A 144,179-nucleotide genomic window follows, 5' to 3' on the forward strand; every position below is an offset into this window, starting at 1 on the left:
AACTGTCGTGTGATGCTGCTAATAAACCTCCCACAAAGCAGGATATGACATTTAGTACTTGCAATTCCTTGAGAAATATTATTTTACAAGAGCTAAATTAATGGCAAATTCAGGTATTTCCATACAGTAGATGTTTCCTTGATTCTTTATTAGGGGTGTAAGAAAATATCGGAAATATCAAATATTGGGATATTTTGTTTTGTCGTACTGTATCGATTCTCATAAACACTGTATCGATTTTTAATTAATAGTTTTACATGCAAGATTAACTCAGTACTTTATTTCATTTGCAAAGATATGTGCCCTCTCAAAGTAGTGCTATGACGCTGGAGATGCTGCAGATCTCAACTGTTCTGATTGTATGAAAAAAAAACATTTTTGACTCAGATTTTATGCATATGGTGGTGTTCTTTATTCTATGACAGTAAACAAAATCTCAATATATCGCCTTGCTTACAGTATCGCAATATAACACAATATATTGAATCGTAACCTCTGTATTGTGATATCGTATCGTCAGATTCTTGCAGCCCTATTCTCCATAGCCTATTGTGTATATTAAACACCACTTTATGTTGTGAACCATAAACATGAATGGAATGCTATTTTTCTAAATGCTTAATTATATAAATTGAGATGATTTTTGATGAACTCCAGGATCAAATCATTTTCATTAGGATCTAAATGTTATCTCCAGTCTGACTAAAACCTGCAGTCCGCTGACCTTGCTGCAGAATTCCCATAAATTCAACACAACAACAAATTAAGAAAAAGAAGAAGGCACTTTATTTATTTTTTTACACAGTTCACACAGACCCAAAATGATCTATTATTTATTTATCATTATTATTATTTTAATTTATTTTATTATTATTATATTATTATTATTCATTATTTATTATTTATTTTTTATTTTTTATTTTTTATTTTTTATTTTTTATTTTTTATTTTTTATTTTTTATTTGTTTCTATTTCTTATAATTATTATTATTATCTTGTGCGTCTCACTAAACTGTTGTAATTCACTCAGTAGTGCCTGTGCTGTTTATCTACATGAAATCACAATCAACCATCTTCATCATTCGTTGTCATTGTCAGTCTCATGAGCCCAATCCTCCCCAAAAGAGGCGATATTTTTCAGAGTTGCGCTTTTGAAATAACAACACCCAAGTATTGTTAGTACAAAAGGGAACTGTATATCAGCAGCATTAAATGGTATCACTGTTGTTGATAGAAAATCTCATTCCTCATGACCTTTGAAGGAATACACCCCTTTTTTGGAGAGATCAGCTTGTTGGTCAACTAAACACTCATCAGGCAGCTTGTGTTATCTCAACAGGGCTAAAATTAGAACATGTCGAAGCTTTTAAATGTACAAAATCTACATGTCACAGAGGTTATCTGCATTGCTAGCGGAGGAGGCTATGATTTCTTCACAGGAAGTGGACATAGTGCGCAGTAGAAGATTGTGCAATATGATATATTTATGATGAAAATAGCAATATGTGCAAACATTTATTTATCGGAAATCATGAGTCATGTGAGTATCCCCAAAAAAACGACTTTGCCAGTAAGTTTTTCTTTTTTCCAGAGTCATAACGGGAAGAAAGCTTCCACACGCTCTCAAATTACTGAGAAAATGCTCAGGAAAAAAAATGTGACAAAAATCTTTGTCACAAAATGCTTGATGTAGCTCACCATGCATCCTTAAGGTTCATCACAGATTGTAAAGCTCTGACTCACCACTGTGAGTTGTACTCTCGGGTGGGATGGCCTGCACTGGCAACCCGTAGGCTCTCCCATTGGTACATCCTTATATATAAGCTGATTCTGGTTCTGCTCCCACAGTACTTTAGTGTTTTTATTACGCAAAAAAATTGTGGACAGTATTCACTGCGTTCACAGGACCTCTTTGTGCTCTCTGTCACGACATTGGAAGAAATGTGCAGCTGTTCTCTCTGTAAGTTGACTTACAACCTACATAACTGTGTCATCATCATCCACACTTGATGTCATTTCCTCTGTAGTTTCTCTGTTGCTTTTTTCTGTGCTTTGTGGCACTGTCAGTCCTCTGCTCATGGCTTCTCCTGAACATGTTGGTAGAAATCTCGCAAACAGTATGGGGATCCATCAAAACAGTGCCACTAGTGTTTGAAAATACTCCACCTTTAATGTTGGTGTTCGCGCATAATCGCTCATAAACATTGTGAGCATTTTACAAGTCGATCAACGGTTCCTCCGACTTTTTTGATCATGGCTGAGTTCTCTCAACACAAGCATACCAATTAAATGTGTTAAAGCGTTACCAAAATGAATTAACAATTTGTTGCATGTAGTTGTAGAGTGCATAGTCTTCTTAAACCGAATCATGTCAGGCTGGTCTCATACAGCGTTTGTAGCTATACCGACGATGCATTTCTATGCCTAATGCATTGTAATTCATATATATCCCACAAAATCAATTTGTGTGTAATTCACGTTATCGTGAAACAGGAAATACAAAGAGTGGAAGGAGGTCGGGGTGGATGTTGGGTCAAAAAACACCAGACTTTCACCCAGGAGACCGGCGATAATGCCCTGTGTGAAACCAAAAGTCACCATTGATTTATTTGTCACTTAACTTACATACTTAAGTTACGCCACTTCCAGAGTTATTTTAAGCCAAACCACAATCTTTTCCTAAACCTAAATAAGTCGTTTTCTTGCCTTAACCTAAGGAAGTTGTTTCCTGTGAAGATGGAAGTTTATTTTGAAAAGAATGTATGAATGTAGCGAACAGAAATTGACACATGTTGCTGGACACAAACGAACGAAAATGGAGGAATAACTTTTTGTAAGATGTCATACGACTCGTTGCATGAGAATACGTTAAACATGTAGTTAACATCACAGTGGGAAACATTTTCAGCATGTGTCCTTTCATTGTTTCGGTCCCAGAATAATAATGCGAGTGTGTGTGTGTGTGTGTGTGTGTGTGTGTGTGTGTGTGTGTGTAGCAGCCTCAGGGTTGTACTTTTTGTGGTTGAGACCCCGCCTGTCAGAATATTCCATCCTGTATTATTTGATTAAATGTCTCTGAGAACAACTCAGACCGTTTTCTGTTCTCACGACTCGCCTCCCATTAGAAAAAAACACACAATCTGCAGCACTTTCGTCTGTTTTACGTGTTTTATGTCAACCCCGAAAGCTTCACCAATGCAATATAAATTACAAAAAGCCCTTTTGTAATGACAATTTATCATTTTAAAGTGGCAAGACTGACATTTATTCATTTGTTTGGATCAATACTTTCGAAAGGGATCTTTGGTTTCTGTCCGCTCCCCTCCACTGGGCTGATTTATGCCAAATACATTGTTTCTCTGTTGATCCCAGCAGAAGGAAACTTACAGTATGACTGCATGCATTAATCTCCTCTAATATATGTCCTACTCCATCTCCCTGTTGTCTAAGTGAAGAAAAATGGCAGCCAGAGCAGAGTGCTCTCTTTCATTGTAAATCAATAAATTACAGCCCACGTCTTGACTGATTTTCATTAAATACACTTCACTGCTTAAGACCTCTTCTTCTGTTTGGCACAAAATACAGATTGTTCATTCATTTACTGCTAAATTGCAACCACAACACAACATTATCACCATCTACAGTACCGTACTGTGGAAATGGAAAGTAGCTGTGACATGGCTCCAGTCTCTAGCCCCCAAAGGCTGCTGAGGGAAAACCAGCTCAGTCACCAGGAAAGAAATGTCGGCTTTGTACGTTTCTGCAAACCAGAGCAAGTGACGCAGTATATCGAGCAACCTTTATTGAAAGTTACGTGATGTAATAACAAGTATAACAAGCGAGAAAGTGGATTGGGCAAACACAGGATTTTCACCCAGGAGACCAAAAAGTAAAACCAAAAGTAAACATTGACTTTACGCTCGTTGCGAAACGTTGTTACGCTTGTTACGCTACGTAAGAAAATCCACTAACGGTGGTTGTTTTTTATTTACGGTAGTTGCATTGTTACGTTATTAGTTTAACACAAACCATGATGTTTTTTCTAACCTCAATCAAGTAGTTTTGTTGCCTAAACTTAACCAATCGTTTCACAACGTTAACCACGTGTCACTGTTTGTTTCTGCAGGCGTGATACGAGGCTGATATGAAACGTATTTATTAAACTTTTTTTTGGTTCAGAAACGTCGACATTCAACGTATCCCGTGGTTTGCAGAAACGTACAATGCAAATATATTTTCTTGCGAATGGGTTGGGGGAAATGCTGGAACAATTTCCCAATGAATTCATGGAGTTGGCATTAAATTGACAGAAAATCAATCCACTTTTTTGAAAATCACTGAATCGTTTAAGGCATTTATCAAGTAAAGATGTTAAACATTCACTCTCTCATCTGGAAAGAGTTTTGTTTTTGTTTTCCATACAGATGTATTTAAAGGTCTTGCCAGTGAAATGTAATCTGGTATACTTTATGATCAAAACCTTAATTTTACGGTATTACTTATTACTTGGTGACGGACAAGCAGAGCCCACGGTCTTTGGTTTCAAACTGTCAACAGAGGCCAATAATTCAGTTTTTTCTGAGTCGTCTTCTGGGAAAAAGAAATTGTCCAGACCATGAATTCCGATTTAGCTCTTGTCTGTATATTTTTGGAAGGAAAAATACCCTCAAACAATATATACTCTCAGAGAGCATCATCAGACAGTTGTCGATGGTGTGTTTGTGTCCTCTAGTTTAGCTGTTTAGTATCTGAAGGGAATGTGGATAAACATTTGTTTGTAATAAATCTCCCAAATGATCATTTGTATGAAAGCTGAAGAGACTGTGGAATGTGCTGCTGGTGCAGAGTTAACTGGTTGTGCTCTGAAAAAAACAAAGGTTGTTGTTGAGTTGAGGTGGAACTAAACCCTTATTGGGACGCACACCAAACCAAAGTGACCTTAAGCAAGATATGGAAGCTCAACCTGCTTCTGCACTGATAACCTAACCTGCCCTCAGGAAATGCTTTGAAGCACAGAAGGACCTGGAGTCAGCAACAGTGCCGTTCTGATTCCATTCGAATTGCTACTAGCTGTTGGTGGCTGGGTCTATGCTTTGATAGTTTGCTGTCTCTGATTTGAACACTAAGGTTTCCACCCTCACGTTCAGACTTTCTTGTGACCCCATTTGTGTTAAGACCTGCATGTCTACCTGTGTGAGTCACGAAGTAACTCCTTACTCAACCTCCTTTTTTCTCTTTCTATTTGTCTGAGCCTTTCTTTGTGAAAAATATTCCTTTAAATCATTGCAAAAATGCAAAAGATTCATATTCGGCAGTCCTCACTCACATGTACCCCCTTCTTTGTTGGTTTGTAGAACCGCCAGTTCGCTGTCAATAAAGCTGACTTCACCCCTGCTTTACTAGCCAGTCATATGCTAACACACCAGCCTTTCCTGAAACTTGGACGTGTCCAGAACCGTTACCCCGACCGAGCTTTCTGCCAATATTTGTCTCAAAAAGTGTCAAATTTATGTCCATCAGTTCTCATCTTGCTGGATCTGATGGCAGCTTTTGACACCAAAGATAAATGCAGAGTTTCCACCGCGCTCAGAAAAAATATAATTTTGATTAATGATAACAGAAGAGGGTCTCACTCAATGACAAGAAGTCAATTTATTTACAGAGGATGTATGTGGTAAATAAAGTGCGACCCTTCTCCTATCATAAGACTTTGCCGCTGAACCATGGAACTCTTCCGTCCATCCTATCTGAACTTGGTATCTCGGGTAAGGCGATGCTGTGGTTTGATTCCTACCTCAGGGTGATCGTTCAAAGTGGCATGGCAAGGAGAAGCATCAACTCCTTTGCACTGGTGTACCTCAAGGATTGATGGTAGCCCTTCTCTTTGTAATATACACCACTTCCTTTGGTCTGTTTATCCACTCACATGGTTTCTTTATCCATTGCTATGCCGATGATACCCAGCTCTATCTGTCTTTGCTGCCAGTAGACCATACTGTCAGGTTGCAAATCTCAGCCTGCCCAATCAGTACTCCTATTAGCACATCAGTGTACTCTCCGCTCTCTCCAATTGTCTACAATAAATCTGGGTGTTTTTATTTTTAATCTAGAAACTAGTAATGACACAGTTAATGCTTTTCAAGTTGTAGTGTGGAAAAGAGTGGTATCCAGAGTCAGCTCTTGACCCCATAATTCCAGTTACTCCTTGCACTGTGCATGACCCTGTCCTTCAGGGGGGATATAAGACAAAAATACAATGACCTACTCAATGCAGTCAGTAATGCAATCAGTAAAATAGTTATCTTCCATTTTTTGAAAAGGCTTAGTGTCCTCCTAGGAAGCCCTAGCGTCGCCTCCTTTTCCTCCTTGTCCTCTGTGTCACCCTCTTCTTAAAGGTCGATGTTTATTGTTTTAAAGTTTAGGGTATCGTATGTCTCACGCTCTTCCTTTGCTCTGTACGGGAAGTCCTTTTGGCCACAATGTTCATGTTGTCAGTACGTCCTGTAAAGCTCACGGAAGCTACCGAGACAAATTATTGTTTGTTTCTAGTTAAACAGTAGCTAAAATAAGTTATTCTGGCTGAAAATAAGGAAAGAAATAGAAAATCTGCACCCATGTGAGTCTATAATGGACAATATCAAATAGATAGGATGACATGAAATAAATAATCATATACAAATTACACAAAACGTACGTTTATTGGAGTAAATTTTATTTTATTACAATAACCTATCCCTATTTCACTTTTCAAGACTCTGCACATTTTCTTCTGCTCAAGTTGAAACAGTTTATTTGCAGTTTGTCAAGATAAAAAAAAAATAATAATAAGAGAAGATCACACAGATTCACTTCAAATAAACTGTGGGGAAACAAATAGCAAAACAAATATTATTTAAAAAATAATTATTTATTGAAGGAACTGGTGTGCACAAATTACCAAAAGTGCTTGAGCCCTAAGCTCTATACACACCGCCTGTTTCCATGATATAATAAAGCCACTCTCTCACTGCTGCAGGTCACTGAGTGAACTGAAAGTTCTTGTTTATTATGCACCCATCCAGATTACCCTGAGTGACATCACACACATGTTGACTGTCAATAGATCGTAGTACCGTCACCACAACATCCTCCTCCTCAGTTCATCATGACTTAAAGGAAGACAACAAGCCTCCACTCTGTAGTACTCGGGTAAAAACTTTATTACCAAAACAGAAGAAGGCAAAGCACAGCTCAAGCTCACTTCCACAGCAAAGCAGCCTACATTACCCCCCCTGTCAATCGCTAAAAGTGCCACAAGAATAATACTAATAACATCCATCATTAGTTACAGTTAGATATTAAAATAACACAGCCACTCGGATATACTGCATAATATATAAATTTACTCTATAGACCTTTTGCAACATTAACAGCATCTACAGGAGGAGGACAGCCTCGGTCATGCTCATTCTCTTGCATTGTAGCGCCATCTAGTGACAGTTACAGTAGTAGTACAATCAGAAACACAGAAGCCCCGGGGTAATGGGGTGGTGGGGGGGCCAAATGAAATGCTCGGGACAAAAAACAGCCACTTTGTACCTTTTACAATCTCCAACAGCAATCTGTAATACTCGCAAACAATCTGCACCTTAAGAGTTTGGAAATGAGCCTGAAGGATGGAAAAGAGTAAGATAACAAGGCAATGGGGTTATAGCATTTTAAAGGGGAATACCACCTATTTTATGAATTCTAATACAATCCTCCTTTGCCCCAGGAGAGGTCAGTAATTTCTTCTAAACATGCATCACTCTTTCTCAAAGTTAGAGGTAAATTAACAGTAACACTGACATCAGAATATTACTTTCTGTTTTACGAACTCCCTGCACAAGTTTTTGTTACAGGTTTCAAAGTTTATCTCTGTGATTTTTGGCTTCAGGAACGAGCGGTGCATGTTCGTAGGAATCTATTGCGCTCACCTGGGGTGCAGAAATTACATGAATTCTTAAAGGATGATGCGATTTCACATGTTTTAACTGTCATTTCAAATCACTTACACTTTACATCACAGCTCACCATTTTGCAAACCAAGCTGCCATTTTAGATATTTAAGTGCATTTTTTGTTCTTAATTCTTCCTAATCCATTTGTTTCCATGCAGAAACTATTTTAGCCGAGTAATCAATTAAAGTGAAAACAGATTCTGCATTATTTTCTGTCAATCTCACATGATGCTGATCTAGTGCAGACTGACTGACTGAGCATGTCTGCTAACTGATTTTCATATTTTATAGCAACCAATAGCTGCTTGAAAGAGTAGAAGAAAACACCCTAATATTAAACCCTAAAATATCAATATAACCCTTAACTGTGTAGCATGCATTCAAACTGTTCAACAAAACTGTAAAGTGTACATGAGTTGTAATTAAGGCGCTAAAACTTGCAAACATTCTTGTCCTTTAAAGTAGGTGGGTTTCCTATTAAAAGGGGATTTAAGATAAATACAGTTCAGGCACAGTTAGTACTAATGCTAAATTACAGGTTCACTGTGTGGCCACCAGCAGCAGCTTCCAGCTGGGTCGGTGTTGCAGTAGTAGATTTTTTTTTGGGGAACAGGTAGGATTCACTTCCTGCATGGTAACAAGTTTCTACATTCTATAACAAACAGCAGGACACTAAATAATATTCCATTTATTACAATAATCCTCATCATCTCATCCGGTGTGACATCTGTGGGTCAAGTTGTGTGTGTGTGTTTTTTTTTTTATTAATGTCCAGCAGGCACAGTGGAGATACTGCCCCCTGGTGGCAGGAGGATAGAACAGTGACGAGGTTGCAGGGGTCAGAGAGGATGCTGGGCCCCGCCTGTGGGGGGATTAGAGATGTGGGGTGGATAGCATCGCCTAGACCGCCCACTGCAGGATGCTGGTGTCTTTCCCACCAGTGGAGATCAGGTGACTGTTGTCGTGCAGGAAGGCAACGTTGGTCACGTGACTGCTGTGGCCACCGTACTCGTGGCTCGGAGCCTGTAGATGTGAGCGGGGCAGAGGGAGGCTGTTGTTAATATCTAGTCTGTCATCAAATAGTTTCAAATGATTAAAAACAACTTGTAACTGTGTCTACAACAATATCCCAATATTTAAAAATGAGATGGTAGCATGAGTGACATTTCTTTCTCAGATTAATTTGAATACGCTCGGCTCTGGAATATAAATATCTATTTCTATCTTTCCTATCCCATGAAAGATGGCGACGCCATAACCCTTCAGATATATCTCATGAGAGGCCTTATGGGTCCCGACTGAACGCTGTGCAACACCGACAGTGATAATAAAAGATTTGACAGCGACAGAATTTTAAGAAAACCAAGTCGACTGTAACTCACTTTAGTTTTAGTCACAAAATGTGTTTAAAACGACTTTCATTCCAAGAGAGTTTTAAACAACACCAACTTGTAGTGTCGTAACTATTTACAGCGTGTTGAGTTTCTGGGCTAATGGCAGCCAGCTTGTCTGAAACAGACAATTAAGTTTACAGCTCCAGTTTAAATGGCTTCGGCTGAAACCTTCAACTTGTTTGTGAGCACAAAATAAACACCTGGTAGAAATTGTGCACATTATAGGTCTGGTGGTGAACCCACACTGAAAGCCTTGTGGCTCAGTATGTTGTCGTTTCTGCTGAGCTTTCATTGTGTTCCACAGTGTTCATTAACACTTAACGTAGTCGGAGAAGAACAGTGTGCAAATCTGAGCAAAAACATTCGAGGGATGAACTGTTGGATAACTTCAGGTCATAAACACATCAATGAAAAAGCAATGTGAGCATTCAAACACACAGAATCTGATGTGCTAACAGTGTAACTGTGAGTGAACGTGACTGACCCTTGGTTGAGAGCAGGGGAAGGAGAACAAGTGCACTTTGCCAAAGTCATCGGCAGAGGCCAGCAGGGATCCGTCATGTGACCTGCACACGGCGTTGATGTCTGTGCCGTCTGCGCCATCTGGCCAAACTCCTGAGAGAGAGAGAGACAGTGTTAGTGAAAGGGTGACAAAGACAAAGTCAAACATTAAGATTCCCTTCATGTTCTGTTTCACGCTACAGGAAAATTCTGCGCAGAAGTTTGATCAAAGGTCAATCTGGACAGTTCTCCACCAACAGAACTGGTAAGTCAAAATTTAAGAGAAGACAAACAGCTGTGGGTGGATGCTCCATGCAGGGAAAGCTGGACTATACAACCTTATTTTATACAATATATTTATTGGTTTTCAGTTTGCAAATTGCATCAAATTGTGCGAATGTGAAAAACTGCAAACATTTTCCACCCCGTTCTTCCTCCCATCACCCTGTCCCTATCAACAGAGTACAGACATGAAAAGAATAAATAATAAAAATGATTAAAAAAAAAAGAATACTAATAATAACAATATATTTAAACATGATAATAAAAAAAATAAATAAATTAAAGTAAAGGATGTTTCGCAGATCAATGTGCAAGATCATAATGCTGCCAGTGTGCACATTAGCATCTTTCTGCTTTTTCTGCTTTCAGCTGCCGATTGCTCTGAGCATCAGCCAACTAACCTTAAAATGTTACAGTATATAGAACTGAAAAGTGAATTTGATAATTCCCCTGTTGACATTACAGCTTGTTGACATTACAGTTTGTTCGATCAAATCGCACACAGACGGATGAAATAATGTCAGGTGAGTTTTAACTACTTACCAAAGGTGTTGAAGCTCAGAGTGCAGGTGGAGGTGGCCCACTCCTGGTTACGCATTGTGTCCATGCTGGTCACATGTTTACCACTGGATGCCTCCCCTGAAAATAAAAAATGAAATCATCATGCTCTGTGATGTTCAACAAGTCAAAATGTCACTTTAACATTTGGTCTATCTTTAGAGATGACATGACTAAACTTTATTTTATAGAGAATTCTTATATTGGCAGTAAAATGAAAGAGGTGTATGTGAACAGAGACTAGATGGAGGACCTACAGAAGAGGATCTCGTAGTCTCCTGAGTTGGTGACGAGGTACTGGCTGTCTGCCGACCAGTCCAGATGGGTGACGAAGCTGGAGTGGCCCTGGGGAGAAGTTTAGAGATCACACAGAGCGTGAGCGTTTCATTCCAAACACTGATATGTCTCAGTCAGTGTGTTTTAGTTTTAGTTAAAACTGTGAATGGAAGAATATCTTCTATTGTCGTGCTATTCATCTAATTCTGGAGTACTTCAAGTAAAGTTTAACAAAAATAACAAAACCTTTATTCATCTTTTAGTACTGAGTTGTACATAAAGAGCCCCAAAGTTGCTAAACACTGCTGCTGCTGCTTTAAATAAATATAATTTTCTTTCATTTTAACTATTTTTTTAAAGCTTTCAGACAACTGAGATATGAACTGTGAGGGTGGTTATTTTAGGGATGTATACTTACAGTGCATTTCCCCACACGGCTGTACTTCCGGCCGTTCTCCGTCACAGCGTAGATGTAAACAAAGTTGTCGTGGGAAGCAACAGCCAGGAAGTTACCGTCTGGAGACACACCAGAGAGCCCAGAGTTAACAGTGCTATTAGCAGAGTTTGATCTGTGTTATACCAGCTGCTGCGTCACTGTGTCTAGTGTCTAATGTCTTTTATGGATCTGGGTCGGTGAGGTTTTACCTGGAGAGTACTTGACGTTGGAAATGATCTCATTGCCGTCTGTGTGCATAGAAACAAGATCGTGGGTGTCGGTGTCCAGCACCAACCATCTGCAACACACACACACACACACACACACACACACACACACACACACACACACACACACACACACACACACACACACACACACACACACACACACACACACACACACACACACACACACACACACACACACACACACACACACACACACACACACACACACACACACACACACACACACACACACACACACACACACACACACACACACACACACACACACACACACACACACACACACACACACACACACACACACACACACACACACACACACACACACACACGCGATGATGTCCTATAGTTGCTTGTTTTTTCCAACCAACAGACATTTATACTGTATAAAACAGAAAATCTTCACATTTGAGAATGTTCTTCATTTTTGCTTATTAAACGATGTAAACGATTACTCCGTTATTGTTAATTATTAATATATTGACAATTGTTTCAGCACTAATCTAATGTCAGAGGTGGAAGAAGTACGCAGATATTTTACTTAAGTAAATTTGCTTTCCTTAATTAAGTAAAAGTATTTAAGTATAAGCAGCAAAAGATACTTAAAGTATGAAATTCAGTAATCCCAATAGTAGCTGCTTTAAGAAATTAATTTGTTGTCGTCGCCTGCAGTGAATGTTGTGTTTATGTTTAGTTTTCTAAGGTGTAACGGTGAAGCCGACCTTCCAGTCATGGTCCCCACAGCCAGAACCGCCCCGCTGGGATGGAAACCTGCAGACCTCCCTGGATCCTGGAGCAGAGAGGAGGATGAGTTAGTTTATTTAATTTATGGCTCTACTAAATCCACTAAATCTACATCCTACTACCAGTCACCTCGATGGTCTTGCTCCAGAGGGGCTGATGGGAGTTGGTGTCCCAGAGGTGAACCTGTTTGTCCTGGGAGCAGGTGACGAACTGCTCCATGGAAGGATGGACGTCCAGACCCCACAGCTCATCTGTGTGACCCTGTGACACATTACACGTCTTATATAATACACCGCAGACCGCCGCAGGAAACATGCACATTGTGTGTGTGTGTGTGTGTGTGTTTGTGTACCTGTACAATCGGAGTTAAGGTATCAGGGAAGGCGGCTCTGATGATGGCATTCTTGGTGGTTCCTACGAAGAGCTCTCCAGGTTTACCTTCAGCCAGCGCCCGTATAGGACCGAGCGACTCGCCCACCTGGAAACACACACAGCACAGACTGAAAGGAAGCGTCTCACACTCTGTATAGATCGAGATAGAGCTCAGAGACAATAGGGCCAGTCCCACAAAGTCATTTAGACTAAACTCAATGATAATGTTAAGAAAAAATATGACAAAATGTGCCACAATGCCTCCATTTAAAGAACCAACAAATGTCAAAGGGAAGCAGATTTTCTCCTCCGAATTATTCAGTCTCTGTCCCTTTGATGGACACTTCGGCTCCCTCACCTCCATCTCGGACTGCTTTCTATAGTCGTGGTCCCACAGCACCACCTTGCGGTCCTTCCCTCCTCCAGACACCATGGTGCCGTCCTTCAGGACACAAACAGAGAAAACCCCGCCCTCGTGGGCCCCCGACACCACCTGGCTGATGCGGCTACCACCTGCCAATCAGAACAAAATAGGAGATCAAAACACAAACAGAGGACACGGATCCTTTTATATTTTCAGGCTTGACAATGAGACCAGAGAACATTTTTTCACCTGAGTTTGAAAATTGCGATGGAATGAAAGACCTCCTCTAAAATAAAACTGTGTTTAGGTGGGCAGCAAAATATTTTTAGGGCTACGTTTGAGTCGTGATCCATAACTGGCGAGTGGGTTTTATTTTGCTGTATCTTTACAGATTGCTTTTCAACCATCCAATCATGTTTCTGACACGAGCAGCACTGCTGCATTAACATTTTCATACTTCAGTGAGCAGCCAGCCTTTCACTGTTTGGGGACTTGATCTCTTAATATCTTGAACAAAAGGTTGGGATCACAGTGATCCTTTTAGACGCTACCTTTGGCCCAGACGTAGATGTTTCCACTGGAGTCTCCTGTGATGGCGTCTCCATTCTCAGCAAACGCCACACACAACACATACTTTGGCTTCTCATTTTTCTAGAGAGAGAGAGAGAGAGAGAGAGAGAGAGAGAGAGAGAGAGAGAGAGAGAGAGAGAGAGAGAGAGAGAGAGAGAGAGAGAGAGAGAGAGAGAGATGAGGTAGAATTTATTGCATATACTGCTGCATTTGTTTAGCTAGCTGTATTGTACTAATGAAATATGGTTAATGAGGTTAACATGGAGCAGTTGTTATCATGGCCGTACATCAAACAGGCCCTGTCTCTTGGTGAGAGTGTTGCCATCCACGGTCCAGAAGTTGATGTGGGATTTTCCACAGGTGACAATCAGGTTGGCATCCATGGGATGAAACACAGCGCCCAGTACCGAGTCATTGGAGCACTGCAGAGACAGGAGGAGGCGTGAAGATGCAAACATGTTTCTCTACTAATATTGCAACCCTTATGTCCATGCTGGTAATCCATACTGTTAGAACCAGGAGATCAATAATCAATAGTCAAAGGTCAAGGGTCAGGGTACCTTGACGTCAGCCAGTTGCTTCTCCTTCTGCCAGTCCCAGACCGACAGCATGTGATCGTTGGCATCGTCCACAGCGCAGAGGAAGGTGCCGCCGTTCTGAGAGAAAACAGAGAGAGTTAGATCTTCATAAAGCAGAAAGTTACAGTCATTTATTAAAATACTTAATAACTATTTACTGATTGAACTTTGCATCAAAGCCTCGGTAAACTCTACAGGAAGTGAAGCCTCTTACCGACTTGGAGAAAGCCACGCAGGTGACCGCTCTGTCGAACACTCCCATCCCGATCACATGGAGCGTGTTGAGGCTCACAGAGTCCCAGACACGAACATGAGGAGCCAGCAGCTGAAATCAGACGGAGAAACAGTCTGTCAGACAAACTAATCTGATAACTAGAAAAAAAAATGTGGGATTAGATAAAAAAATATATACAACATTGCAAGAAAAAAATTTAAAGATAGTTTTCTTACTATTTATAACCATTAGAATTTAAATTTATTTTTCTTTTCTCTGTTATCAATATCTGCTTTAACTCTCATCCTACCACCTGGGTCCCCACAGACTCCAGAGGTCTACTTTTTGCCATATCTCAAAGGTGCTTTATTCTATTAATCCCATTTTTCACCACTTTGTCAATCAATTTGTCACACACTATCATGGGGATAGGGCCACCCTGTCAGTCATTTTGAAGGAGACAGACACAGATTTCCACATATTTTCTGTCTATTTTTGTTTACACAGTATGCAAATTAACTATAACTTTCCTAAAATAATAAGAATCTGTTTGATTTATTCTTCAGATAACATTAATTACATAACTAATACTGTTTTGAAAAGAAATAAGTTAACATTTTGCTATGATGGTTGTTATTGGTAGTTTATTCCCAGTCGTAGTCCTTGTATGTTAAATAGATTTTGTAGGATGAGAGTTAAAGTCAACGGTGTCCAAATTTAGCAGTGAGTAAAACGGTGAAACTCTGTAGGAGGATGTAAGTGATGGTTTTCACACTACCTTTCCATCTTTAGAGTTTCCAGCCACTTGCCCCGTTGCTATGGTAACCATGTCAGGATGCACACTCAGGCTAAGAAGAGAAAATATAAATTATTACTACATTTTCATTTTTTAACACTGTTTCTGGCTTTTATGAAAAAAAAAAAAGAAAGAAAGTAAAATCCCAGCGGAGTTTTCCACTGTAGATTCAAACACAATGAATTGAAAATGTAAACACTAAATGCCGTCACAACTGGAGACATTTTTCAGGATTTACTGTCACTTGCTATTGTTTCCATGACAGACACTGTTTTCTTTTTAGCCTCTGACTTCTATAAATAAGGAAATATTTTGTTGCAATACAACAATTTTGTGTTTCTAAAATTTAAAAAAAACATAAAAACTGCAGTATTTAACACTGGATCCTGTTCAAAGCAGGAAAAAGAGAAAAACATCTGTAGATATGAGAGTAGCTTTCACACAACACTTGATAGTCAGCTCTCATCAGCCTGCTGTTTTTCTCACCATTTGACATCATCGTTGTGGCCCAGGTAGTGTCTCTGCTGCTGCTCCTCGGTGTTGTACAGCACCACCACAGAGGCGTTGAAGTAGACGATCTCTCCGGTGGGCAGCAGGTAGAGGTTGGAGCGGCAGTCACGTCCGCGGTAGCCATACCTGGTCCGCGCTTAAGTTAGGGAACAAGATGGGTGAAGCTGGACAGGAGAACATTTAATATTCTGACTTTAGACATTTAGTTGATGCTCTTTATCAAGGTGACTCACAGGGACTGAAGCTTATGCAGCTTTTGCAATTTTAACAATAAGAAACCAAACGTACGACTCACTTCAGGAGAAAGTAAAGCTTGTATAACCCAAAGTTTATATTTTCCATTTACTGCCAGATAACTATGTTTTTGTAAGTAATGAGTCTGGCAGTTATTTAGGTTTCTATCCATCTGTTCATTTATTCCAGGGGTTTTCAAAGTCTGACACAGTGAAACAAACACAACTCTGAGTTTGACAGCCGCTGATCAAGACATAATAATTCATTAATTTCTCACTCCTGATCCATCTAAGAAAGCGTTTCTCTGTCTATTTCTCCGTTTCCCTCTCCCCGTCTGAAGGATACACCCACTGCAGTTTGAGCTTGCGGTCAGGTAGCGCCACCTTTTGGTCGAGGCTGTAGCTCTCCCTCTTCTCATCAGGGAGGTGCATGGTGACAGGACGACCTCGGAGGAACATCCGCACATATCCATCCTCTGGAGAGAGAGAGATAGAGAGAGATAGAGAGATAGAGAGAGATAGAGATAGAGAGAGAGAGAGAGAGAGAGAGAGAGAGAGAGAGAGAGAGAGAGAGAGAGAAGAAAAGGAGCGATGGAAGGTTAAAGAGAGGAAGCAACTGAGAAACAAAAGTCAAACTGCAGATACAAGTAGAAGAGACAGAACGAGGAGGTGACGGTACACGTCTCTTTTCAGAACATGGCAGCACTGCATTCACTAAAGGTTGTGAGTTCATGATTCTCCATTTAAACACACACTTCCATCTTCTTTTATCTAATCCTGTTGCTTTGTGTTGAATTCTGAAGTTTTCTGACGTGACTCTACAAAATCCGAACAGCAGAATTCTTGCCTATTGAAATCTCAAATCCACCCAACAGTAAAACACTTCATATACCCCCCCAAAAAACAAACAGAAAGGGCCCCTTTTTGAAGTTGACAACAGCAGGCTAAGAGACAGGGACTACACCAAAAAATAAAATAATTAAAACTAGAGAAGATGTTAGAATCCTGCCAGTTTTGTTCTTTACGGTCTACCAACACGTTCTCATCCCAACTCGTCACATACGTACTGACACTTTATCAGACCCCTCGGCGTCACTTTCTGGTCGCAGTAAACACAAGCTTAACATTGTGAATTAAACAAAACCACTTAGTTAGGTTTAGGGAAAAAAACATGGTTTGGCTTAAAACTACTACGTTTGTGCAGTGAAAACTTAACACACGGGACACGAACAGCGTTCTCCTGGATGAAAGCCTTGTTTTTGTTGGAACACTCTTTTACTAGCAGCTTCAGAAGTCAGTACTTCTCGGGCTCTTTAGTAATTCTAATGGATGTTTCTAATGAGAAACATTAAATTCTTCAAGAGCACTTCAAGGACTCCTGAAGGCCAATTGAGTTCCACACATCAGAGGCTGCTCATCCTCTTTATAGCTAATTAAAGTGTGACAGTAATGGGAGATAATAAGAGAAGAACTAATGCAGTCAGACACTGATAGCAAGCATCAATGGGGTACAAATGAAACTCCTCTTACCTGAGTTGAGGGTGCATTCTTTGGATTTGCTGAAACAGAAAAAAGAAAAATGAATGAGATGTTTCCTGTAAAGTTAAGCAGCATAAGATGCTTCAGGGTCTGGCTGTCTTCCATAATGGAAGTACCATCAAAACAGTACATTAAACAATATATACAGAATATATAATAAGTATTTTCCAAAGCTCCTGAGACTTTGTTCCATAACATCAGGCGCTCCTGTAAGATTCTGAATTATTGATCTCTTTGCTTGACAGGCTGCAGCCCTCAGCGCTCAGTTTCACATTAACTGGACAATAGAAAGGTCTGTGGAAGAGCTGCAGAGCACCAAGTCAGCAAAAACACACAGGCCATGATCATATAATCGAAACTAGGAAGACAGCGCTTATCCTCCTGCAATTCTCTTCTGAGATGATGAAGGCAGGATTAAGGTCCTTGTTGCTTGGAAATATTGTTTTCATGTACATATTACATATTAACTAGAATATTCAGCATGCATCAAACTTGTGGAATTGAACAGTAACAGTCAGTTCATTTTGCAACAATGCCGTGTGAAACATTTTACTGTGAAACGTCTGTGTTTTGTGCAGCACATTTGCACGATACAAGTCTTTATTTTACTCAAATTTACTGACATTATCTCCTGGATATGATGTCAAGGCTGATCATCCGCTTATGTTTAAAATATTATACTATATAATAATATTATATTATTATGTATGCATATTTATCTTTATATAATATTCACAAAGACCTCTTGCTCCAGTGCCTGTGCAGCCAAAATGCTGTCAAAACTTTCATTTATAATCGTCAACGCAACCTCCAGAATTCTCTTCCAGGAAAGAGGCAGGAAAAAAGGAGCATCAAACGAAAAACCTTGCCAAAAACAGCGACCCCAAATCACAAAATGCCGGGTTGCATGGGACAAATATTATCACATGACCTCTGTGTTATTTGGTAGGTAATTTGCGGTGGGATTTTTACGGACATGGAAGATTTGCACGGGATTAAGATCACAGACGACCTCCACAATTATATAAAATGACTAGAGGTCCCCAGGTAAAACTAGTCCCATGCGAATAGGGTTTTTACAATGTTGATGTCTAATAATTGAAAATAATTTTCACATTTGTTCAGGCTTCAGAAAAATTAAGATCTGTTTTTAAGAGCATAATTGATGCATATCAATGTCTCAAAAGTATGTGTGGAGTCATTTTGTTTAATTTTTCCAACAGGGGCCCACAGGTCATTTCTGCCCATGCAGGGCTCCTATAGAAAGTTAATGCTGCACTGCGTACGTCTTTGTTATGGGACACAAAGCTAAAGACACAACTCTGTTTTTCTTTGATGAACGGAGGAAATGTACCAACTCTTTAATGTGACTGTGTACACACAGGTTGGTAAAGATCGTGTTTGATCGAGTCAACAGACACAAAGTAAACAGACAAGTCCTGTTATCTGTGTAACCACACATGAATGATGACACCTCAGAGAGGATCACAGCGAAGATGACAGAGAGGAGTGAGATGGAGAAAAAAAGCTGAATATGAAAACGTTGGATAACTCATTTAAATTTAAAATGACAACCAGTGAAGTCAGCCACTTTGCCAAAATCCATAATTAGACCTGTCAATCAAAACCTGTAGCTGCCTCATCATCAGTTTGTAGCAGCTGAGACGGCCGCAGCTGTTCCTGAATCAGCCGTCTGTCAACCAATCAGAACTGCCCCGCTGAGCATTTCAGTGCACGCTGACCACTCAGCCTAACCTGTCAGGATGCTGTCAACCAATCAGATTATCAGGATGTTGAAGCGCTGGATATCATATATGACAGGTGGATATCACCATGGCAACAGCAGTAAAAGTAAAAGGCTTGATAAGATAAGGGGAAGTGAGGGCTGCTCAGCAACAGGAGAGACGGGAACGATGCGTTTGTCTTCCCTGAGTGTTGGTTGGAAGCACAGAGACAGTCGGTGGCAGTAACACACAAAGAAATTAAGAAAGATGACGATTTAAAACATTCAAATAAATCAGCTTTGCAAAGGATTTATGAGGAGGAAGGAATTCATCGTGCTTTTTGACGAGTAATACTGAATGTAAACATAACTTTTACTGCTTATTTACAAGGAAACTCAACAGGACACCTTCGAGCACCAGGATGAACCACGAGTGCTCCTGACATTTGTTTAACAGGGAGTTACGTGCCTCACAGCACTGAGACGTCTTAGTCTCCCTGAGCTTGTCAGGTCACGCCAAGTGAACGTTTGTTTTTCATAAAGTAGGTTTGCCACAGGTAAAGAGAATAAGTATTAATCCTAAAAGATCAGAGCTTGTTTGTGTGTGTTTGAACATAACACAAAGCGTCAGAAGAACAAAATGAAAAGACAGACTGCAGAGTGAGCAGGCGGCTCATCTGAGGACGTGACTGGTGTCTGTTGTGTCTCTGGGCAGCTGGAGGCAACCAGCCAGGGTGTCGGCTCTTTAAAGTTCCCACATAAAGAGCCCGTTTGTCTCTTCTGTTTATGTGTGTGTGTATGTGGGGTCTGCCAGGAAGAGGAGGCGTGGTCCAGTTCTAGCCAATGAGATTGATTCAGAGCCAGTAATTAGTGCAAGGCATGCTGGGTAACTGGCAGCCGGACAGGGCAAATAACTGTGGATGTAAAATCCCATGCGGCTGCAGTCCCAGTCACAAGATGTCCAGGGAGACGGGGAATGCACAAACAGAGCACTCATTAACATGCAGCACTGAGAGCATTGTTGGCTTTTTCTGCCTGCCTGCACTCTGAAAAGCCCAATTGGTTTGTGTAAGAACCAGAGGGGACTAATGAGCAGCGAAGACCCTTCAGGGTTCCCCTGAGAAATCCTTCAAACAACACACAGAAACAGTATAATTAATGTGCTCGGCTTCTCTGAAGACAAGAACCCTTCCCTGCAGCTCAGCTGTGCTTGCTTCAGGTATAGGTATAGAAAAAGGCCAGACAATTACTAAATGTTGATTAATTTATGTTTAACATGTTCACAATTTCAGGTGTTGAATTGGCGGACAATTTAAAATGAAATTCCATCGCTGCTCGCTGTCCGAAACCACTCACTGACCGGTCAGGCTTCCAGATGCTTGGCTGGATTTGATGGCCTCTGGAGAGCTAAAAAGTTTCTCAAAGATATTTTTCAGGATATGACTTTTTCACTGTCAGTGCAGAAGGATTAACTTTAAAAAGTTATGAAAATGTTATGTAATCTTTTGTGTTAGCTTGTTTGTTTGTCATATTTTTAATGTATTTAACTTGTTGAATCATTTCAGTGCCTCAAGTTTGTTCTTGCGTCATATTTTGACAACTGAAAACATACTTTTAAAAATTAATTCTAGCTGGTTTTCAATGTTTTACCTGTTAAATATGAATTTTCCCCCCCAAAAAACTAATGTATAGACTGATATAAAAACAATCCCTCTCAATTATGACCCATAGAAATGTGTGGTGGTGTCTATATCTGCAGAGAGCCGCTCTTTTCTTCTTATTTTACTGTGTTCGGGACTTTTATGAGCTTCAGCGATAACGTTTTATTCGTTCTCACCAACGCCGCTCCCTCTCTTCATTCACTTTCTCAACCATCGCCGCTCCCTCTCTTCATTCAATCAATCAACCAACCATCGCTGCTCTCTCTCTCTTCCTCACTCGCTCGTTGAGTCGTGGAGGAAGTGTGTTTACAAACAGCAACTGACAAACGTTACATATTGTACCTTTAAATACAATCTGTGAAATATTGTTTAAATCTAGTGTGCGTAATTTTATTTATTAAGCCTTCAGCTGGCAATTATGTCCGAAACTTCCACTATAGGTGCAATAATACATTTGTCTTAAATTACATGATATGGTTACAAGAGATTCCTCGTCATTTTTATCTTATAAGTGAAGTGCTTCATCAGGCTGGGAGATGGATGCAGTGATGGATTTTGAAGTAAATCAGCTACAGAGGTCTGACTGATTTACTGGTCCATTATGACTTAAGTACTGCAGTAGTGGTTTAGTTAATGGACACAAACATATCTCATCATCATCATCACTTATCAACAAAAAAAAAACACTAACGGACTGAACTTTGTTCCAGTTTGCATTAGACTCATCCACTCTGAGGTTATTGTGGCATCAGTACCAAAGAGAGAGAGAAAGAGAGATAACGAGAGAAAGAGAGCGATTGAGGGGGAGAAAGATTTGATTTGACAAAAGGAAATGATCTCAATCTTTTCAACATGATGCAAATCTTTTCATCTTTTCCTTCATCAGAATTTGCATGGTTTCATTCAGACAGAGAGCAAGTTATTCTATTTGTTAAACCTAGTTTACTTTACAAAGGATATGTTGGGGCCAAAATTTAAATATTTCCTTCTGGATCAAAGCTTTCTGAATAAAACAGAGACAAAAGGAAATAGACATCCAGGGTGAACATGATCTTTACCTTACTCGTTGTATTTGCATATATCCAGACCTGTATGGCAAAACTCTACTTTGCACAATGCCCTTAGATTTAAAGGGTTAATACCCTTAACTTAACTTTAAATCTAAACTCAAAGGCAGTCATAGTGATGCTAAACTGGTTTACTGTGGCAAAGCCTGGTTTTAGTGGTGCAAAATGCTTCTCTGCAGAGGTGTGGTCAATATGTTTGTCGCATGTTAAACGGGAGGTCCAATCAATGTCATCAGCGTTTTTTTTGCAAGCTGAGCGGAATCGGTAATCGTAACATCAGTCCAACAGCTGCATCAGCTTCCTGTCTGTGGTCACAATGCTGCAGGGCATTAAGCTGCTCCACAGGTTTATGTTAATCAAAGTACAACTGTGACTACCCAAGGCAGCACACGAACAAACAGAACTACAGTAGGTGATGTGAAGCGGTTTGTTCCACATGAACGTATGTAATATCCTCATTTTCTTGTCAACTTCAATCTGTAATACAAAAGCAGGAGCTCCGTCCTGTCGGCTGCCAGAATCAATCAGATTTAACAGAACAATCACTGAACTGACAGAACTGCTGAGTACAGTGTGACCAGTCTTCTGTCACTTCACATTTACTCATCCCATTCACGTGTGTATGTATGTATGTGTGTGTGTGTGTGTGTGTGTGTGTGCGCGTGTGTGTTTCATAACCGGACAGAAATGTGACACGTTTGTTTGTTTCCACCATCATTAGAAACCCAAATACAAAAGAGCCACTGATCTATCTCTGACATAATGAGGGACCTATTAGGTAAGAGATCCACTTCAGAAAAACACACATTCAAATGGCAAATTACTTTTCTATAAAAGTCAAGTTTCACTTTTTTTGAGCAGATGAAGAATGTGAATTCATCGTGTGAGAGCTTTCTTAATGAAAAGCAAGTTCCACATAACAAAGTACAACTCACATAATCTTTCCTTGTTGAGCTGGATAATTGAACTATGACCAGTTCTTCTCAAAATGACATAATTTAATATTTTCATTATGTTTCATTGTGTTGCCGTGTGATCCATGATCCACTAACACATCTGGCTCTGGTCTCTGCTCTGTTGTGTGCATGTTAGTACGCTGCAGCCCCTCCCCACAGCCCTGCAGGCTGGAAACCTACCGCATCAAACGGTTCTCGTGACAACAGAGATTCACAAAACAACACAACTTCCTCAGTCTGTCTGTGAAGTCAGAGCGACTGACTACAGAGACTTTTTGTTTTTTCAGACTGAAAGTAACCAAAACCTTACGATGGGGAAGCCTGAAAGCATTTCACAAACCACACCAGTCTGTGTTTCATTGTGCAATCTGTAATCTATTTAAATACTAGTCAGAGAACAGATGAGGGATGGGCTGGATGTCACACACAAAACAATACTTTTCTAGATTTTACTGAAATTCATCCAGATGACTTTAAAAAGCAGCATTTTCTCAAAGACTAAAGCAAAACACACATTTACTGACTGTTTGTGCTATGAATCACTAAGAGCAAAGACTTTCTCCTATTCAAAAAGCTTTACCAGTGACTCCTCTCTGCTCACAGTCTCCAGCTGTCTCTGTCAATCATTGATTATAAAGGTTGTAAAGCAGCTATTTACCTGGAGGATTTCTTCATGGCTGCGAGGTTTCCGTTACAGTAACAGTCAACAGAGGAGAGCAGTGTCCTGTACAACAGCTACAGTAGAACACCGACTTCCTCCTTCTCTGAGCAAACTTTTAACTCAGCCTGAGGTCCCATCATCCAATCAGAACGCATTTCCTGACTGAGCAGACCCACCCACCTGACCCGTAACCACACCCCCCCTTTTACCAACAACTGCTGGAAATCTGATCCATCAGCAGAAAGACAGGAGAGAGGGAGAGTAGAGGAGAGGAGAAGAGAGGACCAGGAAGTGTGGATAGAGCTGCAACGATTAGTCGACTAATCGATTAGTCGATTGACAGAAAATAAACTATTTTGATAATTGATTAATTGGTAAAGAAATTTTCATGTAAAAATGGCAGAAAATGCTGTTTTCAGCCTCTGAAATATGGAGATTTGCCTGTTTTTCTCTGATTTATATCATATTAAACTGAATATCTTTGGGTTTTGGACAAAACAAGACATTTAAAGACATCACCTTGGACCTTGAGAAACTGGGACAGACATTTTTCACTATTTTCTGACATTTTATAGACCAAACAATTAATCGATTAATAGAGAAAATAATGTGCAGATTAATCAATAATGCAAATAATCGTTAGTTGGAGCCCTAATGTTGATGAGAGAAAGAACAGCAGAGATAAGGAAAGTGGAGACATTGTTTTTTGGAAACTTTCATGCCAATAAAGCCACTGACACTGAATTGAATTGAATAGCACAGGGGATGAAAAATGAATAAAAGACACAATAAAAGACAGACAGATGAAAAGAAAAACAAGAAAAAGTGTGTGAGACTGTACAACCAAAGATAAACTTCCTCCGGGTTTGTTTATCGATGACAGGTGATCCACGTGTTGTGTTCACTTGGCTGTGACACGTGGATACTTCACTGTCCATCAGACTCACAGCTGTGGCATCACAAAGACTAACAGCCAGTTGTCTGTACAACATAATTCATGGCGACGTGTGAGACTTTACTGCAGGCGAACAGGAAGAGCTGACTGAGGAAATGTAACAGACAGATGATGATGAGGAGACACATCAACTAATGATGATGCTGTGCAGAATCCATCTCTCTCTCTTCTCTGAATAAGTGAAGCCTGAGTGTGCTTTAAACTTCAGAAACTCTAAAGCAGCAGTTCTCAGAGCCTTTGGTCTAGTTTACAGATAACATTTAGATGAATAGACTTTATGGACTGGTTCCATATCAAATAGTCTGACCACAGAGAGAATTTCCATTTTCTTAGTGGCAGTATCTTTAATTATTCATCCATCCGTTTTCTATACCTGTTTATCAGGGTCATGGGGGACGGAGCACATAGATAAATTCACAGTTGTTATATAAATGAATTAAACATTCTTAATGTGTCCTAGTATATTTCCGGTTGCAGAGATTTTTTTAGTATGTCCCAAACCTTAGTTTGAAACCAATAGTATGTGAATTGCATACTATTATCAGTGAAATATTACAGTATGCAACGCCAAACAACTAAAGCGGCATAAATATCCCACAATGCAATGCGGTCGTGACGATGACGTTCATAACAGACGTTGGCGGACGGCTCTGTAACATCAATAATGCTTCAATTGCAGTGCAAGTATAACATTTAACTTCGCTAAGCGTAATATATATTTTAAATTAGTTCAGACTTTATGATTCTCACAAATTGGTCACATGCGGTTGGCACGGGTTACCATGGTTACACGCCTCCAACCGGCAAGGAGGCTCAGAGGAAGTTGCGATGTAAATTACTGCTCAGTGCGTCCGAAAAGACACATACTACTGTTTATTCACACAAAAGTATGTTGAAGGATAGTACATGTATTGGGTATGTAGTACATAGTATGTGATTTCGGACGAAGCCTATATGAATGACACTAGCTGACAGGAAGTAAACATGGACACAAGCTGTTGCCTGTCTAGAAGGTAACCCGCAAATTGTGAAATCTGATCTGAGATCTGCCAAAACTTGCAAAAACTCTCGCAAGACTCGCTGCCCGACGACCTAGCCTAACCTTAACCATTCGAGGTCAATGCCCAACCTCAACAATCTCGCGAGAGTTTGCTGGTTCCCTTCTAGACACGACCCTGTTGCCTAGCAATGCAATTCCGTTGAAACGGTTTATCCCAGCATCCTTTGGGAGAGAGACCGGTTGGACAGGTTGTCAGTGTATTAAAAAAGTATTAAAAGTATTAGATGTGTTCAGTACTCTGATACCTGAAATCTGCATATCTAAATGTCTACATATCTAATAACAGAAATAACTTAAATCAGTCTTGCTGTAATCAAACGCTCTTTTTCTTGTCGCCTCTGACTGGCACACAGTGTGTCCAGACTGACTGACTGACTGAGGGAGGACAGTGTGATGCCAGAGAGGAAAGACAGCTCATTGCACCAATCTAACGTGACCCATTGAACTCCTCCACAGCCCTGCTGACCCACGATACACAAACATGTTCTCTGAGCTTGTTAGCGGCAAAATGAGAAGTTATTTCATGGCAACATCGGGTACATAAGTTTTTTCTGTTACACCTGCCTTTGCGTAAAATGTGACTTCTAGTATCACAGAGTAGTTAAAAATGTCCCAGGTAGTAAGAAGGTGTTCATGAATTTAGAAACATAGCATGTATTTTATACAAGACACACCGTCACGCCGGACGAGGCGGTTACCTTTTGCCTCCGGAGGAGCTGCTGGAGGAGGTGGTTCGACTGCGACTCTCCGCTCCCATCTCTCTCCTCACCAGGGTGAGACGCTCTGTGGACATACTCTTCCTGACGGAGAGGAGAGGAGACAAAAGAGTTGTTAAAGAGAAGTCTGACATTTGAAACTCATCTTCACCTCTATTCCCCGGGCCACTGCTAAAACACTCCCAGTTAATTTCCCTGGTTAGACGGGGGTCTTATAAATGAAACTAGAAGTGACAGATAAGACATAAAGTGTGAAAGAATATGGAAGGTTGAATAATGTCGGGATGACACAGCAAAAGTCTCACTGGTGATTTACGTGATTGTGGTATTTGTGGCAGTGTTTCTTTTTCTTTAGTGCTTTGTATACCTCTTAATGGACTGTAGCACCTCCTTCTTAGGGGAGGAAGGGGAGGAGAGGTGGCGTTTCTGCTGAATGTAGCCATTACTCAGAGGTCTGGAGGGAAGAGCCTGCAGGAGCTGACGCACTGAAAGGTAACAAATGATTATTAGCTTCGGCAAAAGAGGAATGGACAACAATTTCTGAATCTGAGACTGTCACTTTGTACTGTATGTAAGGGAATGAAGTAAATCAATGTGTATGTAATCCACGTAATCGTGAACAAGGAAGTATAAAGAGCAACACATGTTGCGTATGGAGAACGTCAGGATGGATGGGAGGGTCAAAAACACCAGACTTTAGCCCAGGAAACCGCTGTTCGTATCCCGTGTGAAACCAGAAGTCAACGTTGATTTGTTTACGGAAACACTGATGATACATGATGATTGATGCTAAAACGAATTAGGAAAGGCAGCATGACGTCGGCTCTCTCTTTTTGTCAGTTACCTTTCTTACCCTTGGTAGCTGGTGCTGAAGCTGTGGTGGCCAGAGGTCTCCTCCCAGCAGCATGGACGCCTCCAGGTTGCGTCCCCAGGCTCTTCTCCTCACAGTAGCCCAGTCGGCGCAGGGCGTCAGCCAGAGCCGACTTCAACAGCTGGATCTCGTCCTCCTGCAGCTGCAGCTTCTGCTCCAGGTGGGAAACCCGGTCCTCCATGTCCATGTTACTGCCGGCCGACACCGTGTCATCTGGACAGGAGGACGGAGGGTTTTAGATTAGATTCAAGTTACTGAGACTTAAAGCTCACAACGCAGTTTAAAGGTGATGAGCACAAGGAGTGATAACAATTACCTCTGTTCATTATTAATAAAAACACAATGTGGTGACTACTACAACTGTAGCAACAATCCAGTACACCTCAGAAGTAAAGTACAACACTGATAAAAGTAAGTAGCGCTGCAATTAATGATTAACCTGTCGATTTTTTCTCGATTAATCGATTAGTTGTTTGGTCTATAAAATGTAAAAAAAAATGGTGAAAAATGTTGATCAGTGTTTCCCAAAGCCCAAAATGACGTCCTCAAATGTCTTGTTTTGTCCACAACTCAAAGCTATTCAGTTTACTGTCATAGAGGAGGAAAGAAACCAGAAAATATTCACATTTAAGAAGCTGGAATCAGAGTTTTTACTTTTTTTTCTTATAAAATTACCCGAACCGATCGATTATCAACTACTAATCGATTAATCCTTACAGCTCCAAGCTAGTAAGCTAGTACAAAGTATATGTGAGAGAGAAGAGATCATTTAAGTATAAGAATTATGAGTAACAGCTGCCTGGATATTTGAACATTTGAGCTCATTTATTTGGACATAAACACAGGCAGCAGCTTCAGGTGAGTGTTATGGATACCTGCTACTGCTTTGTGAATCAAAGGTTTAGAGTTTCTCAGGGGCAAAAGAGCATACAGGATACTGGTTTTAATAATTCAGACTCCGTGTGTGAGTCGGAGAGTAAGAGAAGGAAAACACCAGTGGTTGTTTTGTATGGACGGCATGTGAGAGAAGAAAAGAAAGAAAGAGGGACGGTGACAGAGAAACAAAGCTGTGTCCTCCCCATTACGATTTAAAGGTGCCCTGTGGAGTTTTCAACCACCTGTTGTGCAATAGAGGAATGTTTTGATTGGCACGTTCCCATTTTTTTATATATATATATATATAATAATATAATATACTTATTAATATTATATTCCATTTCTGCCAATAGATCTCCCTAAATGTTACACACTGGTCCTTTAAGTAAGAGATTGAACCTGGTAAATATTAAACCGGCTAAACATCAGCATGTTCTCACATCCTGCCACCCACCATGATGACATCACCAACTAGATTATCGAAGGCAAACTGCCCAGTGCAGATTATTAATCTGTGGCCCACATTAACAGATTACATCCTTATAAAAACAAGTTTCTGTTTGGACTGAACGTCTCGACTTTCCCCGCAACCTAAATCCTAAACCCTGTCCCCTCTCCGTCATGAAGTCAGCTCTGCTGCCACAGCTTCACTCAAAAAAGAGACACACCTTTTGAATATTACACCAACTGAGAAACCTTGAACCTGCAAATCAGTACTGACAGTGTGAAAGTATCTGTTTAAACATCGAGGCTTGAATATTGCATTTATTTGTTAATTAATTCTTTATTCAAAAGCCTGATGTGTCTCAGAGGTATCCATTGCAAAGGTGTGGGACATGAAAAACTCTGATAAAAATCAGCTGTTTCAGAGGTTTTTCTCTCCACATAGGAAGTACACACTGAATACTTGCTATTATTTATGAAAAAAGTACTGAATCTCGTCATAAAACAGCTACAGCACCAGTAAGTACTGAACATGTCAGTATCGGCCTTCAAATACCTGTTTAAATTAAGATTTTAGTGTCCAATTAGTTACAGTATATACAGAAAATCAAAGCCAAAATAGCTAAAAATTATTCAAATATCACTATGATATAACATCTACAGTAAACACAGCTTATGTCTCAGGCTGGTTGAAAGATAAAACACATAAGTTATATCACTGAAAGACACAAAAGGCTAAAACAAACCTACCTAACACACTCAAATACACTCAGCAGACTCTTCATTAGTCACACTCATCACGTGTAAACCAGTCACAGATTTAAGCTGAAGCAGTTTAAAGTATTAACTTGCAATAAAAGAGCCCTGCACTTCAACAAAGGGAGTGTACAGGTCTACTGCTCCAGCACGGGCCAATACAACGCTCCCAGCATGCATCAGTTCAGCGCTGTAAACTGAGCCGACACAGAGAGTACTGTTACTGTTACTGTATCACATCTTGCAGTCAAATGACACAACAGGGAAACCAAGCTCCAGGTTTACATACAGACATCAAGCTAAGGGGAGATTTGCATTGCAGAAGTGCCGATAGATCAGAACCATAATGTCAGATTATCTCAAGCCTTCGTCATCGTTTCTCTTCTGATATTCCTCCATGTATTGGAATTAGACTGTTTTTTTAAGTTTAGTTTATTGCATTTATTTGTCAGGGACTGTGTACAAAAAACAATCTCATTCAAGGAGAAGAGATGCATTGTACCAGATTTAGCTACTAGCTAATGTCCATCTGCAGTCCCTGGCAGGTATAGACACAAACACTAATACAACTAATCAACACATTCTCACTCCCAACTCGTCAAATACCACCGCTTGGTCAGTGACCCTCGGCATCGGAAACCGACACACAGGGTACCCCTCTCGTGTTACTTTTGGACGGACCAAGGACGGCGTGTCAATATACGCTCGTTACATGCATAGTGTCCTTTCAAAATAAACTTCTGTTTTCACAGGAAGCAACACAACCACTTAGGCTACGTTCCAAATCACATACTTTTTCTTTTTACTTTTAGTACGTACTGCAGCTGCCCTTAAGAAGTACATACTGTTGCATGCAGTGTGCATACAATTGGGACATACTACTTCGTCACCTCATGCTCATATATCCACTGCGCAGAGGATTATGGGACAGATTTGCCAGAAAAGCATGCTGGCTTGCACACTGCAAAATATGACCGGATGTAGTAGGACATCCTGGTATTTTTTGTATACTGCATTTGACGTGCTATGTTTTCTGGCATACTAGAAGGCACTGTTAGTTAGGTTTAGGAAACAGTCATGGTTGACCCTAACTTCAACGACTCACAGGACTAACAATAACGACTGACATGACAAAATAAGTTGTTACTTTTAGTTTCACACAGGACACGAACAGCGGTTTCCTGGTTGAAAGTCTTGTGGTTGTTTGACTCAACCAAAATAGCAGACTCTTACACTATTAATGCTACGTCACTTGCTCCAAACATCGAATAAGGCTGCGGGTGGGGTTACATTTGAGTTAGTTGAAAGCCTGGTTCGTCACATACTGACACTAAAGGGTGCCTCCGTGTGTCGGTTTCTGATGCCGAAAGGCGCTGTTCAATTAGCGGTATTTGACGAGTTGGGAGGGAGAACGGGTTGAACTAATGCAATTAATACAAATACTAGTTCAAACTACAGTAAATACTCAATTCAATCATGGATCCAAACACATTCTTATCATTACACACAACACTATGCAATTAATAATTCCCACTTATATATTAATAATTCATTAAATCCTGGTATTATATCTCAGAGTTTCCATTTCAATTGAGACTGATGGGTTGGGTCCCTCCACATTTTAAATAGCTGCCAGCTTCTAAAAGCCTTTAATCACTCTTCATCATGGTCTAACTGCTGTTTCAGAGTCAATGACCCATCTGAAAATTAAAGCTCAGGCATCGTAGATGAATTATGGAAAGCTAATTCCCATGAAAGCATTATTCCTATGGATGTTTCATATGGTAAAACAATACAAATAAAGTAATGTCTCACCTCCTGAAGGGTGATTTTACACAAATAGAAACACTTACTGTCCCGCTTAGCTACTCTATCATTACTCCATCTACTGATCACACAGATGATGCAGAGTCATAGCAATTCAAGAGTGATCCAACTTCTACCTGGAGGCCAAGTGAAGTACTTGTTGTTTTTTTACATGACTTATTGTAGAAAGGAAACAAAGTCTCTTTCTTATGATAGAATTGCAGTGAGGTGAAAACACAGAAAGTGGGTACAATGAACACAAAGTGAGTGAGCAAAAGAGAGAGAAACAGGAAGTAGAAGACAGATTGTTGGTGGGAGGAGATTGCGGTTGAAAGGAACAGAAATGACTCACACGGAGAGAAAGAGAGATGAATGATTAATCTTTAACTAAATGTGGCAATAATCTTGTTTATCTAAGCTGCCATTAGGTACACTGAACTGAGGACACATAGAGATAGCTACAGAGATCAAATCTAAGAACCCGGAAGAGACAGTTCTACTATCAGCGTCTAAAAACATTCACTATTCTACTGCACACTGAAGCATGTTTATACACTTATTAAAGAGTGTACATACTGTATATAGTGAAGCACACACTACTTGACTTTTTAAGTTACATTATGAGATCATTCGAGTGTGTATAAAGCTTCCCAGACATTCAGAAGCTACACTACAAAACGGCGCCGTTAGTGGACTATTTGCTACTAAGATCTTTACCACTAGTGCGGCACAAAAAGGTAAAGACTGGTGGTGGTGACACCAGAGAATTAAGCCTCAGGAGTGCTTTGAGTTAAATCTTAATCTTATTCTAATGTGCTACTCTCATGATGTTAACATGCCAACAATTAACAAGTTAGCATGCACGTTAAAGGGATAGTTTGGGTGTTTTGAAGTGGGGTTGTGTGAGGTACTTATCCATAGTCAGTGTATTACCTGCAGTAGTTGACGGTCGGCACGCCTCCAGTTTGGAGAAGCAGAAAGGAGTACCAGCACAGGAGCAAAGCAAGGTACTGTATTTTCTGACGGGGAACTGAACTGAAAGTGAAACTTATCTATGTTGTTTTTGTCACCGGAGTCCGGCTGCTTTGAAGAGATTATAGATAAATTTCACTTTCAGTTCAGTTCCCCTTCGGAAAATATTCTAAATATAGCGTACACTTGTACTGATATTGATTCTTTTAGTTGTGCCTTTCTTTCAAGTGGCTAAGATACGTTTTGCTGCCCCCGTCCACAGCAGTACATTGCTTTGCTCCCGTGCTGGGAAATCCTGTCTGTTTCTCCAAACTGGGGGCGTGCCGACCGTCATCTACTGTAGGTAAAACACTGACTATGGAGAAGTAGCTCGTACAACCCCACTTCAAAACACTTAAACTATCCCTTTAACAACTCTTGGAGCCTGACATTCTGAATTTTAACATGTTTGCATGTAAATGCATTTAGCGTGAAATGTTTAACATACACTCGGTTGTATGTTTGATATGTTTATTTGCTGTTTGATATGTTATATGAGGGGAAATTGTCTTGGTGAAAACATAAGAGAGATAAAACATCATACAAATACATAAAACACATCGGAACCTGTAAAATTTGTTATGTATTTATCACGTTTAGTTTGAGTTGTAACACTGCTGACATGTTAGAGTATCCTCCTTTACATTTAACTAAACATGTTAAATGTTTTATTATACTAAAGAGAAAGAGCAAGAGAAGAAGAAGGATGAAAGAAATATGGAGCGATCAGCAGGGTTCACCTTCATCTCCTCTCCTGTCAGGACACCTGTTTAAAAACGCTGCAGAGCCGGCTACTTTTCAATTTGCCCTTGAATTATCACACACACACACACACACATGCACACACACACACACACACCATAACAACGGTTACACCTCAGCGGTATTCCATTACTCTCCTTATAAACCAGAGGCCACATCTATTTGACATTCAGCAGGCGACACACACACATTTTATATTCCAAGCTAACTTCCCTCTCTATCCCAGCACAGACAGACACTACTGTAAAGCGTAACTTAAAACCCAGCTGACATGAGGCTGATACAGACACACACATGGCTGCTATCAGGAAACAGAGAAATGACCACAGAGAGGAGGAAGAGGGAAGGATGATGGAGAGGAGGAAGAAGCAAATCAGGAGTTGGAGGGAAGGGAGTGAAAGGAAAAACAGATGGAAAGATATGGATGATGAAAATGCAGAGGGGGTGGGCTGAGTGTGTGTGTGTGTGTGTGTCAGTGAGATGGACAATAGGAGGTCGGTGCAGGGCAATAAGAAGAGAACTGAAGGCTGCTGAAATATAGATGGTGCAGTGAAGTAGTGAAGTGATGATGAAGGTGGAGCTCGTCTCGCCTACCTGTCATTGTGCCACACTAAGTGCCTGGTCACTCCTCCTGTCAATCAACCAGTGTGTCAGTCCTCCGCAAACACTCAGACAGCCAGTCGGGTTTTCCACTTGCTTCCACTCTTCTTTCCCTAGAGGCTTTCTGGACTTAGACACCCTCCCCTCCCCGTCTGTGATCAGTGCTCGGTCACTCTCTCTCTCTTTCACACACATTCACAAACTCTCATCTCCCATCCTCTCCTGCTGAACCACTCCCTCCTCGGCCTCCACTTCCTCCTCTCTCCCTTGACTCCTGGACCACTCCCTCTTCCTTCTATCATCCCCTCCCCCCTTATTATACCCTCCTCCTCTCCTCCTTCCACTTCTTCTTCTCCTTCAATTCAATTCCATCCCTCCTCCTCCTATCTCATTGGCTATAGGCAGAGAGGACACAGGCGTAAGGGGTGGAGCCTGGCTCAGGGCCACACAGACACACTCACACACTCACTGCACCAGCATCAGCATCTGTACAGCCAGGCACCACCAGGAAGAGATGCTGCAGAGTCAGACTTCAGGATCAATAACACACACACACAGACACACACACACACACACACACACGTACGTATGCTCGCAGGTGACGCAGCACACGCGACCCACATGCCCTTAATTTACATTTATATGCAAGTAAAATTCAAATGACCCGACTGTCATGGCACAAACTATACTTGTACAGTCTCTCTACAGACTCTCATGTGAAAATGTGAAAACCTAGTAACACCATTAATGGAGATTTTTGTGTTTCAAACATAGACTGTATATAAGAAGTGGATGAAGTCACACATTGGTTTGTGGTCCTCGAGTTTTGGCCGTCACCATCTTGTTTTTTTGCAACCAGAAGTGACACGAGAGTGTGGAGTCAAGTACAACCAAACGCTGAATAAGACATTTTTAGGCGAACAAAAAGGTTCTACTTAACTTTCATGAACTGAAAACACACTATGAAAGGGTTAAAGTTGTAAGACGAAAACATGGAGAACTCCCAGACCGGACAACGCTGTGGTAGCAACCTGTCAATCACAAGGTCTAAAGCATCCCCTGCTTTATGGTCTATTTGACTCTAAATGGGACCATAATTGACTAAATGAACATCATGCTGTATTGAAGAAGACTTGAAACTAGAGATTGAGACCATCAACTCATGTTTACAATGTTTACTGAGGTAATAAATCAAGTGAGAAGTAGGCTCATTTTCTCATAGACTTCTATACAATCAGACTTCTTTTTGCAACCAGAGGAGTCGCCCCCTGCTGGCTGTTAGAAAGAATGACAGTTTAAGGCACTTCAGCATTGGCTTCACTTCTCAGACCCTGGAGTTGTCCGATGGTTTTAAAGGATAAGTCTGGTGATATTCTATATTTTTTATTTTTGTCAACTAATCCCATGAAAAGACCAAAACCAGTAAGTAGTGCCTGCAGATGTGTGTTCTTCCTCTGTTCCAAAGAGCTCCATTGTTGTCCAGAAACTATTAAAACACATCACAATGAGCCACACTGTTGCACTGGGTGTCATGTTCCTTCATTACCATGAAAACACACTGTAGTTTATTGTGACTCAATCCCACATATGGCGTACAGCTGCCACAAATTCTCACTAGAGAAACTACAGATTTTTTAAGGAATTAATTAACTTTTTTTTTTCAACAATGAAACTAATGACTCATTTTTGAAGATTTACATCTTCTGTAGGAAACAATGGATTCAGGGCTGAGATCCAGACAGAGGACAGAGACTGAACACACTCTGGCTTTGGTTGACAATAAGAAAACATATAAATTCACACCAGCCTTATATTAACTTGAACTGAAGGAGCAAAAGGAATACCCTATTAAACCAAAGGGGAAATGACATGTTTTTAAATAGATGGAGTTCTCTAAAGCTCTAAAAATTATATAATTCTACGCTCCATCATCCTTCAGCATCCTCTTTAAAAAAAAACTGTTGGATAAACCGGAAACACGTCGTTCCTCTTCTGCTTCTGACAGTTTAACATGATGGAGATTTTCACCAAACTAAGGCAGAATACTGCAGCACAATCAGCTAAGTGATGCTTATTTGGCAAATCACGGGTCTGTGCAAAGCCGTGCAACGTGCTGTGATTGACAGCTCTTATTGGTGTTAACACTGCTTCAGTCGTTTCATCTCAATCTACAGCTGGAAGAACATACTGTACTCTGCACTGCACCAGAATGCATCTATGGTATCCTTTACACTGTGAATGTGGTCCTGATGTCACTGCATGTGCACCGCGTTAATGTGGGTTTTTTTTTCAGAGTACACAGAGATTACAGCAGCACTATGTTTAAATAAACCACTCCTACCAAGCTGAATTACTGTATAAAATAGGGTTTTAAAAAGAAAAGATTCCCTCTTTGCCTGAATCCAATACTGGATGTGAGCACTGTAATGAGAAGTATTGTCCTCCACGCCCTGAATCTGAGAGTGAAACATAAGACTGCACAGAGAAAGCTGGAACAACAGCTCAAACGTTCTGCAGACAGTGAAGACAACAGTGCTTTAATGATGTGTGGGTGCTGACAGTTACCACTTCCTGCCATGTGGGGCTGCTGGTGTGTAACTCTGCATAGTGCCGATTTAAGTGAAGGTGAAAGTATTATGTTAGTGTTAGTTTCATACTGTAGAGAGCCTCTGTTTAATTGTTTCACATCTGGTCTCTGTGCTGATGTTGGGACAGTAAAAACATGAAATGGGCGATGGTACACAACGGCGATGCAGTCTACTTGTTGAGGAAGGAGCAAAATAAATAAACAAATAGAATCAAAAGTGAACAAATCCTTCAGGTTTGTTTTATGCTGCTAGTGGAGGTAACCACAGCAGGGTCATTTAGATAAAGCCATGAGCACTAGAGAAGCTAAATGGACTCATTATATTGCCCTATGACATAGAACATCTACCTGCACCCGAGTACAATAAAACTATAAAAACTAAAAAAGGGAGAAACTGTATTTGCTCAAGTGATGACCAGGTGGTCGAGGAGAGCAGATCTGATGAACACGCCGTGGAGGATCTCTGGTTACAGCGAGAGGACAGATGGTAGAGGAGGAAAGAAAGAAAAGGACAGACACAACAATAAAAGAAAGAAGTTGGTTGATTGACGCTCACATGGCAGATGCTGCACTGCTGAGATCAACAGCACCTCCAGACGATACCTTCCGATCACAAACACGGTCCTCACTGTTATTATTATACTCTCCAGTCTGTCTACCTGCTTCTCACCTGCTGCAGCACAGCAGAGAGAAACACCTCCTCACTTCGTGGTGTTCTCAGGTTTGGTTCACACTTCACAAACGGCTATTTTCAGCAGCAATTTCAGCTCCTATCATGGTGAACGTGTTTTGCATCATAATTCAGTATTTAATACTGTACTTTAGTCGTGTTTATTAACTGCTTTAAGGCCGTCATCTTCGTGGATTCATAATTTCCATTTTCTTCCAGATCTTTAAGCACCAAGAGCCACTTTTCAGGATTGTTTTTCCTATAAGCTACAGCCCAAAGTGGCTAAAAATACCTTAATTGTGTCTCTGCGTAAAAACGGTTGCAGCCTGCTGTAAGTGTGAAAAGTGGTGTAAAAACGGTCGGTAAACGCAGCTTTATTCCGGCTTCCCTTTTTGAATGACAAATACGGACCACCGTGACCTGCTGGTGTGGAGAGTTATTTCCTCTCACGCAGAAGCAGAACATACGTGGTAGTTGGCCATCTGCTGTAGTCTTTGCGGTGTGTTCGAGTGCAACTTTTTGGGCAAGACGCAGGCGACGTGAGTCGATGCGGCGGTCGGCCTTCATCTAGTAGTTCTTTGATGTGGGTTGGTGTGTCTGGGCCTTTACATGGCATGCAATCAAGCCTCAAAACACTGGTTGGATTGGAGATCTGCAGATTCTTGAGCCTTGACAGCACATAGTACAAGGACGGTAGGGTGCGGAGTCTCTCACATCTCCAGAGAGATTGACCTCTGAGTGGAGGAACGCAAGCAACAAGACATTTTGTTTCTTTTCCTTTTGTGGATCAAAACAATATCTGCAATTGTCAGCAAACATATACAGGCCTCTTTTCCTACACTTGTGAGGACCTTCCCTGAGACATTCATTCTCTGACCACTTACCTTAAATTAATCTTAGTCCTACATTAACTCTAAACCAAAACTTTGAACATAAATCAACCCTTAAAGAAGTAAGAGTAGATAAAACATTTCCCTCATCGTTCTGTCCCTATGAGAACATCTAATGCTCAGAAATATGGCAACACACGTCTCATTAATCTCCCTGTGTCCCACGTGTACAGGAATCAGTCCCTCTCTGCTACTCCTGTAGTTTAACGTAATTTTATTTAAATTTAATGCAGAAATGTCCTTCAAAGAACTTGTCACTTCTGCCATGTAGAAAGAAAGAAAGAAAATATATGAATAAATTAAATAAATAAAAATGTACTTTGCTGATTGCCTGGGTTATTTAGAATTTACTAAATTGCCACATTGATTGATTTAGAAATACTGGAGCAGATCAGACCAAACGGCATCCTACCCAGACTGGGTTGGACCCACCCGGGTTAAGCAGCTGATCCCTCACTGCAGGACCAGCTGTCACTGGACAAGCTCTCCTGGAAACCTGCAGCTGACATTATTAACTTCATATTTTCATTTTGCCTCATTCTGTCCCCTGCGCTAAGCTCCTGTGAAGGTCAGTGCACAGGACTTGTGCGTTTGTCTGATACAGTTTAACTTAAATCTTGACCCGCGGAGCTGCACCACAACACTCACCAAATGGTTTGAATGGCACACGTTACATCTTGGATAACAAACAGCACCAGAGCGCTGCTCAGACTGCCGTGACCCCTCGCTGTCTCTGCACCTGTCGCTCAATATGGCCGTCTGTGAAGTCTAGCAGACTACAGAGACAGTGTGTCGGAACCACACATCACAGCCAGTCCGTTTACTTGCATTTAGCTGCCCTCCTCACGGGGATATTTACATCTCTAAGAAGTGATAACACTAACAAGGAAAGTGGCATCTACTTTGTTTGAACCAGGTGGAGCAACCATCACTATCTTGTTCATAATAATCAGCCATTGTGACCACAGATATGATCCGTCCTGCCAGCAGTATTTGCATGATATTGTAAAGCAGGATGTGACAGATCTAGAGATTGCAGCTGGGAGGAGAGAGACACATGCAGCTGCTAAATAACCATCAGAGATCAGCATGTATTCAAATCCACAAAATGGTTCAAATGTTCCCATTCATGATGACAAACATGATCCTTCCTGCTTGTTAGTGGTACAGGCGACGAGCCAACCGTGTTTTCAAGACAGTGTTTAGTAGCTGAGGAGGGAGAGGAACTTCGATCATATCAGAGGCAAATGACACCTGATAGATTCAGAAAAGGTGAGCATGCATAAGCTGCAGGTTTGTCTACAATGACTGGATGCGGATATTACTTAGAAAACACAGGTGGTGTAGTGCTATAGCCAGTTGTTCTGTAATACAGGAGGCAACACTTTCCAGGCTCTATTGAGAAATCTAATGTATGAATTAATATGTCGGCTAAATGATTCTCATTATCATGCTACTGTCAAATCCTTGTTTTAGTGTTATACGATACCAGTCCCCCCTGTGGAAACAATGGTCTTTTATTAAAAAAAAGTGTCAGTTTCTATTTTAATGCATGTATTGTTGTTTGTGTTGTATGTTTTTCTAAAGGACCTCAAGTCTGTCAATAAAGATTAACTAACAAACTATATCAGCCTGGTATATTTCACTCTCTTTAACCCTCAACTATAACCAAAAACACTACTGATGGGGGAAAAAAACTCAAAATATCTATACAGAAATAATAAATAAAACAAGTTAGCATTGCAAGAATATTTAAGGTGATAAATTAAACTGTGGATTTAATGACATCCATATATAATGCATCCAATCAGGCTAATTTGCGCAGTCACTGAAAGGCAGCTGGACAATATTGTTGCTACACAGAATAAATGTCAATACATTTCTGAGTAGATTTGTGCACATTAAGAAACACATTTCAGGGCGTCTGAATATGATTATTCTCTCTCTGTGTGTGTGGCTAAATGATTCTCAAAATGCCTTTATGATGCTACTGTTAAATCCTTGTTTTAGTGTTATATGATACCAGTCACCCCCTTTGGAGACAATGGTCTTTTATAATAAACTACTATATCAGCCTGATATATTTCACTCTTTAACCCTCAATTATAACCAAAAAAAACTACTGATAGTGGGAAAAAATATCTATAAAAAGGTACAAAAATAAAAATAAAAAAAAGTGAGCATTGCAAGAATATTTAAGATGATAAATGAAACTGTGGATTTAATGACATCCATATATAATGCATTTAATCAGGCTAATTTGCACAGTCACTGAAAAATACTGTTGCTACACCAAATAAATGTCAATACATTTTGTGCACATTAAGAAACACATGTCAGGGCGTCTGAATATGATCTTATATCATTGTGTGTGTTTGATGAGGTGCCATGAGATGAGCATCTCACCGTTGTTGTTGCAGTACTGTAGCAGCAGGTTGCTGCTGTCATACAGACTCCCACACGAAGAGATCATCTCCGACATCCCCTCTTCTCTTAATCCTTCTCTCTTCCCAGCTCTCCTTCCTCTCAGTCGGCTCCTTTGTCCTCCTTTCACCCCTCTCCGTCTCTTCTTCAGGCTGTCCTCCCCTTCCTGTCTCCCCCACATTCATGAACAGACTAAACACATCCACCTTTACCTGCTCCAGCTACCCCCCACCCTCTCTCTCTCTCTCTCCAGCTCCTGCCTCACTGCCTGCATCAAGCTGCACACTATACATACTACACATCCACTTACTACTTTCACAATAAGAGTCACAGCACATAGCAGACACCTGCCTGACTATAGAGATTATATTGTATATATTGTATAGTGAATCAGCCTAATGTGGGACATTTTTTTGCATTTCAGATTTCTGGAATATATTGTGATATGAAGCCAATACATTAAATCCACACCCAGTATCACAACGAAATCCCCATGATAATAATAATAATAATAATAATAATAAATTGGACTTATATAGCGCCTTTCAGAAACCCAAGGATGCTTTACAAAGGGGGCACACAAAATAATACTAATAAATAACTTGAGGTGTTTTTTGAAAGTATCCAGGGATGAAGCATTTCTTATTTCAGGAGGGAGAGAGTTCCAGAGGGATGTGCTAATAATTTAAGTAAATATAATTAATTAATTAATGTAGGCTATCTATGTAAGGTATTTATTACTAATGTGACAATCATGTGCTTTTATTCTGAAGAAAAAACTATCAGTTTCCGGTACTAATCTATTTGACTTGATGAAACATCACCGCCTGTATCTGCCCTGCTGTTACTATAGCAACAGCCTCTCCACCAGCTCCGGCTGCTGATCATTGGAGGCGGGAGAGAGAGACAGAGATGAACAACTGAAGGCTACAAACTGCAGTTTTAATGTGAATAATACTGGAACTGTTGGACGAGTCTTACGTCCAACTGAAGCTCAAGTTTCTGCAAAGAGAAAAGTGATCCCTGGTGTCGGAGATCCTGAATGATTAATTGATGGAGAAACTGTGTGCAACACACGTGTTCTTAATTAATGCCAAAGAGTATTTAGGCAGAGCGAGAGGTTTATCCTCTGCAACAAACAGGCCATAGCTTCTTTTCACATGAATATTCTGCTGATTTTATTGTCAGACAATATATATATATATATATATATAATAAATAATAATAATAATAATACTTATTATTATTAATATTATTAATATTATTATTATTGTGCTTTTTAATTGCAGGAAATCTAAAGAATGAAACATGAATATTCTGCTGATTTTATTGTCAGACAAATTAACTTCTAACATAAATTATTTCTATTTCAGCTGAATGAGTGTCAGTCTTTGTACTCCCTCCGATATCGTGGTGTACAAATATGGAACACCAAAATACAAGCTCGTTATCCTTAGAGCATTTTAAAAGGAAATTATCATCACATTTGTTTCATGATGTCTAATTTATCTTTTGATATGTTTAGATATATTTTCTTTTTTTCTGTACTGTTTTTTGTATGTATTTCATTGTTTTTATTGGATTGTTTTCCACTGTTTGGTTAGGTTTTTATGCACATGTTGTGTACTTCTTGTTGTTGTTTAACTTTTGTTAGTTTAGATCTTTCTTTCTTTTTTTGTTGTTATTGTTTTTTTTCTCCTGGGGTTGGTATGTATAGACCTGTGGCTTCTTGACCTATCCTGACACATTTCTTGTTTTGTTTTTTTCATTGACTGGATTTTGTGCAGTTTTATATATGTGCAAATAAATAAATAAATAATAATAATCTTTAAATACCTATAAAAAAAGGTCACATTTAGGCTACTCCATAAATAATACCGAATGTCTATAATCCAAATATTATAATCCAGTTGTCTTTCTGTGATCCTTTCTTTTTAATTTATTTACTGACTGCTACTGTCATTTAGATTTATTGTGAAAGTATTGATAGGAAGTGTCTAGTATGTTGTCATTGTCTAACTTGACGTTTTGTCTTAATGTAGTTCCTCACTGTGGCCACTGGAGGGCAGAAAACACACACGACTCTACGTGGAATCATGTCACTAACCAACTTCACAGCATCAAAGCACTCTTGTCAACAGCAAAAAAAAAAAATCCCCCAAACTTTGTTTATTGGATTTTCAACATAATCAGCATTTACACAGTAATTGCACTTGTGACTTATTAAAGGACCCATATTGTAAAAAGTGAGATTTTCATGTCTTTAGATAGTAACTTTATTGATCCTGAGGGAAATTCAAGTTTCCAGCATCACAGTTCCATAGTGCAAAACATGTTAGTAAGAAGGCAGTAAAAAAGTTAGTAGTGCAAAGTACAAAGTACAAAAAAAAAATACACCAGATATATAAATACAAGGAGAGGAAGAAAACTGTTAAAACTGAATATAGTGCAGGCTAACAGCTGTGATACAGGACTATTAAAAAAGTGAATATAGTGCAGAAGAGACTGTTAAAAAGTGAATATAGTGCAGAAGAGACTGTTAAAAAGTGAATATAGTGCAGAAGAAACTATATTATTATTATGTATATATACATATATATATATATGTATATATATATATACATATATATACATATACAATAATACTAATAATAATTATTATTATTATTATTATTATTATTGTTATTGTGCTTGTTTATTGCAGGAAATGTATAGCAGAGAGCCTGAGAGAGACAGGACAATGATGGGAGCATTGCAGAGATTAGAGCAAACAGGAGCAGGAATACAAAAAAAAACACATACTGGTGGAAGGTGGAAGGTGGAGGTGGAAGTGGAGGTGGAAGGTGGAGGTGGAAGTGGAGGTGGAAGGTGGAGGTGGAGGTGGAGGTGGGCAGAAGATCTTTGGCTGGAGAACAGGACAGGAAAGATCCGCAATGCGCATGCGTCAGCTCTGTTATTGTCACGTGACAGCTCCACTAAACTAGACGCCACAAACTTTTTGCAGAGTTAGTTAACAAGTTACCATGATGAAATAGAGAGAAACACTCTCTGCTGACGTGTGACTAAGATGTCTAGATGTAAACTGAAACCCGTCTGTGAGTGTTAAATCATTTTGAAGCGGAGTCAGTGAACTAACGGAGTTAAAACACACATTTAGCTTTAGCATTAGCAAAAGCATTAGCATTAGCATCCCAGCAGGAGGAAGAGGAGCAGCAGGAGGAAGAGGAGCAGCAGGAGGAAGAGGTGTAGCAGGAGGAGGAAGAGGAGCAGCAGGAGGAAGAGGTGTAGCAGGAGGAGGAAGAGGAGCAGCAGGAGGAAGAGGTGTAGCAGGAGGAGGAAGAGGAGCAGCAGGAGGAAGAGGAGCAGCAGGAGGAAGAGGTGTAGCAGGAGGAAGAGGAGCAGCAGGAGGAAGAGGTGTAGCAGGAGGAGGAAGAGGAGCTGCAGGAGGAAGAGGTGTGCACGCTTCCAGACAACCGACTGAACTCAAGAGTAAGTTTATGTTAGGTCACCAATGACCAATGATTTCTCAACAGACGTTACAAATGAAGTAAGAAAAGAGAGGGGAATAAAAGAATCTGGGAAGACAGGAAGAAAACAAGAGGGTTTTAAGATGCCTTTTACAGATGTGCCCTGAACTCCATCTCTTGTTCCACCATGTCCCATAGCTCCTTCCACTGTCACTTTCTCCTGTAAAGCAGGAATGACTGAATAATAATCTCACAGTTGTCTCTTCCCAGGCTGTTTTCAGTATGCGGAACCGACAGAGGGGATCCCACCTGGGCTTGATGCTCCTGGCCTCCCAGCTGTTTCAGGTGGGTCTGGACAACATCCCCCCCGTCACCCTGGCTGTCCTGGGACTCAACGTGTACCTTTACCTGTTCCCTGCTGCTCCACTGATGCAGGTAATGCACTAATAGTAGAGACAGTTTATCATTCACACAATTTGCTGCGTCCAACATATCTAAAGGTCCCATATCATGCTCTCTTTCAGGTTCATACTTGTATTCTGTGTTTCTACTAGAACATGTTTACATGCTGTAATGTTAAAAAAAAACTGTTTCCTCGTACTGTCTGCCTGAATATACCTGTATTTACCCCTCTGTCGGAAACGCTCCGTTTTAGTGCATTGCAACAGCATTGGAACGGAATTGCGTTGCTAGGCAACAGCTTGGTTCCATATTTACTTCCTGTCAGCTGATGTTATTCACATACACTGCAACAGGAAATAAACTGGGACACATTTAGAATGTTTGTGTTTAAAACCATGTAATGATCTAAATATTTTATATTTATGACCTCACAAATGGACAGAAACCCTAACGGCTTGTTTCAAACGCACAATTTCTGAATATGGGCTGTGTGTATTTCTCTGTATATATTGTGCGTTTTGATAGTTTAACAGGATTTATATAACACTTAAACCTGTTTTATAACATAAAAAAACAGAAAATCTCACTTTTTACAATATGGGACCTTTAATGTGACAATTTGCTGCTTTTTTGGGGGGGGGGTTTAGATCATAGAAAATAGTATCTGATTATAGCAGATCAAAATAAAAGGATAAATGCTTTGCTTACTGTCCCAGTCGGCGCTTGGACGATCTTGCAGGAATGACCTGCACCAGTGCCAGGGCCCTTAACTAACTTTTTTCACCATCCGTAACTGTGCCGAATTACAACCTAAGCCGTTATTTATTTTGGTCCCGGGATGATGGGACGTCCTTGAGCTCGAGCCTCGCCTTGCACTGTATTAAGTTGATATTTTTAGTACTAATGTGAATACTATCTCTCTATCCAATCCTTAGGCCTGTGTGAGTGTCCAGCAGGCATACTGGTTTAAAGACTGGCGCCGCCTTCTGCTGTCCCCGCTGCACCATGCGGATGATTGGCATCTCTACTTCAACATGGCGTCCTTCCTCTGGAAAGGTACCAAGCTGGAGCAACGGCTGGGCGGCCCGTGGTTCGTCTACCTGCTGTCAGTCTTCTCTCTGCTCACCGGAGTGGTCTATCTGCTGTTGGAGGCGGTGTTAACAGAGCTGACCCAGGACCAGTCCTACAGCATGGCCTGTGCTGTCGGCTTCTCAGGTACAGACTCATCTACAAAACGGCAAAAACAGAATATCGATATCGATATCGATATTTTTCACCATTTTCTGACATTTTATAGACCAAACAACAAATCGATAGTTTAAGCGACAATGAAAATAATTAGTTGTTAGTTGCAGCCCTACCTTGAAGATTCTCTACTGCCCAATAAAGGCAAAAAATGCACAACAGATGTGTAGGTTATCCATATCCAAATATTTTTTTATTAAGATTTTTCTTTCATGGTGTTTTTTTCTTTTTGTTCTGTTTTCTCTAAGCTGCCTTTTTGCATTCTGTCATCTTCGATGCATCAGTGTGTTTATTCATATTTGTTGTATTTGAATTGCTTTTTCATCTATGAAGGTGTAGCAAAGCGATATCACATTGCAGTTTATCAAACCATATACAGTATTGTATCTCCTCACCTCACATGGCCGACTGCTGTAGTCCTATGCTGGTAATATTTCCTGACCTCCTGTTGATTGTCTTTGTTAATATGTGGGATGTTTCCAGGTGCCCTGTTTGCTCTGAAGGTGCTCAATAACCATTACTACCCTGGAGGTGTGACCTATGTGATGGGTGTCGCTGTGTCTAATCGCTATGCTAGCTGGGTGGAGCTAGTGCTGATCCACATTACAAACCCTGGGTGAGTTACCAATCCGACATCTGTATAAAAGATTCACCAGGATTCACTAGCCGAGCCGGATACACTGTAGAGATAGATACCAATGAGAACACTCTTGATGCACTGCCAGCGTTCTGTTTTCAATGGGATAGCCCATGGTTAAAGGGCCAGTTCACAAAGTTGATCTCTATATTTGCTATAGTATGACGAGCCTGTTGTTTACATCACTACAGTTGTCAGTACTCTCCACAACTTGTAGAAAAACTGTGCATGTTCCCAAACACTTCATCAGAGGATTCAGGCATAGGCCAAGGAAGCTGATTACAACTTCAAAAATCTGTCAGGAGTAAAAAAAATATCTGTCAGGAGTAAACTAACTAACTTATTAAACTAACTACTAAACTTTACATTCATGTCTGTTCAAAATGTCATCATTTCATCATTTCATCCTGTTAGACATTTGTGTGCAATTGTCATAATTAGCATATGAATTCTTGAGTTCTGGCCAGAAATGAGGTCACACTGACCTTGATCTTTGACCAACAAAATCTAATCAGCTTGTCCGTGAGTCCAAGTGGAAGTTTGTGCCAAATATTGAAGAAAATCCCTCCAGGCTTTCCTGAGATATCACGTTTACGAGAATGGACCGGACGGATGGACGTCCGGAACACAACAAGCGTTTAGTCCAAAGTTTTTGAGGAGTTAAAAAAAAAAAGTCTAAAATATTTCGGGAGTGAAAAAAAAAATAAAATATGTAGCCAACGGTTAGACACAGTTGTCTATTAGTGAAGTTGTCCTGTTACTACATGCTGACAGATGCTATGAATCACAGTGTCCACCAGGTGGCAGTGTTTCATTAGTTAGACGTTAACCTGTGCTCTCCCTCTTCAGGACCTCTTTGATTGGTCACCTAGCAGGTATCCTGGTGGGTCTGCTCTACACTGCTGGACCACTGAAGGCCGTCATGAAGAAATGTGCAGGTGTGAATTTAAGGGCTTGTGTGTGTGTGTGTGTATTTTGTGTTTTTGATGAGTTGTTTATGCTTGTGTATGTGCTGACTGTGTTTCTGTAACCTGATAAAACCCCACTATATGATTTAAAAAGACTAAAGATGCACGTTTCCCTGAAAAAAATATTATTTCCCCACAAGCTTTACAAAGTAATATTTAGATGTGTTTTAGGTCACTGGAGCCCAACCTGGGTGTCCCGACCCCCACTAATAGTCGTCAAAGCTTCACGGGGGGGGGTCGTGAGGCCTTCCTGATTTTCCTTGAAAAATAGTCCTGGTAATAAAATTACCAGGTTGTTCTTGGTGGAAACTCGGCTTAAGACAACTTTTTTTTTTTAAATGTGGTCTATATCTCAGCATTTCATTCATTTCTGTGAAGAAAGATAAATTAAATTGTTATTTTTAAAGCTTGGATTAATATATAAACGTACGCAGTTAAAGAGCTAATAGAACAAAGGCCAAGCGTCAGGGAGAGGAAAACACTGAATTTGTCAAAAAAATGACCTATTAATTATGTATGATTGTTTAAAAATATTAAAATAAAAAATCTGTTCATAATACAAACAGAGGATTGTATTAAAAGTTCGTAAAAATAACAGGAAAACTCATCTCTGGTGCAATATTCATGAGAAATAATCTGCACAAAATTCATCCAAATGGCTTGTTTTATACACAAACGTCCTGCAGTTATTGTGTTAACACTATTTGGGCCAATTGTAGAGTTTACCAGTTGTTCTGTACTGTTATTGTTATGCATTGAATATAATATGAAATATCCCAAAAATGTGTGACTTAGTCGGGGGTCGTCATTTTACTCAGTGATGGTCGGGAGCCACTGGTTTAGGTCATATACTGGCCTCATGGCAGCTCTCACTTTCAGTAACTATCAATACAAGTTTGCTGAGTGACATAACGTGTGTAAATGATAGAACTGGAATTCTAACACTGGAGATAACTTTGAGTCCATGTGCAGATCTGTGTGTCTCAGTATTAAGCCAATTACAAATCTAAATGCACAACAAAACTCTGTACTGAAATTGTGTGTCTGTCTATATTTTCACCAGGGTTTGTGACATCACATGGATTCAACTCCCGGCCCAATGCATACTACAGCAATTCAGGCTCCACAGGTACCAAAGCAACGTACATGAAACCTGCCTTGGCTGAGGTCTGCGCTCTCCGAGTGCACTTCTAGTTGTATATATATGCATCGGCTTTTCCAGAATCTGTAGTTGTTAAATTGCAATACAGAACTTTGATTGTATCGTACCTGTTTGTCTGATCACTCAGCTACTAAAATGACAATGGCAGAGGAAGGTATTGTCTGTGACCGGAAGAGAGAGATTTCTAGAAAAAAGCTTCAGACTTTAGAATTGTATTTAATTTTGTTTAATTTAGTGACCTCATCAACACTGCCTGGCTGTTTTAGGAAATTAATGAACCTTTTATTTTTTATGAAACTATATATTAGTGCCCCGTTTTTAAAGATTGACATCATCTATAGGAACCAACGCAGTGCCACAGACAGCATAGGGTAATCTGAAAGTACTGAGAGACTCACACACTGTTGATTTTGGTCTTTGTTGACAATGAATGGAATATAGAATATATACCTGCCTTAACCTTTTAACATGTTTTTTCTTAAATTTGAATACTTATACTGTTTGTGTGTGTCTGCAGGATACACTGGCACTAGTGGAGGATACTCAGGATACCAACAGAATCCACCAGATTACACAACAAATCATTCAGCATCTTATTCAGGCGGACTGACGGAGGAAGAGCAGATACAGGCGGCCATCAGAAACAGTCTGAATGACGGAGGTAAGGGAGGAGAGTATTAATGAATGGGGGGGTGGTTGGAGTGACACTGAATTCTAAAACCTACCAATTGAAAGCCCCTCTAGATAGCTCAAATCTAAAGTGTATAAATCTAATAATATTTTGTTTTGTAGGACAAAGCAGCCAGAGAGGAGCTCCGCCTCCTTACGGTTTCCACGTCTCTGAGGAGGCCACAGCTGAGGATATCCGGTTGAGGAGACTGAGGAGGTTTGACAGCTGAACTGCCAGGTAGCGAAGGGGAAGAAGACAGAAGAGCAGTTCCCTCCTGAGGCCTGGTCCAGACTCTGCTGAATGAGAAGGTCCAACCACACACAGACTGACAAAGTGTGGTCCTTTGGGCCTCTTTACCAAAGCGTGAGCTAATGTTAGCTATGGAAAGCTACTTTGATGTGAATAACATTGCTTATGAGCAGGTTAGAGTGGGTGTGTTTGACAACGCAGCTTGCGATTGGGGAATTAAGAGGAAAGTTGAGGGTTATTTGTAATTGATTTTCTGTTGTTACACCCCTTAAATTTATAAAACTGATACTGGACATCATATCAAATGGCTTAAAGTGGTTTAAAGCCAAATTTTAAATATGAAAAACATTCATTGTATTTGTGAAAACAGATAAAAAAGGTCAATTTAATTTCTTTTTCTCCATCTAAACCATATTACACCAGGTATAGATCTAAATACTATATGTAGATTTGTCAAACCTGGACTAGGTGAACAAGTAGACTTCAGAGATGTTGAATTCAGTTACAGATTTGCAGAACCTTTATTTTATTTTTGAAATCAGAAAAAAGGGTAATACCACCTTTTTCTCCATCTAGACCACATACAGTATGACCACAACTAGCTCAAAAGGAACTTCAAGGAACGGTGTGTTGGATCTGGCGGTGTCTAGCGGTGAGGTTGCAGATTACAACTTCTCCCGCGTGCCAAGCGTGTAGGAGAGCTACGGTGGCTGTTGTAAGAGTAGAGTGCTTAGAGAGTGTGTGTGTGCGTGTACTTGGGAAGTGAGTGGTGCAGTGAGATAGAGCAGCGGCGACGGGAGCGAGTAACGTTATCGACTCCGGCCCAAGCTGCTCTGGGCTGCTGTAGAAACATGGCGGCTGGCTCTGTGAAGAGGACCCGCTCCCTATGTAGATATAAACGGCTCATTCTAAGCCAACGAAAACACAACGACTCTTATTTTCAGCTGATCATACACTAAAGAAAACATACTTATTAATATTTTATTCTAATAGATCCCCCTAATTGTAACACACAGGTCCTTTTAAGACTCTTCAAACCGGAACTAGCTCAGGTCAGTTTAGTCTAATCGAGTATACGTACATTGGTTTTCTTATGTGGTCTTGATGGAGAAAAAAACCCTGCAAAATCAGCCTTTCTTGAAGGGCCCTCAGAGAGCGCAGGCCTCCACTAAGGCTTCCACCATGTTTCATAAAAAGCGGGCCACCTGCTGACAAACAGACAAACAAACTCCGTACATTATTTTTTATGAAAACGCACAAATCTCCTTTTTTAATAACTTCCCCACCACCATACTACTCTAAACTTTCTAAAAAGTCACAACGCAACAGTGACAATGGCTTTAAGCAAAGTTACAAAAGCAACGTCGAAGAAGTACATTGCTGGCTCTGATTCCCCTAAAGCCCTGAGGCATGATGGGAAGTAGGACAGCTTAAATTAGAGCCAAGAAACCCAACGAGCCATCAACCCGCATGGGTCTAAAACCATGCTGCAGTAGATCCGATCAAACTACGTCCCAGTCCCTGAAGCGTCATCTCAAGTAGGAAGAAGGGGTGAAAAGGTTGTGTGTTAAATATCCTACTCAAAGTCAGTTTTATTTATACAGCCCAATATCACATGTAGAGCTGTTTTGACATCAGACAGATTTGACAGTTTGCATACTGCCATGGGGATCGTGGGAGTGAGTGGAGCACAGGGCCCTGGCACAACATGAATGGGCGAGGCTGAGGAGTGACGAAGAAGATGACAGGATGGGGACAGGGATGACATGCACCGCACAGCAGGTGCTGCCGTCGTGTCTGTGCGTGCCCGTAGCATGGGTGCACATGAAAGGCGTTTCCTGGCATGTTGGTGGTTTTATGTCTTTTGTGTCTGTTCATGTCAGGAAAGTTGTGTCTCAGTTCGTCATCTCACATCACACCTCGTCTGTAAACACACTCGACTGATTGGTTCTGTGAAGTGCTCCTCCTGCTGTGACAGTGTCACTGAGAAATGGAGACGAAACTGTGAGAAACGCTCCTCTCCTGGTTCCCGTATGGAGGTTGAGTTCACTTGACCATCTAGGGTGGCAAGGAGGCTCAGCGACAGCTCCCCATCATCCAGAAGATTCTGGTCCAGGCCCTTTTGATGGGCATCAGATCTATTAATGAGTCCTTGAGCAAGTTTCTGAATCTGTACTGTAACTGAAGCTGTTGTCTACTTGAATCGGTTCACCGACGGAAGTCGATTGGATGGAGTCAGTCCTGTTCCAGGTGACATGGTTGAACTACAGAACCAAACTCTAAATAAAGAGTATGACATGAGGTAACTTACTGTTTTGGGTTTTCCTCTTTAGCGCTGGCTAGTAACCAAAATCTAGTGAAATCAATCGCAGTAGCGACAAACTCTGTGAAGCGTTTTTGTTCATTCATCTCTAAAAGGGACTGTTTGTAAGAATCAGAAATTGCTTGTTAACAGCGACACCTGTGGCCGTTAAGCCAACGAAAGTCAGCGTCCTGTTGCTCGGGCTTGTGCTCGCTCTACATAGACATAAACGAGCATCACTCAAAACAGTGAGGTGACACACGTCAGCTAAAACCACAATATCACTCTATATTTCAGCTGCTTGGCAGTAATGTTAGCTGACCAGACGAAGGTCTCTCCATGAATCAATGCTGATCCTAGTGTTGGCTTTTCCTGCCTCAGACTCCCGACCGCAATCAGAGGAACAGGGGAGACACCGGAGTTTTGGTCGGAGACGATAACGTTTCTCGTTGCGTAGCCTCGTCACTTCACAAGACACGGGAAACCTCTGTTGGTCTGGAGGAGCTGCAGCATTTATTTCTGCACAAATGTCCACTGTACATTCACTAGATATTCTCAGAGCTAAACTAACTCTTCTGCAGTGTGTAGAATGCGCGCATGCACGGGAGCGTGGAGCGAAAGAGCGAGAACGAGCGCGGTGTGTGAGTGAAGGCAAGCAGGCAGGCAGAGGAGCAGACTACAGCAGAGACTCTGACCCCGGAGACCAAAGCTACGGTCTCCGACCGCGGCCAACACTGTTTAACAGACGGGCTTCACTAGATAGAACTTTGAGGTTTTGGTGCTTCCGTGTAGTTTGTGTTGGAGTCGGAGTCTGAACAGCGTAGCCACATGCGAGCGCGCATGGGACACCGACCCGGATTGATTCATACGTGTAAGAAGTTACAAACAGTCCCTTTAACATGGCAACAAAAACATATTTTATTATATAGATATATATATTTTTATATTTTTTATTTTATACTTTTTATATAATTAATTCTGTTGTTTAACAGTTCGGATGGTAGAGTATGAGGTAGCACTGTAGCTCCGTTTGTATCATATCTATCTATCTATCTCTATATATCTATCTATCTATCTATGTACACCATGGCTCAATAAAGATTCATCTTCACCTATAATAATACATACATCAATTATTTGTTGATCATATTTTGTTTTGTTTGGTATTAATCTGAATCTTTTTGAATAAAATTTCCTTCTGGTTAAAATCTGCTTATCGCACTGTATAGTTATAGTTTTAAGCATTCATAAATATTCTTCATGCTTTCTAACAATTCTATTTATTTTTTATATAGCGTCAAATCATAAGAAGTTATCTCTTTTCATATAGAGCAGGTCAGATCACAACACATTATAAAGCATTTTATAATGACTTATAAGGTCAGGTATGGTACTACATAACGCACTATAAGTACGTTATAATGCATTAGAGACATGGGTGTCATAGAAAGTTGAAATTGTTTTCCCTTGTTAAAGAGCATTAAAGGTCATTGTATAAAGACTTGTACCATTAAAGTTACGATGTTTGATTAGTATGTCGTCCTCCCAGCGTGGTGACCTTGAAGCCACTGGTAAACAAACACACCATGACGGGGCTCTATTTCAGACTGGGACATGTAGGTGGGCTGAAAACTTGCTAGTGACCCAAAATACCCCTCGGCTCTCTGACTGAGCTTAGCAGAGGCGTGCCACCCCACCGCCATGTGCTGCATACCCACTCTGATCCCTTGGAGAGAAAAAAAGCCACCCTCCACTCTATCCAACGTGAAGGTCAATTTGTCGTTGCATCTGCCAAAGCCAGCTGAGATCACAATAGACTCCCAATGGACCGATAAATGCACCATTACATAAATGAAACAAGCTTTTGGTAAAAGACGGAGCCAGAGTTTTTGATCACATTTTTTCTCCCCACAGTGCAGTGATTAACTTCATCAGACTCCAATCCTACTCGGCAACTCATAAAGTCTCGTGGAGAATGGTATTAACTTGTGCAGAGGTATAAGCCCAGGGCAAATTTTTAGAACGGTTTTATCGCTCGTGTGCCAGAGTTACATGCTGGCGTTGATGACTAAAGAAACTTGCCACACTATTTATAGGATAATCTCATGAAATCCCCCATCACTCCCAACCCACCCTCAGCCTCCCACTTATAATTATCCTGCTGACTTTGTTCTCTACTCTCCCAGAGTCCTTCCCTGCCCCATACTGGAACTTAATGGAACTTCCTGTTTCGCTATCAAAGGCCCTGCACACCCACGCAAGTGTCTTCAGTCATTCTCGTTGATTAGAGCTCTGTTCAACAGGACAGCGAGGGAGTCAAACACACACACACACACACACACACACACACACATGTAAAGAATTGTGAAAGGGTTTGCTCTCTTGAGTCCAGGCTTTGTGTCAAGGGCATGTAGCCAAAATCAACAGTCATTACATAGAAAAAATGCCCTCACACTGACAAAGTGTAAGAAGTAGAGCTGTCAAAGTTAACGCTATAACGCGTTAACGCAAATTTCTTTAACACATTAACGCATCTTGAGATTTTTAGGTTGTAGTGGGCTCAGTTTTAAAGCTAGAGTGAAGATATTGGTATCATACGAAACTAGAAAACCTGAGGAATCCATGTCATACTAGCTTGACGGGAAGGAGGTTAAATAACGCTCCAAACTTGCGCTAAATTTTGGCGAGGAAAAACTAGCGTGGCCATTTTCAAAGGGGTCCCTTGACCTCTGACCTCCAGATATGTGAATGAAAATGGGTTCTATGGGTACCAACGAGTCTTCCCTTTACAGACATGCCCACTTTAAGATAATCACATGCGGTTTGGGGCAAGTCATAGTCAAGTCAGCACACTGACACACTGACAGCTGTTGTTGTCTGTTGGGCTGCAGTTTGCCATGATTTGATTGATTTCCAATAATAAATATTTACATACATTTGCATAAAGCAGCATATCTGCCCACTCCCATGTTGATACGAGTATTAAATACTTGACAAATCTCCCTTTAATGTACATTTTGAAAAGATAAAAAATGTGTGATTAATTGTGATTAACTATGGACAATCATGCGATTAATTGCGATTAAATATTTTAATCATTTGACAGCCCTAGTAAGAGACTCTTAAGATGCAAAAAGAAGCAATTTATTCCATGTGCAAAAGGTGACACAATGACCAAAACACTCACAAAATACCACCGTCAGCACAACTTACCAAAATAAGTACCTGTGAGGGTGAATCACGGCTGTGTAGGACGTCGTTTTTATTTTTTGGGTGTGTCTTTGATTATGAAATCCTCCTGTTTTCACGTAGAGGGAACTATTCTTTACTCTACTGTGACGCCTACGTGTGCATTTTATGTCCTTGAAGGTCCAGAGTTAAAACGCTGACCAAGTAAAATATTAATTGAATATTTTATGACAAGTTGTCTTAAATATCTAGGTGGCTCAAGGTTATAATTATGAACCGTATATTGAATTACAAACTGTAGGAATAAACAGCAAGATCATTCACCTTGTTGCTTAAGATGTCAGCACAACAAATATGCAATCATTTACAGCTATTTATAAAATAAATGTAGTTTTTGCAGCAATATGCTGCTATATTTCTTGTTACTTATCAGCCAAGTTATACATTGATACAGATATACAGTATCTGCAATAAGCTAATATGTGCAAATATAGCGATTTGGCCGATTTATTGGTCTAGCTCTAATGAATGCGTATGTGTGATATATGTATTTTATATGAAGAAGTGCTTTTGAAACTATATTGAACTAAACGTTGCAGAGACTGCACCATAAGTGATTATGGATATGCATGCGTTGATGGGTAAATGTAATACAAACTCTAAAGATGAGTAGACGGATAAAGGAAAGGTAAACACTGACAGACACACAAAAACATCCATTTGATTGTATCCCCCGAGCACAACCAGACTCAGAGGTTTTACATTTTTTCCAGAGGTTGAATTTAGCTCAATTTGTCGACTTTAAGCATGAACTGTCCGCCACTTGACTAGTTCCTCTACAGCGAGTTGAGGGGTTGACAAGTGTACTTGAGGCTATCACGTTCACCCCGTCAACGAAAATCAAGTCAAATCTCCTCTTACACTTCTTTTTTACCCGGTTGTCTTGTGTGCTGCTGTCACACAATCTCTCCCTCCCTTACATTTCTCTCTTTTGTTCTCTCCTGCATCTCAGCGTGTCTCTCTCTACTGCTTTAGGAATTTTTCTCCCTTTGAATTTTGATTCCTCCCCAGTGTCTGCGCTCTCCTCCCGCCTTTTCTAAAACTCTCTTTTCCCCCTTTTCTCTCTGTATCTCTGCCTCCTTGTGTGCGTCTCTCTTCTTCTCCCTTGATGTTTCTTTCTGTTTGTGTCTTGATTCGTCTCACACAATCTAGCACTAGTTTTGATCTCACTATACCTCTCTTTCCCTCAGTCTTTCTCTCTCCCTCTCTCTCTCACACACACACACACACACTCTCAGACTGTCTCTTTCCTCCTGGGTTGCCTGCAGATCAGAGTTGGCATGTCTCTCAGTAAGCTACAGAGTTACCGAGCTCCTTGATTCATCTCAGCTATCTGGGTGACCCATTTCTGCACAAACTCGCACAATTTAATGCCGTGAAATTAAGTACTGTAAAGTGATTTATCCACATCAGTTAAGCAATATACCTATACCACTAACATGTGATTCTTTCTCCACTATAGATCTATATGTCTAGCCTTCGTGATTTCAGAAATGAAGTACTACAGCGGTCTGTTCTTGTCCCACCATGTAGGAGTAGGCCTCAGTATGAAGAACAGACTAAACGCACATTAAACCAACCGCATCCAAACAGCTTAATGCATTTGCCTTCTACATCCGACACCATAGATTAAAACTCCTCTCTTTGCCGGAACAGGATTCATGAAACAAATCCTAAAGATCTTTGACCACTAAATGGAAATACCAAGAGATCAATAACAGCAGCACCAGATCTCCAGGACAGGATGCTCAGTCCCAAACAGTCGATAGCTTCTCGAAAGCAAGCAGATCGACCAGTTTGTGACCGCAGAACGATCCATCTTAGCTGAAACTTTTCCTACAAAAACAGACAATTTACCAATTTCATCTACCCTTAGCTAAGCTTTATACATCAAGGAAACATAACTGAGAAGAACATTGAAGCCATCTGAGATAAAGCTACACTAAATATGCGCTTGCGCACACACACATTACTGCGATGACCTGACCCGCCCCCCAAAAGTATCTCCTAATAAAATGGATTATGGTATCAATTACTTGTTTTACACTCAGGATCTTTAATGATAAATGACTATCTATGGCCATTTTGCTTTATAGTAATGACATGCTGTGAAATACTGATGTGTTCTTTGAATGTCTTCAGTATAAAAGTGACTTTTTCATTCTAACTGGGTCACAGTTTGATTTCACAAGATATGAAATGCAGCAGTGGAAACTCATGTACAAAAGTCCAATTTTAAAGGTTCTCTATACAATACTCAGAGCATTAATATAGCATACAGCCATTAGCTATGTAAAGATATAGAGGAGTAATGTCTACCTGAGCAGAGAATGAAGTCACTCTCCCTCTGCGTGTTATAATCAAGCTTCTCTGTGCTTGGTTTACACAACCGGGCCGGCCTGCACACGTGCCTCTTAGTGCATGTACGTGCATGTGAGGCTTGATTTAGCCTCTTTTAAAGCATATTGACCATCTTTTGCGACTTCGGAGGGAATTTATAAAGCTATTATTCACCTGATATCTTAGTTCCTTCCTTTAAAGATACCAGTATTTTTCTGATTGTATGATATAAGAGCTCATAAAATATTATGCATTGCTAGAACTGAAACTACCGTAAGCATAGCATATTGGTTGAGCACCACCAGTTACGTTAAAATGCTGCTTAATGCATCAACACTTGACTTGTTTACAATATCTGATACTTAAGTACATGTTAATACTTGCATGTTGTGCTTAAATAAAATGAAGAATAATGATTTTTTTACTTATAATAGATTATTTCTACATTGTGGTGTACCACTTTTATAAAAAAGTAAGAACACTTCTTCCACCACTCGTTCATTTCACCAGATAAATTCCCTCTGGGGACTCTGGCTGTTGTATCATATGTCCTCAAACTTTCCCCTGCAGGCGCTTTAATCTGATAAGATGTCTCCCTATATGAGGAGGAACACAGTCTGATATGATTTTATATACTGCAGAATTGGGTTACCGTCTATAACAGCTTTGTGAGCGTGATGACATTTCTGAACAGAGTAGTCTATGTTAAAGGGACTGTTTGTAACTTTTTAAATGTATAAATCTACCGGGTCGGGATCCCATGCGCGCTCGAATATGCGTGCTAGCGTGTGGCCGGAGTCTCTGCTCCTCTGCCTGCTTGCCTTCACTCACACACCGCGCACGTTCTCGCTGTCTCGCTCCACCTCTACACGTGCATGCGCGCTCACTACACACTCCAGGAGAGTTAGTTTAGCTCTGAGAATATCTAGTGAATGTACAGTGAACATTTGTGCAGAACTAAATGCTGCAGCTCCTCCAGACCAACAGAGGTTTCTCGTGTCTTGTGAAGTGACGGGTCTCCGCAGCGAGAAACGTTATTGTCTTCGACCGGGTGCCGGTGTCTCCCTGCGGGCGCAGTCTGGAGGCGATAATGTTTCTCTTCCTGCACCGACCCGCTTTTCCTGCTTCAGCCCCGGATGCCAAAGCAGGAAAAGTAGGTTTTAGCTGACGTTTGTCGCCTCACTGTGTTGAGCGATGCTCGTTCATGTCTATTTAGAGCGAGCAGGCGCGAGCCCGGCGCTGACTTTCGTTGACTTAACGGCCACAGGTGTCGCTGTTAACAAGCATTTCTGATTCTTACAAACAGTCCCTTTAAACCCCACTGTGCCTGTGAGTGAAATCAAAACAAACATTTTAGCCTATAAGGGACAAAAAGAATCCACCCTAAAGACTACTAGTAGACCCAGGAACCCCACTGTGGGAACCCGTGTGACATATTTGAATGTTTTCTAGTTGTATATAATTGACTGGCAGGGAAAAGACCCCCCACCCACCACCCCTGACCTGCTGCGAAGTAAAACGTCACCGGATCCACTCCACGTTTTTCCCTGCGCCCTTATTAAGAGCTGTGTGGGAGAATTAGAGGAAATAACAAGGCACAACAAACAAGAGGGGCGTGCAGAATAACAGGAAAACGTTGATATTTGTTGACTGAATGGGGAGAAATGTGATGGAAAAGGAGAAAGCAGGACGTATTTGTCTTTCTGCTGCTGCTTCTGCTGCTGCTGCGTTCCCGGAGCATCATCTGCAGCTTCACCGGAGGATGCTGCATCTCTCTCGCCTCTCTGCTCTCCTCTGCTCCTAATCTGTGCAGCAGTCTCCTCAGTTGCATCCCGCTGTGAGGAAGATGATGGCTGGAAGATGATGTGCGAGCAGGCTTTTCTGGAAGCAGAAAGGTTGACTGAACGTTGTGAAGGTTTTCTCTGAGCAATCTGCAAGGATTTTTTTTTTTTTTGTTGCGCGCCGTCCTCTTCAGTCGCAGACTTCTGTTAGACGCAAAGGAAGGGAAAAAAGAGACCGACTTGATAATCTTAAATGATTTAACAGTATCTGTTCCTCAACATCAACATATGCTGGTGTCTTTGCATGATCTTAATCCCCGGTTTGAAGTGGCGTTAACGCGGATGAAAGCCGATGGCCAGGCGCACCAAATATCCTCAGAAGGGGGATGCAACCTAAAATCACCAAATGGTGCCAAATGGTAAGAGAGCAGAGCAATCAATGCATGTATGCAATGCAATATCACCAGCAAGTAGTGCAATGACTCAAATATGTAGTGACGTTTCTATTGGTCCTTGCTGTTTAAATAGGTGTGTCGGTTTAACTCGCTTGCTTAATTATCCCTGCAGCTCTCAACAAACCACAAAACCTCAAAGGGAACCCTGAATCTGTGACACGCACGACTCTCCCCCTGCGACTTTTTTAATGGCTTTTGTCTTCAGAAGATGGAGGGTTTTACTGGTGCTGAACGTGCTCGCGTTTGCTGGGTTCATGACTTTCTGGGCCAGGTGCAACACACGCAGTGCACAAGCCGCCGTCGGTGCAGAGGCGCCGGCAGACTGGACGAGGCCCAGGGGCAACGGGACGACGGCTCAGGGGCCCAGCATCAGCATCAGCCACGAGGGGCTGCTGAAGAGGCTCCGCTCGCTGGAGGATGTGGTCTACAGGCAGCTAAACGGTAAAGAGCTGTGATACATTTCAACTAAAATAACATGTTAACCTGATGTTCCTCAGGGAATATGCAAAAAAAAACACTATCTGACTTTATCTTGACTTTCTCATGTGATAAAGTATAATGAGCGAGGCTCTGAGGAAGGTCAACTGAAATAACATGTCAACCTTTTCGATAAGATTTAGGGGGGAACCAAATTATGGAGTAGCTTTTCACATCTATCAATAAACTGTTCATCTGTCAAATGTTTCAAAAGTCGCTTAAAGGGTCATTTAATTGCTGTCTTGTAATTGCTTCTCCCCATGTTGTCCATGTATCTGTTTTTATGTTTTTTATTTTTTCACACTCACAATGTTGTTTGATTACCCAGAAATCATTATAGATATTTAAATCAATGTCCTCCTCACAAACACTAACCATACACTTCCACGCAACACAAATACAAAAATACATGTTTATGGGTTGTGAAATATTTGCAGATCATGGTACACGTTTGTGAATTGTCTTCTGTGGATTACAACTATTATCTACAGATCTGCTGCGGTACCAATCGGACAAAATTCTGTAAACAAACAGGAGGAAAGTTACAAATGTCATGTGGCCCATAAATCCACAGGAAGCGATCGGAAAATAAGCAAATATCATTCCACATGTAGAAATAGATGCACAAATGCGTAAATATCACTTTACATGTACCATGATCTGCAAATATTTCACTATCCACAAACATGTATTTCTGTATTTGTGTTGTGTAAAGTCACATCCACAAAAATACAGGGCGATTTGCAAATACAAATACAAATGTAGCTGTGACTTTACACATTTGTGGAATGTCTTCTGTGTATTACAACTAATAAAGTCCAATAAAAACTTCCATAAACCTGATGTTCCTCAAGGAATCTGCAAAAAAAGGAATAGTCAACACTATCTGACTTTATCTTGACTTTCTCATGTGATAAAGTATAATGAGTGAGGCTCTGAGGAAGGTCAGCTGATACCTGCAGTCTCTCACTCTGAGCAAACACCTGTCACATTATTTTAAGGCTGCAACAATTAATTAGTTGTCAACTATTCAATTAATCACCAACTATTTCTGATAATCAGTTTAGGTCATTTTTTAAGAAAAGAAAAAGTAAAAATTCTCTGATCCCAGCTTCTTAAATTTGAATATTTTCTGGTTTCTTTCCTCCTCTGTGACAGTAAACTGAATATCTTTGAGTTGTGGACAAAACAAGACATTTGAGGACGTCATCTTGGGCTTTGGGATGAATTTGCAATAAAACATCTAATTGTGAATGTCAAATTTGGTTTTAAATGCATGAATTAAATGCTTAAGGCTCAAAATGTTAAGTTATCCTAAATGTATTAAAAAATAATAATATTTTGGCATTTTTTGTAAATATTTTTTTGCCCAAGAAACAAAACAAACAGCAGAATATTTCTTTTTTAATTTTTTCAATTGACTTAAGTTAAGTTTAAAATTCCTATTGCAGATGACTATCTTCAAAACATTTTTGTATCTAGTCATTAAGTATTGCACCTCGCCTTGAGCAGGATATTAGCCAACACAGAGGTTTAAAATTAGTAAATTACTCTGCCACTCACAAATACGCCACGTCACATAAAGAAGAATCTTATGTCATCCCTAATTTGAAACCGTGAATGCCTTGAACCTTCATTAGCAGCTTGCAGACTATAAATGTAAATGTTTTTGACTTTCATGTAATCTATTTTTCATCACTGAGTATAATGACCTCAGTAAGAGTAGGAAGCTCTGGAAAAGGCCTATTTTACGCATCCCTGTTGTGGTAAAATGTGTACCTACCTTTATTATGTGAATCTGTGCCACCACTTGTCATAGTGTGAATTCAGCTCAGATGTTCACCTGTTGTGACAGCAGCTGACTACATACTGTATGTTCATGTGAAGTTGGAGCTGTGATGAGGAGGCAGGCTATCAGCTGTAAGCTACAGAGTGCGTTACTGAGAGGAGAGTGACTCAGCCGGACTAAAGGATCCTGACATGTAATCTTCTCTTGTTTGCCTCGCCCAGGTCTGTCCAAATCTCTGGGCCTGATTGAGGGCTTCGGGGGTCGGGGTAAAGGCGGCCTCCCTGCCACGTTGTTGCCAGCTGAGGAGAGCGACGCTAAATACATGAGGGAAAAGTACGGCTACAACGCCTACCTCAGTGACAGAATCTCTCTGGACCGGACCCTACCGGACCACCGGCCCAGCAAGTGAGTACCTTTAAATTCACTTCCAAGGTTGGTTCACAACATCTGTCTCTTAGATTTTTGTTTGTGGTGCTAACAGCGTTGTAAAATTACATTTAAATAATTCACCAGCAACATGTTTTCATTGGAACTACTTCGGTAAAGTAGTTCCAGTGGTAACTGCTCACTGCGTGTTCTGTGTATTAACCAGACAAACCTTGATACCGTTTATTTAAAGACATGTTGCTGCTGAATTATTTAAACAAAGCATAGCGATAGTTTAGGCAGAGCACTACTGAAGTCCCACTGACTGGCATCAGCTGTTTCATTCATGCTTCACAATAACTGGATCATTCACAGCTGTGTGGTAATCAACGGACTAGTCTCATCCAATCATATTCATGCAAGTGTAAACCGCGGCCATTATAACCTGACACCTCTCACTATTACTCTGCTGGTGTGCTAATGCCAGCTCCCTCCACCAACCCAACCTCCTCCTTATGTGCTGTATTTAGCTATTGTTTAAGTAAGATATGATATTCATGCATGTGTTTATTAAATAAAATAAATTTCGATTTTCACTTTTGCTGTCAACCCTTTAGATGAAATCTGAGCATGCACCATCTATATCAGTGGATTCCAGAGGAAAAGTAAAATAGGTTTGGAACCACTGATCTATATAAAAGTCCAAAAGCATGCTGACGTTTTGGCATCAGTCACTTTTTGAAGTGCACATGTAGTGTTCGTTTGTTGTTCGTTTGTTGGGCACTTCAACTGTTGTGCAGTATATTGTATCTGCATGCATGGTGCAGGTTTCTTCTCCATAAATGCTCCTTTAAAGAGTGTGTCGCTGGCCCACATTGCCAGTTAAGCGAGTAACATCCCTTCTATTTGAATGTCAGTGGTGATGAGAAAACCCTCGGCCCACTGCTGCCACCAGCTGTGTGTGTGTGTGTGTGTGTGTTTTGGGGGTGGCGGAGTGGAGGGATCTGAATCCAGCGCTCTCATTTGTCACTCGGGGGGTCTTTTATGTTGCCGGGATCAAAGTGGTGTGTGAAGCGTGTTGGGGTGTGATATCTTCAGGCTTAGCAACAGCATGTAAGCTGGAGAGAGAGGAGTCTACTATGTTTGGCTGAAGGTCCCTTTACACCGCAGAGCCGGAGGTGGTGGTGAAACGAGAGAGACGGAGAGACAAATGGAAAGAAACAAAGATCAAATGTCAAACTATGAGTAGTCTAAAGAAGAAAGGTTTTGGTAGTACATGAATGCCAAAAGAAGAGCCATCCGTTGATGAACGGTCTCTTAGTTAGAGCTCTGAGTCTAAAACGTCTCCTTCACCGGGACAGAAGGACGGTCGGTCTCCTAACACCCTGTCCAATTCGTCATAGAAAGGGCAGCTTACCCTGTCCCCTATCGGACTTGCTGTTAAAGTCCTTTGCTTTCCTGAAAGCATTCTTCATGTGTTTTATTTTTCGACCTCAACTATAACCATTACCCTCCATCTTCACGGAAATCTCTTCATAAATCGCCCGGTTGCGATAAGAATCATCGAGTTTGCTTTGTACGGACTCTTCGGCCCAAATGGAAATGAGGCGGTGTGTTTTTTCTGTAGTCCAGACACGAGAATCCATTTAACGTTCTTTAGTTGTTGTTGTTCTTCACTCTTTTTCTTCGTCTTCTCTTCTGTTGTCGATTAAAAAGACGCCGTTTGCGCACGAATGAGTAGCCTATATACTTCCGTTTACGCTGAGGACATAGGCGGGGCTTAATGTGGCCAGGACGCATTCGCGTACACACTGCTAAAAGAATGTGGCCATATGTGGCCCAGACCATCTCTGAATGTGGTCTGAGTGATCGGATCTCAATGTGTCCTGAATGCGTTCACACCTGTACTTAGAGCTGTCCACTTGTGATCTGATCACTGAGGACGCATGTTAATACCAGCTCTGAACAGGGTCTTACAGTCACATTCAGATCAGTCAATGAGGCTGTTCTTGTAATGTGACAAGTTCACACTCTCACACTTGTGATCATTCATGCCCACACTGCTGTTTCTGGTTACACTGCTTTGCATCGTCCCTAGCCCCTCATGGTCTAACCTATTCTTATCATAATTGTGTAATTTATTGCCTTGTACATTATGCAGATACTGTACATTCGTCATGTCAGTGTGATATGTAACTGCTGGGTTTTTCTCTGCAGACTCCTCTGTTGTTGTTTTAATATGTTCCCCTCACACTGTTGCACTGCTGCTTGGTTTCATTGAAGGAGCTTCTTCAAACACGGGTCCTTTTCTGCAACTGCATGTCCTTCTGTTCCAAAAAAATTTCCCCAAATTATACACATATATTCCATCATCATGTTTGTAATATTTATAATTAAAGGCTTTTTCTTGTGAAAAGTTAGATATTTAAAACCACAGGGGTTTCTTGTCAGATAACTTATTTTTTTGGTGGGGTTGTGCCAAAAAGCCTGAAAAAAGTGCATGCATTTTCATAAAAATGCTGGATTTATATAGAATTGCTTGTAATTAAAATTAAATTGTGCATGTTAAATATGATTATTGATAAAAGGAATTAAGACAAGAAAAGGAGACAAGTAAAGGAAGGCATTTCCTCTCCCACTCTTAGAGCCAAAGCCTCTCCCTGCCTCTTTCCTCTTCATTAGAGCCGTTTAAACAAAACAGAAGTAAATAGGCCTCCTATCTGCAGCAGACACACAGTGAATAGGCCAATTTGGTTGGCTGAACAGGAAGCCTCAGCGAACAAGATGTCAGCAGCTCCATTGAGGCAGTTTGGTCTTTTACAGCGATGATGGAGGATGAGTGGAGCGTGCAAAGGCCAGAATGCAGGCTTCACAGGCAGGCATGGAAAGGTTTTCTTTTACAGATGGTCTGGTGTGTTTGCGTGTCTCTATGCAGATGCAAAAAGGTCACCTACCCGAGAGATCTCCCCCAGATCTCCATCATCTTCATCTTCGTCAACGAGGCTCTGTCGGCGATCCTGCGCTCAGTCCACACAGCTGTCAATCACACGCCGGCTCACTTGCTCAAAGAAATCATCCTGGTGGACGACAACAGCGATGACGGTCGGTAGAAATGGAAGGTTTTTATTACCACATGACACTATGATGAATAATTACATTTTGGAGGTTTTGTAAAGGAGACATGTAGACTGAAGTTACAAGTATATTGAATGATATCCCAGCATTTCAGGCAAAGATTTGTTTTACATTGCCAATGTCAAACCGGAGGTATTATGTATTCCCCAGCTGCACTGAAATGTCTTTACATCACAAATGGTTCAATCACAGCATTTGTTTTGTAAAACGTTCTCAAAGATTCAACCAGCAATGTACAGTAATGGTGTAAAGAGGGCTATTGTTAATATGTGGTTGTTTTTATTCTACAAATTTAATGCACACATTTCTATGAACAAATCATTGGCTATTGGCGACTTAAAGATAGGGTCGACGATGTTGGAAAGCTAGTATAATTTGAAAGTAGCATCGTCCCAGGAGCTCCATCTAAACCTCCCCTCGGGGCTCCTTCCAAGACACCGTCCCCCCACAAACATGCACGAGCACCGCCGCATCGTAACTACTTCACAGACACAGAGCAGAGAGACGGACCTCAACTCAACAACGCTACCTCATGACAAGTAACCGCGGCAGTGCTACTGCAGGGCTGAGTTTTCTCTTACATTCTCCAGTAAACTTGCGGCGGCGACGCGCTTTGAGTTCATGCTGGTGCACGCCAAGGGTAGAGTGCGAGCAGGGAGGCATGGAGGCATCTGATTGGTTCTTTCCAAGCAGACCGCGAGGCAGTGATTGGTAGACGTTTTTACCGGATTACAGCAGCTACAGAAGACGGCTCTTTAACGGTCCTTTTTAACAGCTCATCAGTAATGGATCGCTGTCGGGGTGTAAAGACCATTTCAACCAATATAACAAATAGTGTATACTGGAGAACATCGTCAACCCTGCCTTTAAATAACTATCAGTATCCCTGAATTGTATGAAGCTTACAGAACACAAACACACACACGTATGTCATCTTAAAGCTGCTAGGTTCAGAATTTAAAAATGTTTTAATACGGTGTGACAACTTGGTGGCGGAGATGAACATAGACTGCGCCAAGTTTTACCTTGATTGTGTCATTTTTCTACAAACAAAAATGTTTGCTCTCAGAATAATATGACAGATGGAACAATCACATAAAATAACAACATTGTGGCTTCAAAGCAATAGTTTTGACATTCTGGGAAAAACACTTACTCACCGTCTTGCCAAGAGTTAGTCGAGAAGGTCGATTCTGCTCTCATGTCTATCCGGTCAATATGAAAACCGAAGTGTAAAAGCATCAGTTTGCCGTTTTACGGGGAGACCTGTGCTGGACTATTTCTTGGCTCTGCGCAGTTGCAAGGCCACTTGAATATTTGTACAGTTTTCTTAATCTCATCTGTTGTATACAAAGAGTAGGAATAAAAATTAATGAACTCTCCAAACATAACACAAAGCCTGCGTTCATACTGCATGTATGTTACTCATGAACATGCTTATACGTTGCTTCCTGATGTGTTGCTGTATGGGACAAAGGCAAGTGATGAGCATCTCCTTGACAAAAGCTGTGGTCATTGCTTTTGAGGAGCAGCGTTTGCTAAGGTGACTGATGGTGTCGGATTTTTGCAGGGTAGACAGGCAGATGGAGGCGGAGCACCACAATTGGATGTCACGGCAGAGATGTCCCTGTCTTGTTTATTGGGCAGGGCTGCCAAGTCTGGCTTTGTTAGATGAGGGGACAGAGAGAGAGAGGACGGGAGGGGAAGGAGATGAATCCGGGCAGAACGAAAAGGAGAGAGGAAGTACAGGAGCAAAGGGTGTTGGTGTTGGAGAGAAATTAGGGAAGAAGGGAGGAAACTAAAAGAAAGAAAAAGGTCGAGGACGAGGAGTGAATACAGCTGAAGGGTTTGAAAATAGGAGGGAGAAGGAAGAAGTGAGAATTGGAGATGAAGAGGCATCAAAGAATGAAAGGAGAGGCTGAAAGAGCACATCGGGCTATTAGAGAGAGTGGCAGAAAGAGAGAGGGAACGGATGAGAGACAGAGAGGCTCTAAGATAAATGAGGTCTGACAGGGAGGAAGAGAGAGAGAGAGCGAGAGGGAGCAATCTGACAGAACGGAAAGCAAAGACAAATAACGAGGAAACGGGAAGAGAGATGAGATAGTCACGGCTTTAAAGGATAAGGCTGCCGTTATTCTATCTCTCTTATTGTCAACAAATCTCATAAAAAGACCAAAACCAACGACGCCTTAGTCTGTCACTCAACACTTCCCTACCCTGCCCGTACACTCAGCCTCAAGCCCACTGATTTCTACTGAAGACATACATCTTTTTTAAAAAAGTGTCACAAATACATGGTTCCATTTGTTTCTTTAAAAAGGCTATATCATTTCCTAAAAGAGCTAGGCTTTTGATCAGGCAAATCTCAAAAATGTTCACTTCACCACATCCGATAAAATGCAGGCTAGATCCACCTCATCTTAAACATTCCCCCAAACGTGGACAGGAAGTTGTTGGAGTTTTGCCCTCCCTTTACTGTAAAATCCCTTTTCAGTGTTATTTGTGATTGTGCTATTACGCTTTTTAGTTTTCATATAGTTTGTTTGTGTAAAAGCGCTGCAGTAAACATGACCGTGCTGTCAGACGCACAGAGCGCACTGGAGACACGGTGGCTGTCACACACACTCTGTCTGTTTCAAACTGTTTCACATCATTCAGATGCAAAAATACTGTGGGCTTCTTAGGAAATATTTTGGCAAATGTTACTCAAGCAGTAAATAGGAAATAGCAAATAGCGCATTTATTGGGGACCAGTTTCAGTTGCGATTCAGATTTATTTATTACAACTGGGGTCTTATTTTTGTAGTTTTTGGTATTATTCGTTTGGCTCAAAAGAACATACAGAACATACCTTCATTGTAGGGATGTCACGATACCAGAAATCTAGTAGTCGATACCAATACCAGTGAATTTCCACGATTCTCGATACCAATTCGATACCACGGTAAAAAAAAAACAACAACAACAATAAATCCCATGTAATTCAACACGCACTATTTTATTAAAAACATTTGCACATTACAAAAAACAGAAGCATGTAGCCTTTAAGTAATAAATAAAAATAATTGACCCATTTTGCTCATTTTGGCGTATCAGCGGCATGTTATCAATCGATAGTCAGACGGCGGACGCTACATACTGACCGTGAACGCATCTGGTCTGTCAGCTCATAAAGGAACCATAACGTTAATGAGGTAATCACCGTGAGGTGGATGGAGCCGTCACAGCCGGTGTGCACGGAGCAGCCCAGGTAGACCCCGTCAGCAACATTTTTAATTATAGGTGTTGGCTCAAAAGAACAAACAGAACATACCTTCATTGTATATAAGGAATCTGTAAGTCAGTGCAGTGGGGCTCATTGATTTGTAATTATAGGTGTTGGACAACAATGGGGGTGTTTGGCTCAAAGGAATAAGAACACAGTCAATAAAAACGCGTGTTGGAACAGGCGTTGCCACAGATGCTTATTTGCATATCTAAAACACCTTCAACTTCATCCAAGACTATTCAAAAGCCCACATTGTAATGGGAGAGGTGTAAACGGTGAGCAATCACAAATCATGCTACTGACTGACGGAATAAATAAAAACAATTATCTTATTTTCTCAAATAAAACCTGGTAGTCAAATAATGCCCAGTGGAAAAAACAAGGGTGGATAAACGCCGAATGTGTGTCATATAAGGTGCATGTTGACTAAGAACAGTGTACATTTCCATCACTTAAATTTAATAAATTCAACCATATAATCATGCAATGGTTTGTTGTTGGATTTCTCATCCAAAGTGTTATTATCACTGTGGGTGTATGTGTGTAAATGTCCCAAATTAAATACTTAAATGCAGTTTCAGGCATGAAATCACTCACTTGAGCAAGTTGGTTATGAGTGATATACAGTACATATGATACAAGTTCAGATTGGCGGAGGGTAAAGTGGGGCCAAAGGGCAGATTTCCAACAATGTAAATGCTTTTTTTGTAATTTTGAAATAGCAACATCGTCCTATAGGTTTTACTGGCTATTCCTAGTCTCTAGTCTGTAAGTGGACAGGCAGAAACATAAAGTGTGACCCCTAACTGAGAGCTGTAGATAAGTGATGTATTCTTTCACCCCCTTTATTTAAGTCAATTTAGGTGAGCTGCTGTACTGTGCTGCAAAACTGGAACTAGCAGGGCTTCAATATGTTGTATGATTTAAGGACAGTCTCTCTAACCATCGCCTGTTGTGTTGTTTTGTTCCGTGCGTAATCCTCGTTTGACGGACTGCAGAGCAGCTGAAAGGACCACTGGAGGACTATGTCAACAAGCGCTACCCCGGCCTGGTGAAGATCGTTAGGAACCAGAAGAGAGAGGGACTTATCCGAGCCAGAATTGAGGGCTGGAAGGTGGCCACCGCCGAGGTGACGGGATTTTTTGACGCCCATGTGGAGTTCACCCCATTCTGGTGAGTAGTCTGGCATTTTAGGATTCCCTTCTCTTCTTCTCGGGTAGAATGAACTCCACTTGGCCACATTTATGAATATTTGAAATCAGTATTCCAGACCGAATAGTGTACAGCCCATTGAATTACAAATCATGATAAGATAACAGCAACAATATAACACTTTATGTATCACTTTCAAAAGAAAGTAACAAAGTGTTTTACAGAATCATTGAAGGAGAGAACAAAGGATAGCAGAAGCAGCATAAGACGAACACACAAAAAGCAATTTCACACCTGAGAAGTTTTAAGATAAGGAGAGAAGGAGAAGGGTAGAGCCTGTAGAATCGGGTTTAAAAGACACCGTAGGACATGTAGCTCATCAAATAACAAACAAAACATAAAGCAAGCAATAAAGGGGGCATAGGACTCAAAAGCCTGTTGATAAAAGTGCATTTCAGGGAATCATTTAAAAGATGAAACTGATTTGTCCCAGACGTAAACACTTGACTGCTTACAACATTTTTGCCACATCCCGCTGACACCTTTTTGTAGGTCTCCTACTCGTTTTCCAGCTCAGTATGTACTTTAACTTATGTACACAACCTAGTTCACTCAGCATAAATAGACACATGCCCTCCAGAGCTGCACTGAGCTGAATCAAATAGAATTAGTAATACAGTTGGTACAACTTGAGGGACTGTATAACTGACTGAAGTGGGTGAAGGAGTGGAGATCTGAAGAGAAGCTCTGTGCCGCTGTCTTTTAAAGTGTGTACATGCGCATGTGTTTACACTCTTGTCAGGGCCGAGCCGGTTCTGGCCAGAATAAAAGAGGACCGCACGAGGATTATTCTGCCTTCCATCGACAACATCAAGCACGAATCATTCGAGTCGGAGCCCTACGGGAACTCAGGCCATGGCTACAACTGGGAGCTGTGGTGCATGTACATCAGCCCGCCCAAACAATGGTGGGACGACGGGGACACATCTGCTCCCATCAGGCAAGCCAACTTCATTTATATAAACATACACTTAGATGAATCCATTCAACAACAAGAGAATGCAACAATGGACACAACCTATATATTTGTTTGCTAAAAAGGACAGATGATTTATAATCTGATTTTCACCTGGATATTTGTGTTAAATCTGATTTTAAAAACATGGGTACATTTCCAGATTTAGAAAATAGGAAAAAAAAAATAATTTATAAATAGAAAATACACATACATCACATTTAAACATGCACAAGAATGTGCAGATTCACATACTGGGTTGGCTGTGGCTCAGAGGCAGAGCAGGTCGTCCACCAATCGGAAGGTCAGAGGTCGAAGTGTCCTTGAGCCAGACACTTAACCCCAAATTTCTCCCGAAAGCTGTGCCATCGGTGTGAATGTGTGAACGAGTATTTAGATTAGATCCTGATGGTCAGGTTTGCACCTTGCATGGCAGCCTCTGCCATCAGTGTGTGTGTGTGTGTGAATGGGTGAATACTGACCTGTAGTGTAAAGTGCTTTGAGTGGTCGGAAGACTAGAAATGTAAATGTAAATAATGTAAATGCAAGTCCATTTACCAAGTCCACATTCTGAACATCTGCATGCATACTGTAGGAGCAATTTTAAGTTTATTGTTGGCATTTCATATTATTTTTATTTTTATTTTAGACACTTGGTGGCGGTCGTTAGACAGACAGGGTTGTGTATATAGGGTCATAGGTGACGGGAAGGGGGGGGGCACAGGATCCGGGAGAGCACACAGTTCTCACCAGACAGCGAACACACAGCCACAGTGCGTAGTTCAGCCACAGATCGACACGCTACAGAATCGGAAACCCTGACATTTTAATTTCATCTTCGTTCAAACCACTTCAAATAAACAACCAACTAAACTACAAATATCGACTGCTCTGTTGTATTGAGTCTGCGTAAGATCATTCCCTACCTGTGCTTAATGGCAACTACAAAAAGGACATCGGAAAATGAAAAATAAAACATTTACACAGACAAATGCATGTAGACAGATGTTCTAATTTACATTTACAATGCCACACACACACCATAAGTGCAGCCTGCTCTGTAGGTGTAAAGATTCAATGTCACTTGTTTCAGTATTGTGTTTTCCTCGCCGCAGGACTCCCGCCATGATTGGCTGCTCCTTCGTGGTCAACCGCGTCTATTTCGCTGAGATCGGCCTGCTCGACTCAGGCATGGACGTCTATGGAGGGGAGAACATTGAACTGGGCATCAGGGTATGTGTGTCACCCAGTTTCCTCTTGTTCCTGCTCCCTCTTTACCCCTGTAGGTTTAAGTGGAGCAGTGGCCACCGATGTGTGGCACCGCTGATAAATGAGGCCCCATTAAGAGTCCTGGAGGACCAGTTGTTGTTTCTATGTGTCCAGCTCACAGCAGGGCAACAGATAGAAATAGGTCAGATAGCGGGAAGGTTGGGGAGTTTGTTGCTGTACATTTTGAGAGATTGCGTGTTGTTGTTCTGCAGGGTTATTTTGTTGCGGTTTTATTTGCTAAAAGTCAAAGGAAAGAGTATCGAACATTTTCCAAATCTATCTCAGTGTCTATATGTAACGAGTAGTGTTTTAATATTTTTACCTTTGGATTAGTGAAGTGTAAGACTTTCAACCTGATCCAGCGATTATTTGATATTAATATTAAATGCTCTGTAATATGAAAGGGGTCACCTGTAGTGCCCTAATCATAGAACTAATACCCAACTCTGCACCCAAACAGCACACATCGCTCTGGTTAGGTTTTACGACACACGTGGTTCTACCATAGGCTTGCTAGCTCTAAGTTCATTTCTCTGTTTTTCGACACTACTACCTGCAGGTGTGGCTATGTGGAGGCAGTATGGAGGTGCTGCCTTGTTCCAGGGTGGCTCACATCTCACGGACAAAGAAACCCTACCACAATAACATAGCTGTCCACGCACGGCGTAACTCTCTACGCGTGGCTGAGGTCTGGATGGATGAGTACAAGTCCAGCGTCTACATGGCCTGGAACATCCCTATGGAGGTGAGAGGTTTGTTGCTGTGGCAACAACGCCTGCTGAGAGGACCTTGCTAGTCCTATTTTATGAAGTAAACTTTACTTTGGTGGCTGGTCATGCTAACTACTGTACTCTTGCTTTGTTTACTGCACATTGGTGCTGTTGACGGAAATATAAAGATCAACCCTTCCTGTGCAGCAGATCATTTTTTACATCAGCTCTTTTAAATAACAAATGTACACATTTTTAATAAACAGGGTATAACAATTTGTGTGGAAAAATATAGCAAAGACTTCCCATAATGACTCCTTCTGCTTTTGCAGAATCACGGTATTGATTACGGAGACATCTCTCAGAGGATTGCACTGAGGAAGAGACTGCAGCGTAAGAGCTTTGAGTGGTACCTCGACAATGTTTACCCAGAGATGAGGAGGTACAACAACACGCTGTTCTACGGTGAGGTGAGTCAGCAGACATGCAGGAGAAAGAGAAGCTTGTACATCTAATATTTGGTGCATTTGCACAAATTGATGAAACCACTGAAAACAAATGAGTGAGAGATGGGTGAGACAAATAAATCCTGAGGGGTCTATGAAAAAAAAAAATAATTCAATCCTAAAACAAAAAGAGAGCTAGATGGCACTCAAAAATCATATCCCTCCACACTGTCTGGTGTAGGGATATGTGTAGGGAGCTGTGTAAAATTGTAAAACATTATAAAATGTTTAGAGTTTTTTAATCTGCATTTGGATCCATATCTTTTTATCTTACACACAGTGATACATATACATTCACCGGCCACTTTATTAGGTACACCTTGCTAGTACCGGGTGGTCTTCTGCTGCTGTAGCCCATCTGCTTCAAGGTTGGACGTGTTGTGCATTCAGAGATGGTATTCTGCATACCTTGGTTGTAACGAGTGGTTATTTGAGTTACTGTTGCCTTTCTATCATCTCGAACCACTCTGCCCATTCTCCTCTGACCTCTGACATCAACAAGGCATTTCCGTCCACACAACTGCCGCTCACTGGATATTTTCTCTTTTTCGGACCATTCTCTGTAAACCCTAGAGATGGTTGTGCGTGAAAATCCCAGTAGATCAGCAGTTTTTGAAATACTCAGACCAGCCCGTCTGGCACCAACAACCATGCCACGTTCAAAGTCACTTAAATCCCCTTTCTTCCCCATTCTGATGCTCGGTTTGAACTTCAGCAAGTCGTCTTCACCACGTCTAGATGCCTAAATGCATTGAGTTGCTGCCATGTGATTGGCTGATTAGCCATTTGTGTTAACAAGCAATTGAACAGGTGTGCCTAATAAAGTGGCCGGTGAGTGTACAGTAATGCTGACTAGCTGATAGCGGTCATGATTTGAGAACTAAATACTGTTTGGTTATATTAGGACTTTGTACAAAGAATTGTACCAAGTGAAATGGAGTGTGATTTTCAAAGATGCTTTTTGATTTCAGATGCGTAACTCTAAAGCCAGCCACCTGTGTATGGATCAGGGTAAGAAGGAAAACCACTCGGCCACCATTTACCCCTGCCATGGATGGGGTCCTCAGGTACAACATGGCGCTCAACAAGTGGCCACAGAGTTAATCTCTCACCAATTTCTCTACCTCTCTCTTGAAAACACACACAACTCATTAGTGTCTTTCACCAGTGACATGATTTACAGCTGTTTCTCACACGGGCTCAGCTGAAATCCTCTTAGGAGAGAGTTCTGCTGTCAGGATAAAAATGTTCCTGTGTTGCACTTTTTGTGCTAAAGCACCGAGTCAGTGAGTGTCCATTCCTCAGCCCATCGGCCTGCGGGGCATTTCTTTTTAGCTCGCAGAGGCAAACAGGTGCTTCAGGGAGCACAGTTCTTGGCTCTAGTAGTAAAATGCTAAAAGCGAGCTGAGCTAAGCTTCAATTCTGGTAGTGAGTGCAGCATGATATCACTCTTTCTACAAAAGACGTGCTTGTGTTGCATTTCTAAGTTATCCATCGGAAAAAAACACAAGTGATCCCTAGATTTAAATTTATTTGGTAGAAAACTTAACAGTAGACTCAGTGGGCCTCAAGCAAGAACCACTCGTAAGAACAGATTCATTCTCAAGTGGCTTGCACGAGTGATTTAGGAGAACTTGCCGCAGTCGGCAATTTTCTCGTATTTTGAATTTTGTTTTAGGCACGAACACAATTTACAACCTGTCGTAGGAGTCATGTGTAATTAGTCTGCTGTTATCCAAACTTTCACTAATAGATTGTATATGTCATTACTTTGAAGCAATTTTGAAAATACTATATAAATTACCCTTCATAGTTATGTTGACATTATCCTGTTTGACGGTCTTAAATTGGCCATTGATGCTATTGTATAACACTACAATAGCAATATGAACATCTCAAACTGCAGGACGACTTCAATTATGCACTAATTGAAGGTTACTTTGTCTCTGTATATAATAAGGCCAACAGGGAGTGTAACCAGGTGCGTCAAAGCTGACTTACTTGTTTTGGATGTGCTTCAGGCTCTTAAAAGAGAGCTTGTCTTTAGACAGCGTGCTGATATACTGGAGATAGATGGAGAGATTGGAGACCGATGAATGGAGCAAGTCGCGTAGCCTTATCATTGGGTGTTAATTATGGCTAATTTACAATTCTCGCAAACGCGTGATCATTTTCAACATGTTTACGCAGGTCATTGACACAGTTATCTGAAGTTAGGAGTGCTGAATCTGACGTGGCACACTCAAGAATACGAACATGTTCTTGCATGAGGCTCAGTGTGCCGTGTTTGTGATGCCCCTCAGACTGTTGTATGAGTGCTATCTCTGTGTTTTCCCTCAGTTGGGACGTTTCACCAAAGAGGGTCAGCTGTTCCTGGGCGCTCTGGGCAGCACCGGGGAGGAGACTCATTGTGTGGTGGACGATCAGATCAACAAGTCTCCTCAGCTCCTCAACTGTGACAAGGTGACCAACGTGAAGCAGAAGTCATGGCATTTCTCTCAGGTAAGAAGTAGAAAGAAAAAACATTTTCCTCAGTGAAATCATTTGTTTTGTGCAGAATAATATAAACCTGAAGTGAACGATAGAGAAAAGAACAGAGATGTAGTTGACAGGGTGAAATTAGACCTTGTGGTCAAGTTCAAATAATGTACTACCGCAACAATGACAGTGAAGCAGTTCTCAGGCTCCTTCCAATTGTGATCATACAAATACGTACACTGCCATTCAAAAGTTTAGAATCACCTGTTATATTCAATTCATAGTGGCTTTATTGGCATGAAAGTTTGAAAACACAATGTTCACAAAGCATCAAAACACAAATACACAATAACATTAAAAGTTATATTGATGTTTTTTTCTTCTTTCCTTCAATAATTTCTGTTTTTACAGAGATTAAAAACAGTATAAGAGATATCTTTGTGCCCTTTCAGTCTGGTTGAACCATTGTACAGCATTTTGTTCTCCATGTACAAAAAAAACCCACCTGTTTGTAAAGAGGACTTACTAAAACCTAAAACCATGAAAGACCATTCAAAAACAGAGAGTAGTACTCAGCCATCTGACTTTACCCAATCAAACTTTTGAACAATAATGTATAAAGTACAATAAATACTTTGTACATGTATAAACATGTAGTAATAAATACAATTTCTATAATATAGTATGCCATGGAAAATGTCATAAAAAAATCATAGAATAGTATATCAGGAAAATGTATTTTAAAAGTTATAATACAATATGTAAAAAAATCTTTAAAAAAAAGTCATAGTATAGTTAACATTATTATGAAATCTGTAAAACATACTATGACAATTTCATAGCGTTCTGTACTATGACATTTTGTGACATACTACAGTTTTAACTTTTTTATCATATGACATTACGCGTCAAACATTTTGACACAGTATAATAAGACTTTATATGACATACTATACTATGACTTATTTTGATATACTATGACTTTTTAATTTCTTTTTTCGGCTTACTATTCTATGATTTTTTAAACTTTTTTCAACAAACTATACTATACATTTTTTTGACATGCTATACTATGATCTTTCTTCGACATTTTATACTATGACTTTTTATGACTTTCATGACTTTTTACCACATGCTATAATATTACTTTTACAACATACTATTCTATGACTTTTTTCATGACTTTTTTCGAAATGCTATACTTTGACATTTTTTTACATACTATACTATGACTTTTTTTAAGAAATTTTTTCGACATGCTATATGTACTGTGACTTTTTTCGACTTTTTATGACTTTTTCGACATACTATACTTTTACTTTTTTTCAACATACTATATTGTGACTTTATGACCTTTTTTCGACATGCTATACTATAACCTTTTTGACTATTTTTCTACATACTACACTATGACTTTTTTATGACTTTTTCAACATACTATATTGTGACTTTATGACTTTTTTTCGACATGCTATACAATGACTTTTTCAACATACTTTACGTTGACTTTTTTTCGACATACTATATTATGACTTTTTTATGACTTTTGCCGACATGTTATACTATGACTTTTTCAACTATTTTTCAACATGAAAAAACATGACTTTTTTAATGACTTTTTAGACATACTATATTGTGACTTTTTTTAAGACTTTATTTAAGATTTTTTTCGACATGCTATACTATGACTTTTTTTTACTTTTTCAACATACTGTAACGTTGACTTTTTCGACACATACTATACTATGGCTTTTTTTTACTTTTTCAACATACTGTAACGTTGACTTTTTCGACACATACTATACTATGACTTTTTTATGACTTATTTCGACAGGCTATACTATGGATTTTAATGACCTTTTCAACATATTATAGTTTGACTTTTTTTGACATACTATACTATGAATTTGTTATGACCTTTTTTTCGTCCATTTTTCACAATTAAAAAAATATAATGAATACATTACCTGAGGGGATTAAATGATAAACTTCTGTGCACATCAGACCTGGGTCTTGTCACATGCTGTCACAGTCACGTGTTACACGGGTCATCTGTAAAACCTGATAAAACCAGAACGTTTTCCCTCCTCCTGTCCTGCAGAATGAATCAATCATAAACTTTGCTACGGGACGCTGTCTGGAGGTGTTGCCGGCTAACGTCGACTTCGGCCACCTGCTTGTCCTACAGCCGTGCTCCGGGCAGAAGTGGACCATCAAGAACACCATGAAGCCGTAGTCGACTGGCCAATTTCACTGGGACCAATGACACCAGACGCCATTTTCAAGAGCGGTCACCTGGCCTCAGCTCAGCCGAGGGACAAGTGATGAGGCAGAGGCTCCTCATCTTCTGAAGAAAAGAAAGAGATAGTTTAAAACAGAAATGAGCATTGAACATCTCAGTGATACTCGGTTTGTTAAAAATGGTGGATTTTTACAAACTGGACATTCAAAATGACGTTTAGCATGAGGACTGTTTCTTTCTCCATCCGAATCGACAAACTTTCGATGTGACGTTGACATAATTCCTGTGCCACTTCTCTACAATGTTTTTAGGTTTGAGGACGGAGGTTTGATCATCTTTTGTCTTGTGTGGGGTAAAAAATTAAGGTTTCTATCTTCATCCGCACAATGTGTCGGCATTATTTCGTTCTGTTTCATGTTATGTCTTTGAAGATGTTTAAAAAAAATAAAACACCTGGAATTAAATTTTCAGTTATATGCAATGATCAGAATTCATTGGTAGTTTGTAATAGGCTTCATTAGTGGTTCTCTACTTTTTAGCTTCTCAAAATGAAGGAGTGCCTACTTATGACAGGCATGAATTTGAGTTAAACATTAATGTCCAAAGTTGATTTTCTTTATTTTATTGATTTTATTTTATTAGAATAGAAGCCTAAACCCTGTAAATATCTATAATTTGAAGGAAAAGGCATTAACAAGAACAATTACTGTATCAGAGCCTGTTTGTTTTTTAGTTATTGTAAATCATCTCAAAAATCTAATTGTTGAGGGCTACTGGGCTAAATCATGGTTTTATATGTTGTGGATGCATTTGTCTTTTTATTGTCATTTTTACTCAAAACATTTGATAGCACCAAATTTCATTACATCTTGTAGCATGATTGTAAGTACTGTATGCACATGAGCTGAGCCGATTTATTCTGTTAACTACTGCAGATGGCCAAAACTAACAGGCTGCAGCCTGAAGCACTTTTTTGGACAGAACTGCAGACTATGAGAGGACGATGGAATCAGGAATGGAAAAGTGCACAAGTGTATTGATTGTGGAAATGCTGGTGGCCTTTGAGGCGGGAATTATTATTGTATCCAGATGTATATGATGTCATGAATTCAATTAATTCTATTTTATCAGCTGGATTTTTGCTCTCAAGATTGTCTTCCAATAAACAACTGGTTTCCTGGTTTTTGCATGGTCACTGTTTCTGAAGAGAGGATTGCTGATTGTTGATGAATTGAGTACAGTATTAATTTTGTTAGGTCAAACTGGGTTTTATGTAATTTGTTTTGTAAATGTTTCATTTCTATTCACTTAAACTTTGAGTTGCACTCAATCAATAGATCAAATTGTTCTTCACTGTGAACTATTATTTTAAAATTACCTTTTTTTATGAGATTTTTATATGAGGGTTTTTTATGTTATAGCATACTGTACTGGAGTATGTCATAAAAATGTAAAAAAAAAAGTGATAGTATAGTATATCATGTACAACGGTAATTAGACATAGTAAAGTGTGTCGAAAAAAGAAATTAGTATATTATGTCAAAAAAGTCATAATATAGTATTTCGAAAAAAAGTCATACTGTTGTATGTTGAAAAAAGACAAAAAAGTCATAGTATAGTATGTCGAAAAATGTCATGAAAAAAAGTCATAGTATTTCGATAATTTTCAAGAAAAAAAAGGCATAGTATAGTATGTCGAAAAATCATAAAAAAGTCATAGTATATTATGTCAAAAAAGTCACAATATAGTATTTTAAAAAAAAGGAATAAAAAAGTCATAATATAGTATGTCGGAAAAAAGTCATAGTATAGTATGTCGAAAAAAGTCATAAAAAAGTCAGTATAGTATGTCATAAAAAAGTCATAATGTAGCATGTAAAAAAAAAACATAAAAAGTCACAGTATAGTATGTCAAAAATAGTAAGAAAACAGTCATAATATAGTATGTCGAAAAAACCCATAAAAAGTCATAGTGTAGTATGTCATAAAAAAGTCATAATGTAGCATGTCAAAAAAAAAAAAAAAGTCATAGTATAGTATGTCGGAAAAAAGTCATAGTATATTATGTCGAAAAAAGTCATAATGTAGCATGTCAAAAAAAAACATAAAAAGTCATAGCATAGTATGTCGGAAAAAAGTCATAAAAAAGTCATAGTATAGTATGTCATAAAGTCATAATGTAGCATGTCGAAAAAAAATATAAAAAGTCATAGCATAGTATGTCGAAAATAGTAAGAAAACAGTCATAATATAGTATGTCGAAAAAAGTTATAGTATAGGATGACAAAAAAATTATTTTATAGTGCGTCGAAAAAAGTAAAAAAAAGTCATATAGCATGTCAAAAAAGTCATAAAAATGTCAAAATATATAATGTCGACAAAGTCATTAAGTATGTATAGTATGCCGAAAAAAGTCATAAAAAAAGTCATAGTATAGTATGTTGACAAAAGTTATAAAAACATCATAGTATATTATGTCGGAAAAAGTCATAGTATGCAAAAAAAAGTCATAAAAAAGTCATAGTATAGTATGTTGACAAAAGTTATAAAAAAGTCCTAGTACAGTATGTAAAAAAAATTCATAGTATAGCATGTCGACAAAAGTAATAAAATATTTATAGTATAGTACGTCAAAGAAAGTCATTAAAAAAAGTCATACTATAGTATGTCCAAAAAGTGAAAAAAAGTCATAGTATAGTATGTTGAAAAAGTGAAAAAAAAGTCATAGTATAGTATGTTGAAAAAGTCATAGCATAATATGTCAGAAAGTCATAAAAAAGTCATGGTATAGTGTGTCAAAAATAGTCATAAAAAAGTCATAGTGTAGCATGTTGAAAAAAGTCAAAAGAAAGTCATAGTATTGCATATCAAAAAAAGTAATAAAATTCATAGTATAGTATGTCTAAAAAGTCATTTTATAGTATGTCAAAATAAGTTACAAAAATGTCATTGTATAGTATGTCGAAAAAAGTCATAAAAAAGTCATAGGATAGTATGTCGAAAAAAGTCGTAGTAGTTTGATGACAAAAGTTATAAAAAAGTCATAGTACAGTATGTAAAAAAAAAAGTCATAGTATAGCATGTCGAGAAAAGTAATAAAATATTTATAGTATAGTACGTCAAAAAAAGTAATTAAAAAAAGTCATAATATAGTATGTCCAAAAAGTGATAAAAAGTTATAGTATGGTATGTCAAAAAGTCATACAAAAGTCATGGTATAGTATGTCGAAAAAAGTCGTTGTATAGTATGTCAAAAAAAGTTACAAAAAAGTCATAGTATAATATGTTAAGGGAAGTCATTAAAAAGTCCAAGTATATTATGTCGACAAAAGTCATTAAAAAAGTCATAGTATAGCATGTCAAAAAAAGTCATAGTATTGTATGTTGACAAAAGTTATAAAGAAGGCATAGTATAGTATGTCAAAAAAAGTCATAGTATGTTAAGTCTAAAAAAAGTCAAAAAAGTCATAGTAGAGTATGTCGAAAAAAGTAATAAAAAAGTCTTAGTATAGTTTGTCAAAAAAAGTCACATAAGTGTCATAGTATAGTATGTTGAAAAAAGTCATTAAAGTGGTCAAACTGGGTTTTATGTAATTTGTTTTGTATTTTGTTTCCATTTGTATATACTTTAATTTTTCATTGCATTCAATCCATAGATCAAATTGTCCTGGGTTATTGTAGTTCTTATAGATACTAACATATTACTACCATATTTTATTAACTCCCTATACCAACATTTATATTTTCAGCTGATAAATTCACAAATGGTGAAAATGTTTTCCTCATACGGTGAGATTAGTCCTTTAAATCATTTCCAAAAATAGACTACTTCAAAAGAGATTTCCCCCTCAGCTCCCAGCTGCACGGGATCTGGTGCAACTGTGAACGCTAACTTGGCTTATGAATAGTTTAATCACATATCCTTCATGAAAGTAGTACCAAAATATTACACATCATCTGAGGCAGCCAGGTGGACCGACATTAAATATACCGTCCTAGAAATGGAAAGTTATGGATTCAATTCTGTAGCATCCGTGTGTCCTGTGCAAAGTGTCCTTGAACCAGACACTAAACTCCTGCTGCTTACTCTCATTAAGCTGCTCTGGGTGAAGCATCAGCTAAAAGCTTAAGATGTAAATGAAACAGGAGGAGGCTGCTGGGAGCACAAGGGCCTGTTTCTAGCAGAGAGCTGTAGAGGGTGGTGTGGCTCTGGAGGACAGAGCCTGCATGCTAACACAACACTGAATGCTGATCAGACTCTTTAACGACAGGCGTGCTCATTGCCTCCTGGCATGAAATGGGATTACTATATGTTGGTTAAAATCCTGCGAAGTGTCAGTCTCAACAGTTACTGCAAATAATATCCAGGACAGTCTGATCAAACAGACTCTTGTTATGTTACTCAGGGATATGGTGGATCCTATAGTAACAGCAAAGTGCTTACGTTCTTTATTTTAACATGGGAGAAATGATCATTTTTTATAACGATACAATTCTAGTCAATTAAAATGATTGCAATATCCTCAACCTTATTTTGGAGGTTAAATCTTGGTTTTGTTACATTACTGTGTCATTATTTCTGAGATAAATCATTTTCAATAACCAGTTATAGTTTCTATATTAACAGTATTGTCCTTACCATCTACTGTATGTCCCTGTGAGCAGATAATAGAATCTGGTTTAATCATAGAGAATCAGTCTTATCAATGTTATCATTTGTTTTTGGTTACCTGATTGCAGGTCAGTGTCCCTGCAGCAGACCTTTCACCTCTGCATGCTCTCTGCTTGTAAGTGTCTCTGGACGAACAGTTGCAATTATCTGTGTAAAATAGCAACATAGATATTATTATTACTGGACAGAGACTTAATAGTTACAGCACAAATTAAGCTGCAATATAAACGTGATAGTTTGCTATAACTCACTGCAGCTGCAACCAGCTGACTACCAGACATGATATTACGATATGAATGTTGAATTTGGTTTCAAAATGAGATGTCTGCTCCTTTGAAAAAGGTAATTGAGTATAGTTATTTTTACAGAAGAAAAATATGTCTTTGGGTTTTAAAATGATAATTTTACCTCTGATCATTGATGAATTCACATGCACGTTACTCTATCGGTGCTAATGCTACCCTCTTGTGGTTTTAGTGTGACCACAAATGGATTTGCGATTGTGACAGATTTTGTCACTGCGATAGCGTCACAACTGTACAAGATGCAGTCACAAAACTTTACAGATTGAGATCAAAATGAAGGCTGAGTTTGAAGATGGGTGTGGTCCAAGCAAGGGGGGGGGGCAAAAGGGCCATTGACTGTGAATGAGCGTCCTGATAATGAACTGCTAAACGAATAACTCCAGTACAAAATAAAACATAAAGCACCACTTAAAAAACACCGTTTTATTGCATCAATCCTTTGACTATTGTACAGAGTTCTGTATTTACAACCTCCTAATTATTATGCCTCTAATAAATAGTACAACTAAAAGTCTTTCTTTAGTCTACATGTTTAAATATTGCACATGCAAAGTATGTATAGTGTGTGCTTGTCTAATACATATGCTATATTATTAGCTATGTACAAAGTTAAATAAAAAAACAAAAACAGTTGGGATCCAATCACCATGCTACTGAAGAGACACTGTGCGTTTTCCCCTCCAAAATAAAACTCTATACATGCAACCGTTCTGCAGGGACGGGGACAGATTACAGCAAAACTGTAACCACAGTAACTATAACTCAAATATCCCCACCAAAAACCATACACAAATAAAAATGAAATTTGAAAGACAAAGTTCTTCTTAAAGAACAAATAAAGGAGACAACACTTTTCCAGTTAACCACCACATGCCAGCAGTGACTAGCTGTGAATTTGGAGGGAAATTCCCACCTCTACTGCAAGACTGCCGGATAAAAAAAAACAACAACATTATTTTAATCAGTGTGACTTTTTCAGATTAAAAAAGAAATCAAATCAAAACCAGTGTGACCTACAAGGTTTTGTAAACTGTTTTTGCACAAAGTGTTCTTTCTTCAGTCTCTGAAATTTAATATTAGTAATTCATCTGTGAATAAAACCTTTTACAGATTGAAAATAACATCTTCTGCCATAGGCAAGAAATACACTGTGTTCAAATACAAGTGCTGCTCTACCCACAGTGCTGGTAGATCACAGTCAACCTATACATACATACAAAAAAAATCATCATATTTCAACATTTAAGATCAACAATTGTCAGACATTGTGAATATAATGCTGTGAGAGTCGCGTCTGACATCCCATTCTCCTAGCGCGCAGAGACTGAGAAACACACAAACACTGCAGTGGGACAACCGCATGGACAATGTGATCTCACTTCACCTCTAGATGGCACTCTTGCACAAACCTACAGCCCTCCTTGTCATTTCACTGGAATGGATGACAGGTACAGTGCAAAAACAATACAAGGAAAAAAAAAAAAAATCCTACATGATAGACATATTTCTGCCAAAAAATGCCAGATTGATCGTGTGTTTCCATGTAGGAACAGGGACAAGGCGTCTATATTGTGTTGTCTGGTTCACCTCTGCGGAGTTCTATGGCTTTGGCAAGAGGGTTGAGAGGGAGCAGAAAGGGCCTCCGTCGTCTGCGTCTGACGTGTTTGTAATGAAGCAGCCGCCTCTCTATCCGCTGATCTCCCTCCCTGCACCTCTGAACCCGAGTGAGCAGAGAGCACCGAACATTCATGCACATACATGGATACTGTACACCTTCAGCAGACACTTTGAGACACTTCAGACGTGGGTTACGGTATTTACAAAAGACGAGGACTTGATCGCATGCACTTGATACAATGGGTGTGTCTGACCCCTGGCTGGGTTTACATGTCGAGATGAGAGTCAGTGCAGGAGTTCAGAGCCGACCTCCGCGAGAATCAACATGTCAAGAGGTGTCTAGCAATCATTCAGTGCTGTGAGAGATTGCAACCCCACCTATGTTTTTACAGAATTTGCTGTGGATGAACATTCATTATCTGTGGTCTACTATCACACAACTGGAACAGTTTCACAATTAAAATAGCAAATATGGTGAGTCCTAAAGTACTGTAAGAACCTATAATTTTTTGGGGGGGAAAATATCTTTGAAGAATTTTAATTGCAGGATGGATTAAAATTCAGAAAATGTGCTGAACAGTGAGAGTCACACGTATTAAGATTCATTTTTACAATTAAAAAACAAGAAATGGAATGTTGATAAAAATAGAGAATAAATCAAATGGAGTTTTTCACAACTTTTTAATTTGATGTTATATTTAAAATTCAAAAGATGATTAGAACTTAATAGAAATGAAAAACGGATACACAGCTCAGAAAAAAAAACCTTCAAATTACTTGATTTTAGAACAACTAGTGCAGGAAACTTCAAGGGATTCAACTTTTCACAGCACTGAATTATAAATCTTTAACTTGATTCGTTGCGATTTGAAGGACCAAGAAAAAAAAAATCCACCCTAAAACACTTCACACTTCAAAATCCTGTGTTGGTGGTGATATACCTTCCATCCTTAAAGTCAATTTCTCTTATTTTAATGGACGACTGGCCAACCCAGATGATGTTGCATCACATATATTTTCCAACTAATACGATGAATGTTTAAGTATCAATGTATCCCTCAGGAATAATGAGTAAAAGATTAATTTAGCAGCGGTACCAACAGGTAGAAAGCCACAAAACCGTACTGCATCGAGAGTAAGATGTTCAATTCAGGTTTTGTCAACTGGAAAACTTCTTCTCTATTTTGCCCTTACCATTGTCATTGGATGCGACGGTTTCACACTTGTTCTCTGGGGGTTGTCCAAAGTCATTTTGGGAAATGTAGGAACTCACCAACTGAGGCAGAAGTAGACAAGGCAGACTGAGAGTAAGTTGAATGAAATCACCGTGCAAAATAACTCCTGGAGTGCACTGAACGCCACGGAGAGATGATATATCACAGTGTGAAGATTGAAAGGGTGGATTTTTTTTTCCTTTAATAGGACACCGAAACCTTTTCTTTGCACCCGAACAGTATTCACCCAACAGTGTTCAAACTTTCAGGACTTCTGTGTTCATTCATGAATATCACAAGCTCAAAACACAAGCCCAGAGTTACCATTTAATACCTTGTTCGCTTGACTGCTCGGTGTGTAGGGCTGATGAACTGATGCCGGCACCTCATACCAGCCCACAGACGCAGGAGTTGAAAATAGAAAGTTGGAGAGCTGAAGTATCGTAGCACCATAGGAGCTGCAGGAGCCGTTGCCTGACGCGTACAGATCCCCTCTGCTTGAGTGGCGGCGAGGTCTGTCATCGTGCTTCCAGGAACTATAATAAGAGGGCAATTGTTCCTTTTCTCTCATTCCCTTTCGAGGCCCAGACTGCAGCCGTGGTGTCTCATCAGACTCCTGGTGGGTGACAGATCTGCAGTCACATCTCGCCTGCTGGAAAAGCAAGCAGCTCTGAACTCCTGCACTTTTTTTTTTTTAAATTTATTTATATATATTTTTTTATTGCATCAGGGAAACAGACAGTATTATGTGTAATGTCAGCCCTTGTGTGTCCCTGTCAGAGTAAAGGGGGAGGAGTCCTTCACGACTCCCCATGCTGGCTTCACGGTTTCATCGGACGTCGGGTGGAGAGGCGCCACTCGTTTGAAAAAACTAAGTATAATTTTAAAAATGGATTCCGTCGATGATTATTTCGAGTGTTATTCCCAGTAGTTCTTTTCCTATCAACAGGGATATGACCTCACCCACTGGCATGCACATGCAGGCTGGCTGGTTCCCCGCTCACAGTGGGCGCAGCTACTCCATGCCGTTCCTCAGCATCTGATTGGCCGCGATGAGCATGACGCTGATAATGAATGCCATGGCAAAGGCGCAGATGAGGCTCTTCCTCACGCACGTCTGACGGTTCTTCTTTGAAGGATGAACTGAAAGAGGAACGAGAAGGAGACAAACAAAGTGACAGTTTAAAAGATGGTAACATTTATGTTTTCTGACAAGTCTTTGAATCGATCATTTCCTGCGCCCAGAAGAAGAATATAATGAAGACGAACAGAGGGTGCACTGACACCAAGCACATTTGGTGTGGTTTATTTATTCTGTGTTTACTCCTTCAGTCCATTGGTCAACTGCTGTCCCCCAGGGGTGAATAATGCAGACCAAACTTATATAACACAAAAAGCATGTCTCGCTCCTCTGTCAAGAAATCTGGTGTGTGGTTTGTTTGGAAAAGCAATCTGACTTAAACCAAGTGCAGAAAATGACTACAAAACGCAAGAGTTTGGGTTATTAGAGGATGGATGTTGACATCTAACGCTTGGAAAGCCGAGCATAACAAAATAAACTGAGGACACATCTGGACTGAAGCTCGTTTTGATTTATTCCTTCATAGATTCTTAATAAGTATTAATGGCAGAGAAAGTATAATTCAGCAATCAGTGAAGATCCTGCACGCTCATATACAGTAGCTAAAGTTACAAGACTAACTGGAATAAATGATTCCACTGCATCACTGCAGACAACAAGCTGTCAAACTTATGCGCAGTAAACACGTTATTTGTGCAATCAGGTGACTTTAGTTCACAAAATCCTCGTCCACTTCTAATTGAGCCATGCACCAGAAAAAAACACACTGCAAAGTGAAATGTTCCACTGTGGCAGGGGCCAAAGGAAATAAACTTGAGGTGTGATCTCACGTGAGTGTTGCCGGGCAGAATTAACAGCTCTGCTCTGGATACCAGCTGAATGAGCAGCGGGGTAACTGGGAAGTGATCAGTAGAGAGGGACACTGAGGTGAGCGTCACAATTCACAGGACAAGACTGATTTTACAGAAAAAAAGAAAAAACATCAGACATAAAAAAAAACCAGCTAGTCTGGAAGCTTTACAGTATTCTAATTCTACACATTATAATGGACAGCACATTTAGATATTGTAATCTGCTCAGTTAAACGATCCATTAAAGAGACAATCATCCAATTGTACACAATGAGAGTGACTTCATTCTCTGCTCAGGTAGACATTACTCCTCTATATCTTTACATAGCAAATAGTTGTTTGCTGCTATATTAACTGGAGGTGTGATGTTTGAAAGAAATGGGCATTTAGGAGGCATGCCAGACACTATTTAGTTGCATCATGGGAAATGTAGGATGGGAGCACGTTTAGAGCTTAACCCATATTAGGGACTAAGATATCACGGCCACTGCTGCTACGATTTTCTCCATTTAAAAAACAAATCTCTTGCGAGTCCCCTGACATTATGGGAGTACAATACTAAATCGTTGGAGTATCCCTTTAATTCTATGGTCATAAGATGTTGACAAAATCCTGTTTGTAAGGTACACGCAGCTAAAACAAAAGCTGTAGTCTCAAACCAAATCCCCGAATCATACCTTCATGAAGGTTTTAATGTTCAGTTTTTGTTTAAACTGTTTGTGCTGATTCGTTGTTATGTTATGGTATGAGTGTGTTTGTGGTGCTGTAGCATTCTGTTATACTTAGAGGTGCTTTTAATGTTTTGTCCAATCCATTTAAATGTAGGTTAGAGTAAATATTAGTGTCATTGTGTGAAAAAAAGGAGTATTACCTTCATGCTTGAGCAAAATCCACCTTAAAGACTATCAATTGTTTGTCTCCATAATACCCCCTTTAAAGAGGAAAGATATGGGTGAGCAAGTAAATGACAGCATGTTGAATGTATCTTAAGGATATTATGTAGAAATCCAAGCTGACACACACATTCAGACAACAGGCTCTCTCTATGCGATAATTTTCTGGTTCAATCAACCTCCGGCACCAACCGATAACTCAGCAGCTCTTCCTCCCTGCAGCGGGTTGTCGAACTGCGAGCGGCTGAAATGATTTCACCGGGCGGCGGTAATTAGGGGAGCTGGGCCAATGACCCAAAGCTACACGGCTCACACACTCTCACACACTCTCACTCGCTCTATTTTTAACTCTCAGTTCAAGAAGCACTGAAGTCATCAAAAATGCTTCTCGACTGCTGTTCCAAAAGAAATTGCAATGTGGAAAGTAGGACAGAAATTGCTACATCTTTCTTGGCTTCGGCGTTGAGGCGGTGCCGTTAGTTGGCAATCTCCAGTTGAAAAAAATACTATCCCAGACTCTCACATCATATAAAACATGACGTGACATGATTATTAGCCAAATGGATTATCTAACAATGAGCTTCCAGCCAATAAGCAAAGTTATGTAACAACACTGGATGAAGCTTATATCTTGGTTGGAATTTGTAAACAAACCATAGTGCACAATATGCTTTCTTTCAGGCTTACATGCACATTACTCACATTCACACCTTGAAGCTGTCTAGTACAACTACAGTCTCAACAATCGGCACCATAGATTGGTCAGTTTCATCCTGCAGGTCTGGGAATTGAACCAGGGATCTCACAAGCTGCTTCACTAATTTTGAGGCCACCGCCGCTGTGACACAACACAAACATCTACTGAGCTATTGAATCTGTTATCGAATAAAAATAAAATAAGCCAAACCATCTGGGATGAGATTATGCAACTGATTTATAATTCAAACTAGTTTCAAGAATGTACTCGACTTTTTTAATTTCCTTGATACTTGAGCAGCCAGTTTAAATTTCAAGTATATATGTATAGTTGTATAAGTCAGCGTGAGTTGAACTGGGTGTCAATGGAAAGAGCATGTGTTCAGCGGCTAGCTGGACCATGAAGATGGGAGGAGAGTTGTGGTCTAGACATTAGTTCTCAGTCCAGTCGCCTGAACCTGCTGTCAGCCTCATAAAACACCTCCTCAGCTGCCCAGAGTAACTACACCACTGCCAAATAATATCCACAAAGGGTTTTCTTCAGTGGACAACTGTGGTCATGAAGGCAATGAGGTGTACGCCGGTCTCCAGGCTGCTGACTTATGGCTGTCTACATTCGCTTGTGCTTCAAAATCAGCCGACCTATGGGTGAAATAACTCTAATGTTACTTGATTAGTAAACTGTAGCTGTACAATCGTACAGGTTACAGGTCAACTAACTGTTTAAAGGTAAGGTCAGTAATGTTGAGAAACTAGCAAGAGTGCACTAGATTTAAAAAATGATCAAATCAAAAAATCCAGCTCAGTGTTGCCAACTCATTTCCAATGAAAGGAGCTAGCGGCACTAGCTCCAAAAGTTGCTAAATCTAGTAAGAAAGTGACCACGTTGCCAACACTGACGGTCCGTCTCTTCAGCCCTCCCTCCGAAGCCACTCCCCCAAAATTATCATAATGAACGTAAACAACAAACATGGCTATTGTTAGTACTCACAGCTGTCAAGCTAGCAGCTTGTGGAAGACTCTGGTGATGCACAATGAAAGCATGGGAAGAGCACACACAGGCAGGCAGGTCGTCCAATCATTTCATTTAGGCAGAATGAAATGATTGGGTTTATTACAGTTCTGCGACAGACACAGTTACCGGGTCAAAGACCAACTTTGGGCGCTGGGCGCTGCACGCTGCGGCGAGCATAGCTAAAACATGAGCTCAAACGGCGCTGTGTCTTCTGCCAGGAAATGACAGTTGGTGTAGCTCTAGTGTCGTCCTGGTGGAAACAGTAGGGATTATGCACACTGTTCAGTTCTAGAAAAAGGCTAAGATAACGAAAAGAAAAATAATAAAAGTGTGAAAATGTGCCATAAATCGGGAGAAATACGGGAGAATTGTGACCCCCGGAGGAAACCGGGAGAGGGCAATGAAAAACGGGACTCTTCCGGGAAAATTGGGAAAGTTGGCAAGTATGGTCCGAGTGGATGTCCAGTGATGTGCCAGATGTAATACAATTCCCTCCAGGCGTTCCTGAGATATCACTTTCACGAGAATGGGACGGACGTAAGACCACAGTGACCCTTGACCTCTGACCAACAAATTCTAATCAGTTCATCCTTAGTGGACGTTTGTGCCAAATTTGAAGTAATTCCCTGCAAGCATTCCTGAGAGATTGCGCTCACAAGACTGGTCTGGACTGACAACCCTGAAACATGAGAGAATGACATCATTCGGCATAATAATTAGCCATGTGCTTCTGTTTGTTGCACGCAGAGTGACTTATTGGGGTTTCAGAACAATGGGCCGTCAGGGCAGTCCCCAATGTTAAATACATCACCTCTTGTGCGCTAGAAGCTGTGCTCAGGACAGTAATAGCAAAAGTTATATTCATGCACATGCAGCACATCACAAACATGCACAATATGAACATATTGCTAAGACGAGGCCCTTAAATCAATGCACCTGTATGGCAGCTGTGACATTTACGGATCAAAGCCGATTTCCACACTTGCGTCTGGCTGCCACGGACAGCTGCTACTCCAGCGAGTTTCTCTGCGCTTTACGCTATCGGTTCAATTTATTCAGCAATGAATCAGTGCCTGGTGAACTTCTATGCATCAGTGGTTAGATGCTGTATTCTGTTGTTTTTCAGCCACACACCATATTGATTCCAGAGTGAGGTGAAGCCAGAGGGAAATCAAGTGGCTCGTATTGTATGCTACCTCATATACCAGTAAGCTGAAACAATAAGCACCGGAGTGGCATGATGGATTGTACTCAGTATGAATCGCACTGTGACACAACGTATTGCTTTCTCCATGACTGAGCACATTTTTGGTGCTCAAGGACCTTGAGGCTAACATATTGTGTGGTTGTTCTGTACGATCCTGCAGTGGTCAGTCTTCATCATAAACCCAACAGGAACATCATGTTGTCATCACGCCACACCAGTTTTAAGACCCCGATAAAGTGCCGGTGCAATCTGTGTACATCCTCGTTGAAACCAGTGTTGGCCAAGTGAATTCCCCGAAGGACAGGTCAGATTCACAGGCAGGTGGTGTTTGGTAGAGAGGGACATTAAGAGGCTGTTTGGCCGTGGAGCATCATTTTAGCCAGCAGAAGAAATATACACGACCTTGACTAGAAAGAAAAATCTCAGTGCAACGGAATTTCACACATACAGTATTATTAATCTGGCAAAACACTTCTGACGAGGACAATATCACTGCATAACAAAGTAGGTTGGGACCCTGCTCAACCATGCTGCCTTCAGGAAATGTAGGAGCTGATTATGACTCAGCCTTTCCTACACCCCAAATTCATCTGATTAGCGTCGAGACAAAATGACTGCTTTCAGAGCACACATGTCATCAGTCAAGGTACACACACAATCAATAATGTCACATAAGACAGCTCAACATTCATTTCAGTATGGCATTTCTACTTGCACATTTGTCACACAGCATTTGTGTGACAAAGCTCTGAAAATGAGAAAAAGACTGGCAGACAACAGAAAGCTGAGAGTGAACATCGGGACGTGTTAAAAGAGGGAAGCGAGAGTTAAATAGATTAAAGTCACAATGTTTATTCGAGCGCATCTGTGTTGCTTTACAGCAACAAGCATCTGCTCATCTGCAGCCAAACAGATGCTTGTAAACACAGTGACCTTCACATATGTTATTATTACAGGACTGCACACTGAGCACTGTGACACTCGACTGAGTTTCATTTCCTATTCAACTATAAATGTTTTAAGGCTCGCTGAATCTGAATACAAACCAGGCGTATGAAAACAAAAATACTTGCTCAAAATGCGAGGGAGTGAAAAAAAGTCCTAGAATACCCGCGGCTGCTCTGACATCCATAAATCTTGGATGGCTAGTTTTGCAGAGCGAGGTCGTGCATAATTCAACAGCGTCACTTCTGAACTGGTGACCGGTCCCAAACCAACGTCCCAAATCAATAAATCAGCAGATGTGTTGTGATTCTGTTGGCTGTAGATCTTGATGAGAAAGCTCAAATTCTTCCTGACGGCATGGACTACTTTTCTCTCCTACTACATACACACACACACACACACACACACACACACACACACACACCACAGACTGTACTATATGTCTATGACACACACACTTGCCTAAGTGTCTGTGTGTGAAGTTAGCTCAGGGACTTTGACTCACCTCCCTCAAACTCTGTCTGACAGTTCCCAGCGTTTTCCTTTAGGCTCTCTTCCTCGTTGATGATGATGTTCTCTATGTCCTTCATGGTCAGGTGGTCGCGGAAGGCGTAGAACAGGATGTGTTTCAGCTCCTCCAGGGTGATTCTCTGCATGTCAAACTGCAGGAGGGGAGAGATGAGAGGAGGAGATTTTGGTAACACTTCAATTTACAGGTCCGCAAATTCCATGGTCATTTATTTAATACATTTCCAGGAAAAGAATACAAAGTTAATTGATATGCTTTATTTCCATGTGTGCTGGTAAATAGATAATAATAAGCAAATAACTTCTTTGAAATTTCTTTAAAAAACTCCCAGAATCATTACATTAGCTACCAGGTTACATTTGTGTCGACAATAAGTTACAATGGTGAGATTTATGTCTGATCAGAAGTGTCTTCTATTAGTTTTGCTTTTCCACCTCCGATGAAGAGCAGCGCACAGCCGCTTCTCAAGCCTAAGGGCCCTATTTTAACCATTATATGCTATTTTAGCATATAATTATTAAATCATGTTTATAATAGTCATTTTTTGATAACTTTTTTAGGTAAATATTGGGGTAATTTGGCAGTAATTCCAAAGAAATTTCAAATAGGTTACTTGCTAATTATCATCTATTTACCAGCAGACATGGAAATAAAGCATATCAATTAACTTTGTATTCTTTTCCTGGAAATGTATTAAATAAATTACCAGCTATTTATTACTGGTTATTGGGAAAAAGCGGAATATAATTATTAAATAATGTTTATAATATATATAAAATAATAATAAAAAAAAGTCCAGAGTCAAGTCCCAAGTCGAGACAGCCAAACAAAGATAAATTTGATTAAATTTTGAGGTAAACATTGGGGTAATTTGGCAGTAATTCCAAAGAAATTTCAAATAGGTTACTTGCTAATTATCAACTAATTACCATGAAATTTGCAGACCTGTAAAATGAGATGTTACCGAGATTTTCAAAAAAAGAACGACCGTTTTCCTTTTATTTAAATAAACCGTGTGTGCCCCTGCAGTATGCCTGGCAGGATTAGCCGAACAAGTACTAACTCATGTGCACTCATGTGACACAGCTGTTTTAGGACTAGTGTGCAAGATTCAATAAAACAAGACAAATAAAACCTCCATCACACTTCCACCCTAAGCTACGCAGCACAACAATCTCTCACCGAGTTTTTGCTGCCAACAACCTACAATAAATAATGTGCATTGTAAGTACAAGTTCAAATGCATAAATCATCATGCATGTAGTAATTCTTTACCATGCACATCCCGGTACCTCTTACAGACGTAGCTGTAATGCTTTCACTTTAATCAGAGTGTCGCACAAAGTTGATGCGTTTGATTAAATTGAATGTGCCGGAGTTGTAGCCTGAAAGTGATCCATTTATTGTTCAGTTTGAACATTTTCACAATTCAGTCCAAAAGACGGCACGCGCTCGTACAAAGACAAACACACCGCAACTCGTAAACAGAGGTTTGAAGGTCTTACTGAGAGTACCCGCAAAGTTTTCAGGAGTTAAGAGAAACTTCTAGCGTCTCATGAGGAAAACCTCTCTGGCCTTAAAACAAATGATTTAATTTCCTCTGTATAAGCTACTTAAAAGCAGCAATACAGTTAAGCCCAACAGACATAAAAGGGTTCAGTGGCAGGAAGTGAGTGAGTGTGATAGAAACCTGACTGAGAATTAATTAAAATATCATCACAAAGTCCAGAAGCAGTATGAAAGGACTGAATCCCTCTGAATCACTCTGAATGTTGGCATCAACACCCTCTCATATTTACTGACTCAATAAACACTACTCATTTTATCAGGCTATTGATGAAATGCTCTTTGCTGTAAACACCAGATGACTGGTTGATTATAAACAGTCTTATTATTTGCCTTCCACGATGGTTTATAGTAATACAACAGAATTAGCAAATGTATCCCTCTCCCTACTCTAAAGCTGTACGTGTGACAGAAACCTGTTTTGACTGGTTTTAGTATGAAGGGAATATAAAACAAGACGGCATCATTGGAACTGATGTCACACAGTGGGAGGACGCCGACGTCTCTGACTCCTGATTGGCCGGATAAGCTTTGGAGAGACATGGACTCCATCTGTCCCTCACCTCACTACCCTTAACAAAGCAGCAGAGTGGCTGCGAGGTGGTTTCACTGGCATTCAACCCACCAGGTGGTTCAGTCTTTTCTGTGCTTCCACAGTCTTAAAATCCCTGCTTTCTGCCCAGTGCATGCTGGGATGGGAACTACCCCGTGACCCTGAACAAAATAAACTGTACAGACGATAGGTGGACATGTGTAAAGCTGTGCCAGGCAGAGGAGTAAGCGGAGTGAAGAGCTCTAAACATACTGGACAGTAAGATCACTGGGTCTCATGCAGGAACAGTTTGGTATTTTTGTTTTAACTTTCTCTTGTAAATGCCACCTGTGCATAAATGAGCGTGCGTTTTTAAGAATTGTAAATTAGCATAATTAACACCCCAATGATACCATATAAGGCTATACGCGTCCTGCTCCATTTCTCTCTCTGCAAATATATCAGCACGCTGTCTAAAGACACGCTCTCTTCTAAGGACCTGACTCGCTAAGGCATCCAAAGTCTGCCATGACGCGCCTGGTCACACTCCCCGTTGCCTTTATAATATACAGACACAAATTAACCCTCAATTAGTGCATAATTAAAGTCAGTGTGAGATGTTCATATTGATACTGTAGTGTTATACGATAGCATCAAAGGCTAATTTATATTAATGATGCTATCGTTAAGCCTATATGAATACATTTAGGAATATTTTATAATTGCAGAGTCAAACACGATAATATAACATATAACAATTATGAAGTGTAACTTATGAAAGATTTTCAAACTCAAAATTGCTTCAAAGTAATGAAATATAAAAATCTATTAGTGAAAAATGTAAGTTTGGATAACAGCAGACTAATTACACATGACTCCTACATGACTCGTACATTGTGCTCGCAGAGAAAACTCAAAACTTAAGAACAAATCTGAGTGCTTCTTGCATGAGGCCCACTGTTTATTAACAAAAAAGTTAAAAAAAACAAACTCTACAACGTCTAGCTTTTCTAATTAGAGTTTAAATGAGGCTCATTATGTACTAGTTAATACTGTTTTTAATGTTTATAATCCTTAACAGTTTCCGTAGAGGTTAGTGAGGAGTTCTGGAAACCAAATGACTTTTAGTGCGAACAAACAAACTTTGGTGAAAAAAAACCTGTTACCTTGTATTTTTCAGTCTAGACTGAACCGCAGGATAAAGTCTCACAATTGTTGGAATAGAGTCAGTGAATCTAATCTGTGACATCAAGTCACATCTTTCAACGCTGCTTTAAAAAAAAAAGATGAAAATGACAGGCTAAGATGAATGAACTTGCAAAGGACAAACCTGCAGCACCCGGGTGGATCCAACAGGAGATATGGACTTATTTTATGCTTCTTAACAGTTTGTGTTACTTTTGAAATAAGTTTTGTCTGGGGATGTAAAATAGGGATGCACCGATACTGACTCAAATAGGTGGATCAGGTATCGGTGACAATGGGGCCGATCTATTCAATTAAATTCTATATGTATATACTATATATATTATATACTGGAATTTTAATTCCTATTCCTATCTGTGTATTTATTTGTTACATTTTGTTTTACAAAGTTAAGAAAGCAATGTTTAAGTCAAGCCTGATGTGGCCTTACACATAAAAGAATGATCACAGTCACTTCCACACAGTAAAACACACAGCTTATTAATTAAACACTGGTATCGGATCAGTACTCGGTATCGGATGATACCCGAAGCCGAGGTATGGCTATCGCTATCGGGACTGAAAAAGTGGGATCGGTGCATCCCTCGTGTAAAAGCAGAAAGACTTCAGCTCCAGAGTGCGTGATTGAGGGAGAGACTGAAATGAATGTTCTGGCTTCGAGAGACACGCCTGTGATTATATTGATGGAATGGCCTTGAGATTTTTACAGGTGGAGTAGAAGTCAATGCTATCAATTCCTCGATGTAAAAAAAAAAATCCACTTTTCAAATCCCAGTGTGCATCTGTAGCACTCGGCAATATTGCAATGAATGATGCACATCCACGGAGAGAGAAGGATAACATTCACTGGACGTCCTGGCGAGCCCGCTGGGTAGATAATTACATAAATCACTGAACATAAATCACACTTACCATCAATACCATTTGTTATCTATCGCTCAAACTCAAAGTAAGCTAATGAACACACACACAAACCAATCGCGCCTCAAATGTTAATGAGCCGCTATAAAGATTCATTATCAAAGCTAATTAAAAGTTGGGGGGTCAATGTTTCATCTTTGGTTTGCCGGATCATTAATCAGAGGAGAAAGTAAATATTGGCAAGACAAGAGGTAAAAGAAAAGGTATATAATAATAGAGTCATAAATCACATAATGCTTTAGTGGAATGTAAATCAAGAGCAGAAGAAACGATTATTCCACAACATGTTGGCTGGAGAGTAAACTGCATACTGAGTGTTGTAACGTGCATGAGATAGGGAGGGGACATTCATAGAACATATGATTCATAACTCAAATAATATTACTGATTATATGGCTATAACTACAACTTCAACCTACTATTACTGCCGCTGGCTGTTACTACATTTATTGTATGAATTACGCTTTTCTATTGGCTCATTTTTCTATTTACAGTGAATTATATTATATACAGTATTTGTATTGTTTATTTCTCTGTAAAGCCCTTTGTTAAAAATGTGTTAATAGATGCTGTAAATCTTCAACTACCAAATATACAGCCTGTTCTCATTCCCAGGGCGTCAAATACTGACGCTTTGTCACAACCATCAGCATTCGATACCGCCGCACAAGGCACCCTTGAAACCAACGTGTAGTTGTCTTTGTGTTCACAAGCCTTAACTTCACTTTCACTTTGAAACTTAGTCATTTTAAGCCAAAACACAATGTTTTTCCCTAAACTTAAGTGTTTTTGTTGCCTAAACCTAAATAAGCCGTTTTGTTTTTGTTAAAAATGTGACATTACTCAGTTTTACAGGTTAGAACGTGTTGCTTTTAAGTTTAATTTTCAATTTTACAACATAGTAGGCCCCTAATGACCCACACCTATGGTGCTTATACCGATCGATAACGGTTATTTAATGGCCTGATGACAGTTGAATCAGCTTCTAGACAGTTGAATCACCTTCTAGACATGACCATTACTCGTTCATTGTTGACGTGTAAGTGTAGTGTTTATTTTAAAAGACCATAATGCTTTGTAAATTAATGAAAATGTGCTCTTGAGTGTGCGTAGATTCTGTTATTACACTAAGAACAAATCCCAAATAAGAAAATGTTAGTGAATGTCAGAATCTGGGTGGGTGAATGAGGCTCATTTTATTGTGTCCCTAGAGTTCAATATTCACACCAGAAACATGCACATGAACTCACATATTCTGTGTGTCCATATCTATCTTATGTCACCCATCAACAGCATAAAATAGATGAGATGTCCTACAGACAACAGAGCTGTTTCTTTTTCCTTTCGTTTCCCTCTGAGCAACAGAGAAACAATGAAATGCTAACAAATCCTAAACAGAAAGATCCACCTGGAGCGATGCTGCAGCATCTGCCACTTAAAGTTGCAGCCAGCTCCTGTGTCACTTCTCCCCAAGGGAGACAGGTCGACAGCCTCATTGCGTTTACTCGACCTTCGCACAACCTTGCTGCTCCTAACGACACCATCGCCAGTGGACATCAAAAGACTGCCGAGCTTCATTTGCCAGGGAAAAGAGGGACGAGCCGGAGGTTCACTCACTGAGCACTCCAGTGGCAGATAAGAGAAAGCCATTTTATTTCCTCTTTCCACATCCCACCGACCTGCTCAGACTATATTCACATTCAAGCACTGAGTGACCTTTACGGGAGAATATGGTGAGAGAAAGGGGAGCAGAAGAGAATGATGCCCGTGGACATGAAGTGACTGTGGACCAGTGTTGTATGACCTACAGTGTTATACTGAACCCATGCACAGAGAGGAAACCTTCAGTACTTTGTCACACAATCTCCACAGAAGTTCAGTCTGAAGTGTAATCACATGCTTCGGGCACAGGGGCTTTTAATGGAGACTCTGGAAGAGTTGGAAATGTCACATACTGTAAGGCCTGCTTTGGTTATGACACAGAATCCCAGACAGAGTGATGATGAAGATGCACATGGTTACTAAAATATCTCTTCTCTGAGCCAACCTAATCATTAATCTGTATTAAAATGGGTTTCCACAACATCAACATGATATAGAAGACTCAAATCTATGATATCTGATCTGATCTGAAAACAAAACTGAATGTAGTGATTTGTATTTGTATTTCTTCCAAAGGTGTGACCAAGTAATTGATTTGTAAGTCACAAGTAAGTCTTAACACTCAAGTCAAGTCCCAATTCAAGACTGGCAGTTCCCAAGTCAAGTCCCAAGTCAAGTCCCAAGTCTTAAACGTTGAGTTTTGAATCCTAAACAAGTCATAATGTGCTCTTCAACAAATGCAATGCCATTTTAACAGCAGAGTAACTGGTGCAAACTGGTGCTCAGTAACAAAACGTTAGTTCTTCATTGTTTTCTCCTGCAACTTAATTGGATGCTGTTGGATTGGTTCAAGCAAAGTGGATCTGGGGAATCAAGTGTAAGTACAAATCCCAATAATATTCACCAAAAATAAAGAGTACAGAGATCAACAAAAAAAAAAAACTTTTCGGGGATTCAGCAATAAACAACAAAAGACAGAAATTCAGTTTGATCTTTTTAGTTCAGTTTTTCCCCCAACGAATAAATTCTCTTCCCAAACAAATCGATAAAGGATCTCTCTCTCAAAAAGTAAATAAACTCAACATCTCCGACGCTATCGGAGTTACCTCTGGTAACAGGCAGTTGATCGTCTTCGTGCACACACTTTTAAAATAACATAAACTTTGAGTTTGGGGGGGAAGATATCAAGTATTTTCAAGTCAAAAGTCCAAATGAAGTCACGAGTCACTGGTGTTAAAGTCCAAGTCAAGTTGCAAGTCTTTTTTGATTTTGTCAAGTCGAGTCTAAAGTCATCAAATGTGTGACTCGAGTCTGACTGGAGTCCACACATCTGATTTCTTCTGATTAAAGCTGAAGTAGGCGAGTGTGGAGCGAATATGATTAAAATAAGTTAATTTTATAAAACAGTCGCTATATCATGTCAGTAGTACATGAAACAGGTAACCTGAAACAAATCAGTTTCTCTGTATCCTCCGGTACTCCTAACGGCATCTGCAAGATTTCACAGACTGGAGGAAAACAAGCAGTCAGAGCTGATCTGAGGTCTGCTGTCCAGCTGCCGTCTATGAGAGCGGCTGTCAATCACTCGCGAACTCCGACTAACCGGTCAAACTAGGCAGCGCTGATCAAATATGAATCAATATTCTGTTACGTTAATGCCTATTTCTCTCCTCAAATGTTTTCAGAATCATCTCATAGTGCACGGTTTAGCTGTAAAATGAGAGTTTGTGACGCCGTCGCCATGTTGAGATCAGGTTGAAATGGCTTGAAGGAACACCAAGTACCGGTCACATTTTAAAGCCTGAAAACAGAGCCATGAGGAGGTGCAGAAGTCTAGTTATCTCTCAGAACACTTGAAATACAATATGCTGAAAGGTCATTATGGGATTTTTGCCCAATGATGCCAAAAGCACACTGCCTACTGCCACTTTAACAGGGAAAATGTTTTGTCGAGGTGAAAACAGGTCTCTACAAATGGATCCGTGGGACATGACATCTCAAAGGCCGCATTCATATTTTTCCAATTCAAAATTCAATAAAACTATAATCACCATAAGAACAATCAAGCTCAGGAGATGCATCGAGGTAGATTTTCTCGCCCTGGCAGGGAACACTGTCCTTGGATTAAACCGTGAACTTTTTCAATTTTGCTCAATCGATTGCGTGCCTGTTCTTCACCCTGTCAAGTAGATCAGGGGTTGAAGAGGAGGAAGAGGAGTCACCCTAAAGAGAAAGCTCTGTACTTCTCTACGCTGGTAAATGAGGCATGTTCAGCTTCTCACACATTCAGGCGGTGAGAAGGTGCCAAGAGCCAGCATCCATCCATCTGCTGAGTTCAGCCCTTTGCATTACAGCCAAATTACACAGCCACAGATAATGCTCTGCGCACACTGTAGAATCCAATTATATGCATTTACTAATCTAAATTTTAATGCAATGAGCTGGCAAGTATTTGGTTTTAAAATGGCAGAAATATTAATGCACTTGTAACATGCTGCAGCTGGGGACAAGCTTGTGCTAGAAGGTCAGTGGATTTGAATGCAGAACAACGTATTTCAGCCACAGACACACAGCTGCAGACATTTCAAGTCCCTAATACTCTCTTTGTTAAATACGCCGCCTTATTTTATTGTCAGGCTCTTAAGTTGTTTTGGGAAAGTGTGAAGTGATGTTTGGCAGGGGGCTGACTGCAGTCTCTATCACAGTTAGGCATGACAGGAACACAATATAATCTGTAGATGTTGTCGTCGTGTGTTTGAATGGAAAGAAATGTAGAAGAGAGGATTTCATACAAGCTTGGCAGCCAAAGGGAAAAGGAGCTACAAGTGTGTTACAGACAGAAATATTATATTTTCACGAGGTAAACAAAGGTTTGTAAATTAACAACACCAACCTACAAACTTACAATGAACATAGACACCTGGCAGCACCTCTGAAGCATCAAATCCTGTGAGATCAGTTGGTCTTCTACCACAAAGAGATGTGAACAATACATCTTTATGATAGCACTACATTTTCAGAAGATGAAAATAAATGTGTGGTAGGAAAAAAATGAAGATGAATAAAAGGAAAAATCTTATCCAAGCAAGTTGATTAGTCATCCAGGAGGAGAGGATGACAGTTCTCTTCTCTCTGAACAAAATTGCATCCTTTTGCACTCTGGGAAGTTGCAGCTGTCAGTTTAACAATTTCAACATTTTCTTTAGAGTTTGTGCAGACCTGCTTACATCACCATCCAGTCAGGACTGAGGAAAGAAAGCCCAGTTTGAATATTTGTACATGAACTTGATCATCACTGACGGTGGAAGTTAACAATCTGAGGCTTTGACAGCTATAAGCCAGTAAGCACTGACCCCATCAGCTGCTGTATGTGGGAGAAGTTGTAAAGTCATGACTCGTCATTACTCGATTCCATCTAACAATCTCTGAGCTATCACTTTTCAGGACATCCCTCTTGCAAACCTTTCTGCTGCTTACGGCTGGAAATATTTATTGCTGGGACATTTATTATTTACAAAGCAGTCTCTTGCATTATTCACAGTATCTGAATCAGCTCCAGAGTTTTCCCATGACAACACTCAGTCTCAAGAATCGAGTTGTTCTCCAACTCTTACAATCTTGTCTTAGCTTTTTGCTTGGTTTGCAGTTCCTACATTTAAAGTCTGCGTAGTCTGTTGTCTACACGCTGTACAAACGTGTTCCTGTTCATCTGTCCTGTTGCTCTACACCATGTTATCATGATGAAGCTCATTACGTTGTTAACATCGATCTGCATCAATGTCACCAGAACAAAGTCCAGCACATTTATTGTTCATTTTAAAGTACTTATTTCTTCACCATTATTTTACAATACCTGTATTATCCTGACGATGAATCTAACCTAGAAATTAACAAAAACATATTAACAACGGTGCAGCAACTGACAATTATATGGCTGCACATTGTACACTCTAACTGTATTTCTCCAGGCTTTTCATGGGACATGCCACAGGTCAACGCGATATCATCACTACTCGTCCTACTTTGTCGCTTTAGCAGAAGCCTTTTTGCGTACTATCTTGATACTGAAGGTTTGTGCGTGGTTAGCGTTGTGAAAGAGTCGCAGTTAACATTATGAAATGGTGGCGTTAACGTTGAAACACGTGGTTAACATTGTGAAATGGTGGCGGTAAGGTTTAGACAGCAAAACTACTTAGTTAAATTTATAAAAAACATCATGGTTTGGCTTAAAGCAAGTACACTTCAAACGTAAACTACAGACCTAACGTCGGCGGCGTAGTGTCACTCGACATAACGTCACATGACGTAACCTCGTCAGTAAAAGTACCTACATTTTTGGTTTCACACGAGACATGAAAGCCAGTCCCCTTAGTAAAAGTTCTATGTTTGTTTGACCCATTCACCACGCACCATTTGCAGACTTCTCGCTCTTAATATTACGTCCGTCTAATAATGACATGGATGGGTTTACATTGGAGTCTCATACAGACGCTAAAGGGAGGCTTGTGTGTCGGTATCAAGACGCCGAGGGCCACTGCCCGAGCGTCGGTATTTGACGCCCTGGGAGTGAGACCATGACTGCACAGGTAATGAAGCCAGACTAAGCGTAGTATATTCATCATGTCCTCCCCTATCTGTGCTTAATGCCCGGGTCCAACATGCACACCACCTTTCCTTGTTAAAATGAATGCTCAGCATCTTTATCGATCTCTGCCCATCTATCCCCCCCGAAAGGCCCCGAGCCTTTCCGGAGAAATTTATGTCTCAATTACCACTTCGTCACCCAGCCGTCAAAGGGCAGGTGATTAATTGAGATAAAAAGAAAACAAGCGCCACGAGAGTCACAACAGGCAGAAAAATGATTTGAGGCTCATATCTGGAACCATTCACTGGAGTGTTGGAAGTGACAGAAACATTGGCCACATGGGGCATTGATGAAAATTCACTTGTACTTCGATTTGTATGGACAAAACCGTTAAAAACTTCATTTTAAGTATGTTTGTGGCTTCTTCAGACACAAGCAGACAACAGAAAACTCTGATCACATCCAATATTTAACAGTCTGTTAATCCTTGAGGGAGATCGATTTTGAATCTCAATACAGGTTCAGTCACTTTCCATACACTTTTCATTTGCTGCAAGCACAAAGACTTAATGCCCGTTCCATCAGCAAATCAAGAGGATGGCAGACTTTAGATGGCTTAACTTGAGGAAGGAATGAAGGGGAACAGCCCAAAGCCACTGAGCAAGCCATCAATTGCCAATTACTGTTAGTATGCTTAATCAAGGAGAAATTACTGGCATTAACGCCTGGAATGGAGCAGACTAGAGGAGCTGCCTTCAGGTTCACGGCCCTCATTAGCTGGACTCAGCGGATCTATATGCCCTGCCTCATGTAATTCATTGCCTTAACGGACGAGAGAGAAGACGAGAGAGGTGGAGCAGAACGAGTTGAGGACAGCAAGAGACACGCACAGGGCTGCAGAGGTGGAGAGAAAAGTGGGAGACCAAATTAATTCTAGGCACAATTTTTTCTTGGAGGTCTAACATTCGATTGCAGCTCGATCCAAACCTGAAAAGTATTTACGGTTTAATCAAGCCCAAAGGGTAGCAGCAGCTACTGTCAACAGGACCCAGTCTGTACCGATGATAAGCAATATTTCTCACCTTAAAGTGAAACTATTGTGTTTTCAATTTGACCAAAACCTAATTATAGTCTAGTCCGACTGGAGAGCACCAGATCTGATAGGCTCTCAGAATAGGATCGAGGCATCAAACACCAGCCTCTAAATGTGAGCTTATTCATCTTTGCACTTCACTCCTCTTCAGATTTCAAAGACATAACACTGGAGTGAAGGACTTTTTTGTTCTTTTCTTTCTAAGCAAAGGCCTAAAAAACAACAACATGAGGATGCAGGGGAAATCAGACAGATACGTCGACCCACCTGCTTACTCGCACTATCTGAAATTAAAATCATAGTCACAGAAACGTCACATTAAGTGCTCTGCTTTAGTATGTGGAGAGCTGCATCACCGAGGACTAAACACCTGCACCTTAAAGTCAGGGGGAAATGTTAATTCATGCAGTAATAGAAAAAAAAAAAACTCAAACCATCTCAGGAAATGCTAACAAAGTAAAACGTTGAATGATGAGTAAAAGGCTTAAATCTTTTGATGTCACACATCCATATGAACCATTCATCCTTGCTGTCTGCAGCCCTAATGAGACTTTCAAGTACAGCTTGGAGGAAAAAGGTTAAACCACATCTCAGGCGATATTAGCACCCCGAACTACACTGTGAAATGACAAACAGACCTATGTCTTTTCTATTGCATTTAGCTGGCAATTCATCTAAATAGGGTTCTGTGCTGTGATTACTTAAGTAGATAAAAACGAAGAAGCTCTCCTCCGGGAAACGCAGCATGTCGGTATAATGTAGTCGGAGACGTTTATTTTGATTGGCAGATACATCATTAACATTCTGGGCACTCGAGAGCATAAATGATCCTCCAGTGTGCGTGTGTGTGGGTGTGAGAGTGTGCAAGCATGTGTGTTTTAAGTTAAGCGACTGTGCAGAAAATGCAGTAATGTGTTGCCGACACTTCTCAGAGCTGCGGCCTGCATGACAAAGAGCTGTAATGAAGTGAATCACCGAGGTAGCCGAGCTGACTCACATGTAATTAAAGCTACATGGAACATACGGAGGAGGGGTCGGGACAAAAATGTATGCGTAAAAAAAAGAGCTTGTCTAAATCACACAGAGGCTTCATAAGATACAGAGAGCAGCGAAAAGGAAGAGACAAAACAGATGAGCTTTCACTTCTCAGGAGTCCTGAGGTGTGTGCTGCTGCTGCTGCTTAGAACTTCAAACAGCATCGTCCATGTTTTCTCAGCGCTGAGAGAGAAGAGGAGAGCCATCAGCCTGACTTGACGCACAAGACTCAGCACTCTCACAGCACACTGACTGCATTTATATTCACATTGCATTCTGGATAATCGCTCAAATGGTTAAGTTTTTAATCTGGATAAGCCTCTTACTGTGCACTGTATATATTCTGCTTCATTTTTGTCTATTTATCCACAAATACAGAGTTCCTCCTGCACCCAAAGGTGACATTCCTCCAGCTGTAACCTGCCAATCAACCCCTAACATGAGGTGAACTGTCCTGGGAACAGTATCAGTGTGCAGAAGCTAAGTGGTATTATCAAATACACTGCATGTATTGGAGTATGTTACTGTAACATACAGGAGTATCCCACGTATACAGCCGTATGTTGATGGTAGTTGCAGTTGTGTACGATGTAAATGTCAGCCAGTAAGCGTTAGTTAGAAAAGCCAGTGTTGTAGTCAAGAAAGATCACCTAAACCAAGACCAGAGTGTATCGAGACTGAGACAACACCAAGACTTTGAAGGGTTGAGACCATGTCAAGACCAAGACCAAGGCGGGCGAGACCGAGTCAAAGCTAAGACCAAGGCGGTGCGAGACCGAGTCAAAGCTAAGACCAAGGCGGGGCGAGACCGAGTCAAAGCTAAGACCAAGGCAGGGTGAAACCGAGTCAAAGCTAAGACCAAAGCAGGGCGAGACCGAGTCAAGACCAAGACCAAGGCAGGACGAGACCGAGTTAAGACTAAGACCAAGGCAGGATGAGACCGAGTCAAGACCGAGTCAAGACCAAGATCAATGCAGGTTGAGACCGAGTCAAGACTAAGACCAAGGCAGGACGAGACCGAGTCAAGACCAAGACCAAGGCAGAGCAAGACCGAGTCAAGACCAAGACCAAGACAGGGCGAGACCGAGTCAAGACCAAGACCAATGCAGGGTGAGACCGAGTCAAGACAAAAACTAAGGCAGGGTGAGACCGAGTCAAGACCAAGGCCAAGGCAGGGCAAGACCGAGTCAAGACCAAGACCAAGGCAGAGCAAGACAGAGTCAAGACCAAGACCAATGCAGGGTGACACCGAGTCAAGATCAAGACCAAGGCAGAGCAAGACTTAGTCAAGACCAAGACCAAGGCAGAGCAAGACCGAGTCAAGACCAAGACCAAGGCAGGGTGAGTCCGAGTCAAGACTAAAACTAAGCCAGGGCGAGACCGAGTCAAGACTAAAACTAAGGCAGGGCGAGACCAAGTAACAAGCGGCTCTTGCCGTTCCACTTTTCTATATCTTGAGATGATAAACGTCATGTTAGGGAATCAACCCCCTGTCAAACACAGCCAAGAATGGTGTCAATGATGATGATGAGGATGCCCTGAGCTCTTCAAATGGACCAGATGATGATGATGATGATGATGATGATGATGGTAGCCGGCGGTAGCACTTGAGTAAATGTACTTGGTTACATTCCACCGCTGCCTCTGCACCACAAAACAACAAAACAACAAAACAACAAAACAACACAGGTCTGGAACCTGCTTCCATAATACTTATCATGATGCAAATAAAACTATCTTCCATCCACAACTAAAGATAAATGACAATGAAGACATTTAAACCGTGGTATATAGGCCTCGGTCTAGACCAAATGAGGCCATCATGAATGCACCGTTTTGTCTGACGTGAGAGTGAAGACCTCAGAGGAGAAGAATCTGGCCACGGATCAAAATTATGCTTTTTTTCTGGCATAATAGCACAGTAACGCTTGGCGCAATAGAGACAAATGGAGTCATTTTCACTTTGATAACCCTCCATAATTCACCACCCAACCTCTGAGATGGAATCTGATGATGAGCACATTAGAGGGATGATACTCAAAGCCGATCAGGCTGTTTGGAGAAGGCTGATTAGGTATATGGAAGGGATGGGAGGACGGGTGTGTGTGTGTGTGTGTGTGTGTGTGTGTGTGTGTGTGTGGGTGGGTGGGTGGGTGGGTGTTGATTAACTGTCTGTAATGTCACGTCTCTGTGCCACCTTCATTGCTATTCAAGGCAATGCCTGGCAAAGGGAATACGATTTTTCTCCCTTCTATGCCTTCCCAGCAGGCATGTGAACGCCCTTACAGTGTGTTTACATCCTGCACGGCGGCCTTGAATCCAGCAGACTCCCAGCAGCCTCTAGTCAGAGGAGTTACTGGCTCTTCTGATATGGAGCAGTTTCATTTGAGTTACAGCAATTGAGCGTTTCAGCTTGGGAAATTTCAGTTCTGCCTACATCGGTGCGACCAAAGAGGGTGAAGAATTGTGGGCGTTTAATGAAAAGTATTATGTCACAGTCGCTTCTTTTACTCGGTCAAAGACAGAAAGACATTCTTATAAGTCAGTGTGACCTTGCAGTGATATTAAGAGGTGGAAATGATTGTCTGAATGGCTGCAGGGAGTTATGGATAATATGAAGGTAAATGGTGAAATCACACCAATCTTGCGAAAGGAGCAAAAGTGGGCGAAACCATGGACTTGTCATCCCAGACAGAAGCACCCAGCTGAGGAGAAGAAGAGACAGAAACCACAGGAGGAGCAGCAGCTGATATCAAACCAAACCAAACCAAACCAAACTATACTGGCGTTGCATTTTCTTTTACATTGTCATGAATATTGTTATTGCAAAGACCCTCTGCAGCATTATAATTACTTACATTATTATTAATCATATTACTTAAAGCAACTTTGCCCACCACTATATGTTTGAATACAGTAAATCACAAAAATCCATAATTTATCCATCAAATATCATTACTTAATCACATTATTATTCTGGTGTACGCTATTTACATTTATACCAGACTTGCTGACTCACTGACACCATTGTCAATTTACCTTGTAACTTTGTCTTTAATTGCTCTTATTACCTCCGCCAAGGCCGAAGGCCGTGAAAGGAGGTTATGTTTTCACCGGCGTTGGTTTGTTTGTTTGTTTGTCCATTAGCAGGATTACTCCAAGAGTCCACGATGGATTTGAATGAATGTTTTTGGAGGGGTGGGGTGTGGCACAATGAACAATCCATTAGATTTTGGTGGCGTTCCGGATCATGATCCTGGTTCAGGAATATTTTTAAGGATTCCGATCAGCCTGAACATTTAAACCACTGGGTATAACACATGCGCAGTGTAACTGATGACGTGTTGATGACCAACTCCTTCTGAGAGCAGAGAGATACGTGTGTGGATGTGTGTGCGGAAGCTGCTGGCCGTCCGCGGTGAGAAAGAACAAAGCTGTATCTGATGGGATACTGACAACATAGAGTAACGTAAGAGTAAGACCAAGACCAAGGCAGGGCGAGACCGAGTCAAGACCAAGACCCAGGCAGGGCGAGACCGAGTCAAGACCAAGACCAAGGCAGGGCGAGACCGAGTCAAGACCAAGACCAAGGCAGGGTGAGACCGAGTCAAGACCGAGTCAAGACCAAGACCAAGGCGGGGTGAGACCGAGTCAAGATTAAACTAAGGCAGGGCAAGACCGAGTCAAGACCAAGACCAAGGCAGGGTGAGACCGAGTCAAGACTAAAACTAAGGATCTTGAAAATCAAGGATCCCCAACAATGCCAAGTAAATGTGCTCTTCAATACTCTGAATTGAATATAACACCAATAGAAGAATGTTTCTCAATTACATCAGATTTCTTTAGGGAATAGCACAGTAGGATAAACATGGGCATATATTATCTCATGGTTCTTTATTTGATCTACTCCTGGTCCCTCTGTTCTCCTTTCCTCCTCCTCTTAACTTCATTCTTTATCTCAGCCACTCATTTATTCCTGGAAGAAATCTCCCTTATGTCCATAGTAGTGCATAAGATTCAGGGCTTTTGAGAAAACATTCGAGGCTGCAGCCCCAGAAGCCGCCTCCTGCTTTGCATAATAAGAGCTCGACATGCCTTTATAAATGACTTGCCATCTCCTGGACTTAAGTGCTATTGCATATATTTGATCTGTATGCCCTAAAAGCAGCCCGAACACAGGGAAATCTACAGAGCACATGACTTATTCTATACAGCCTAACCCCAGAGGGGCCAACACAAATGTTAGCCTACTCTCATCTCTCTCTAGAAAGATCATTGTGGCCCATGTATTATTCATCATAGATGAGTTGTTTCAAAGTCATTATGAATCTACAGTTGAACCCTGGCACAAAGGACAGAAAAAAGACTAATGGATCTCATTTGGGATGGAAGTCGACATTTTTATAGCTTGATGGAGGCTGAGGCTTCATATACAGCCATGTGTCTGAGGGTCAAGAAGACCTCAACGTTTAAAACCAGAGCCTTTCACACTACAGGTAACCTGAAAGATTCACTTTATATTATAATGTGGACGTTTTTCTAAGGAATCAATTTGCACCAACCATGTCGTACTAGTCGAGAAGGAGGTTAAATAACGCTCCAAACTTGCGCTAAATTTTGGCGAGGAAAAACGGTCATGGCCATTTTCAAAGGGGTCCCTTGATCTCTGACCTCCAGATGTGTGAATGTAAATGGGTTCTATGGGTACCCACGAGTCTCCCCTTTACAGACATGCCCACTTTATGATAATCACATGCAGTTTGGGGCAAGTCATAGTAAAGTCAGCACACTGACAGCTGTTGTTGCCTGTTGGGCTGCAGTTTGCCATGTTATGATTTGAGCATATTGTTTATGCTAAATGCAGTACCTGTGAGGGTTTCTGGACAATATCTGTCATTGTGTTGTGTTGTTAATTGATTTCCAATAATAAATATAAACAAACATTTACATAAAGCAGCATATTTGCCCACTCCCATGTTGATAAGAATATTAAATACTTGACAAATCTCCCTTTAAGTACATTTATAACAGATAAAAAATGTGTGACTTATTTGCGATTAATCATAATCAACTATGGACAATCATGAGATTAATCGGGATTAAATATTTTAATCGATTGACAGCCCTAATATTTATATATATATATATATATATATATTCAGCCAGTTAGTTCAATTTGTCAGAATGAAAAAATCAGTCCCTGAATAAGTGAAAACCTGCAGGGTTGTAAAACCAAAGAACAGCTTTAAGAACTACATTTACATCTTGACTTTGACAGCTTGCTTCCTGTCTCTGCTGTTGTCATGTCAAAACCTTGTACTTCCCAACTGTACAAATTTCAGCAGTGGTTTTGTGATAATTTCATGACAGTTTGACAGCGATTGAAAAAAAAAAAATCATCTCCTAGATGAGCCTGTCACCATTCAACGTAATTAAATGCATTTTAATGATACAAGGTTTCACCTGACAGTGACAAAATGTAAACAGCATTTTACATTCCTATTGTAGCTGATTTACTCATTGTGAGCTGAGCGTAGTGAATATCTGCTCATTAAACGCAGGGTTCCTCACACATCTGTGTGTACTTCTTCCTCCTGACATCTGCTCTACCAAACACACTCCACCTCGGAGAAACTCCACACTCTCAGCCCCTTTTTTCTCTCATTAGCTTGAAAAAAAAAAGTAGTATTTTTGAAAAGATAGATTCATTTTTTGCAGTAAGAATTATTTTAATAACACTTGGTTAACACATCCAGAAACCTTGTGACACATCTTAAAAACGGCCAAGCTGGTCTCCAGTATTTTTAGCATTTAAGACAACATGATTACTACGCTGCTCAACACCTACCTCATTAGTCTACTCTATAGTCAATGAAGAAAGATACAAACACACAACGTGGCCACTTCGTAGCATATGTTAATCAAAGAGAAACCTATAGAACTATGAATTATGTATGGTAAAGCACTGACAGAGCAGGTATCTCTTTCATATAAATCTTATGATATACAGTGAAGATGAACTTTACAGTCAGGGGAGATTAATGCATCATCAAATTCTGTTTAGTCATTGCTCTGCTTTGCATTTACTATGATTTGAAAATAATGATAATCAATAGGAATGCGCGTCTAGCATCAACTTAATCAGATGGCATGTCAGTGCTCCTTTTGATAGGCATGTAGAAGATCATACTGTCGAGTGGTTACAGCGTACGTCATGTAACCGCAATGTCCCCGGTTCGGTTCCAGCCTTGGGACTTTTACCTGTCATACCTCTCTGTCTCTCTCTCTCCATTTCTACATTGACCTCTGCCAGGTAAAAGCGAAAATGCTAAAAAAGAATCATAAAAAAATAGAAAGATCATACTGCATACTTTCTGAAATACAGTTATTCAGTTCTCACCAAGAAAATAATGAGTACGAAAGTGACATTTAGTGAAGGCATTTTCCTTTTCTCTACTTAAAATTATCAAATCTGAATTTCTGAGCAGAAGCAAAACAAACCACAATGGAACAAAAGAGCAACCAGAACATTCATCTTTAAAGGTTTAAGCTTTGTGCCAACCCGGTCTCACTCCCAACTTGTCAAATAAGGCCGATTGGGCAGCGCCCCTCGGCATCGGAAACCGATGCTCAGAGGCAACCTTTACCGTCAGTATGTGACGAACCTGGTTTTCAACCAACTCCAATGTAAACCTACCCGCGGCCTTATTTGACGGTCGGAGCAAGTGACGTAGTATTAATAGCGTGAGAGTCTGCTAAGGGTGGGCAGAAGGGGAGGTGGATGGGCCAAACAAACACAAGAGCTTCAATCGGGAGACTGCTGTTTGTGTCTAAAAGCAGCGTTGACTTATTTTGTCACGTCAGTCTTTAGTCACGTGACTCGTTGGTATTGTCAGTCACGTGAGTCGCTAGTCAGTGAAGTTAACGTCAACCACGACCATTTTTAACTAAGTGGTTGTGTTGTCTAAACCTATCTTCCAGTGAAAACGGAAGTTTATTTTGAAATGACACCATGCATGTAGAGAGCATAAATTAACACGCCGTCCCCGGTCTGTCCAAAAGTAACGCAAGAGGGGTACCCTGTGCGTCGGACTCAGATGCCGAGGGGCACTGACCAAGCGGTGATATTTGACGAGTTGGGAGGGAGAATGTGTTGTTTGTGCCAAAAGGCTGCAATCCAACTTTGCTGTTGCATGAGGAAATTCATTTTCCATAAATATTCCTCCTGAGGACTGCAATAACACATCTCATTCAGAGTGGGCGTACAGTAAGAAAGCACACAAAATGATTATAGTGCAAACAGCTCTAAAATAATCTCACTCATGTTGTTCTGTCAAAAAGGTATGCAACCCATAATCAGTCATTTCTCCTGGCTGTCACTTTACCTGCGGGAAACATGATTGGTCGGCAAACTCAACAACAAGCACTTTCATCATTTTCTTATTTTTCCAAAGCAAACTGAGCAAAGACCTTTAACCTCTTCACATTCTGTTAATAATCTTTTTTTTATGTTTTAAACTGAAATTCAGGCCAGATCTTTCACATTGCACCTTTAAGCTCAGCTTGTTTTGCATAAACGACCCTAAGAGGAAAAGAAAAGAAGGAAAACTTGCTGGACCAATCAGCTACTGTAACAACTTAATGACCTAAGAGGACTGTGCCTTTTTTTCCTCCCAGTCTGTTCTCTAGTAACTCATCAATGTCAACATTATCCAGGAACTACTCGTTAACAGTTTATTAATTATCACATCGCTCCTGATTTGTTCCTCACACATTCATTAGTAATTAGTAGTATTAAGTGTTTCCAAATTTCTGCATGATATTCACATCCCACTGCTTGCATAGCTTCTGACAAATTAACTTCTCTGGGTTCATTTTTAGAAAAAATAAAATATATCTAACTGGTGCAGTGTTTCTCAGCATAAAGCAGAGTGCACTGAATAAGTACCCAGTATTGATTTGGGAACAATGTGTTCCAGACAACCTTCTCAAAATATGTTTTTTTTTGTTTTGGACACAATCCCTGCAATACAAATGATGTTCAACTTGAAAGAAAAGCAAAAAGCAAAATACAGGAGAGAAAACAATAACATAATAATGTTGTATTTTAGTGACTGATAGAGAGAGAGGCTCAAATGTTTCCAAATGTTAAACACAACATTCCCATCAACCCAGTCAAATCACGTGATACATTTCAAGCAGACAGAGATGGCGCACACTGTGTTTGACAAGTTATGACTTTCGACAAGTAATGGCTTATGAGTTTTCCAGTGGTCAACTCCCGGGTTTGAAAAGTGAAGCCAATGCTGAAGTGTCTTAAACTTGCATTCTTTCTAACAGCCAGCAGGGGGCGACTCCTCTGGTTGCAAAAAGAAGTCTGATTGAGTTTATGAGAAAATGAGCCTACTCCTCACTTGATTTATTACCTCAGTAAACATTGTAAACATGTGTTTATGATCTCAATCTCTAGTTTCAAGTCTTCTTCAATACAGCATGATGTTCATTTAGTAAATTATGGTACCATTTAGAGTCAAATAGACCATAAAGCAGGGGATGCTTTAGGGCGGGGCTACCTTGTGATTGAGAGGTTGTACCACGGCGTTGTCCGGTCTGGGAGTCGTCCGTGTTAACTATAAGTAAAGTTAATTTGAATCTTTTTGGTCGCCTAAAAACGTCTCATTCAGGGTACAGTTGTACTTAGCTCCATCCTCTCGTGTCACTTCTGGTTCCAAAAAAAAAGACGGCGAGGGACAAAATGCCGAACTCGAGGCTTCAAAACAGCAGTCCACAAACCAACGGGTGATATCACGGTGACTACATCCACTTCTTATAAACAGTAATGGGTTATGAGTTTTCACAAGTTCTGAATTATGACAGCGCTTATATGATCTGCAGTCCCTACAGTCTCACGGTACTCAGGTCAATGATGGGTCACAATCCTGCTCCGGGATTAATTAGTACAACGTAAGTGACGTTGACCTGTAATTAAAAGCACAGAGGAGTCTTGATCTTCTAAAGTGTGCGTTCAACACACTTTCATCACACCAACGTAAGAAAGTCCTCACACGTGAAAAAGTGATTTCAATCCAGCCTCAGAAAAAGTCATCCTCAAATAACAGAAGTTAACTTTTGTAATCATAAGTAGTAATCATAATATATGCTTATTAAAGAGATAAACAAAAAGTTATCCTGCGTTTATGAAAGTCGAGTGGTGCGTTTCTTATTTATGAAGCCCATTTTGCTAATCACGCTGCTGATGATTAGCAGAACAGAGGAAAATAAAATGTTTGCAGTTGTTCAATTACAAGCTCATAATCATCCAGACGGGATAATTAGATACATTAACAGACTGTTCAAGAGCAGATACGAGTGAGTAGGAAGGTGAGTGTGTGACAGCGAGTGAATCATTATCCCATCACTCCAGCTGGTGAGGATGTGACACTTTGCCTGACATTAGTGGAATGAGAAAATCTCTCAGCTACGACGGGAACTGAACTGCTCTCACGGTTCAAGAAGACGGAACCAGAACACAATATGAGGTTCATCCGAGTTAGCCGGGGTCGGCTCTGACGGAGACAAACTCTGACAGCCTCGGCTGGGGAAAATAAATACTTAATGGTAAAATCCTATAAAATGCCAGATGGAGGAAAATGTAATCTGTGAAACACTGTCAGCGTCAAGTGCTTTGATAACTGTGGATTTTAATAAGGGCTACACAAATCCCCTCCAGCTAAATGCTTTCGGCGTTGCGTCGTTGCTCGTCATGATTCATGTTTTACGGAAAAGGCTGTGTATTCAGACAGACTTCTGCTGATCACATCACATCGGTCATAAAGCTACAGAGGTTTATGGATTGATTAAAACGCTCCAAGCATTCAGTTCTTACCCCTTTAGTGTCTGCTTTGCATTCCTTTAATGAGTGTAGAGATTAATACAGTTGTGAAACTGAAGAAAAACACAATTAATGCTTTCTTTGAAACTCCTAATAACTCTCCGCTGCACTGTGGCCGGCTGAGTCATTCTTCAAGATGAGTTTATTGGCTTTTTATTCTTCAAAGGCGAAGCATTAAAATGAGATGTGCTCAATGGATGTACTGAAATAAAGCTCAAGAAAGATTTAAAGAGGATGTTAAACTCAGATCGACTTCCTTTAGAAAAAGTTATGCAAAACCATTTCAGTGTTATTGTTGAGTTCTGGTAAAAATACTTAGACTGACCTGTTATTTAGTACTGAAGGTTAAGACAAGCTGTTCTCGAATATAATAAATATATAATGAGGCTGCTCTAAACTGGTTCATCATATCCAACAAACTACTGAAAATCTCTCCAGACCATTTCCTTTACATATAGGCTTCTTACACATGTCCTAAAGCAGCACATATTGTGCTACCAGGTCGATACCTGCACTTAAAGGGACTGTTTTTTAACTTTGTAAGCGTATAAATGTACCGGGTCGGGACACATGCACGCTCGCATATGCACGTTCGCGTGTAGCCGCTGCCTCTCCTCCTCTGCCTGCTTGCCTTCACTCAGACAGCGCGCGCGTTCTCGCTCAGCTCGCTCCACCTCTAGACGTGAACGCGCGCTCACTCCACACTGCAGAAGAGTTAGTTTAGCTCTGAGAATATCTAGTGAATGTACAGTGGACGTTTGGGCAGAAATAACTGCTGCAGCTCCTCCAGACCAACAGAGGTTTCCTGTGTCTTGTGAAGTGACGGCGCTCTGCAACGAGTTACGTTGTTGTCTCGTTACCGACCGGGTGTCGGTGTCTTCCTGCTCTCTCCGGCTGTGGGCGGAGAGAGCAGGAAGGCTCGCTGCAGAGCCCCGCTGCCTCAGCCTGCGCTGATGCAGGAAAAGCCAACACTAGTATCAGCATTGATTCATGGAGAGACCTTCGTCTGGTCAGCTAACATTACTGTCAAGCAGCTGAAATATAGAGTGATATTGTGGTTTTAGCTGACGTGTGTCGCCTCACTGTTTTGAGCGATGCTCGTTCAGGTATATTTAGATCGAGCAAGCGCGAGCCCGACGCTGACTTTCGTTGATTTCACGGCCACAGGTGTCGCTGTTAACAAGCATTTCTGAAAGTTACAAATAGTCCCTTTAAAGCCCAATGACACTAAAAAAGCAATCTTCACTAAAAATATTTGGATGTTGCTGAAAAGAACATAATCATTAAATGAATATACACACTCTTCTAGCAGAAATAACCATAACGGTACATCTGGCAGTTCCAGATTCTTCTCACTGTTCTCGTTTCTCTTCTCACAACTTAATGCTGCATTAATCTGATGAAGCCACTAAACAGAAAAAAACTCCCCAACAAGCTGACAAACCCAGCACCTGACATATTATTACATGTTAGCAAACAATTGCCTCACACTTCCGGCAGACACAAAGCGTTATTAGCATTCATTTGGAGACTTCTGACCACTTGATGATTAATGTGGAAGTCTGATGTCTGCTCTCTGTTAGCTCTTGTTTTACTTTCTTCATCAGCTTTTTCAACAGCTGCATACTGCAGTTAGAAATAGGGTTGATAAAAGCTGCAAGACTGACCCATACAAAAAGTTTGCCATTACACTAAAACTAAAACTAAACTAAACTAAACTAAACTAAATAAATACTGTAAACCTGTGGAATTGGTGATAATTTACTGTGGGTTCATTCATCTCTACAACCTCGTTCACTTTACACAGACTCAAGGTGAGATTTGCCGGAGGGGACGGAGAGGGATTCCTCCCTATACTATATATCCCTGCCTCTGCTGAATTACTTTTACCCCCGGTGAGGACAAAATCTCATAGTGATTAATCTCATAGTGATTAATGATACTTCACCAATAGACCATATGAAATACAATTTTTCTTAAATATATCTAATTTAAGTTCTGCAACATGAGAACAGTCTCTACAGCAAACGACAATAAAATCAGAAATGGACTTTCACTGTCAGCGCTCGCGCTTATGTGACAATATGATGACACTGCATCTAGGGTACGTGACGAACGTCTCCACACTGAACAGTCTGATGTTCATCTCAGTAAATGCACCAGATTTGCAGAGATGTGGGTAAAAGAGGGGCGACAGGAGTCCTTAGACTGACAGGCATACACTGTAGCCTATCTATTTTTATGTTGATAGCATATTGTGCTATTGCATTTTGGGATTATTTTCTATTAAATATTGAAGTTGATGAATAACTGTTCTGGCATGACTGGCTGAGTGGCGCTATCCATGTTACTGAAAGAGGGATTTAATTCTGGCATGTTAAATTAGCATTTAACCTTTTATTTTGTCGGCTGTCAATCGATGAAAATATTTAATCACGATTAATCGCAAATGAATTAGACATTTTGTATTTATTCAAAATGTACCTTAAAGGAATATTTTTCAAGTATTTAATACTCGTATCAACAAAGGAGTGGACAAATATGCTTGCTGTGTGCAAATGTATGCATATATTTATTATTGGAAATCAATGAAACACAAAATAAACACAAAACACTCCAGAAACCCTCACAGGTACTGCATTTAGCATAAAAAATATGCTCAAATCATAACATGGCAAACAATAGCTGTCAGTGTGTCAGTGTGCTGACTTGACTATGACTTGCCCCCAAACTGCATGTGATTATCATAAAGTGGGCATGTCTGTAAAGGGGAGACTCGTGGGTACCCAGAGAACCCATTTTCATTCACATATCTGGAGGTCAGAGGTCAAGGGACCCCTTTCTCAACAAAATTTAGAGTAAGTGTGGAGCGTTATTTAGCTTACTTAGGTTTTCTAGTTTCATGTGATGCCAGTATCTTCATTTTAGCTTTAAAACTGAGTCCGCTACAACCTTATAATAACGCGTTATTGTCATGTTAACTTTGACGGCCCTAGTATGATCATATCCCCTTTTTGTCCGCATGACGAAAGCACCAGGTAAAAGGGTGGAAATACTGTGCTACTTGATGAATAAAATTTTTACAAATGGATTAAAATATACCTTTAAATGCATTAGTTAAGTTCAAGTTCAAGATTTGTTTTATTAAAGTCCACAATTATTCTATACATTATTCTATACACCTGCAAGAAATAGCCCAACAGGCTTCGTAGTGTATATAGGCCCATTCACAAATCGCACCCTGCATATACAGTAGTCATTATATTTCATGTTAATGTAACACTGAATGGTGCAGGTTTAAAGAATAACACCAAAAATCTATTCATTCAATATCAGGTCTTTTTAAGTTTGGAGAACGAAGGAAATCCATTTCTCCAACACTGTATATTCAGTTACTTATTAATTACAGTCTAGTCTGTTAGTTGACACAAAAGAAAAGTCATTTTTATAAGCATGCAACATTTTGTTGATTGTGAGCGCAGTGTAGTTTGTGAATTTTGATGAGTGGGACATAATGAGCCAGCACATAATGAGCCGGCAGCATGAGTTGTCCTGGTCGATGGTTTATTCAGTGTTTGCTGAACTGTTGGGTGGGCTTTAGAGCAGATAGTGTTAATTTTCTTCATGTATACTTGCATTGCAAAGATCATTTCCATTCTTGTGTTGTCGCCCAAAAGTTACACTGCATGTAAAAATCTGTCCTGCTGAGCAGACGTAATGTTTTATCAGTTTATGACTGTAAAAAAAAGACTGTACCAGTATGCAAAGCCAAGACGCTGCATCTGTCCCACCATTCTAAAGCACTTTTACTTCATATTCAAGCAGCCTGAGTCACACACCACAGGCCATTAACAAACTAAACTAAGCACAAAACTGTAATACCTCAAGGACCTAATCGTCTGTGAGGCATGTGGAGGAATAATCATGATAAATTAAGGTTTGAGTACATTTTTTTTCCTCTGAATATGGTCCACACATCAGGTGAAGTATTTGCTGCCTAAGCATTAATTCATCAGACAAGAAATGTGGGTTTGTAAGTGTAGTACGTTACAAACCCCAACACAGCCAACCACCAATCAGCAGCCCTTAAAAACATTTTCAGGCCAACCGCCCTCCTGCACGAGCCAAGGTCATTGCGGCAGCCAAATGGGGCTGGCAGCAAATTTGCCAGCCTGCGCTCGTACCTCCGAAGACTCGTGTCCTGGTGGTGTAAACCAGCAGCTCCAGCCCCAGAGAAAAAGCCCGGGTCAAGACGATGATTACATCAAGGGGACGGGCTTGCCAAGCGTTACTATCGGTGCCAAATGTCCCGTTCTTTTCCCTCACACCTGCTCCATTTGTCATCGTTCCCATTCATGCTCTCTCACTCTTTCTGTCGTCATGCACATTCATCACTCTGCCTCACTCACTCAAAACTAAAAAAAAAAAAATTGTAGGCCTTGGTTTACAGGAAAAATATTTTAAGGCTGAAGAATGAAAGTAATAATCGTGATTTGTCTCCTGCTCTACTCTGCAGTAATTATCTTTCAATTGACAAGTACAGCATCCCTTCTTCATTCCAGTTCAATTCATGACTCTGCAAAGTCAACAGAGCAGATGTGTTCAAGAGAATAAAGTCTTACCTGCCAGAAGATGGTATCTATTGTGCTGCCCAGGAAGCCTTCTCTCGTTTCAGACGACAGCAGTTTGGGTCCGAGGATCGTCATAAACTCCTCGAAATCAACCTGTCCATCACCTGACACAATGAAGAAAGGACAGATTATTGATCGCTGATGACGCACCGATATTTGCATTGTTTGCAACTTTTGTCAAATTAGTTGCTGGTTGTAAATGACACCAACATAAACCCATCCTAAAGATCTCCAAAGATAATATCAAACCAAATAAAACTCAACCCTTAAAGGGGCTCTATGTAAGAATCAGAAATTGCTTGTTAACAGCGACACCTGTGGCCGTTAAGTCAACGAAAGTCAGCGTCCTGTTGCTCGCGCTCGTTCACATTACCCGCGCTTGTGCTCGCTCTACATAGACATGAACGAGCATCGTTCAAAACAGTGAGGCGACACACGTCAGCTAAAACCACAATATCACTCTATATTTCAGCTGCTTGGCAGTAATGTTAGCTGACCAGACGAAGGTCTCTCCATGAATCACTGCTGATCCTAGTGTTGGCTTTTCCTGCTTCAGCCTCCCGACCGTGGTCAGAAGGAACAGCTGAGACACCAGAGTTTTGGTCGGAGACGATAACGTTACTCTTCTGCAGTGTGTAGTGTGCGTGCATGCACGTGAGAGGTGGATCGAGAGAGCAAGTGAGAACGAGCGCGGTGTGTGAGTGAAGGCAAGCAGGCAAAGGAGCAGCGTAGCCACATGTGAGCGAGCATGGGACATCGACCCGCAATGATTTATACGTGTAAGAAGTTACAAACAGTACCTTTAAGGATCGGATAATCGGGTGAATAGTCATTCTGTGAACTGCAGACCAATATTAAGGCTGCATAACAGCAAAAGCAACCTTTTCTGGCTCTGGATCGAAGTGTATCTTGCTGTTTAGTCTCAACTTTACCAGCACGAACACAATCTCGCTGGTATCACTTCATTGGTCTTGCGTGAGAGGTGAGGCCGACAGCCTGCAGCTGAATGGGTGTAAGCTGGGTGTTGAGGGAAAAGGAGGATATAGCATTGCAATGAACTTTTCCTGGATTAAACCAGTATATAGCATAGACATAATTGAAGCCTTTGAGGTTGCAAAAGTTTATCTTCTGTTTTTTTTTTTTCTGCAATGTGTTTGTAGAAACACTATGTTTGGTCTTAAAGGGAACTATGGATGCTGTTTGTGTGTTATAATTAAAGCCCAGCGCACTTCAAATCACACGGTTCAATACACCATTTACTACTGAGAGCAGAGATAAAACAATGAGCCCTGACTACTGTAGCTCTATCATACTGGATATGAAGCAGATCAAAGTTTTACAGCTACTGTATCACTCACAACATGGAGTTCCTGCTGTGCACATTGATTCAAACAGTACTGATCTGGGAGCCTGCTCATAGCTGCTGAAGCTACTGCCAAAACAAAGCATCACAACTCTGCAGATAGAAACACATTCAAACTAACCCTGAATCTTTATTTTTCCTTTACATTTTTCTCTTTGAGTGGAAGGTTTTCATAAGTCTGGTGAGGTTTCTTTATCTCCCCTGCAGAGTTTGTTTCGTTTTATTATCTGCATGTTTAGATGAACCTAATCTACACTGAAAGCTCTAGCTTAGGGAATGTGAAAAATTCAGTAAAACTATAGTTGAGAATTCAGATCTTTAGGCTTTAAAATAATGAGGTGGACAGACAGCTCACTGGCTTTAAAGCGGAGTAGGCAGTCTCTTTTTTGCATCATTGGGCATTCTTTAAAAACCTTTCAGCATATTGTAAAACAAGTGTTCTGAGAGATAACTGGCCTTCTGCACCTCCTCATGGCTCTGTTTTCAGGCTTTAGAAAATCTAGCCCGTGAAGGGAGACTTTGACCAATCACAGGTCATTTCAGAGAGAGAGCGTTCCTATTGGCTGTGCTCCAGCTGAGGCGGGGCTTGGTATTTCCTCAACAGATCTCAATATGGCTCCCGGATCAAAAACGTTCTCATTTTACAGCTAAACAGTACACTACAAGATGTTTCTGAAAACATTTGAGGAGAGGAATAGACATTACAGTAACAGAATTTGGATTTATATTTGATCAGTGCTGCCTAGTTTGACCGTTTTGGTCGGCGTTTGCGAGTGATTGACAGCCGACTCATAGACGGAAGCTGGACGACAGACTCCAGATCGGTTCTGATTGGTTGTTTTCCTCCGGTCTGTGAAATCTTGCAGGTGCCGTTAGGAGCACCGAAGGACACCGGAGGAAACAGAGGCACATGTTTTGTTTTTTTCAGATTACCCGTCTCATGCACTACTGTCAGGATATAGTGACTGTTTTATAAAAAGAACTTTATAATAATCAGATTTGCTCCGTTTCTACCCAGTGCAGCTTTAATATAATTGAATTCAAAGCTATGACAGATGAAACCTAAAGAGTGAGGAAATCACAAAGCAAAGACAAAATTCTTTGCTATCTTTCATTCTTTTCAAATCCCAGTTTGTTCACTCTTCTTCTTTTTCTTCTTGGCGTCCCTGTTGTAAACTCATTTTACTTCCCTCATCTTCCCACCTGCTCTTTCTGTGTCTGCAGATAAGGCTGGGGCTTTGTCAGAAGAGAGTTACCGATGCGGGACGACACAATCTGCCCCTACCTACAGTACCTCTGCTCCTGCTCGTGATATTTAATGCCACTGACTGCACTCTATCCATGTATATTCAGCTACGGGCCAGATGAAGCGGTGCTGAGATCCAGGAGGATGGATGGATGACAGTGGAGATAAGGGTGGTGAACAGGTTCAAGGTAAGACGGGATGAAGTACAGCAGTTGTGCATGTACTGGGACCAGGCTACAAAACGCAAGTGAGCCGTTTAAAGCTCCACCAAGTGATTCCTTTTATATTTCTGCTGAAACAAATTACTGAATGTGATGTGAAAGGAGTTTTAAAGCCGATTTTCTATGTGGTTCAGTCTCACCGCTCTCATCAGTGCTGGTTCCAGCAGCACATAGCTGTTTACAGCAAACATACTTACAGTTAAATTAACTGTAAAAATCTCACATACTGTTTTAGCGTACTAAATAGCATGTTAGTGGTTTTCGGACGATCCGATCTAGATCGTTCTGTTCAGCTCAAACAACCAAACGGGTCGAGTAAGCGATTACCTATTTCCATCCATGGAAAACGGAACCTGCCAAAATCTAAAATAAATTAATAAATTAATAAATAACTCAATAAATAAATATTTCATTAAGTGTACCAAAATAATATAAAAAATAAATTAAGTCATTAATTAATTGATACAATGACATAAATTGATATTTCTGCTGTTATTTGCTTCTTAATTTATTCATCTGTGTATTAATTCCATTATTTATTTACGCTTCTATTTAATTTGACCTTTTATTAATTTATGTATTTATTTATTTATTTTTTATTTATTTATTTTGTGTTGTATTTTGAGCATTATGAGTCATATTTATTTATTTATTTATTTTTTATTTCGACAGGTTCCAATCCTCCATACTAGTGAGCTTACTGGAACATTGTGAGTCGACCTTCACGTCACAATCACCCACGTAATTGTTGTATGTGGATTGGAAAGACCATTGTACCTCCGGAGGTGGTTTCGCCGATCAGAACACAATCCAACCTCAATGCATTTTGGGTGCATTGTACTTTCAGTGTGCTCAAGCGCTATCTGATTGCAATCTGATCACCCAGAAAGCATTTTAATGCCAGGTGTTAAGGGGCTAATATTGCATGCCAGCTCTCATTTGGATGTACCTGCAGTTTGTGACACCTCAACTTTATGCACAAAGTCACTGAGTCACTTTCTGTGTCTGTTATAGTCCGAGCCACCTGCTTTTGACAAGTCTCTTCCTGCGTTATGTCACAACCAAGCATCCTGTTTCAGCTCGAAATAGAACGATGAATTATTAAAGAAAGATGTGAAATCCTGCTCCCTTTAGTTACAGACAAACAAGTCTGATTAAAGACAATAGGGAGTACAACTAAATGTTGGTCTCTGTTGGTATTTAGTTAACACATGCCTACACAGATCCAAACTTAGAGAGGGAGAGACGGCGTCAAGGTCATTAACACCAGAAGTAAAAGACGGACATGCGTAATCTATACTGAAAAAACAAAGGCTGGTGCAATGCTGCGATCTGGAACAAAGAAGAGTATTCACACCTCTCCATGAAGGGCATACAGAGCTCAATAACAATCACATGCATAGGCTTGACAGCAGAGACGAGCAGAGCAGATAACCTATCAGTATCTTCTCGAGATCGGCTGGACTTGGCCGCTGGGCTCAGAATCGATGGCCGTGACCGAGGATCCGATCCTCACAGCTGCCCACTTGGCCGAGATACAATCGCTAGCGTCCATTCTCATTCATCTGCTAATGCCTCCTCTCCTCATGTCCCTTTGATCACTGCCTCTTTGTTATTGTGTCAACACGCATACATATGAGAAGATCATTTCACAAACTGCTCTGTAAACAACCAAGAAACAGGCCAGATTTTTCACACTTCATGTTCGGTAATTTAACTGTATACTGTAAAGATGATTCTCACATTTTCCTATCAGTGTGTGATGGAACTGGTTATATACCCCCCGTGTTTCCCTGTGGATATACTGTATGTGAGTAAATAATGAATGAATGAATGAATTAGGGGCTCCATCTAAGGAATATTTTCATTAATGTTCTTTACTTCTTGATTAAATTGATTTAATCTATTGTTAATAACTGTCATTAAAGGGATAGTTTGGGTGTTTTGCAGTGGAGTTGTATGAGGTAATTATCCATAGTCAGTGCATTACCTAACCAACCAGACTCCATTGAAAAAAACAAATTTGATCTCGCAGAACGGGGAGTTGCTGGTCTACCGCTGCCTCGATCAGTTAGATTGTTTGTATTATTGTCTGACGTTGGTTAGTTCGGATTCACCAAAGTCACACGACGACACAAACAAACGAACCGATTGAGGCAGCGGTAGACCAGCGACCCCCGTGTTCTGAGAGGTCAGATTACTGTTGTTTTCAGTGCAGTCTGGTGGCTTTGGCAAGAGCACAGATAACGGCTTCAGCTCCTGTCGGAAACATAGATAGCTGTCTCACTGCAAGGTAAACTGCAGAACATATTCTTAATATAGCATACCCTTAAACTGTCACATTTTATTCCCCATCATGTAAATCAGACTTCTTTGCACCTTCTCTAGACATGAAGTCAGTGTGCAGACCTCTCTCTGCATTGTTTGTCTAAACCGGTTGGATCAAATCAGAGTGAGCCGTCTTTGTCGAATAGAAGTTTGGCAAATTTACAAACGTAAAAGCCCTTGCAAGGCAGCCAGTCAATCTTAAGATTCAATAATGCCTAAACGAAGAAACCCCCGAGTATTTTTGCTAATGACATCAATCAATGCAAACAAGTTGACCTTGGTCATTTAAAAGGGAAAAAGGTTTTCTGGACTACAACTCCAACAAACTCAGATTCAATACACAGAGACAGAAAGGACAATGAGAACCAAGTGAATAAATGAACAAACAGCATTACACTTCACAGACATAAGCTGCCGTGACCTCCGTCAGCTGCAAAAGTAGCCTCTTCACGTTGCAACGAGACCCGGCCCTGAGGCACAACAGCAGCGACGCTCTCCTGAGATTCCAAGCAGATGAGTCAGAAGAGGAATAAAGGCAGTCTACCATCTTAAACTTTAATATTCAGCCCTGAATCCTTCATAGTATTTCTCTCTCCACAGTCAAACTGAAAAGCACTTATCAAAGGCTGTGATAGCAGAATGAAGAATTTGAAATATTTTTCCATTGATTTGCATATTGCATTTTCCCCTCCAGGCCTTATATAATTTTTAAGAGTCTATCCTTTATAAAATCACAGTTAATGCAGACGGCTTTCCCTGAGACCTCGCTTTGCAAAAATGCTGTCTGCAAGAAGAGGGATTGCTTGTGTTTGTGTTTTCTTGCTGCTCAAGAAAAGTCATCTCTCCAAGGACAAAAGGTCAAAAGGTCACAGGTGAGGATGCTGTGCTGCAGAAATAAACCTCCGATTCAGATCTCACTGTTTCGACATCAGGAACCATTTGCACTCTGGATGTATTGTTCTGTGACACATTTCAGATTCAGCTGCTGCAGCAAATGCATTGATACAGTAATTGGTTTTGTTCTTATTGCACAACCAATAATGAACTACCCCCATGTCATGTGTGCATACATTTCATTAGTCTCACATATTTCTTCATTTGCGTTGTTCTCTCCCGGCACCAGTTTCACTTGAGTACTTCCATGTGTCAAGCAGAACCGGCGAGTGGTTGAGATTGCAATATATACACACTCAGGCATGCATGAATACATGTTTTATACATGACACAGAGGAATATGTAATGTAGGCATCTGAACAAGCAAGAGCGCATAGAAACACGCTGTTTACTGTAAATCTTTGCATGTTGATTAGGCCTGAAAAAATATCTGAATGCGATTATTTTTGATTAATATGGCGATATAACTGCAGTATTAAAGGGAATGATAATTTTTTACATCATTATTCTCATTTTCATTGAAAAAGGTGATTTTTGCAGGGATCTGTACCAAACAAAGCTGCAGTGGGTAGAGACGGAGCAAATATGATTAAAAGTTATTTTTATAAAACGGTCACTATATCCTGACAGTAGTGCATGAGACAGGTAATCTGAAAAAAAAATCATGTGCCTCTGTGCTCCTAATGACATTTTCAAGATTTCACAGACTGGAGGAAAACAACCAATCGGTGCCTGCCGTCTCTGAGCAGCTGTCAATCACTCGCGAACTCCGACCAAACGGTCAAACTAGACAGCGCTGATCAAATATGAATCAATATTCTGTTACTGTAATGTCTATTCCTCTCCTCAAATATTGTCAGAAACATCTTGTAGTGTACTGTTTAGCTTTAAAATGAGAAAGTTTGTGACCCGGCAGCCACGTTGAGATCTTTTGAGGAAATACCAAGCACAGCCCACCAGCCGGAGCACAGCCAATAGGAACGCTCTCTCTCTCTCTCTCTCTGAAATGACCTGTGATTGGTCAAAGTCTCCCTTCACGGGCTAGATTTTTTAAAGCCTGAAAACAGAGCCATGAGGAGGTGCAGAAGTCTAGTTTTCTAGGTATTTATATTTTTATGATGAAAAAATTGTGTTTTTTTATATCCATGCACGATGTAACACAAAATAAGAAGAGCCAGATCTGCATGGTACAGTACAGTTTTACACCTGTGTGTGTGAGTGTGTGTGTGTGTGTGTGTGTGCGTGCGTGCGTGCGTGCGTGCGTGCGTGCGTGCGTGTGTGTGCGTGTGCGTGTGTGCATGTGACTCACCATCCATGTCTAGTCTCTGCATGATGATGGCCAGCTCCACCTCACTGGGCATGTAGCCCAGAGACCGCATGGCCATACCCAGCTCCTGTTTGGAAATGTACCCGTTTCCGTCACGATCCAGCACCTTAAACGCCTCCCGGATCTCTGCCAAGACAAACAGGAAATAGATCTTGGACATCTATGAACAATGCCCGCCCCTCCTGCTTCAAAGGTGCACAAACACAAATACTTATTCATTTACAGCACTTAGTGTGTGTATTAGTCTGACAGACACACCGCTCTCTGTATCGTTGGGATTCCTCCCTCTCTTTGGCAGTGATGCACCTCTCAAGACTTTGAATTCATCTCGCATTTAATGAAGTCAGTTGGCATTTCACCCTTCCCCCTCGTTCATCATCAATCGCACAGCTCTCTCTCTATACACCCCCCCCCCCCCCGTCTCTTCCTGTCTGACCCAGCTTTGGGCTGCACATTATGCAATTGGTCTCACACCGCCGCCTCAAGTTAACAAGATCAATTCCGCCCATCGATTCATTTGGTCCACCTGCCGTCACGGCCGCTGTCACCTCGGCTCGCTTTCGATATTTCACATTCAACGAAACCCGTCAGTGTGCTCCTTTATTCTCTTTCTCCTTCATATTTTACAGTATATTTTTAATCTTTCAATTAGTTCATCATCCAAAGCAACATTGATAGAGTTAGAGGAGGTGGGGTTTGCTTAGGGGCACGTGTCTGTTGCCAGGGCGACACCTGTGACCTTCAGGGTATTGAACTTTTTGAATCTCTTCCACTGATGCTGCTCTGTACATAACCATTCCTGCTCTCTGCAGTTAACAGGTGTCACTGAATCCTCTCAGTTCTTATAGGTTCAGTCATCTCAGAGGAAAATTACTGCTTCATTTATCACCATGGGTTCTGGTGGAGGTTCCTTACTAGTGTGGCTTAACTCATCTTAGAAAAACTGATTTGTTTTTATCTGCAAGGCACAGTGGCAGATCCCACTAAGGATGGGACGATACAGGGATTTTATCACAGATCGCGATAAAAAACACTCAAAATAAGTTAATCGCGGAGGGTTTCCATCATCGGGTGTTCGCGAATATCCTCATGAGTGACTTGAAAAAGCAGTCTCGCTCGCTATCATGTCAGAGAAGTGAAAAATAGAGTCTGATTTTTAAAAGAATAGCAACATTGTGCGAGTCTGTTCTTTCTTACATGAAGATTCCTGTATTATTTTATTTATGTATCCTTTATTTATGAAGGGGAACCTCATGACTTATGACTACCTTATTTAAGTTGTTGTAATTTATGTTCACTAAAAAAACATCTGACGCAATAAAAATATTTGTTTCTGTTTGATTTCTTTAAGACTTGGACACCCTTTTTTAAATATGCTGGTGAAAAACGTACAAATAGTGTTCTAAAGGGTCTGATAGATTGCAATATTGAAAATTCGCTATGTCCCATTTTTGGGTCGTAATGCGAGATATTTATTTGCTGACTTATTTATTTTGTTTTGTTTTCTTATTTTTCTTAAAATGTTTTGTTGTTGCATCAGTGTCGATCATCTCTTTGAGTATATTATGTGCTATGTATACTGTGTGTTAGGGATCTAAATCTGGTGTTTAGTTATTGTGGCCACTGTGTGTTGATTTATTGTTGGTTTTGTCGGTGTTTGTGTTTAAAAGCATAATAAAAATATTGTGGTAAAGTGATTCCAGTATGTTTTAGTGCCATATTAACGGTTTTATTTTTCGATGATTATCGGGATAATATCGTGAATCGCAATTATTTTGGCAAGGATAATCGTGACATGAAATTTTCACATCGTCCACTCAAAATTACGTATGTACTTTCACTAAATCCCCATTATCATAGTATCTATTATATCCCTTGAAAAGAAAACAAGTGAAGTGACTTTTATTTATAGAGGCAAAGTTATAAATTTGCCTCAGAGGGATGTAATAAGCAAGGATTGGGGGAAAAAAAAATCAGAGGCACCCTTTTTGAAACACCTTTCCTTTACTGTTAATCATCGTGCGACCCCTCAGAGTCTCATCTAAACTGCAGTTATACCTAAACTTAATGAAATGGCTTTGTTTTTGGCTGCAGTGTGGAGCAAAAAGTGTCCCATATTTTCACTTTTCTAGTGAACAGTACTCCTGAGAAATACTGCATCTGCATGAACCTACATAAAACACCTCATACACCTATAAAAATATCAATTTGGTGAAGCTCATAATGTTTCGCAGACTCGAGCAATGTTGATTCAACTCAGTCGTCAATTTTTAGGATGTCGTTAGTAGTGTCGTTAAACAACACACAGATGACAAACAGACTTGCCGAGGGACTATTTTTTGTGACCCCTTTGTCAGTGCAGTTATTCCAGTGTTTGGAAAATGTCATACTGGTTTTTGAGCCTCCTGCTCACATCATTACATAGATTTGCCTTACTGGTGACCCATGCACCAGCAGTTCCATTTACAAAAGCCAGAGACATAATTAACATTAATTTAGACATCAATTACCAGGTAATTGGTAAGATAAGTCATGTGGCAAGAAGAAAATGACCCACATCTATGGGGGTTATACCGACTGATAACGCCTTTACCCCCTTTAAAAATGACCATCAGGTTAAATGAAGGCTTCAGTCTTGACATCAGCACGTCGGCAGTAACCTGCAGCAATGTCCCGGGTTTGTTGTTTTAACAACGGTGCATACATGTTGTGCTGCCGCAGCGACGTATTACTGAACTGACTCACTCTCACAGCAGAGACAAAACCGCCTCACTTGTACACAGTTGAGTCAGCAGCTGGTTCACTGGCTGTTCAACGTGTGATCAAGTGGTCAGTGGAAAGCAGTCGTCTCGGCTGGCTTCGCAATAGCGTGCTTTAATGAATGCATATTTCATAACGACAGGAGAGGGTGAACGGCAAGAGAAGAGAGAGAGAAACTGACAGGCATCTGGTGTTTTTAAATAGAGGTGGAATGTCACTTCTCTGAAGAACACTATGACTGCACGACATGCATGAGCACACTGTTGAGCACTGAATAATTTGAGACTGCAAGTGGAGTGGATGGTTTAACTCCATCCTTCCCAGGAGCCACAGAGACACAGTCTTTATTTCTTTCAGAGGACATACAGAGGACTAGAGCTGCAACGATTTATCAATTAGTTGTCAACTATTTAATTAAACGCCAACTATTTGGGTAATTTTTTAAGAATGATTCCAGCTTCTTTAGTGTGAACATTTTCTGGTTTCTTTACTCCTCTATGACAGTTAACTGAATATCTTTGAGTTGTGGACAAAACAAGACATTTGAAGACGTCATCTTGGGCTTTGGGAAACACTGATTGACATTTAGGATAGGATATAACTGAATGCATAATTTTTTTGTTGCTGTTAGATCCAAGATTCAAAATCCAATACTTCAATGCAACGTGATCTTTGACAGTTGCCAAGAATTTGTTGTAGTGGTCTCATAAAAACAATGCAGAGAAGAGACGAGACAATACCGCAGAATGTTGTTATAAAAGGAAACCAAAAAAAATCCATCTTAATTGACTGGAAATGTATTGCCATTGAGTGTTTATTTAGGGAACAGCATTTTCTAACTGAACCAAGAAATTGCCAAACTGACCCAAAAACGTCTTTAAGAAATGAGGCCCATCAATCATGTTATTATCTGCTGCGCTGCTGCCGCTCTGGACCGGTCTGCTGGCAAATGATTCGGAACAACAAAACATGAATGGAGCATTAATTATGAATTGACTCATTGACATTGTTTTTCATTGTGTTGAGCACCTACAGTAGGTAATAAGGGTTCACAGTCTGAGACCTGCATCAAAAACAGCATGTTACTGATTCCCCCAAACAGCTGGTCCTGAGCAAATAAACCACCAGCATCATTTGTACCAACACAAACCCTTGTTTTAGAGGGAATGTTTTCTAGGATGCACACATGCAACTGCTGACAAACAACAAATGAAAGGCATACAAATGATTCTCCCTGCATTAAAAAGAGCATCTCTTGAATAAACCTTTCAATGACTCAGGTCTTTGTTGAGTACTTTCCAGTGTCTGGAGTGTGTTGGAACTGAATAACAACATGGAGACCAGCTAGCTTTATATATCCAAATGACTCAGTCCATTTCATGCACAAATGCTCCCATCCATCAAGACTCATGACACATGGGGAATATGGAGCTGCTTTCCAACTCATCTGACATTTGAAACAGCGACATTTCTACCAGACGGACAGAAGTAACAAAAGACGTCACAGCGAACTTAAACTTAGATGGAACAGAATCCTCAAGTGGCAGAGTTTGTTAATTTTGTACGCAAATTATGCCTTGCAGTGTTAAAGGGGACGTCTAGTGCTCATTTTCAGGTTCATACTTGTACTTTAGGTTTCTACTAGAACATCTTTTAATGCTTTAAAGGGACCGTTTGTAACTTTTTAAGCGTATAAATGTACCGGGTCGGGACACATGCACGCTCACATATGTGCGTTCACGTGTAGCCGCTGTCTCTCCTACTCTGCCTGCTTGCCTTCACTCAGACAGCGCGTGCGTTCTCGCTCAGCTCGCTCCACCTCTAGACGTGAACGCGCGCTCACTCCACACTGCAGAAGAGTTAGTTTAGCTCTGAGAATATCTAGTGAATGTACAGTGGACGTTTGGGCAGAAATAACTGCTGCAGCTCCTCCAGACCAACAGAGGTTTCCCGTGTCTTGTGAAAGTTACAAATAGTCCCTTTAATGTTCAAAAAACATTATTTTTCCTCATACTGTCTGTCTCAATATACCTGTATTCACCCTCTGTCTGAAACGCTCCGTTGTAGCGCCAACAATTGAGCAAGCTAGCAAGCAGGTAACAATGCAGGAAAAGCAAAGGCATGATGACAGAAGAAAAAGATGCTGCCGTTGGGAACATCAACATTTTCCAAACTTCCATGGCCTCCGCCATTTCTCACAACGTCAACAAACACGTCATAAGTCGCGAACTCTAAGCTTTCAGAAACTTTCCACTTACGAGGTCATCAATACCACAAGAGAGGGGAGTTCGTATGGACTCGACTCGTAAACACGGTAAACACGACCCCATTTGAAGGCACCGATACTGTACCTTTAATACTGTGTCAAATCTGAAAATACGTTTGTTCCATATTCGGCTCCTGGCTTCAGTATTATCATTCACTAGGTGTTGCGGCGTCCCAGTGGGACTGAGGAAGATGGAAAACAGTCAGCACCCTGGACAGCTCCCCTAACTCCTGCCTAGACAAGTTGTCTGCTGCAGTCAGGTAGCCAAGCCCCTCAGCCACTGGCTAAGTTTGGAGACGAGTCTACACAGCACAAGCATGAAATCTGCCAATTGGGAGCTGTTGTTTATAGGCCCATGGAGTTGGAAACAAGCTGCCTAATGCCGGTGCCCATCAGCGTCCCTCTCTGCTTCGGGGAAAGCTCGGCGCTGGTGGGCTGAGCAGACACAAAGCAGCTCCCTGCAGGTCCGCTGCCGTCTGGTTCAGCTCAGCATGCTCAGTGAATGAAGAGCCTGAGTGCCGACTAGGAAGGAGTTCTTCCACTGCCCTTTCACTAAACCTTTAATAAAATAGCATGTTTTAGTTTTTACTGTAAAGCCTGTCTCCAGGATCTCTTTATTGTGAAGAAACTGACCCTGGACCACCACTGTGGATATGGATCCAGCTCAACATGTGGTGGAGCATCTACTTGCTATTGACTTCTGCAGTCTGCTGTTGGAGCCAGACTGGAGCTCTCACTGTTCCACTATATAAACAAAGGTAAGACTATAAGGAGCTGGTTATTATTATTAACGCCTTTCATTACCTCACAGAAAATGTATTTAACATTTGATTTGCATTAAACCGAAAGAAATAAGTTTCCCTAATTGCACACATGTAACCGAAGGTCACTGGTTTCTTGGCTCGACCTCACTCAGCAACAACATGACTAAGAAAGCACAATATACATGACAATGAGCGCCCGCTACAGAAAATCATAAATGGAACAAATTAGAGATTTTACTACCTCTTCCTTTCCATCATATGCATATTATGTAAAAAAAAAAAAAAAAAAAAAACATTTTAATGTCTTTATTAAAAGTTATTTACAGATGAGGCTTTCAAGTAGAGATTGTGTTCCATTTAGTAAAACTTGTTGTAGCTCATGAAATGTGACATTACTGTCAGTATTTGCACAAACAGTCAAAAGATTCTTGAAACCGGTAGCTTGTCCTTGCATTCAGTCAAGAGCAGACTATTCTCCTGCACTGTACTATTTTCTACACCTTGCCTTCACCATACGGTAACTCAGTTTGCAGAAAAACGATCTGCTTTTAAATTAACAAGTGAGCTGCAAGAGGTGATGTACAAATTGCTCTCAGACGGCACAAAGTATGCTCTCGTGTCATGATGCCAGGGCAGTGCAGCCCTGGAACAAACCTAGAAAAGGGGCCGTATGCCATCAACCATGTTACACATTTAGATGAATAAATGACAGCTATAATAAAGATATAAAAGATCAATGTGGTTCATTACTTTCAGAGGGAACAGGGGATGAAGTGTGTGATGAGTGTTAATGAAGAGACACTAGATTAACTCTAACTCTACTTCCACTCCGTTTGCGTGTTCGCGTTGAGGGTCCGCCATATTAAGTGTCATCCCAAACCAATCAGCAGGGAGTGGAAGTGGGTTATAAATCCCTCCAACAGCGAGCCTGCATCGATGTCGACTTAACCAGCTGCCCTTACTGACGACGTGCAACGCTGTTTAGTGTTCGTCATGGAACACGATCTAATATAAGTTCCGTGCGACTACCGGTACAAACATTTACTCATAAACTACTCAAACTGATAGACATTTCATTTATTCTACTTTATTGACATACAGACATTATCAACTTGAAAGTAAATAGATTGTATTTAGGATCAAATATACCCTTGTCTAGTCTAGAAAACAGTAGACATGTTACATTATTGTAAATTGTTGTATATTTATACAACATATATTTGTTATTTTTTACCCCTATCAGCAGCTATAACACCATCATTTATTATATCTTCAACTGTGCAACACTGACTTAACAGTACAATAATTCACTGCAATAATTCAGCTGTGCAATAATCTGGTTTACTCTGGCATTAACACTGCATTTATCTATACATTTAAACTAATATTCTTATTTATTTACACTATCCTTGCATTTTTATTTATGCATGCATTATATTATTTGCATAGATCCTATTTTTCAGCATTATTATTTGCGCTGTTATATATATATATATATATACATATATATATATATATATGTATATATATATATATATAAATATATATATATATACATATATATATATATATACATATATACATACATATATACATACACATATATATATATATATATACATATATATATATATACATATATATACATATATACATATATATATATACATATATATATATATATATATATATATATACATATATATATACATATATACATATATATATATACATATATATATATATACATATATATACATATATATATATACATATATATATATATACATATATATACATATATATATATACATATATATATATATATACATATATACATATATATATATACATATATATATATATACATATATATACATATATATATATACATATATATATATATATATATATACATATATATACATATATATATATACATATATACATATATATACATATATATACATATATATATATATATATATATACATATATATATTTATATTTATATTTATATAAATATAAATATTTATATTTATATAAATATATATATATATATATATATATATATATATATATATATATTCTCTCATATATATATAAATATATATATAAATATAAATATATATATATGTATATATATATATATATATATACAGACGTAGGCAAAGTTGTTGGTAACGTTCCGTTAAAGAGAGAAAAACCCACAATGGTCACTGAAATAACTTGAAACTGACAAAAGTAATAATAAATAAAAATTCACTGAAAATTAACTAATGAAAATCAGATATTGTTTTTGAATTATGGTTCAGCAGAATCATTTAAAAAAACAAACTAATGAAACTGGCCTAGACAAAAATGATGGTAACATTAACTTAATATTTTGTTGCACAACCTTTTGAGGCAATCACTGCAATCAAGTGATTTCTATAACTCTCAATGAGACTTCTGCACCTGTTGACAGGTATGTTGGCCCACTCCTCGTGAGCAAACTGCTCCAGCTGTCTCAGGTTTGAAGGGTGCCTTCTCCAGATTGCATGTTTCAGCTCCTTCCACAGATGTTCAATATGATTTAGATCAGGGCTCATAGAAGGCCACTTCAGAATAGTCCAATGTTTTGTTCTTAGCCATTCTTGGATGTTTTTAGATGTGTTTTGGGTCATTATCCTGTTTGAGGACCCATGACCTGCAACTGAGACCAAGCTTTCTGACACTGGGCAGCACATTTCGCTCCAGAATGCCTTGATAGTCTTGAGATTTCATTGCACCCTGCACAGATTCAAGACACCCTGTGCCAGATGCAACAAAGCAGCCCCATAACATAACCGAGCCTCCTCCATGTTTCACATTAGGTACAGTGTTCTTTTCTTTGGATGCTTCATCTCTTCGTCTGTGAACATAGAGCTGATGTGACTTGCCAAAAAGCTCCAGTTTTGTCTCATCTGTCCAAAGGACATTCTCCCAGAAGCTTTGTGGCCTGTCAATATGCATTTTGGAAAATTCCAGTCTCGCTTTTTTATGATTTGGTGTCCTCCTCGGTTGTCTTCCATTAAGTCCACTTTGGCTCAAACAGTGACGGATGGTGCGATCTGACACTGATGTACCTTGACCTTGGAGTTCACCTCTAATCTCTTTGGAAGTTGTTCTGGGCTCTTTGGTTACCATTCGTATTATCCGTCTCTTCAATATGTCATCAATTTTCCTCTTGTGGCCACGTCCAGGGAGGTTGGCTACAGTCCCATGGACCTTAAACTTCTGAATAATATGTGCAGCTGTAGTCACAGGAACGTCAAGCTGCTTGGAGATGGTCTTATAGCCTTTACCTTTAACATGAAGGTCTATAATGTTCTTTCTGATCTCCTGAGACAACTCTCTCCTTAGCTTTCTGTGGTCCATGTTCAGTGTGGTACACACCATGACACCAAACAGCGCAGTGACTACTTTTCACCCTTTAAATAGGCAGACTGACTGATTACAAGTTTGAAGACACCTGTGATGCTATTTACAGGACACACCTTAGTTTAATATGTCCCTATGGTCACATTATTTTACATCTTTTCTAGGGGTACCATAATTTTTGTCTAGGCCAGTTTCATCAGTTTGTTTTTTAAAATGATTCTGTTGAACCACAATTCAAAAGCAACAGCTGATTTTCATTAGTTCATTTTCAGTAAATTTTTATTTATTATTACTTTTGTCAGTTTCAAGTTATTTCAGTGACCATTGTGGGTTTTTCTCACTTTAACGGAACGTTACCAACAACTTTGCCTACGTCTGTATATATATATATATATACATTTTTTACCCTCCACCTTAAAGAAGGGTGCTTTATTGAGCTGTGAGTGTGACTACAAAGGGACCGGAGTGGAAATGGGCCTAAAATCAATTGAACATCGTTTTAATTCGGTTTCATAGAATTAAATACCAACCCTATAAGTGTTATTTAAATATCCTTTAATGGTTTAAAGATCGTACAAGGCACATTTAACTCGCCTTCTTGTTGCAATGACATCGTCAAACTCTACGGGCACCACACGGAGCTAAAACACAGGTTTCTTTTTTAGTGTTGCAAAGATATATTGCCTCAGTGGCTAAAGTGGTAGTGATGCAAAGGGTTTGTCAAAAAGCTCACATGACAAAGTGGCCCTTCTTTGCTCCACAGTTGCCGGAGAACATCTGCCTGCTGCAAATGAATACTATACAGCCAGCTACCTCCCAGTGACTGAATGAATCGTCAGGCATTATCCATACTGTAAAAAACACACAAGGTCCAGTTAGTCTCTTTATAAATCCCTAAAGGCAACAGCAGCTTCTCCTGAGAGATGAGACATTTACAAAAACACACCAGCTGACTGATTCCAAATCGCCGGCCGTGTGACAGCTCGGCCCGCTGCTGCAAGCTTTTTAATGGCCCTGGACAAATACAGCAAATTGCCTCTTTAAATATTGTGAGGCAGAAGTGTTGAATGTGCAGAATGTGGAGGCTGGGTAAGCTGCACCGGGGGAAAGGAGTCGGTGGGAGACATACAAGAGTTTATAATGACTCTTGAAACAGACGCAAGACAGGTGGAAGTCTTTTATGTCCACATTGTGCATGTCACTATCTATTTTAAAAATCCATTTGGAAATTGACTCGCCCCAAACTGCAAGTGATTATCATAAAGTGGGCATGTCTGTAAAGGGGAGACTCGTGGGTACCCTATTTACATTCACATATCTGGAGGTCAGAGGTCAAGGGGACTCCTTTGAAACTGGCCATGACAGTTTTTCCTCGCCGAAATGTTAGTGTAAATTTGGAGCATTATTTAACCTCCTTTGCAAAAAGCTAGTATGGTATGGTCTAGCTTTATAATTGAGCCCACTACAACCTATAAATTGCAAATTTCGTGAAAGAAATTAGTGACGTTAAAACCAATATGCGTTAACGCGTTATTATCGCGTTAACTGTGACAGCCCTAATCTGTATATGAATGGATAAATGCGGCTGTCAATGTTCCAGGTATATGAAAACGATGTTAAAAGGACAATCTGAGCCTTAATACTGTCAAAATATGTACTACTGAGAGTGTAAAATGATTATGTTTCTTATTTTAATTGAAGATGAATATGTTTCCCGTGTTGGTGCTACAATTGCCATGCTCTGTGGGACTCAAACAGGAAGCGTAATGATGACTCAGCACAGCTGTGAATCCGTCTCTTTAGCCTAAAGATGTTTACATTTTGCATCAGTTACAACCTGCTCGCGCTGCAGCTGATTAAAGTTTGAATTAGATTATTAAAAAGGAAAGAAGTTCTTTTTCTATGTGATTTTTTTATGAAGTCAATTCATGAACGTTTATCCTCAGCAGACATCACTGTGATCCCAGCACAATGTGGGTGTGTGACATCTGTGCACTGTGGTCTGACTGATTTATGATACTGAGAAAACGGGTGTGATTTTTCATGGGTCGAGTGCCTTGCTGACAAGCACTTCGATAACTGTTAAGGCATGAATGACTAATTTCTCCCACTCAGATCTCAGATAACTAGAGAGAGTCTCAAACGGTTGACCTTCTAGCTGGAAGCCCACTGCGATACCACCACTCATCCACCGTCAAGCGTATAGTAAACACTGATACAGTAATTAGTGTTGACAGGCTACAGTTTGTCAGTTTCACAGTGTTTAGTCGGCCTCATGAACCATAAGCTGTTTCTCACCAAACATAAACCCGTTGAAACAGCAATGAGAAATTCATACGCTGCAAATATCTCCATGCATATTAAAACTCGACCCCGAGTATCTGGCTATTAACCGGCGCAGTGCAGCCAATTTTTCCAGACGGCAGCTTAATGTTGCATCAATGGATTCATATTTCGGAGGTCCGGGGGAGTCTACTTTGTTTGCTGCCTGTGAGGCTGCCACTGCTGACACCGGCCGACTGTAATTGATCAGGTTTGTGTTCTACAGGCCCAGGTGATTACTCTGAGACAGACTCCAAAACAAAGGGCTCATAAACACGGTGGCTGCAAACGGCACAGATGTCAAGTGAGAGGCAGAAGCCAGCAGACCGTGACTGCTCCTGGTGAGATTAACTACGGGGAGAATAATGCATTACTGGGTTTTTGTTGGCTCAGATGAGGAGGATGCTGCTGGTTTTGTAGAGCTGTATTATCTTTCACAACAGACTGGGGCGACTTGGATCAGCACCTGTCCTTTAAAACTAAACCTGTCAGGACCAGTTTATCTGCTTGTGGTCCGCCGGTACGCCACATCATTTGTGGATCTGTTTAGTAACTGGAAATTTCTCCTGAGAAAACGAAGCTCCATGTGGGTTTGGGATTCTGCAGTACAGGCTTGTTGCCCAAAATAGTCTTTTTTTTACGCAGTGGCTCCCGCTGTGTGACCGTCTGATCCGCCTTAAAAATCACATGACAGGCTGTGCCCCTCCTCTGGTTCATTACCTTTGTTTACACTTAAATGGTTCATTACATACTGTTCAGTCTTCTAAATCCTCAATGTATATGCTTTTTCTACTGCAGCCAATGTTGTTCTTTAACTTAGTTGTGGTTCAACATCCGCCTCAAGCCGGCATGAAGCGAAACTACACATAAAGCTGCAGTGAGTTTATAATCATTTGTATGCAGCACTATATTGCAGGCGCAAGTATTTTAGTACAACTTTGTTGTCTTTCTTGCACTCTAGAGCCGACCTTAATGATACTGGAAAATTAATGAAACTGAAAGCACATTTTTTCCCCAGAAGAGACATTGTTTAGATTAGGGGTGTCATGATATACCAGTAGCCTACTGATGATAATAAAATATTGATATCATGTTAATAATACACATTTGATAATACTGTGTAAATAATCCAGCGCCTCTTAAAGTGGCAGTAGGCAGTATATTTTTGGTATCATTGGGCAGAAATTCAATAATAACCCTTTAAGTATATTGTAATTCAAGTGTTCTGAGAGAAAACTAGACTTCTGCTCCTCCTCATGGCTCTGTTTTCAGGCTTTAAAAAAAATCTAGCCCGTGACGGAAGACTTTGGCCAATCACAGGTAATTTCAGAGAGAGAGATTGGCTCCTATTGGCTGTGCTCCGGCTGGTGGGCGGTACTAGGCATTTCTTCAACTGATCTCAACATGGCTGCCAGGTCACAAACTTTCTCATTTTACAGCTAAACAGTACAAGATGATTCTGAAAACATCTGAGGTGAGAAATAGGCATTAACGTAACAGAATATTGATTCATATTTGATCAGCGCTGCCTAGTTTGACCGTTTGGTCGGAGTTCACGAGTGATTGACAGCTGCTCAGAGACGGCAGACTCCAGATCAGCTCTGATTGGTTGTTTTCCTCCAGTCTGAAATCTTGCAGATGCCACCAGAGGACACAGAGGCATCTGATTTTTTTTCAGATTACCTGCTCATGCACTACAGTTAGGATATAGTGACTGTTTTATAATTTATTTATTTTTTAAATCATATTTACTCCATTTCTACGCACTGCAGCTTTAAATCACGCTTTTGGTCAGTTATGGTTACAGGCTCTCTCTCTCCACTTCCCTACACTCAAATTATTAGTGGAATTAATTTGCCAAACGAGACAAAACGCACAATAAACAAAAGTTAAAAGTGCTAAATGGGAGCATTGGGAGCGTCTCTATTGCCTCCGAATGGCTCTAACAGCGCTAACAGTGAAAACAGATGCAACATTGCTGACAGAGCCAACAGTGTTAACCTGGGGGGAAACTGGAGAGTGGGTGCTGCGCTTCTGCGACGGAGTCGTTGGTTGGGACGGCGTTATCGGCTGTAACGGGCGTGTGAGAGCAGTGCAGAGCGGTGGTCGGGAGCTACCCAGTGGGGCACGCCCAAATGCACTAAAAGCATGCTCTGGATATCGTATTATTATTTCAAATTTATTTATAAATCTATAAATATCACAATGATTGTTATCACAAATGATCTTGGTCCCGATAACCGTGTAGTGAAACTCTGATAATGTGACAGCCCCTGTTTAGATTATGACTTTTTACTAAATAAATGCATCATATTGAAACAAATTCATCAAGCATGTTTTTCAGGTTCCAATAACAACATACAGTAGATGTTAAAATATCATCTGCTCATCTTAATTTGTAGTCAACTGTGCCAGTATGGGGGTTGAAAGGCAGGCAGCAGCAGCCAAATCACTTTAAACTGACATTAAGCAGAAGGCAGGACAGCAGCCAGACACTTTATTGAGGATCCTTACCATGAAGCTCCTCCACAGAGATGCTGGCCAGCACGTCGCTGTCGCTGTCTGACAGCGAGCGGCTCAGGTAGTTCCCCTTGTAGAGCAGGCCTGCCGTCACATGGTGGAACGGCATCTTCTCCCTGAGAGACAACACAAGGAAACATTTAGACAGCAGTGAAGGGAAGGGAGGAGCTGAAGAGAGTCTCTCTTGGGTTTCTTTGGAAGATTAGTTCTGAACACAAACACCAATTAAAAGCTCCACACATTACACACGTTTCTAAACGAGGTTTATCAGCAGGGGGAAACTCCCACGTGTGATTTCTCTTTGTTACTGCGACATCACATCCTGTTAGCAGGCAATCAGATTAGCCACTTATCAAGGATAACATGAGAACCGACCTGCAAGGTGCATACATCCTCTTTCAACCAAACTTAAATTAAGTTAAAAACACCTGTCTCCTACAAACTTACGTTCCCATACAACTGCATTCTCAATTAAGCTTCGAGGGAAACATATTTTCTCAGTCACAGTTTTCAAACACGTGGTTAACGTTGTGAATTGAAACAAATCAAAAACATCATGGTTTGGCATGAAATAGGTTTGTTTTGTTATGTTCATATAAGAAGTGGATATAGTCAATGTCACGTCACGTGGACCGTGGTTTTGAAGCCTCGAGTTCTGCGTTTTGGCCGTTGAGCTAAGAACAACCAAACGCTGACTAAGACATTTTTAGATGACTGATGTGTTACAATTAACTTGATGATCATGAAGTGAAAATCACCCTGTGAAAGGGTTAAAGTTGTAGGACGAAAACACGGACAACTCCCAGACCGGACAAGAGGTAGACCCGCCCTAAAGCATCCCCTGCTTTATGGTCTATTTGACGCCAAATGGGACCATCATTTTCTAAATGAACATCATGCTGAATTGAGACCATAAACTCATGTTTACAATGTTTGCTGAGGTAATAAATCAAGTGAGAAGTAGGCTCATTTTCTCAGAGACTTCTACACAATCAGACTTCTTTTAACAACCAGAGGAGTCGCCCCCTGCTGGCTGTTAGAAAGAATGAGAACCGGAGGTAGACGCCTGGTTACGTTGTTTAAGTTACGGACTTATATTAAAATAAGTCAACATTGACTTGTGGTTTCACACAGGACACAAACAGCGTCCTCCTGAGTGAAAGTCCTGTGTTTGTTTGACCCACCCATCCACCCTGACTTCCTCCCAAAAACAAACGTAATCCAGGAGAAAATACGTTCCCCTCGAAACGTATTAGACAATGCAGTTTTGTTGTATGGGAACGTAATTTTTAGGAGACTAGGCTGACATTGAATGTGAACCCATAATCTGGGAGCTGCTTTGTCCATTTGTGATATTGGCGAAACTAAAACAAATGAACCTCCGAGGGGCCACATTATAAACGAGATCCATAAATGAAGCAGAACTCATTCGCTAAATGGGAAGTCACAGTGAGGGAGACTCGTATAACTAGAGGTAAATGAAGTTAACGTGTGTGTGCGTGAGAGCATGCGCGTGTGTGTATGTGCATAATGTGACTGATGCAATTAATTATTCAATAAATTGAAGCCCAAGGGCACAGAAGGCAAATAAGAGCACATAGAGCAGAGCGATTTGGGCGACTACTTCCTTCTCTCCAATTGGATTTCGTCTCGATGAGCACTTTGAGGAGATGCTTCTGAGACAGAATGAGGAGTTCAATATGAGCCCAGACATTACAAAGAAAGCATCTCAATGAGTTTGTTTCTTTTATCAGTTGAACTCAACATTATATTTCCGCAAAGTCAAGTAAGCCTCAAAATTTACAAGAGCTTTGATAACACGAACATCAAAAAGTGAAACAGACTCTTTGGAAACTATAGAGGACAAGTTAGATGTGCAGCAGTTCTGCTCTTTAGGTTTTCAGCAGCAGCCACGGTAGTAAACTCCAGTTTTATGAGTGTAATCCTGCAGGCTGCTGTCCCAGGGTGCTAACTAAATTAACAAGTCTTGAGGTGAATGAGTCCAATTCTGCACCTTGTAACGTTGCTTGTTTCCTGCTACCCATCTCTTTTTAAAACAATTATATACACTACAAATTTGTCAGGTGAGTCATCACTGCTCTGTCATAGGGCATACTTAATATAACAAAGGGTTTACAAGCTGTAACCAATGTTTGCTGAAAGTTATTAATGCTTCTCAGTAAGAGGCTATTTTTCAGTTGGCTGAAAGCAAATGCAAACACGTTCAGACCTTTTCAAAGTCAGTTTAGCCACTTGCAAAGTCGCACATTATAACTGCAGACCTGAGGCCTTTTATAAAGTTGAAGAAACTAATGACCCTTTTTAATTCACTAAGTCACTTGGTGACTTTCTCTTTAGATTTATGGACCTTTGGAGCTAGTGCTGCTAGCTACTTTAATTGGAAAAGAGTTGGCAACACTGGGCTGGGTTTTTCAGTTGGATCATTTTTTAAATCTAGCGTACTCTTGCTAGTTTCTCCAATGTTGCCGACCGCAGCTTTAAGCCTTCACTTATGCATAAGTCATTAATAATAACCCATGCAGATGTATCACAGAGTAACATAAAAAGTCAGAGCAAGAAATGCTGGTGGAGGATACACTGCAACAAAGGGGAATCTTCACAACCTGGCAACCTGAATGTTATTTTTAAAAGGTGGTGTGGTTGCAGTTTGCAACCAACTGCCCCTCCGCTCAATCCTCCCTTTCCAGGACTGCTATAACGTGAGCAGCCGAGTGTAAAACCGTGGTAACGCTGTTCGCCTCCCTCAGAGGACATCTTTACCATAATAACACTAATTTAGGAGCAGCGGAAGTCAGATGGCGGCTGGTGGTACCACGGTTTAGTACTCTTCTGCTCACGTTACCGCAGTTTCAGTTTGGCCTTCAGTTAAAGTAAAAACGTCAAAGGCTCTCTCTAGGGCCAGTGTTTGGTTTGTCCGTTCTGGCCTACTGTAGAAACATGGCGGAGCAACATGGTGGACTCTGTGAAGAGGACCCGCTCCCTATGTAGATATGAAGGGCTCATTCTAAGCTAACAAAAACACAACGTTTCAGGCGATTATACACTAATGAAAACATAGTTCTGAATATTATATTCCATTTCTGCAAATAGATCCCCCGAAATGTTACACACTGCTCGTTTAAAGGCATATCATTGATTTTTGGGGCGGCAGTAGCTCAGTCCGTAGGGACTTGGCTTGGAAACCAGAGGGTCGCCGGTTCAAGTCCCCGCATTGACCAAGTAACTGAGTGT

General features: G+C 40.4%; 4 protein-coding genes across 18 annotated transcripts in view; 2 read left to right on the forward strand and 2 right to left on the reverse strand.

The window, feature by feature from the left end:
• Positions 1–7,176: 7,176 nt before the first annotated feature.
• Positions 7,177–40,327, reverse strand: eml2 (EMAP like 2). Of its 6 annotated transcripts, none has more exons than XM_074641169.1 (22): positions 40,075–40,327; positions 27,240–27,479; positions 26,763–26,880; positions 26,378–26,479; positions 17,588–17,616; positions 16,404–16,533; positions 15,801–15,950; positions 15,297–15,366; positions 14,519–14,629; positions 14,287–14,382; positions 14,014–14,148; positions 13,708–13,807; positions 13,151–13,305; positions 12,773–12,898; positions 12,550–12,681; positions 12,399–12,466; positions 11,635–11,723; positions 11,408–11,505; positions 10,971–11,058; positions 10,699–10,794; positions 9,857–9,987; positions 7,177–9,001 (listed from the first exon to the last, which is right to left on the reverse strand). In XM_074641169.1, the coding sequence occupies exons 1-22, from the start codon at positions 40,271–40,273 to the stop codon at positions 8,879–8,881; spliced, it is 2,586 nt and encodes an 861-aa protein (XP_074497270.1). In that variant the 5' UTR covers positions 40,274–40,327; the 3' UTR covers positions 7,177–8,878. The 6 variants fall into 6 exon arrangements, with proteins under 6 accessions (XP_074497270.1, XP_074497272.1, XP_074497273.1 ...); XM_074641171.1 differs by having other exon boundaries at positions 27,249–27,479; positions 40,075–40,326; XM_074641172.1 differs by lacking the exon at positions 40,075–40,327 and adding an exon at positions 33,516–33,628.
• A 2,689-nt stretch (positions 40,328–43,016) lies between these two features.
• LOC141771176 (rhomboid-related protein 4-like) lies at positions 43,017–52,402 on the forward strand. 8 transcript variants are annotated; one of them, XM_074641182.1, is made up of 9 exons: positions 43,017–43,335; positions 43,519–43,581; positions 43,816–43,994; positions 44,897–45,176; positions 45,690–45,822; positions 46,693–46,781; positions 47,875–47,940; positions 48,491–48,634; positions 48,766–52,402. In XM_074641182.1, the coding sequence occupies exons 3-9, from the start codon at positions 43,842–43,844 to the stop codon at positions 48,870–48,872; spliced, it is 972 nt and encodes a 323-aa protein (XP_074497283.1). In that variant the 5' UTR covers positions 43,017–43,335; positions 43,519–43,581; positions 43,816–43,841; the 3' UTR covers positions 48,873–52,402. The 8 variants fall into 8 exon arrangements, with proteins under 8 accessions (XP_074497283.1, XP_074497284.1, XP_074497279.1 ...); XM_074641183.1 differs by having other exon boundaries at positions 43,528–43,581; XM_074641180.1 differs by having other exon boundaries at positions 43,018–43,506; positions 43,546–43,581; positions 43,830–43,994.
• Positions 52,403–58,352: 5,950 nt separating this feature from the next.
• galnt17 (polypeptide N-acetylgalactosaminyltransferase 17) lies at positions 58,353–77,876 on the forward strand. Of its 2 annotated transcripts, XM_074641184.1 has the most exons (12): positions 58,353–58,983; positions 59,132–59,460; positions 61,507–61,690; positions 64,587–64,753; positions 69,053–69,227; positions 70,009–70,206; positions 71,337–71,454; positions 72,050–72,235; positions 72,533–72,670; positions 73,678–73,773; positions 75,047–75,208; positions 77,286–77,876. In XM_074641184.1, exons 2-12 carry the CDS (start codon positions 59,208–59,210, stop codon positions 77,418–77,420), a joined length of 1,812 nt encoding a protein of 603 aa, XP_074497285.1. In that variant the 5' UTR covers positions 58,353–58,983; positions 59,132–59,207; the 3' UTR covers positions 77,421–77,876. The 2 variants fall into 2 exon arrangements, with proteins under 2 accessions (XP_074497285.1, XP_074497287.1); XM_074641186.1 differs by lacking the exon at positions 58,353–58,983 and having other exon boundaries at positions 59,073–59,460.
• A 4,944-nt stretch (positions 77,877–82,820) lies between these two features.
• Positions 82,821–144,179, reverse strand: part of caln1 (calneuron 1) — a 71,316-nt gene continuing 9,957 nt past the window's right edge. For both annotated transcript variants that reach the window (XM_074641208.1, XM_074641207.1), the window contains exons 2-6: positions 140,922–141,043; positions 126,876–127,019; positions 119,506–119,618; positions 92,428–92,584; positions 82,821–86,377 (exon numbers count right to left, since the gene is read on the reverse strand). In XM_074641208.1, the coding sequence (XP_074497309.1) occupies positions 86,250–86,377; positions 92,428–92,584; positions 119,506–119,618; positions 126,876–127,019; positions 140,922–141,036 (657 nt within the window). In that variant the 5' untranslated portion in view covers positions 141,037–141,043 and the 3' untranslated portion in view covers positions 82,821–86,249. The remainder of the gene's footprint in view (positions 86,378–92,427; positions 92,585–119,505; positions 119,619–126,875; positions 127,020–140,921; positions 141,044–144,179) is intronic.

Source organism: Sebastes fasciatus, chromosome 7 (genome assembly GCF_043250625.1).
Source record: "Sebastes fasciatus isolate fSebFas1 chromosome 7, fSebFas1.pri, whole genome shotgun sequence".
NCBI classification, from domain to species: Eukaryota; Metazoa; Chordata; class Actinopteri; order Perciformes; family Sebastidae; genus Sebastes; species Sebastes fasciatus.

Bases quoted from the DNA above. Each gene is read 5' to 3' on its own strand.
- eml2 (XM_074641169.1), bottom strand. From the start codon at position 40,273: ATGTGGGGGAGACAGGAAGGGGAGGACAGCCTGAAGAAGAGACGGAGA. The intron at 26,480-26,762 runs GTATACAAAGCA...CCTCTCCGTCAG, and splicing joins GTGCTACAGTCCATTAAGAG to GAAGAGTATGTCCACAGAGC. The intron at 16,534-17,587 runs GTAAGAGGAGTT...CTCTCTCTCCAG, and splicing joins AGAATGCACCCTCAACTCAG to AGGATGGATATGTGCGGATG.
- LOC141771176 (XM_074641178.1), top strand. From the start codon at position 43,842: ATGCGGAACCGACAGAGGGGATCCCACCTGGGCTTGATGCTCCTGGCC. The intron at 45,823-46,692 runs GTGAGTTACCAA...CTCCCTCTTCAG, and splicing joins ATCCACATTACAAACCCTGG to GACCTCTTTGATTGGTCACC. The intron at 46,782-47,874 runs GTGTGAATTTAA...TATTTTCACCAG, and splicing joins CGTCATGAAGAAATGTGCAG to GGTTTGTGACATCACATGGA.
- galnt17 (XM_074641184.1), top strand. From the start codon at position 59,208: ATGGCTTTTGTCTTCAGAAGATGGAGGGTTTTACTGGTGCTGAACGTG. The intron at 69,228-70,008 runs GTGAGTAGTCTG...CACTCTTGTCAG, and splicing joins GTGGAGTTCACCCCATTCTG to GGCCGAGCCGGTTCTGGCCA. The intron at 71,455-72,049 runs GTATGTGTGTCA...TACTACCTGCAG, and splicing joins ACATTGAACTGGGCATCAGG to GTGTGGCTATGTGGAGGCAG.